At 38.4% G+C, this 144179-nt stretch overlaps 3 protein-coding genes across 14 annotated transcripts; 2 read left to right on the forward strand and 1 right to left on the reverse strand.

The window, feature by feature from the left end:
* Nucleotides 1-11913: 11913 nt before the first annotated feature.
* On the reverse strand, nt 11914-76282 carry LOC18426014 (alcohol dehydrogenase class-3). Of its 9 annotated transcripts, none has more exons than XR_016059605.1 (9): nt 76207-76282; nt 75801-75937; nt 53177-53223; nt 52761-53086; nt 42954-43036; nt 42799-42874; nt 32043-32100; nt 31777-31938; nt 11914-12214 (listed from the first exon to the last, which is right to left on the reverse strand). XR_016059605.1 is itself a non-coding variant. In XM_088872494.1 (9 exons), the coding sequence occupies exons 1-9, from the start codon at nt 76238-76240 to the stop codon at nt 12098-12100; spliced, it is 1140 nt and encodes a 379-aa protein (XP_088728620.1). In that variant the 5' UTR covers nt 76241-76282; the 3' UTR covers nt 11914-12097. The 9 variants fall into 9 exon arrangements, 5 of the variants coding, with proteins under 5 accessions (XP_088728620.1, XP_088728619.1, XP_088728621.1 ...); XR_016059606.1 differs by having other exon boundaries at nt 32043-32200; nt 42947-43036; XM_088872494.1 differs by having other exon boundaries at nt 32043-32200.
* Nucleotides 76283-94384: 18102 nt separating this feature from the next.
* Nucleotides 94385-97906, forward strand: LOC18426008 (uncharacterized). Its single transcript, XM_020662288.2, has 2 exons — nt 94385-97084; nt 97299-97906. Exons 1-2 carry the CDS (start codon nt 94402-94404, stop codon nt 97664-97666), a joined length of 3051 nt encoding a protein of 1016 aa, XP_020517947.2. The 5' UTR covers nt 94385-94401; the 3' UTR covers nt 97667-97906.
* Nucleotides 97907-128109: 30203 nt separating this feature from the next.
* Nucleotides 128110-132596, forward strand: LOC18426006 (LOW protein: ammonium transporter 1-like protein). 4 transcript variants are annotated; one of them, XM_088872500.1, is made up of 9 exons: nt 128110-128439; nt 128527-128603; nt 128683-128738; nt 129074-129206; nt 129315-129391; nt 131882-131977; nt 132067-132137; nt 132223-132313; nt 132407-132596. In XM_088872500.1, exons 3-9 carry the CDS (start codon nt 128685-128687, stop codon nt 132518-132520), a joined length of 636 nt encoding a protein of 211 aa, XP_088728626.1. In that variant the 5' UTR covers nt 128110-128439; nt 128527-128603; nt 128683-128684; the 3' UTR covers nt 132521-132596. The 4 variants fall into 4 exon arrangements, with proteins under 4 accessions (XP_088728626.1, XP_088728625.1, XP_006830602.1 ...); XM_088872499.1 differs by having other exon boundaries at nt 128544-128603; XM_006830539.4 differs by having other exon boundaries at nt 128544-128603; nt 128691-128738.
* Nucleotides 132597-144179: the final 11583 nt, after the last annotated feature.

Raw genomic sequence — 144179 nt, forward strand, 5'->3', positions numbered from 1 at the left:
GGGCACTTTGGTCTGCCATGGTTTATTGAACCGAGATCCGGGTGTGTACACTTGTATTCCGAGCTCTTTGGTATTCGAAATGTCACCCACGGGCTAAATGGTTTTCTTGGCTGGCCCTTCACTATCGCTTTCCAACTACATCTTTATTTAAGTTGTGTGGTATTCAACTACCCCCTTTATGCCCTTTTTGCAGGAACAATGACGGCAGTCTCTGTCATCTATTATATCAATGTGTTTTTGCACAGGTTGTATGGAGGTCGCTAGCATGGCGATATGGTAAGCGATTCATCATTGGTACTTCTGCTCCTCATATGCTTAGAACCTGGTTAGATTTGGACTTCTGTTTTCTTCACAGCAATTTACTTTTTACGGGAGGAGTGAAATAGGAGAATTTTTCAATCAAGATCCAAAAGAATGTAATAAGTTCTTAAGAAGATTTCTTTAGATATCAAGGAGTTAGCAGAGGTCAAAAAATGACCTTTTCATTTGTCAGAAAAGACAATCACTGGCAATTTTCAGATCACTTGGTGCCAACAGAACCCAAGATCCCTTATCTCAATGGCGTGGTCATTTCCTGAAGCCTAAAAGTACAAGCTGAATAGCGATGGTACTTTCTTACAAAACCTTGGATTAGCAGGTGGTGTTGGTGTTATGAGATGTAATAATGGTGGTTTTATTGTTGCCTTTGCTAAGCACTTTGGTATTGCTTCCAATAATTATGCTGAATTCTTGACCCTTGAAAAAGGTATTCTAGTTATTCAGATGAGCTGCTTTCACTTATATATTGAAAGTGATCCAGCTTTGCTTGTGAATGTTATCCAGGATCGATGTCGTGCCCCATGGAGATTATAGATAGTTGCAGCCAATTGTCAGAGCAAATTTTTGACTTACATGTGGTCCATCTCTCGTGTTTTTCGTGAGGTGAACATGGTAGCTGATGCCCTCGCTAAGAGAGCATCTGCTTCCTCTGATGCTACTATTTGGTGCTGTCGTCGGGCAGACTATATTTCTATGTTGTTACTTCATGATGTGGCACAACTACCCTATTATAGCATTGGAAAATAATGTGTTGTTTTCGATTTATTTATTTTTAATGAAAAACTGGTAAGGCCTTCTTCCCCATTGACTTACCCAAAAAGAAAATTTGTCCTATATCAATGCACACCATTTAGGGCTGCCACCTTGTGGGCCCGAGGCCTAGTAAATCCACAAGCTACTTCGGCCCTACCTGAAATTTAAAAGCATTTTTTTCTCTCTTTTTTTCTTTTCCTTTTTTTTAAAGCTCATACTTCAAACTTTTATTGTTTGTAAGAGCAAGAATGGATATTTAGGCAGAGAGATTTAGTGTTTAGAGAGAGAATGGATTTTTAGAGAAAAAAGAGAGATTGGGTTTTTAGAGAGAATAAGTTTTAGAGAAAGAGAGATTGGGTTTCTAGAGAGAGAAAGGGAGATATTGGATTTCTAAAGAGAGAATGGGTTTTTAAAGAAAAAGAGAATGGATCTTTAGAGAGAATGGTTTTTTAGAGAGAAAAAAAGAGATGGGTCTCTAGCGAGAGAAATTAGAAATTGGGTTTTTAGAGAGAGAAAGAGAGATTCAATTTCTAAAGAGAATAGGTTTCTAGAGAGAGATAAAATGAATTTTTAGAGAGAGAAAGAGAGACTAAGTTTCTAGAGAGAAAATGGGTTTTTAGCAAGAGATTATGTTTTTAGAGAGAATAGATTTTTAGAGAGAAAAATTGGATTTTTAGAGAGAGAGAATGTGTTTTTAGAGAGAAAAAGAGATATTGGAATTCTAGAGAGAGAATAGATTTTTAGTGAGAGAAAGAGAGATTGGGTTTCTAGAGAGAAAAAGAGATTAGGTTTCTAGAGAGAATTGATTTTTAAAGAGAGAGAGATTGAGTCTTTAGAGAGAATAAAAACTTGAGTTTCTAGAGAGAGAATGGGTTTTCAGAGAGAGAAAGAGAGGTTAGGTTTCTAGAAAGAGATAATGAGTTTTTAGAGAGAGAATGAGAGATTGGGTTTTTAGAGAGAGAGGGATTGGATTTCAAGAGAGGGAATCAATTTTTAGAGAGAGAAAGAGAGATTGGGTTTCAACATAGAGAGAATGAGATTTTAGAGAGAAAAAGAGAGATTGGGTTTAAAATTTTCTAAAAAATATTTGAGTATCTAACTATTTATTTTTTAATTTTTTCTTACTACAAACAAAAAAAGTTTGAAGAGTGAAGATCATAAAATAAAAAAATAAAAAATAAAAATATATAAAAAAAGAAGAAAAGCTTCTGAATGCACCATGCCAGTTTTATTTGGGCCGGGCTAAACTATTTTTGGGCTAGTCTGGGCTGGTGGGCAAGTTTTCGAGCTTTCCGGGCCATTTCGGGTCAGACTGGCATGAAGCCCGAGACAGACCCGGTTCAGGCCCACAAAATGGCCTCGAGTCCTGTCCCGGTCAGGCACGGACCATTTGCAGCCCTAACACCATTGCACTATGTGAACGTGTGTACCTAAACAGACGAAAGTACTTGAAGATCAGAATTATAAAGATTATTATTTCTTAACTTTTGCGTTGCATAAGGCCCTATAAGTGCATGTGTATATCTTAGAGGATTAGGAAAAATAATGTGTATACCAGGGTTTAAAAAATAGCCAAGTCTAGCCGGACTTGTACAGTTCGACTCGGGAATCGCTACAGAATGAGCCGATTCCACGAATAAAGCGAGAATCGCCCATGTCCAGAGAGAACCGGGGGATTCCCAATAGTGAATTGTGAGTCAGGCCGAGTCATACCGAGTCACCATCAAGAACACGGGCTGCACAGTATTCTTCACGGGATTTTGATTTTTTTTGTCATTTTGTTATTGATTTTCAACTTTTTCAGCCTTATGAACGAATCTTACAGGCTTTAATTCAAATTTCGCATCATTTTCAATCAATAAAACGAATTAAAAAGAACTGTTTTTTATCAACAAATTTGGATCGAAGAGTGAGAGTTTTAGGGTTTCAGCCATTTCACTGATTTAAGGCGAAAGAACGCATCATTTTTTGTAAAACTTCAGGCTGAGTGATCGTAAGATTGTTGGTCAGAATTTTGTGTTCGTAATTTGTGATTATCTTGGAGGAATACATATCAATTTTGAGTTTGAAGGCATGGGTGCACGAAGAACAAGTAAGATGTGTTTTTTTTTTTTTTTTTCTGCCATGCGATCAAATTCAGTCAATATTTTGCAAATCATGTATTAAATTTATAGGGTTTTGATTCATTGTAGTGTTGTTTATCATCACATCTATTCAATTTGATTGTATTTTATTCAATTTGATTTGGATTTTATAGAAAAAAAGGTTGATGTCTATTAAAAAAAAATGGACTGTGTTTTTTTTTTTTCCCGCCTTTTTTTTAATTTCAGTAAATATTTTGTAAAGAATGTGTTCAATTTATAGGGTTTTGATTCGTTATAGTGTTGTTTATCATCACATGTATTCAATTTTATCTGATTTATTCAATTTGAGCTTGATTTTTTAAATTGAATGACTGATGTCTGTGAAGAACTGCGTTTTTTTTTTTTTCCCTCAATTCAATCGATTTTATTTAATATTTTGATAATAATGTGTTAATATTATAGGGCGTTGATTCCTTATAGTGTTGTTTATTAAAACATGTATTCAATTTGATGTAATTTATTCGATTTGAGGCGGATTTTTGAGTTGGAAGGACTGATGTTAGGTTGGTCTGTGAAGAACTGGGTTTTTTTTTTTTTATTCATGATCAATTTTTTTGAGAAATCGTGATTTTTCAAAAAATTGTCTTTTATTATCATGAGGAATTAAACAATATTTTTAATTTTTATTGTTAAATTTCTAGTTCAAAAAATTGCATGTTGATAGATTATTTATACAAAAGAATACATGTTATTATATTTTTAATGCAAAACTGTATTTTTTAATTTGTTGTTAATGCAAAAAAATACATTAACAAATATATGCTGTTAAACTGTATTATATTTTTAATGCAGTTTTGCATTAAAAAAGTAATTTCAATTTTTAAATTTTTAATGCAAAAAATACATGTTGTTAAATTGTATTATCATGAGGAATTAAAGTGAATATCATTCTAAAAAAATCGTGGCATTATTATATTTTTAATGCAAAACTGTATTTTTTAATTTGTTGTTAATGCAAAAAAATATATTAACAAATACATGCTGTTAAACTGTATTATATTTTTAATGCAGTTTTGCATAAAAAAAATCTTTTTAATTTTTTAAATTTTTAATGTAAAAAATATATTTTGTTAAACTGTATTATCATGAAGATTTAAAGTGAATATCATTGTAAAAAAATCGTGGCATGTTTGATAATTATGTTATCTTTCAATTTTCAATTTTATTATTAAATTTTTAATGCAAAAAATGTATGTTTTTAATAATTGAGTTGTAGCCATGTTTGAAGCTTGCTTTTTTTATTATGTTATGTTGCATATTTGTAGTTGAGATGTATGAATATTTGTGATCATTTTAATTGAGTTGGGATTGTGCCGACTATATTATTGTAAATTTTATTTGTGGCATTGTGAATGACTATATCATTGTAAATGTTTTATGGGTCAAATATACGTGTAGTGGCATTATAGATGACTATATTAATGTAATTTTTTTCTTGATTCCAAGTGTGACTTATACAGACTTTTTTCTATCTATAATGTTGCATAAATATATTTTTTTTCTCAATAAGAACTAATTCATGTTTGTCGAAGTTAAGATTTGTGAGAAGTCCATACGTATTGGCATTGTGAATTACTATACCATTGTAAATATATTTTTATCAATGTAAATTTATTGTTCTATATGTAGTGGCTGATATGGACTATTTTTATCTATAATGTTGCATAAATAAATTATTTTCCCAGTACGAATTAAAATATTTTTATCAATAGAAGTATTTTGCATTAACAACAGATATAACTTCATGAACTACCCCTACATATTATCACTACACATGGTGATTATTTTTCATGTTCAACTGTCAGGTTAATTTTTAACCTTTTACATTTTAAAGTTGAACCATGGCAAGATCTATGGACGACCCTGCATGGCAACATGGGGTCAGACTTGTTCCCAACAAAAAAGACAAAATTATTTGTAATTACTGCCAAAGAGTGATAAGTAATGGGGTACATAGGTTCAAGCAACACTTAGCAAGGGTTAAGGGAGATGTTTCTGCATACAATAGTGTTCCTAATAATGTAAGAAAGCAGATGTCGACATTTCTCAATACTACTAAAGGTAAAAAAATTGCAAAGCAGAGGATGGATGAGGAGATAGCTTGTTTATATACGCCATCAAGCTGGAATGATCCAGAAGAGCAAAATAATAATGACTTAGAGATGGCCACAAAAATGAGTTTACATGAAACATACCAGAAGAAATGCGGGTTTAAAATGCCTGGTAGTTATGACATGGGCATGCATGGTGGGCCTAGCTCAAACATACATGCTGGGCCCAGCTTGAGCATATATGGAGGGCCCAGCTCAAATATGTATGGAGCGGTTGGTGGCAATATGTATCAAGAGGAATCAGACATTGAAGAAATTGTTTCCAGCTTACCTAGGAGTGCTAGTATTGCACGTCATGGTCGTATAAACCCATTTCTCTCAAAGCCTAAGTCAGAACAGATGACCCTCAAAGGCATGGTGAAAGGTACGAGAAACATGTTGGGCAGATATATAGGAAAATGGTTATATGATAAAGGGATCCCCTTTGATGCAGCCAATAGCCCATATTTTTCACCTATGGTCAACGCAATCCAAAGAGCCGGGCCCGGGGTAAAACCCCCAACGACATATGAGCTCAGTGGGCCAATATTCGATGAAGAGGTGGAGGAAGTTAGAAAGTGGATTGAAGAATATAAACAGAGTTGACCAAGAACAGACATTACTCTCATGAGTGATGGTTGGTTGAATAAAGTTAACAAAAAGGAGTTTGTAAACTTCTTGGCCTATTCTCCAAAAGATACAGCTTTTTTGTCTAGCAAAGAAGTATCAGGGACGAAGAAGGATGCAAACTTATACGTACGACTATATGATCAAATAGTGGATGAGGTGGGAGATAAGCATGTAGTCCAATTTATTACGGATACTGCGCGTGCATATGTTTCTGCGGGCAGCAAGTTGATGGATAAGAGGAAGCATCTAGTATGGACCCCCTGTGCTGCACACAGCATCGATCTGATGTTAGAGGAGATCGGTGAGATCAAAATTGTGAAGGAGACTCAACAGGAAGCGAGGTTGGTGTCAAGATTTATATACAGGCATTCTAAAATTTTATTTTTGTTTAGAGAACAGTCTAAGAAAAAAGATATGATCAGGCCTGCCATAACCTGCTTTGCGACAGATTACTTGGCTGTGGACTCCATTCGGGAATATGAAGGTGCAATAAAGAGATTGTTTACCAGTGAAGAGTGGTTAAATGACTGCCTCTCGAAGTCCAGTACCGGGCTAAAAGTGGACGACATAGTCTCAAATAAGAGGTTCTAGTCTTGATGTTCCAGTATCGTAGAGGCCACTGCCCCTTTGGTCACGATGTTAAGAATGATGGATGCTGACAAGAAAGCTAACATGGCCATCCTTTATGAAGGTATCGAGAGGCCCAAATCAACTATTGGGGAGAAGTGTAGTTTTGCTAGTAAAGTGATCGAGATTATAGAAAGAAGGTGGAACACCAAATTTGGATGTCCAATTCATTATGCAGGTAAATATATATTTATATCATTAGAATGTTTCATTGTAAATTATTTTTTTATGAAATTTTAAATGACATTTCTCTATCTATATATTTTCCAGGTTACTATTTCAACCCAAAATTTTTCTATTTGACACCTGAACATCCCCACAAGATTATGGAAGAGGTCAGATACATTATTGCCAGGTTGGAGAGAAGCCATCGAAACCAGGTAGCAGCAATACAAGAGATATTATTTAATATTTCGGTAAGAATTTGATTGAGTTGATATATATGTGAGGAATAATGCACTAAAGCGAAATATTTTGTTTTAGCTTGCTATGTATAGGGATGCTATAGGATCCTTCGGAACTAGACTTGACAGGAATTCTCGAACTAAGATGGATCCAGGTTATCCTCTAACTAATATTTTGTTCATTCATATATTTGATCTTATGAATTATTCTTGCCTTTACAATGCTTTTTGCATTTTAATCCAGCTGAATGGTGGGATATATATGGTAGTGATGCACCTCACCTAAAGAGGATAACAATCAAGGTGCTGTCCCAGACATGTTTTGCTACTAGCTGTGAGCGAAACTGGAGTAAGTTATGGTTGCACACTACTAGAAGGAATCAACTCGTTTCGAAGAAGCTTCATAAACTAGTATACGTTCATTACAACTTAAAGCTTCAAGAGCGACAAATAAGAAGGAAGCTTGAAGACTATGGGTCGATAGACTTCGACACAGTATTTGTCATAGACACAGCAGAACAATGGGTAGTAGAAGAAGAGGAGTCAATGTTGCACAAGAGAGCGTTCCTTGAGGCTATCGGTGAGGAAGATCTTGAAGAAAGTGATAAGCAGCATGAAAGAAGAAGCAGCCCGCCAACATATCTACAATTCGTCGGAGATGTCAATGGTATTGCACCAAATGAGGGAGAGTGAAAAGGGGGTCTAAGGGAAAATGAGAGAGATGATTATTCAGAGGTCACCTAATCCCAGCCAAATTATTCACATATCGAGTCCCAACAACAAGAGGGTAGGGATGAGCACGATAATGTAGGTAAGCATGAAGGATGGACAAGCTTCAGGTCTTTTGGATTAGGCCCACAACAAAACACTAACACTCAGAGATTTGGGTATAGTCAGGTGCCCACTAATTCGGATGATTCGTTTTTAGATCGAGTCAATGAATTGTCACGCGAATTCAATCAATGGCACCAACGTGACCAAGATGAAGAACGACGTCGTCTGTCATTTTATTTTTAGATCGTATGTTACGAATTGTATGCTTTAATGTAGTTCATGTATGATGATATACTTAATCTATGATAATTCTATGTTTATCCTTTTGTGTGATGTAAATTAAATGGTAAATAGTAGTTCACGCAGGGAAAGAACATATCAATATTTACATATTCATGCAAAGAAATGAAAATTCTTAATGGAATACCCTCATTTCTTATTGAAGTACTAAAAAACAACATTTATAATGAATTTTAATAATTTTTTCGGAATTTCTTTAAGGCTTAATCTGCGATTCAGCCGATTCCCGATCCGGATCACCGATTTGCCGATCCGAATGGATTTTTGAGATGCTCGATCTGGGTCACCGATCCGCTTTTTAAGCCACTGGTGTATACTGTATATATCAAATTTCTACTGATCTAATTTAAGTAGGAAAATTTATTTCATTTTTTAATCTTCAACTATCCTACACGTTTCGCTTTCATAATTCATTTCATGTTGGTTACCCGAGACATAATATTGACGTTCCTCTCATTGCTCTCATGCAACCTATAGGATGTGTTTAGAGTATGGCATCGACTGTTGGGTAAGAAAATGGATAGGAAACTGGTTTGTTTTTATTTTTGGGTGAAAATGGATATTATGCCTTTTTTCGGTTTTCGTTTGTCATTTTTGTCTGAGTTCATTTTGATTGTTTTCTTCAAGATTGTTGACAAAGAAGGGCATAAACTAGAAAGACTTTTTTTTTTGAGAATCATAAACTAGAAAGACATCCTTCCTATGCTAAAGGCAATATGAGATATCATTGGCCCGATTGCACCTCTTCTCACCTAGCTTCTCTACTCCCCTAGAAGAGATAAGGAGTGGCCCAGAGCATAGTTATCAAGGCTAAATCAAACCAGCTGGTCTAAAGAAACGGACAATCGATTAGGCCATGGTCATTTTGGATCTAAATTTATAATTGGGTTTAATTGAATAGTCAAAATCAGTGGTTTTAAAAACCACTCAGTTCGAGTCGGCACAGGAACACTTTTCACTGGTTCTCAATCACACATGACAAGCCTCAACAGGAACACTTTTTACTGGTTCTCAATCACACATGACAAGCCTCAACGGGAACACTTTTTACCGATTCTCAGTCACACATGGCAAGCCTCGGGAATACTTTCTACCGGTTCTCAATCACACATGGCAAGCCTCAAATGAGGCTGCACGGGAACAATTTTTACCGGTTCTCAATCACACATGGCAAGCTTCAACGGGAACACTTTTTACCGGTTTTCCGGTCACACATGGCAAGCCTCAACGGGAACACTTTTTACCGGTTCTCAAAACTTAGTCACACATGGCAAGCCTTCAACCCCACAGCATCGCAGCCCCACGTTTTCACACGTGCATGTAATAAAGCACAACGAAACTATTTATATCACACACTTTTATACTCATTCTTGGATGTGGGATAATTCCCACAAGGTGCATTAAATTAAAATAGACATTGAATAACTATTATTAATATGTAAAGCTATTACACTTGCCACAACGTGGCTTTATGGTTATTGCTTCCTTGTTGAAGGACTCCTCAGGTTTGAACCCAACTCGGGCGTGATACATTATTTTATTTTTATTGTAAAAAAAATAAAAAATACGTAAAAAATAATGTTGTTAAAAAAAAATTTATACCATTTGAAATCCTATCTTTCTATTATCAATCTTTTTTACTAAATTTATTCTCGAATCAAAAAAATTAAAATTTTGAAAAGTGAAGTGTTATTTAAAAAATAATGTCGTTAAAAAAAAAATTTATTCCATTTGAAATTCTATCTTTCTATTAATTTCTATATTAATAATTTCTATATTGATAATTTCAAATAATTTCTATATTGATAACCAAAGTTTTATTTTATTTATTAACTTTTGCACTATAAATCATGTAATATACCATTTTTCTTACAATTGTCAACAATACATTTAAATTAGATGATATTATAAAATATTTTGGATTTGTTATTGTTTGTATAATAAAATAATTATAAAATGTTAAACAACAATTTTAATTTCAGTATATAATATTATAGTTAGTTAGGTTGTAATAATTTTGGATTATAATCAGGTTGTAATAATTTGGGTCTTTTAGTAAATTAGGGTTTTCCGCCAATTCGAGATTTTAGTGGCAATTTTTTCATCAATTTAGTCTGCTCTTTATTGTAGTGTATGTATGATTGATATACTTTATCACTGATAATTCTATGATTTTTCTTTTGTGTGATGTAAATTTAAAAGTTAACATAAGTTTATACAGGGACATAATGTCTCAATATTCACAAATTGATGAAAAAAATGAAAATTAACAATATAGTACCATCATTTCTATTTGGATTCCTAAAAGACAACATTTATAATGAATTTTCATATTTTTTTTAGATTTTTTTAAAGCTTAATCCAACCGAGTCAACAATTCCCGATCCGGATCACCGATTCACCGATTCAAATGGGTTTTTAAAGTGCCCGATCCGAAGCACCGATCCGTTTTTTAAACCATTAGTCAAAATTAATATTTTGCCTATTTGGGTTGTTGGATGGGCTAGTTTTGATCTATTAGTCTGACTAATCAAACTTGCGTAATCTTATGTACTATAATTCATAGTATTAAACTATTATTTTTAGTTTTTTTTATTTCATAAAATATTTTCCAACATCTTCAACTAACAAGTTCATCAATTTTAGCTAAACCACACCCCTCAAAAGTTAGGTAGGTATGATGTGTGTGTGAGAGAGTCCTACCCTGCATAAACTTTCTATTTCGGTTAACATTCTAGTCTAATAGAACTCCCATTCGAGAACATATGCCAATTCTTATACGGCTTAAATTTTCATCTTCTCCTATTCCTCTAGAACTTCTCTATTCATGCTTCCTCTATTCACTACCAGCCCAGGAAATATAACTAAAATCATTTCATTAATAACTAAGGAAATAAAGAAATAAACTATCCTTCTCTAACACCTCTTCAAACTTCTTTTCCATATATTTTTACACATGGAAAAAAGAAGCAGAAGAAAGGTTTTAAAAAACAGACTGGTGATCCAGGTTGCCCATCCAAATTTTTTATCCGGTTCGACAATCCAATCTACTGAACTAATCATTAAAAGGTTAAAAAAACTGAAAAATAAAAAATAGTGGGCCGGTTCTGACCTGTCAGGGACCAACAGTCACATGGGGGGAACTGCAGTTCCCAGTATTTAGTGGGGACTGGTTTGCCCTCGACAATTCCTGATCCAAGTCAGCTGGTTCAATCCAGATTGGGGTTGTTTGAAACTTGGAAAAATAGCAATCGGGTAGAGAGTGCAGAAAGTTCTTGATGTTATCGTCCATATTCTTCTTGCACTGCCCAAACAATATGTAACACGAGGTTCGAAGCACGGATCATGGAGACAGATATTTACTTCTCCCCTCTTCCATCTCACCATAAAGTGCATCTTCAGTATCCTGAAATACACAAGTGCGCTGAAATACATTCCCTTAAAGTTATGCTAAATGTACTGCAACCTGTGTGCAGCAATGGCTTGATACGCTAAAAATTTGATGTTGGGACCTTTAGTTTTGCACTTAACTGAAGAATATGTTTCCCTGTCGAAGCTCCATCTCCATCCACAGACATTTAGATTTAGTGTCCACCACTTTCATGACACTTGGAACCATGTATGAACTAAAAAGTTCATCCTAAGGGTGTTTCTCAGCATTCATAAATATAACAACCAAGGGCAGTTACTATTTTTTAAAAAAAATTTTTATTCTTTTCTGTGCACTGAAAGTATCAGATGTCTCCTAAGAGACAACCAAGGCCACTTACCATTAGAATACTTAAAGATCATACTTCTAAGCCTTGCTAAAAAACATGAAGGAATATCTTAAAGGTTCCTTTTCGACATTCTGCAAACCACTTTTCTCAAGTCTTTAGGTGTATAAGCCACTGAATTATACTGTTTTTTGGAAGTTATTATTACCAATAGAATTACACTACCACTGCAATGATGCCAAGGATTTGAGCAATTCAAAGCATGCTAGCTGCTTATAATAACATCACAAATCCTACACTGTCCTGTCATGCACATCCATACAAAGAACACAACGTGCACCTCAAGCATGCAGGTCTATGACACATCGGAGACAGCTCCCCTCATGCATCAGATTGAAAGCTTTATTAATCTCCCCAAGTGGCACAATGTGTGTGATATATTCGTCCACTTTGATCTCCTGAAACAAAAATGAACCAAAAAATAAAATAAAAGATATACAGTTAGAAACAGGAAATATGACTTGTCCACTATTTAGAAATAGAACAGCATTACCACAAGATCAAAATAGTACTCCAACAGGCCATCCATAGGCAAAGATGGGCAGTGAGGACCAATGGTGCCTAAGCACATATGCCGAGGGGCCTAGGATTGTTAACCTCAACCATCATCGTGCAGGAACCAAAGGGAGATGCCCTTTCAGATTAAGGTCTATCATAATCTATCAGACTATAGTGGAAACTTTGTAGAAACTACTGCACATTTTTCTATTTATCTTGGTTTAGATACTGGACGCTTTAAAAATGTGCCGTATTCCAAATGAAACAACCTGAGGGCAAACACATTCGGGGCCAAATTCGCCTATGTATTTTATATCATAGAAACACAGGTTTTTACATATCATACGGGGTACGGAAGAGTTCCAGAGGCTTAAACCGTCATTACAATTTACATCAGCCTAAAAGCTAAGCCAAATACCCTTGATTCGGGGCTTGAAGCCTATATATACAATCCTAAGAAAGGAAAATATACAAACGCACGAAAATAAATCAATACCATGGGCAACTCGAGCCCAAATACCTGAACTGAACGCAAGAGTATTGTCCGTGTGATTTGTTTTTTCTTCGATATCAAGCCTCAAATGAGTCTAAGTTCAATAGCTTCTCTCTCTCAACCAAATCCTTACACTGTAGTTTGGAAAGCATCAATATCAGTAGGCTAGGCTGCTCCTTAACTCACAGTGAATACAATCAACTTCTTTTCTCTCTTGCACGCACAAAGGCTATGCAGAGTAATGCATATATCTCAATCTCTCTCAGACTGAACCAACCAACCAACCCCTTCCTCATCAAGAAACGAGGTTTACATAATCATTCACGAGTTGATAATTATAAAAACTCGTCACGTCTATAGATTTGTTGATCATACGCCTTTATCTTTCATGATCGAATCTCAATGTAGCTTCGTTTCAATTTGAATGCACTCACAGGTGATTCTGGTGATACTCATATATCTAGTCAATCTATCCATCTGATGTTCGAATTTGAACTCGTAGCTCCCAGATTCAGCAAGACACCGCGTAAGAAAATTAAAGGATGTTGTTGTTTCTTATCCATCGTCGATCAAGCTGTCGTAATACAATTTTGCCATATCCTCGTATTTCCTTCACCGCTTCCAGATGACACACCCTTTGATAATGAAATTTTGAGAGATTATAGAGGACTCAGAGACAAACACAATGGTCCAAGTCTCACTTCAAATAGATCACATATGAGAGATATGATCTATTGAATTTGACCCTTCTCTGCTGGAAATTACATCAGCAAAATCAGGGGATTGTGGGATCAACCGCTTCCACCTCAGGGATCAATTTAATGCTGTACCATTTAAGGATAATAGAGCATTGAGTTAGGAATCCAATGGTCCTGAACCTATGAGAAAATTCCTTGTGGATAGAGAGAAATATCAATTTTCGGGACGGGGGGTCATCCTAGCCTTTAACAGACTCGCATAAAGCTTTTGACTGCCGATGGATACAGATGAGGGGTCAAACCATCTCCGAGTGATGTGAAACTTCAAGGTGAGGGATATAATGCCTCAAATATGAATCCCTGCAAGTTTTGGATTACTCCCAAACATAAAGTTTGGGGTCGTCGGTCAAGGTATATCATGACCACTAATGAATATGGATCCTGGGGCTAAGCAAACTCCAAATGATACCCAATTTGTATAATTCTTAGACTTAGAAGCATATGAGGCCTAATGGAATACTTATAAGGACACACCTCATTGTGATATCATATGGTGAGATTTTCCTTATGCTTTGTCCGTCAGACGCTTTATCCTTGATTGACGACCGAGTCAAAGAGACTTCTCACACCACATCAGAACTCCTCTGATATCATGTGGAGAGGCATATATTGTTGGCGATATGGCCTTTCAAGGCTGTAATGTCAAGAGTCTTTCGCTTAGTGGGAGTGAGTGAGAGATAGAATCTAGGTACTTTGCGAACTAGGGTCCATATTCTCTTACCCCGAGTACATGAGGCACTGAGAGTTTACGTTTTGAAAAATCAATTTCTTAAGGAGGTGTGAGGGTCACCTCCTATTCAGAAATTTTAATTAGAATGCCTTATGATGAGTTGTGATTAGCCAGGGCTTGGAGAATCCAATTGAGTAGCATAGAACCCGAGTGTTTGTGGAGAGTTGGCCATGTATAGGATAGTCAAGACTCATGGGACATGAGTTCGTAACCTGACACGAGACCATTCCATGGTATATGCACTTTCATTCGAAAGGGAAGCCACTTCTCTTAAGTTTTATCTGACTTAGAAGGGCCAATATACATATGCTTTGAGAGGACCCCTATATTTAAGTAGGAATATGTCCCACAGGGGTGCTCTTGTAATCTATCGAGAACCTGATGATGGGAAGCTCTGCCTCAATGACTTTGATGTGTCCAATTATGCGTCCCTACCATAGACTATGGAGCATAGGTGCATTAGGTCAACATGAGACATAGTGGAACATCATTTGAGACTAGCCCAATGGAGTTACTTCGATACCTAGAATCAAAGCCTCGAGATCTCACATACCTTTTGTCTGATTTTATATTAGTGAGAAATAATGTAAAGATGTTTAAATATGATTTAAATATTTATAGGAATTTTTGGAGATTTTTTTTGGATTTTTTAAATCACCAAAAATGTGATTTTCGAAATTGTTCGAGCTTATGTGAGGACATCCATGTGGATGCCACATGGCACCCGAGTGGCCATAGGGTGGCCACGTGGCACCATGGACCCCTCACGTTGCCCCCCCGTTGTTTGGGAGAAGATTCCCATGCATGGAAGACCCTATGGCACTTGGTCACTTACCTTCATTTTTTCTTTTATTTCAAACCTTATGTTATGTTGTTATAACTTAAAGTTGGATTTTAGTCACATAATTAAATATCACACATGTGACATGCTTGGCTTGTGTAAAACCAACGCAATTTTAAAATAAAATAATGTTTTAAAATATTATTATCCACATGGGACATATGCCATGTGAACATTTCATGTGGATGTGCCCCATTGTTGTGACCCATGTGAAGAGTGTAAGGTGCATGTGAAGGGTGTAGGTTGAGCTAATTCTATTGGTGGTGTCATAAGCCCTTTTTAGTAAAGCCCTTTTGGATATGATTGGAATTAGGGCAGTGATTTCATGCAACGGTTGTCTCATAGTATAATGCAACGACACTTCTAGAAAACCATGTTTGTAGTATTTGTATGACCCAAAATTTTGCACACACACTCTTCAACTCAGTAATCAATCCCAAACAAAAAGTAGTTTAATTTGAACCCTAGATATGGTCAAAATGAGTACGCTTCAAAAATGAATCTAGTTCATTCATTTGGTGAATTTCAAGATCTTAGCCTTTATAAACTCAATCATTTTTTTTTTTTTTTTTAACATTGTTCATCTACTGATAATAAAACCATCCAAAAAAATTGGAAATGAAAAAAATCCTTCTAAAGCCTAGATCTAAGCTTCTCACCAAAATGAACAGCCTATGTTAATTGGGCTAAAAAAATACTCGCTAGGTTGTGTTTTCAAATTTTTCTTTTTTGTGATTGTTCATTAGATGAAAAGAGTGTATATTTCAAATTTTGGGTTAAACAAATGGTTATAACATGATTTTTGAAGGTTATTGCATCATATTACTATACAACTATTGCATGAAATCATTGCCCTAGGAATTAATATATGGGGACAAGGATAAAAGGGTAATGTGGCTTTGATTTAGGGTTTATGAGGTAATAAGGTGTTTAAATCCCATCCCTTCATCCTAGTGGTTGGATGGGAATGAGTGACTAGGATAATTAGCCTCTCATACGCCATTGATGAAGTGCATCAAAGGTCATGATCAATTCATAACTTATACACTTCATATAAATACACTTAAAGCCCAAATTCAAATCCTAAGAAAACACTTTTCATGAATCAAAAAGAGAGAAAAGAGATCAAAACTTGAGCTCCACGTTCAGCCCCTTTTGGTTCATGTTCTTGATCACAAAATGATCTTTAATGATGCCCCTTCCTTCTACAAAGTCAAATCCATCATATGTCACCATCAAGGTATCATCTATTTGTGAGTTTCTCCTTGATTGCTTCACTTCTTCATGATCTAAACTTGTTGTAACTTCATGTTTGCAGAAATTTAACTTCTTTTTTCCATTGGTTTTGCATGATAATTAAGCTAGAGTTATAAGTTGTGCCCCTTAACCTTGATGGTGTGTACAATATCTTGATTGTTTTATGAGTCATGTCTAGTTTCTCATAGATCCTTTCCATCCAAATTTTTTTGAGTATATCCTTTATTAATCTTCAAGTTCAGAGAATTAATATCCATTTTAAAGTTCATTTGTTGAGTTACAGTTCCTCTTTTTACATTGAGAAAAACATTGGTAGACCGGTCGACACTATGGAGTAGTTTGTTCATATTTGGCTCGTTTTGAGTTCGATCTGTCTCATTCTTTTAACAAACTGATCCCATCATTCCAATCTCTCTTATTGGTCTTTATTTGTTGTTTTAAAAAGTGATTGAAGCTTCCCATTTGAATTGATCACCTTGTGATTACAAAACTACTCTTGCACTCATCCTTGGGACAATATTAAATCCTCAAAAGGTCCGGTTGTGACCCGGGAATAAGGGTTCGAATCCATTGGCTTCCCCACTTAATATTGGGCTTGAAGTGTATTTATATGAAGTGTATAAGTTATGAATTGATCATGACCCTTGATGCACTTCATCAATGGCACATGAGAGGCTAATTATCCTAGCCACTCATCTCCATCCAACTACTAGGATGAAGGGATGAGATTTAAGCACCTTATCACCTCATAAACCCTAAATCAAAGCCACATTTTCCCCCATATATTAATTCCAATTATATCCAAAAGGGCTTTACATAAAGACCCTTGAATTTTAATAAATCTATAAGTGTAGAGAATGGTCAAGGGTAAGGGCATTTTGGTAAAAAGTTTCAATCACATGGAAAAGGTGGAAGGGGATTATGACACAACTAATAGAATTAGCTCAACCCACGCCCTTTACATGCACCTTACACTCTTCACATGGGTCACACCAATGGAGCACATCCACATGAAATGTTCACATGGCATATGTCCCATATGGATAATAATATTTTCAAACATTATTTTATTTTAAAATTGCTTTGACTCTACACAAGCCAAGCATGTCACATGTGTGACATTTAAGCATGTGACTAAAATCCATCTTTAAGTCATAACAATATAACATAAGGTTTGAAATAAAAGAAAAAAAGGAAGGTAAGTGACCCAGTGCCATAGGGTCTCCCATGCATGGGAATCTTCTCGCAAACAAGGGGGGGGGGCAAACGCGAGGGGTCCATGGTGCCATGTGGCTACCCTATGGCCACTCAGGTGCCATGTGGCATCCACATGGACGTCCTCACATACACCCGAACAATTTCGAAAGTCACATTTTTGGTGATTTAAAAAATCCAAAAAACTTTAATAAATATTTAAATCATATTTAAACATCTTTATATCATTTCTCATTAAAATAAAATCGGACAAAAGGTATGTGAGATCTCGAGGCTTTGATTTTAGGTATCGACGTAACTCCATTGGGCTAATCCCGAACGATGTTCCACTATGTCTCAAGTTGACCCAATGCACCTATGTTCCACAGTCTATGACAGGGACACATAATTGGACACAACAAAGTCTTTGAGGCAGAGGTTCCCATCATCGAGTTCTCAATAGATTACAGGCGCACCCCTGTGGGACATATTCTTACTTAAATACAGGGGTCCTCTCAAAGCACATGTGTACTGACTCTTCTACGCCGGATAAAACTTAAAAATAGTGGCTTCCCTTACGAATGAAAGCGCACATGCCATGTAATGGTCTTGTGTCAGGTTACGGACTCATGTCCCATGAGTCTTGACCGTCCCATACAAGGCCAACTCTCAACAAACACTAGGTTTCTATGCTACTCGATTAGATTCTCCAAGCCATGGCTAATCATAACTAATCATGAGGCAGTCTAATTAAAATTCCTGACTAGGAGGTAACCCTCACACCTCCTTAAGAAATTGATTTCTCAAAACGTAAACTCTCAATGCCTCATGTACTCAAGGTAAGAGAATCTTGGCCCTAGTTCGCAAAATACCTAGATTCTCTCTCTCTCGCTCACTCCCACTAAGCGAAAGACTCTTGGCATTAAGGCCTTGAAAGGCAATATTGCCAACATTCTCCCACTTGGCCTTTAGAGGCTTTCTCAATCTCATTATCACACACAATAGTGTAATGTAAAACATTCATACACATCTATAAAAGAAATACTCATAATGAAGAGAAAAAGTAATAACAACTATGTTATCCTCCTTAGCCCCATCCCATGCACATGCCTCATGAAAGCACTAGCAACCAAGCCCTTAGTAAATGGGTTGGCATACATAACCTCCAATGGAATATATCCCACTTCCACCTCACCAGCTGCAATCTCTTCTCTTACACGATGATATCGAGCTCTTATGTGTCTTGATTTGATATGAAACCTTGGTTCTACTGCCATGGCTATGGCAGCTTGATTATCACATATGATTTTAATTGTTCAATGCTAGAGTGGGCTGTAAAACAGATGATTCAAGAACTTCTTCATCCATATGGCTTCTTTAACAGCGGAACTGAAAGCTATGTACTTGGCTTCCATAGTGGATAGGGCTATTGTATCTTGCTTCTTGGAGCACCAAGATATGGCCCCTCCTCCATACAGAAATAAGTAACCTGATGTGGATCTTGAGTCATCCGGGTCCCCATGATAGTCGGAGTCCATATATCCCAAAACTCTAAGCTCACTCACATTCCCATAGGTTAATCCATATTCAGTTGTTCCTTTTAGATATCTCATGATTCTTTTCACGGCTTTCCAATGTTCTAACCCGAGATCACTTTGAAAACAACCTATCAAACTTTGAGCAAAAGCTAGGTCGGGCCTAGTTCCCTAGTTAAATACATTAGTGACCCCACGACACTCCTATACGGGACCCTTTCCATTTCACTTCTCTGAAGATCATCACTCGGTTTCATATTGACACTCAATTTCACTCTCTTTTCCATGGGTGTATCAATAGATTTGCACTCACTCATATCAAACCTCTCAAGAACCTTCTTGCGATGTGGATTGTGTCAAATGACTTGTACGGGCTGCTCTATCTCTCACAATTTGGATTCCCAACACGTAAGAGGCTTCTCCCAAATCCTTCATGTCAAAACTATTAGATAACAATGCCTTTGAATCCCCTATTAGGTCTAAGGTGCTACTAGCTATTAGAATGTCATCCACATACAGGGTCATTAAAGTGATGCCACACCCACTAGTTCTGTAACTGAAACAATGATCATCCTCATTTGCATTGAATCCATTCCGTACAAGGGTTTGGTGGAATTTGAGGAACCATCTTCTTGAAGCTTGTTTGAGGTCATATAAGGATTTATTAAGTTTGTATACTAAATTTTTCTTCCCTTTCACCACAAATCCCTCGGGTTGGTTCATAAAGATTTATTCTTCAAGCTCACCATTCAAGAAAGCGGTTCTTACATCCATTTGGTGCAATTCTAGGTCAAGGTAGGCGGTTATGGAAAGGATTATTCTAATTGAAGGCATTTTGGCAACGGGTGAATAGGTGTCAAAATAATCTACCCCTTCTTTTTGAGTCTATCCCTTTGCTACAAGTCTTGCCTTATATTTTTGAATACGCCCTTCAGAGTTAAGTTTCTTTTTGAATATCCACTTACACCCAATGGATTTATGGTTAGGTGGTAGGCAGACTAACTCTCACATGCGTTCTTTATGATAGAGTTCATCTCATCTTTCATGGCCTCCTTCCATAATTTATGATCAGGACAAGACATGGCTTGTAGGTAAGAAAGAGGTTCATCATCGGGTTCCTCACTAATTCTCTCATAGGCTTCTCCAAGGTAAGTGAAAAACTCGGGGTGGGCTTCGTATTCTGTCACTTCGCCTAAGTGGAAGGGTTTTCAATTTCTTTGTTAGGCTCAAGTTCATGGAAATCTACTCTCTTTTGGGTCATATCACTCTCAAGGTATTCATCTTCAAGGACGTGGGTATCAAGGCTTTCAATTACATTTCTATTCATTGGGTTATGGAACCTCAATCCTTTTCCATGAGATGGGTATCCTATGAAAATACACTTTATGGTTTTAGGATCAAGTTTGGATCTATTTTGAGAGGGTATGAGAACATGGGCAGAACATCCCCAAACTTTGAGGTGTCTAATAGAGGGAGGTTGCCCCATGAAGAGTTGGTATGGAGTTGATGAGACCGCTTTAATGGGAGTCCGATTAAGGACATATGTGGCGGTTAGAATAGCCTCCCCCCAAATCTCTAAACCAAGATGGGCGGTACTCATTATGCTTCGCAACATCTCAATTAGGGTCCTATTCCTTCTTTCAGCTACCCCATTTTGTTCGGGTGAAAAAGGCATGATGGTTTGGTGAATAATGCCATATTGAACACAAAGCTCATGGAAGGCTTGGGAGGTGTACTCTGCACCTCCATCCAACCTAAGGTTTTTAATTGTTTGACCTAATAGGTTTTCAACTTCCACTTTATATTCTTGAAATTTGCTTAAGGCCTCATTCTTGTTCCTCATAAGATAGCTGTGTCCGAACCGAGAGTGGTCATCGATGAATGTAATAAAGTACCTCATGTGCCCTTTGGTTGGCACACTCATATGCCCACATACATCAATGTGGATTAGTTCAGCCTAGTGACCCTTGCGACCTTTTCAAAGGATTTCTTTACCATTTTCCCGTCTAGGCATGCATCGTACTTGTTTTGTAAATCACCATTCATTTTGTCAAGAAGTCCCTCTCTCATCATAATTTTCATTCTAGATGGGCTAATATGGCCTAGTCTCAAATACCATAAAAGTAAATTTTGAAAATCATCAGCCAAATACGCAAACTCCTATTTCATTTCAACTTGATAAAGCCCTTGAACTAGATGAGCTACAAAAACAAGATCTCCTTCGATAGATCCATCATGCACATAAACATTAGCTTCCTTACACATGAGCATAAAGCCGAACGTACTCCTCTTTGAAACCGAAATGAGACTCTTCCTCATTCCAGGGGTATAGAGGTTTCTTTAAGGATTAGAGTCTCGCCATTAGTGAGCTCCAATATATATTCCCCCTTTCCTAAAACTTTTTCCGCTTGATTTCCACCCATATTTTGGGTGCCGGGTTCAACTTCAATAAAGGATCTAAAACCTTTCATCGAGTTGGCCACATGAATGGTGGCGCCAGAGTCAAGCACCCAGACATCAACCTTCTCATTAGTAATTAAAGTATCATAAACCACACAAATCCTCTCTTTCCTTAGTCCACTACCAGCATAAGCATTGGGCTTATCGACACTAGGCCTAGGAAAAAAGGGAGAGTTTTGTGGTGGAGGAGGGTGTCTACAAAACTTTTGCGATTGTCCAAACTTCTTACACGTAAAGCATTGCACTTTTGAGAAGTCTTGGCCAGATGGCCAAGCGGGCCTCCCATGAACCATCATTGGTGTGGGCGGCGGCTTACGTCTAAAAGACCCTTGACTTGCTTGGTTAGGATGGAGGGCATGGGGTTTAGGAGGATAAGGGCTAAATAGATAAGGGGGGTATGGTTTTCCTCTTTGATTTTTCTTACCCTTCCATTTTCCTTTTCCTTTCTTTTTCTTGTTTTGAATGTGAGCACTCCCACTCACCCCAACATTACATTCATTCACCATAGAAGAAGAAAGAGAAGAAGAAATGAGGGTGAGAAGAAGGGGAGTAGAAGAAGAGGGTGGGTTTTGAGCTTTTACCATATGGACCATAGCCAAAGGTTCATCCATTGCCATTCTTCTTTTCGCTTCCACCTCAATGAAAGAAGCTATGTCATCGATCATGCTTGGTGCATCTTTTCCCATTAAGTTCGCCACGAAACTCTCCCAATGGAGAGTACAAAGAGTGTGTTAATAGTAACTCGATCAAAGTGGAGACCAATTTTCTCTCCTTCCCTAACACTCTCCTTCCCTAACACAATTATTAAACTCTCTTAAATGATCACTTACTTTTGTGTGATCATCCATCTTGCAAGTAACAAGGCCTCTCAGCCTCAAAATTCTCTTGGCCTCATTGGGAGTGTCAAACTTTTTTTTCATATCGTCTATTATGTCTTTCACACAAATAAACATAGGTTTCATTCATTGTGGTAAACATAATGTTCATGGCATTTTGATTTTTTCGGTGCCAAGTTTCATAAGCATCCTTAATAACTTGAGGGGCATTAAGGGCTGGCTGATTTGGTGGTCTAGATGTAAGAAGAGGTATGAGATCTTCTTCATGAAAGACATAACCTATCTTTCTCCTCCATTCCGGAAAATTGTTTCCATTGAACCGCCCTTCTTTGAGCAATTCGTCAAAATCAACTTGGCAGCCGTTGGTCCCTAACTTGGGACTCTAGACACTCACTTAAGACTCAAAAAGGGGGCCGCTAAAGAGCCCTAGCTCTGATACCAATTGATGTGATATAGAGTCTAGAGTGTTCTTTGCGCAAAACCAAATTGATGATATAACTCGAAATTTTCAATAAGCGGTCTTGCTTAAACAAGTAAATAAACAATTACAGCCAGTCAAATAAGAAGTAACAACACTTTAAGACATGAATACCACTTACAAATGACTCTATAACAGTCCCCTTATGGGGGCACAATACATATCTTTGCCCACAAATCAAAACTATGTCACAAAACATGACATTTTTACAAGAAATGAGCTTATGCTCTTACATAACCAAATGACATAACATAAACACTTGAAACAAAAATTACAGAACTTTTCTAGACTTGTAACAGTGAGTTGAGTGCCAATATTAAGTGGGGAAGCCAATGGATTCGAACCCTTATGCCCGGGTCACAACCGGACCTTTTGAGGACTTACTATTGTCCCAAGGATAAGTGCAAGAATGGTTTTGTAATCACAAGGTGATCAATTCAAATGGGAAGCTTCAAACACTTTTTAAAACAACAAATAAAGCCCAATGAGAGAGATTAAAATGATGGAGATCAGTTTGCAAAAGGAATGAGAGAGATCGGACTCAAAACGAGCCAAATATATGTCTCATAGGAGTATATGCATCCCAGAGTCTGTCTCAAATTGAGAAGGTTTAATGGTCCCTTATCATCGATCGTTAGTCACGATGCACATATGTGACTGATGATGGGTAAAGAAGTGTATCATTCCATATTAGATTCCTCCAATATCATGTGGAGAGGCATATATGGGCCATTGGATTATATACATCCCAGAGGCTATCTCAAATTAAGATGGTTTGATGGTCCCTTATCATCGATCGTTAGTCACGATGCACATATGTGACCAATGATAGATTAAGAAGTGTATCATTCCGTATCATATTCCTCCAATATCATGTGGAGAGGCATATATGGGCCTCAGGAGTATATATGTATCCTAGAATCTGCCTCATGTGGATAGGCATATATAAGCCCTAGGAGTATATGTATCTTAGAATTTGTCTTGAATTGAGATGGTGGACTCCTCTCACTATCATTGGTCATAAGTTAGGACAAGTATGGGTTGACTGACGAACAAGACTCTAAAGGCATATTGGGGCATTCATATGATGAGTCTTGGGCATATCATATTCTTCATATCCTATTAGGAGTATATCTTTGCAAATATCTTCAAGAGTTGTGCCCATTGGGCTTGCATATCTTATCCACTGTCTCTTAAGACATTTATCTAGTGTTGGTTAAACATCTATCTCATGATTACGCCTTCACTTCATTGAGCAATTATCATAATGTACTTAGCCTCATATGATGACTAAAAGTACACCCAACAGTTACAATGGCAGCCTAGTGCTTAGAATACCAACCTAGTGTCCATGAGCAACACAAGATGCACCTCCAGCACCACTATGCCAAACCCTCTACCAACACAACCAAATCTCCCAGCTAGCCCACCACAAAACCTCCATCAATTCCTCTAAGGCCAGCAAGCCAAACATGAGCGCCATTGCCCAGACCAAGTGATCAAACCCCCACCAAATTCATTGTGCTACTCATCACCAAAATTTACCATGTCCAAACTTGGTAAACCAAAACTGCAAAACTTCTCGCCCATTGACTTTTAGGAAAAGTTTACAACTTTAGGTTTTCAAGAGATTTTCTCAAGAAATTAACAGGAGAAAAAGAAAGTAGAAAGTAATAGAAACAAAAGTTTCCCTTTTAAGTTCAGATTTAGCAGTTTATAGCCTTCTTATATTTTTGTGACCTATTACCAATGAAAAAACTTAAAAAACATGGAAAGAAACTATGGATTATATTTTCTTGCATTCATAAAAGAAACTAAAATCTATGAATGCATGACTATTGCGTTTATAGTAAACTTCAAACAACATGTGAGTGTAAATTCACTTTTTAAAACATTGGCGGAAAAGAAATCATGAGAAAATAGGAAGGAAAAAGTTTATAAAAGGTCGCAACCTTAAAATGTAGAATTAAGGTGCACTTCAAAAGTCCATCATAAAAGGTTGTTTTGATGTTGGAAAACCCTCTAATTGATCATCTAAACATTGAGATGTATGAATGTGAAAGGGAAGAAAAGATTTTGAGTCCTAAAAATAGTGTATATTGCAACACATTAACTAGAGCGTAAATTTTCAAGATTTTCAAGTATTTGTAGATCTACTTGATTTGAACCATTTTTGGATTTTAAAATTTTATAATTAGAGATGAAAATATATTTTCAAGCCACTTTAAGAATTTTTTACACCAAATTATATTTATGATAAAATTTGGAGGTCCACCTTAATTTAATTGTTTAAGGTTGCAACCTTACACACACACACACACACACAAACACACACACACACACACACATATAGATATATATATATATATATATATATATATATATATATATATATATATATATATGTATGTATACAAATTATATACCTCTTTCTATTGGAATCATACTCCCTTGGTGGATATTATGACCAAGAAACCTGATCCTTGTTAGAAAGGGAGTAATCTTTTTTACATAGACTACTAGGTCGGCATTTTTCACTGCTTTTACAAAGATATTTAAATGTTTCTCTAAAGAGTTTGAAAAGATTAGCATATCATCAATATAAACAATCATGAATTTTGTATAAGGGTTGAAAATAGCGTTCATAATATTCTGAAATTCAAAAGGGGCATTTTTAACCCTAAATGGCATTACATTCCATTCATAATGTCCAAAAGGAACATTAAAAGCAGTTTTATATTTATCATTTTCCAATCTAGATTTGCCGATATCCAGATTCTAGGTCAAATTTTGAAATATGCATGCATGGACTAGTCTATCTAAAAGATAGTTCTTCTTAGGAATAGGATATCTAATCCATCTAAGGGCCTTATTTAAAAGCTTATAGTTTGTGACTAGTCTTGGTGCTCCTCTTTTAATTTCAGAGGCTTTTCTACATAGAAAGCTGAACAACTCCATGGACAAGAACTTTTTCTGATAAGTGTTTTATTAAGCAAATCTTGAATCTCTGGTTTGCAGATTTCAAGGAGTATGTTGTTCATTTGAATAGGCCTAGATTTTGAAAGAATCTTACGTTCATTAAAATCAGGCTCGTAAGGCAATTCAACGATGTGTTGCGTCCTATTCCAGAAAGCATTAGGAATATCTGACCCTATTTCTCTTTCCAAGGTGTTTTTAAACACACTTACTTCCTGCTGAGTCTTTTCTTCAATTATTTTATACTTAATCTCCTCGTTTAAGTAAAAGGGAAACTTTTCTTTGGTAATTATCTTATTCTTGATATTATTAATCTCATGCACCCTAGGCTGCTCGATAAAATCGAATTTAACTTGATGCCCTTCTATTTGGGATTCAATCCCAGTCTCATCAAGCGTAACAACCAGGTATAGCATGTTTAAAAAGGGTGTTCCAAGAATCACAGGCTGGCTTAAACCTTTAACCATAATGAATATTAGGATAAGACATACTCCATTGTTGCACACGACCGCGTCAGACAACTTATAATTAATCATCATTTTGCTGCCATCAACTATATTTAACACTTGGGTGGCTTTGCTAAAGTATTTTGTAGGAACCAGTCCTTCATTTATACAGTTTAGATATGCACCGGAGTCTATGAGAGCAGTGGTTTGAAAACTAAATTACTTATTAACCACTACAGTTATTAGGGTAAACCATCTTTGAGTAATTACTTTATCTATAAGATTTACATATTTTAAATCTCCTAGCTTAGCCCTTTCAAGAGCATTGCATGCTCCTGTTGACGAAGGTTCACCTTCTATTATATGAAGAAGAGTATCTTCTATTTCAGGAACTATAAGTTGTTGGTAATCATTCATTATGTTTTCAAACTCATTTTCATCTTCTAATTGTTCTTTTTCTTTAAAAGAAGAAGTAGTAGCTAATTCTAATACCTTGACTCTGGTCTTTAGAGCCATAAGTTCATTCTATACTTCATTCAAATCATGCTTTAATTTTGGGATTGAGGGTTTTCTTATATCTTGATTTTTGTCCTGGACTCTTCTCATAATTTCCAAAAAGCTATAGTCTTCTCTGGTAGGAAAAAGAGAAGGCTTAGGAGTTGGAGGCCGAAGTATTATTGGCCATATTTATATATTGGACTAAAGCTTCCTTCTTAGCTTCTGGATCACTAATTTTATCAATTAACTTGATAATTAATTTTTCTTCTTTTGTTAAGAGTATTTAAACTCAACCCATTCATATCAATAATGGCTTTATAAAAATTACTGTGACAAGAGTCACTATGATTTTGGTGATCACCGTATTTTGAATCAGAGTCGGAACTTGAAAGTATTAATTCTTCATCTCCAACTTCTCCAATTAACATCGCTTCACCAGATTCAGAAGAACTGTCTGATGATTCCTCTCTTATTAAAAGAATATCATACAATTGTCTTTTAATACTATCCTTGAGTTCAAGAGAATTAATCTTCTTTTGACTCCGCATTTATTCTTATAACGTCCTACTTTACCACAGTTAAAACAAACAGGTATTTTTATTTTTCCCTTTAGTTTAAAGGAATGATCTTTTACAAAAATTTTATAAAATTTCTTTTTCGTACTGGAAGACTTTTCTCGTTTTGAAAATGATTTATAGATATTTATATATATATATATATATATATATATATATATATATATGGGCAGTGATTTCATGCAATGGTTCTATTATAATATGATGCAACAACCTTTAAAAAAAATGTTAAGGCTATTTGTTTGATCCAAACTTTGAAATATATACTCTTTTTTAGCCCAATTAATATAGGCCGTCCATTTTTGTGAGATGCATAGATCTAGGCCGTAGAAGGATTTTTTCTTTTCCTGTTTTTTAGATAGATTTGTTATCATTAGATGAACAATGTTAACAAAGAAAAAAATGATTTGGAGTTTGTAAAGGCTAAGATCTTGAAATTCACCAAATGAATGGTCTAGGTTCGTTGTTGGAGGGGACTCATTTTGACCATATCTAGGGTTCAAATTGAACTTTTTTTTCTTGGATTGATTATTGAGATGAAGAAAGTGTGTGTACAAAATTTTGGGTCATACAAATACCACAAACATGCTTTTTTAGAAGTGTGGTTGCATTAGACTATGATACAACCGTTGCTTAGATCGTTGCCCTATATATATGCGCGTAATGATCCTATGAGACCCTCCCACACCCATGTGATAACTTTTCTAGAGATATGTGCCAAATGTAATGATGATCCTTTGGGATCCTACACACATGGGTGTGGGAGGATCTCATAGGATCATTACTCCCTCTTTCTCTCTCTCTCTCTCTATATATATATATGTATATATATATTGGAAAAATATCCAAAGAGACCATTTGCTTTAGTATAAGGTCACAGTTACTCTTGTTCATTAGATTTCAAATAAGGCATTTGTGAGTGTGCCATTAACTAGACTAAAGTTCAAAAAAAAATTTCTCGAACTTCGTGGCACAACCGAAGCCTTCCGACTAATGATGGAGAATTGTGACCTCTTTGTAACAAAGATCAATCGTCTCATAGTATACATATTACGGTTTCAACCTTGTACTATTAAAGTAAGACGCACCTCAGAAACTCATTAGAAAATGTTGTTCTAATGCTGGAAAACCCTCTAATTGATCATCTCAACCTTGAGATATATAAATATGAAAAAAAGAGGATTTCAAATCTTAAAAATAGTAGACCTTTAGAATATAGTATTCAGACCCTCTATTTTCAAGATTTTCAAGTGTTTATAGATCTACTAGATCCGCAGCATTTTTTGTGCTTTGAAATTTCATAATAACGGGTTAAAACAGATTTTCAGGCCACCATAAGAGTTTCCAATACCGGAATTCTTTCTTTTGGCAAGGTTTGGAGGTACGCCGTGCTGAAAAGGTCATTTTCTTTTCTCAGCAAGTACGGGGACGTTGATCAAGGCCACCCTTTTCAAAGTACCTATCTTCCAAATGTCCCTTTCAGATGCCAACCTCCATTGCTGCTTGCTTAGAGCAACTGATGAGAAACTTCTTATGGTCTAGTGAAGGAAACTCCAAAGAAGTCCATTTGGTGCGGTGGGACAAAGTGTGTAGATACGGCTAGGTCACCAGAATCTCAAGTCATCTACCCCCAACATATCAATCGAGTCGATCCGATGCATTCTTATCTATAGAGAATGCTAGAGATCACTTATGACCTTGCAGATGGAGAGGCATTCGAACCCCCTTCATGTCAATACTTTGGCTTTCAAGATCGACTCATTCAACCGGGCCCAGGGCCCTTGGGGTGTGGGGATCTGTAGACTTAGACAATGCAATCTCACTCTCCTAGAGAAATGGTGGTGGCACTTATTCACCCTAGAGGGCCATTTGTGGTAGGAGGTACTGCACATCAAATATTTCACACCTCGATTTGGCTTCCCCAGTGCCAGACCAATAGCCAATCCTTAGGTTTTTGGCAGACTTTGGTCCACTCTACAATAACTTCAAGCCACACTTACGATTCTAGCCGAGAACTGGTAACTGAAGGCTGTATTGGACGGACTTTTGGTATGGTTATACTCCCCTCAGAGACAAATTCCCGACTCTATATAGGGTGGCTAGTAACTGGTCAGCCTTAGTCCTTGACCACTTCCCCATTTCGTCCCACCACAGATCCCAATCCCCATCTTTCAAAAGACCTTTGCTTGACCATGAATTGGATGCCTTCCACCTTCTGGAGGGCCTCATGCACTCAGTCTTCCTGCCTTGCTCGGGGACGGCAGGTTTATTTGGACACAGTGTGCCTTTAGCTTATTCTCAGTATCTTCCTTCTACCTCTCCCTTTTTTCTCCTTCCCCTTATTTCCCTGCCTTCTCCCCCGCATTTCAGCCAAGGTGTCGTATCCTTTGTCCCTCCAAAACTACAGATCTTTAACTAGCTAGCCTCACTCGAAAAGTTGTTGACAATTGATCACCTCCAGAGGAGAGGGATGTCTCTCCCCAATCGTTGCATCATGTGCCTTTGGGAAGAGGAAATGAACGCCCACTTTTTTCTTCACTGCAAATTGGCTACCGAGATTTGGGGAGCCTCTTGACAACTTTTTGGGCTCTTTTGGATCACCCCACCTTCCCTCCCTTGCCTCTTCAACATACTTCAGTTTATACCGTGGCCTAAGGCAAACATCTTGTTATGGAAGGCGACCATATCTGCTTCTCTTTGGGTAATATGGATTGAGCGCAATAGTCATATTTAGCCACCTCAGAAGGGCTCAAGAAGTGCATTAGATCCCTAGTTTACCTTCGTGGCTGGAAACCACAAACAGCTCAACCACTTCTTACCAGCTGATTTTTTGCTCAATTGGCAGGCATTATGCCATCTTACCACACCTAGGGTAAGTCGTTTTGTTATAAGGCAGGCACTTGAACCAGGTCAACTAAAGCTCAATTTTGATGGCTGCTCCCTTGGTCACCCAGGGCCAGTTGTACTTGTACATTTTCCTTTATTAAAGTTAACATTCTAAAAATAAAGGTGTTTGCATATTATAAAAACGACACTATATCATCATCCGAGCCTTATCCCAACTATTTGAGATCGGTTACACGAATCTTGTTATGCTATTTCAATCTATCAAGGGCCATACCCTCAGTCAAAACATAAGTCATCATATCTTTTCGCACTACTTTTATCTATGTCGTTCAGGGCATTTCCCTCGCCATTTTAGAGCCTTCCACTTAAACCATATTACCCCTACTAACCAGTGTTGTTCTCAATTGATAGCTTGACTATTTACCTTTGGAATAGGGAGGTCACAATTACATAAAACCATCTGATGTGAAATTTGATAGCTTGGGTGTGTCACAAACTTCAAGAAAAATTCTTTTGAACTTTGAGATTGGTCAATGAAATAAATGCAGCCACCCAACTTCACATCCAATGGTCAAGATTAATTGTGACCACTTTGTGACACACCCAAGCTATCAGATTTCACATCAGATGGTTGTAAGCAATTGTGACCTCCCTCTATATATATAGGAAGCCACTACGCAATGCCTAAGGCGAAAATGAACAGTGTTTTCACCCATAAGCTTGGTGCCGTCTGATTTTTTCGGACGGCGTATTTTTTCACGTAAAAAAACACAGGCAACCGCAACTACTACGGCTCCTGTACATCCGTGGCGGTTTTTAAGGCAAAACCACCACTGACATAGCATGTCTATAGCGGGGCAAAACACTATTCAATTTATCCTATAGGCGTTTTTAAGAGTTTTCTATATATATAAATAGGGGTATGTTAGGGTGCACACACTATGGAGTAATTTATCATTGTACTCAACAAAATTTGGACACTTATACCCGTATTTTATACATAAAGCTTTTTTTTAGTAAGGATATTTTGGTCATTAGGAGAGGTGTAATGTCATCTACATCAGGTGTGACATCACCCATATGGAGCATTAAATGCCACTTGTGTGCTCCATGTGGTGATGTCTCACCCCATGTGGATGATATCATACCCTTTCTAATGATCGAAAATACCCTTCTTAAAAAAATGCACCATGTACAAAACAAAGGTATAGAAGTGTCCAAAATTTATTGAATACAATGATAAATTACTTCATAGTGTGAGCATCTTAATATAACCCATATATATATATATATATATACACACACACACAAGCTCCCCATCAAACACCTATTTTCTAAACTACTGTCAACTCTGCCACCCTAACTGCACTATTAAGTGCCACCAACTTCCAAGTTCAGCCAAGCAATTCTTTTGTAGCAAAAGCCCACTAAAACAGCCATACAAACAGCGCAAATAAACTGTAGAAAACTCAAAAACCATTTCAGATAGAGAAAAGAAAAACATCTTTATTGCCCAGAATTAAGGAGGTGATGATAACCTTCTTCATGTATTTCTCCACAAGCCAAGGAACTTCACTACGGGTCTTGAAACCACCTAAGGCCGTTCCCTTCCATACATGCCCAGTAACCAGCTGAAATGGCCTTGTGGAGATCTCCTGTCCAGAAGCTGCAATACCCACGATCACAGATGTTCCCCAACCCTAAGAAGCAAACAAGCTTTGCATTATTATGGCCTTGTATCCTCAAAAAGCAAAATTCATAGGAAGCCCCAAACCAAGATATTTGCATTGTATTATCCACTAACCTTGTGGCAGCACTCTAGAGCAGCTCTCATGACAGACACGTCGCCTATGCACTCGAAACTGTAGTCAACCCCACCATCAGTGAGTTCAATGATAACCTGTTGTATTGGTTTCTCATGGTCTTTTGGGTTCACAAATTCTGTTACTCCAAACTTCATGGCTGACAAGGAGATTCCAGAATCACTGTTTGGTAAATTTCCTTGATAAGTTTTCTTTACACATGAGACTCGTATATTTTTTGTAGTATGTTGGATTCGACCACCTTTGCAAAGATAAAGGAAACAATATCCAACTTTATGAGCATATGACACACGATTGTCCGTAGTTTCAAGTACGCAGAGGATCCAGGACTGCTAACAAACTTCAGTTAATCCAGACAGATTAGTCATATAAAAGAGTATCATATATTCATATTATTTTTTCAAACAATAACTCTTTATTAAATAAACAGGATGTACAGTTCGCAAGCAACAGACATTATGCAAAATGGTTAAGTGTGTATAAATGGATTATACACAGATAGGACAGAACTCCTCCTTAGGCTTAAGGCCTTATGATCTAGAGATTGGTTCTGAGGCTCCGCCTTTGGCATGGAGATCAATATCTTAGTGGGCCTCTAGTCAAGTGCGTCAAAAGAATACTTGCATGGAACGCCATAGCTCAAAAATTTGATCAAATGACAAACCCAATCTCCAGTGGTGGGGCACATATCTTTTGACCCAATTTATCGCATTCAAAGAGTCCCCTTCAACCAATATTGTGGATCCCCAGTTACTATCAAACAGTTTTAGCCCACAAAGCAAAGCCTGGACCTCAGCAAAAATGGGGCTACACCAAGTGGGACAATATAAGATGTTTGGTTTTTGCAGAGAAATTCCTGAATATGCCCCTGATCGGGCTAGAACTGGGTTGCCGAGAGAGCAGCTGTTGAAGTTTGGTTTAATCACACCAGTTGCAGTACGAACCCAAACGGTAAATTTCATCATGGCATGCCTATGGATAGGTAGATTCTCCTCCCTCTAGATCCAATTGCTAGCAAGGGCCTTTTCAGAAAAGATCCGCCCATTGAAAGCCTGAACTTTTGGTGGAGCTGGGCTAAACCAGGCCCCCCTTGTCAATGACGGGGTCTGGTTGTTGGGGGTCAGGTCGACATAAAAAGTGGACACTGAGAAACAACTGTGGGAGAAGGGCAACATACCATTTTATCTGTTCCACTTCTAGGGATGAAAAGCGAGTCTAGCCTCCCCAATAAGACCCAAAACTCAGAAACTTCAAAGTCATGGAGGTTTCTCCTAAACCCTGGTGACCAAATAGTGTGATCCTTCATCACCTCGTAAGAGCGAGAGATGGAGACATTTGGGGCTGAACCTATCTGGTAGAGGTTTAAGAAATTGACTTCCAGAGGTACCTATCCTAGGCAAGTGTCCTTCCACAAACCTCGTACAGTTCCCTCTTTTAACAACAAAAGTGCTACCAGTGAAAACCCAAGTAGTGAATGCTAGGTGGGTGTTTTGCCAACCCTTTCCAAGTGCCTGAGAGACAGAGCTATGTTATGCATTTGGGAAGCCAGCCTGAGTCGTCCAGACATTACAATTTAGGATTAACTGCTGCGAAAGATGCACCTTTTGAGTGGTGAAGCACTACCACCACTCACCCAAGAGTGCTATTGATGTTTTTATGGTTCCTGATGCCTAACTCTCGTTCTCATTTAAGTTTACACATTGTGTTCCTTTTGACTAAGTGGAATATGTGTCTCTCTCGCACCCGACCAAAAACATTGTTGCACAAGCAGTGTAGGAAAAATCGAACTAGAACGGTTAATCAGACATGGGGTTAGAAGAGATTCAACCGACCTAACCGGTAAACTGGCCGGTTGAACTGGCCTAACTGGTCAAGTCCCAGGCAGTCAAAAAAAGTGTTAAAAAAAGTAAAAAAAAACAAAACAAATCTAATAAAATATGAAAAGTATATTTAAAACACGATTAAAAAAGTACATCCAAATGAAGTTGAAAATTAATGAAAAAAATGGATTTTAAGGAATCAATTTGTGACTAGGGATATTTTTGAAATTTTCTAAAAAGATGGAAAAATATAAAAATAAGTATAATGGCCAAAACAATTTCCAATCTTTGCTAAAATGATTAAAATATTAAAAAATGCATTACAAAAAAAACCCTTATTTTTTGGGCTTTTATATAAATTTTTTTAAAAATACCCAACCAATTCACCAAAACCGGCCGAAACCGGAATTGACCGGTTCCGATCTAACTTGGCAGTTACTATTTGAACTGCCTGATTTTTCCTACATTGTGCACAAGGCATTTGTGATTGGTCGCGATAGCCACTAGCATGCAAGACAAACAAAACTGAGATATAGGCATATTTCAGAGCGTGGTAGTGATTAGTGTGACTCTACATAATAACAACAATAATCTATCCCTCCATGTTGCTAGCCTTCATTCAAGCCTCTCGACCACCATCCCAATGAGTCATTCTAGGATTACCCAAAAAAAGTGGAGGCCCAGGAATTGTTGGCCCAAATATAGTGGATCTTTTTGGTTTTCAGAAATAAGTTGAGCTAAAATAACATGCAAGTTAGGTTTTGAACTCAACCAGAATTATTAACAAACATATGACATGCAACTCTTATCAAAACACCCATAAAAAGTCGTCGTAAATTTCTTTGGGACTTAAGATGGTGTACAAAAGGTCACTAACTTTGTTATCCACAAAAGAATCAAAGTCCAAAATCAATTGCAACTATTATAAACCTCTTCTAAGCAAACCCCAATATAATTTACAGCAATCATGTTGTTGGGTATGTGTGGCCATTAAAGACCTTATGATTGCTTGTAAAAGAATTGTATAGTGGAACATGAACTCAGTGGGAGTGTGGTCCCGTGTGGAACATACTAAGCAAACGATGTTTGCTGATACTAGACTGTGCTTAACGTGCTAGGTCAGTCTGGTTGGGAAAAACCTAGGCATAGAGAAATAAACCAATAAGGTTTAGATGGGTTATCCCTTGATGAGGTCGGAGTATGCCTGGAAGAGTGAGCCGAGGGACAGTGTGACTCTTGTATGTGATGGAGACCGTCAGAGACGGGGCCAAAGCCTCATCATTTATACCATCACACGACATGCACATTGATAGCCATTGTCGAAAAAGCGAACCACCTTTCAGGATAAAGAGTGTGCATGTGCGAGAGATACCCCTTGTGCACAATCGAGCAATGAACTGCATCAGGTCAGGATGACCTTGGTGTCGCCTCCTGGGGGGACCTGAAATTCATATTTGGGACTACGACTTCTTGCCTATTGGTCCATCTATGGAATGGAGAGCTCATCTCTCTCACCCCACAAGTCACCCAAGATCAATGGTGCATATTCAATCTCATATGAGTGACAAGCCAAGAAAAACCCTAAGAAACCCTAATAATGTTCAAGCACTATAAAAAGGGGTTGTCCCCAGCCCAAATCTCTACACCACAACTTTCCATCTCTCACTCACCCACAAAGGGGGCCGCGTCCCACTCTCTTAGAATCTCTCTCTCTTAAGAAAGTTTCTCTCTCTCGTGAAAGGCCTCAGGGGCACGCCCTACTCTCTACTCATTGCTGGAGTTTCTCTCTTGTTCCCATGGTGTTTCTCTCATCTCTCATTTTGGGGTTAAGTCTATAGGGTTGTGGTAGAAAGAGAAGCATATCTCTCAAACTAGGTTATCAAGGGGGTTCACTTAAGGGTTTGAGATTTATGATGCAAGGGTCAATGTTCCATGGTGGGGCTTGTCCAAACTTTCTTTTTTGGTTGAGATTGAAGGTTGACCATTAGATCGCGTGCCATCGAAAAGTGATGACTCGGTGTAGGGCGTAAGAAGCCCGGTTGAGGTAACTTTGATACCCTCTTTTGTTTCTTACATATTTATTTATTATATCTTTTATTCCCAAGCATAGATTGTGTCTTTTATTTGTTATTGAAAGAAAGGTCTTTGAATGGCTACAAGTTCTTGAACTCCTATTGTATTCTTTTATTTTATTTTATTTGAAGTTATTATATTGTAAAAGGACTACTTGCGAGTGATCTAGGCCATGAAGAAAAGAAAAGGAATTGAAAAAGAAAGAAAAAATTATAATATACTATGGCTCGATCACACGAGTTCTTTCACATGTACCCATAAAAAACCCACCCAAATCATTCCAACAAAATAAAATGATGCTCAATCATTTTTCCCTTGCTCTTACAATCTTTCTCAACCTTCAAATTCATATGGATTTGCAGGCACAGCTTTGTAGCTTTTTTAGAGAGAGAAACTTGTTGAGAATGAATTTTTCAGTAATATATTATAGAATAGGGAAGATAAGACTATTACAAAACAATGATTAGCAAATAGCCTAGAGAGAGAAACTACTGTGAGATACAACACAATGCTGTAAATTATCCTATGACACTGGAGGGCTCTAACAGAGATGAGAGGCACGCCCTTGGTACCCACCTCACAAGGAAGCTTAAGAGAGGAGAAAGAGGTTTTAAAGAGAGAGAGCTCGTGCAAAAGGTGCTCTAGCCTCCCAAAACCATTCCCCATACATAACCACAAAGAGAAAATGAGAGAGACATGTAGAGAGAGAATGACCAAGTGTTGCCTCTCAATGGCCACTTGTCCCTCTCTTCACGTGACTCTTTCTTTTTCTCTACAGAAAGAACTAGCCTTTTTTAAAATACATTTTAAGTGAGGTAGAAAAAAGAAAAGAAAATAAAAATTGGGCCCTTATTTTCCAAATATTTAAAAACACATTTTCTCTAACATTACCCCACTTGTTTCAAAATATTTCTAAAACCATCATACAAACTTTTAGTAGATATATAGAAGTTGCTTGAGATGTACATCCTCAAACAACAAATTCATCTACACATATGATCCATCCACTCAAAGGCATCAACCACACACATTTCCAAGCTCATCAATTGTTGTGGCATATTGCATGATCATCAACCATATAATGAACTTCACCTATATGTTTCTAGATTAATGGACTCTCTCTCTCTCTCACTAGTGTCCTCTAAAAAGCATCTAACACTCACACCGTGAAACATACATCACCAATGGAGTCTCTGTCACTTGAAAAGGTGAATAACCTCAATACAATGAATCATGTCATTATCCCATAAGGATCCTCAATCCATGCTCAATAAGTCATGTCAAGTATAACTGTCCAGTCTAGTCTCGCAATGTGGATAACGGATCACCAATGGAGTCTCTGTCACTTGAAAAGGTGAATAACCTCAATACAATGAATCATGTCATTATCCCATAAAGATCCTCAATTCATGCTCAATAAGTCATGTCAAGTATAACTGTCCAGTCTAGTCTCGCAATGTGGATAACGGAGTCCTCCCAAAAGCATCGGACGCTCACATCGTGAAACATACATCACCAAAGGAGTCTCCGTCACTTGAAAAGGTGAATAACCATCAATACAGTGAAGCATGCCATGATCCCATAAGGATCCTCAATCCATGCTCAATAAGTCATGCCAAGTATAACTGTCCAGTCTAGTACTCGCAATGTGGATAACGGAGTCCTCCAAAAAGCATCGAACACTCACACCGTGAAACATACATCACCAAAGGAGTCTCTGTCACCTGAAAAGGTGATAACCATCAACACAATGAATCATGCCATGATCCCATAAGGATCCTTAAACTATCCAAACTAGCCATCGCAAAGTGGAAATGGTGTTTATAAGACATACCAACTAGAGGTCATGCTCAATGAGTCATGCCAAATACAGCTGTCCAGTTTAGTCATCACAATGTTGATCACATAGTCAAAAGACTGTTAGTCATAGGACATGTTCAACTGTCCGGATATCCAAGCTAGCCATCACAGTGCGGAACACGGAGTCCGAAGACTACTAGCTGGAGGTCATGCTCAATAAGTCATGCCAAATATAACTGTCCAGTCTAGTCTCGCAATGTGGATAAAGGAGTCAAAAGACTGCTAGCTAGCGGTGGTTTGTGAAACTTACCCCTTCGAGGGATTTTACCACATATATGAACCATTTGTTAGAAAAAAATTGTTTCCTAAATATTTGCAAAAAATGGGCCCAATTTTATTTTATTTATTTTCTTTTTTTACCCCACTTGAAATGTATTTTTAAAAGGGACTATTGCCTATTGTGGAGGAAAAGGAAAGAGGCAAGTGAAGAGAGGGACAAGTGGCCATTGAGAGGCAACACTTGGCCATTCTCTTGTGTAACGATATATGGGAAGGGTTCTGGAAGGTCAGGGTACCTAACACGAGTTCTCTCTCTCTAAAACCTCTTTCTCTCTCTTAGGCTTCCTTGTGAGCTGGGTGCAAGGGACGTGCCTCTCATTTCTGTGAGAGCCCTCCAGTGTCATGGGGATAAATCCCAACACCATGTTGCATCTCGCAGAAGTTTCTCTCTCCCTCGATTATTTACTAACCACTGTTTTGCAGCAATCTTGTCTTCCTTTGTGTAATATATTGCTGGAAAACTCATTCTCAACAAGATTCTTACTCCAGAAAAGCTATAAAATGTGCTTGCAAATCCATACGAATTTGGTGAGTTTGTTCCAACTGTTGCTTCATATTTTGCATCTAAAAATAGTACTTGAAGGCTGAGAAAGATTGTATGAGCAAGGGAAAATTTATTGGGCATCATTTTATTTTATTGAAATGACTTAGATGGGTACATGATTGCTGGAAATTATATTGGGGTTTGCTTAGAAGAGTTTTACAATAGTTACAACTGATTTTGGACTTTGATTCTTTTATGGATAACAAAATTAGTGACTTTGGTACACCCTCTTGAGTTCTAAAGAAATTCACAGCAACCATTTGTGGGTGTTTTGATAAGAGTTGCATGCCATATGTTTGTTAATATTTCTAGTTGAGTTCAAACCCCAACTTGCATATTATCTTAGCTCTATTTATTTCTGAAAATAAAAAAGATCCTATTTTTGGGCCAACACCATTTAATGTCTGAAAACATAACCTAAACCCTCATAATGAGCTTACATATGACACACAGGCCTCATCACCACAAAGGCGAATACGCCACACAGACAAAAGGTAATCACATAACATTCCACATGCTCAATAGCTGCACCACTAAGGCTCATCACAGGCGTATCACAAGAAACCTGTGGATCTCAAACCGTACCCCGTACAGACCTTTCATGTGTGTTTATGTTGACACCTTTAGTCATCTTCACATTGAAGGTAGGAGATAGAGAGGCCCCATCAAGAGGTGGAGAAGCCTTGGAGCAAGCTCTAACAATAAAAGTTTCAAATGGATATACTAAAAACTTCAACAATGATTGCATAGAGGAAATGAGAAATGGGGTAACCTTGTGGAGATCCCTCAAGGAAAGGGAAGAATCAGAGAGGACTCCCATTTATGAGGACAAAGAAATAGGGGGAAATGATTGCCCAAAGCCAATGTGATTACAAACTGGCCCAAGATTTGCTAATCACTATGATCGCCAGCCTTCTCCCAATCAAAACAGTTGGTCCTTGCACTAGTTACAGTTTGGAAGTTTAGGTTATGGATAGTGCTGAAAAAGACCGCCCAACTGTCTAGGCATCGTCGCCGTCAATTTGCCTAGGCAAGGTGGGGAGGAAGGGGGGGGGTGGGGGCATAGGGTGTCTAAGCAAACATGCCCAAGGCACCTAGGCAGGTCCAGGAGTTTCCCTAGTGCCAACCCCTTGAAAAAAAAAGAAAGCTATATTAAAAAATGTTATGGATTATTTGGGGCCCCTCTCTCTCTCTCTCTCTCTCTCTCTCTCTCTCTCTCTCTCTCTCTCTGTCTATCTCTCTCTCTCTCTATCTCTCTCTTTCTTTCTCTCTCTCTCTCTTTCTCTCTCTTGCTCTCACATTGACCCATGTGCTCTCTACATATAAAACGAAGAAGAAGATGCCTCCAAGTGTTCGATGCGAGGCCTCTCTCTCACACACATACACACAAAAAACACACACATGGACCCATTATGCTCTCTCTTTACAAGTACGAAGAAGAAAACGCAGAAGATGACCTCCAAGTGTTTGATGCGATGTCCCTCTCTCTCACAGACTCTCTCTCTCTCTCTCTCTCTCTCTCTCTCTCTCCTTATTAGAAGAAGGAAAAGAAGAACGCCATCCAAGTGTTCAAGACCTCTCTCTCTCACGAATATGGATCCACAAGCCCTATCTCTCTTACTCTACATAAGTAAAAAAGAAGATCTTCGAGTATTTCATGCGAGGCCTCACACACAAGCAGACACACACTACACACATACACACACACACACACACACACACACACACACACACACAAGCATACATGTGCCCCCACCCCAACCCCTCCCCTTAAGGCCACCAAGGTATCTAGGCGGCCACCTGCACCTTTTTGAACAGTGGTTATGGATCCTAGACCTGCTTTATGCTTGGGCAAAGATGTGATTATTGACTTACTACATTACAATTAGGTTGATATCTTGAGGATTATGGTAAATAGCTCCTCCCATTTTGATTTTGGGCAATGGAATTGGACCTTCAGCAATTGGAGATCTTGCAAAAACAGGTGGGTGTTTGTCTCCCATTGAGGCACTTGACCCTGGATATGTCCCAAGATTCCTCAATTGAATTGAGGTTGCTGATTTCTTTAAGGAGCGCCTCCCTCTTCGTCGAGAAGTCATCAAACAGCTGCCAAGTCCATTGTTTAAGCTGATCCTTCAAGAACCTTAATGTTTGGCAAACTCTAAAGCCGCCCCATCCTTCTACCAAAGGCACAAACAGAAGAGGGAGAAACAATGTTACAGAAAACGCCAGGCTGCGGCACCTAGGCGGCCGGGGGGTCCTAGCCGCATGACCAGCGGCCCAGATTTTTGGGGGCTCAAGTTTTGTTTTCAAGGTTTTCAATAGTTTTTACAATTTTTGACAAAATGTGGTTTTTTCTCACCCTAAAAGGTCACAAAAGGTGTTTAGGTCACATAAGAACCTAACCCCTAGCCGCCCCCCGCCCCCCCCCCCCCCCCCCCCCCCTCGCCCCTCCCTTGAAACACCCTTTCGCCTGGAAAAGGAGGCATTTTCGCCCTTGGGTGGGTATAGTCCCTGGGTACCCGCCCAAGACTAGCCATTGGGCGCACGCCTAGTGCCCAGCCCTAAAGGGTCGCCCAGGCACCCCTGGCAGGCCTAGGCGGTCGCCTAGGCACTAGGCAAACCATTTTTTGAAACAATGGTATGAAGCAATGCAGCTCAAGAACCTTGAGCCACAATGCCACATAATCTAAAAATAGAATGATTTCGACCCGTAAGAATGGAAAATATATTTAGGTTGCTTGGGGTATGGTCAAAGTGGGTTTAGGCAAGATTTTGGAGCAGGCCCCCAGGAATTCACCTTCCACTCGCGGTAGATGAGGAACTCAACAAGTTAGGTGATGGTCAGGCCGTGGGCATCGTTATACCAAGTATATATTGCACCATAAGAGGAAGGATGATGAGGTTATTCCTAAACACAAAATCTGAGAAACTTCATACTGTTAGTTATGTGACTGCCCCTGATTTTTCATAGGTCCACCAGGTGAATTTGAAGCGCCACCAATGCACTATGGGGGAAGGCTGAGACCCTCAATAGGAAAATAGTGACTGGATAAAAAGGCCTCTGTGAGCTGAGTTTTTCATAAAGACAATGGGACCCAAACGCCCTATATCCCTCCCTATGTCCCCTAAGCTGGGAGAGCATCCCAAGTACAAGGCCTTCGGCCACAAATCTGTTGGACCAAAAAAAGGTTGGGGGAAGCCTAGTTTGGTTTGACAACCCAGCAACTTACAACCACATTCATGTTAGGTGGTAGATGACAAGAGTAAAATTATCCATTTGCAAAGATTCATATTCAACCTGCATCACTCGGGGTCATTCTGAATTTGGACCCACTTCATATAAGTTGTGGGTCTGCATAGTGCACATTCATGCAACTAGGAAAGAAAGACTTGACATGTAGCAGCAAAGGCCTCTTAAGGAATGGGCTGCTCAATAGTGTCAGGTGTGCTCATACTTGTGTGTGTACCAATTCTAAGCTTGATAGACCCTAGGAACATGAGACTGCAGACCTGTTATTCGTTAGTGAGCCCATATCCTCTGCATGCGAGTCAATCAGGATTAAAATATAAGAGGTATTTGGGAATGTTTTTTAAAATATTGAAAGATGACAATGTAACAATTTCAAGGAAACCATGTTGCGACAAGTTGAAATGGAAGCCATACTTTAATCATTGAGAACGACTTTACTTCTTAACTGTAAGTATGTGGTTACTTATCAGCTAGATGGGTTTCTTTAGAGTTTAGACAGGTGATGCCCTGCATGTTCAATTTCCCTTGGTGCCCAAAGTTTGAAGTCTCTCAACCTGTTACACCCAACTTCAGGTCCCTAACTTAATAAATTTTAGGGTAACCATTTGAAACAAAGTTCTATACTAAAAATTTCTCAATTATTGGATGACTTCACATAATGTTAGAGTCAGCTTTCTTAGAAATTGCGTATGACAAAGAATACAACCATAAGAATTGCTCCATACTCATTCTTGATTACTTAGGGTACTTGCAAAACTATATTAGTTGCTCACCCTCCACCATTCACAATATTTTTGCCAAGTATCATGTCATTCTGTAAAAATTGGAACTACAAAGTTTATTTTGCGGTATTGAAACTTATGAAGCTTTCTCTTATTAGACAAAAAGCTCTTACGAAAGATAATTACCAAGCTCAAATTTTTTGCTGTCAATATCTATTCCAATTATCCGGGAAGCCCCCACAACTTTTGCAGCCTCAGATACCTGTCAATTCAAGAATTACACAGGCATTTAGTATGAGGAGTTTATCCAAGAAAACAAAATTGACTCACTGACCACTCACTGCAAGGCCAACAGTTCCAAGGCCAAATATTGCAATAACTGAACCAGGTTCAACTTTGGCTGTTTTCCAGACTGCTCCAAGACCTAAGGGAAGAAGATCCTATCTTCAACCACCAATCAAAAAAAAAAAAAACAGAGAAGGGGGGGGAGGGAGAGAGAGAGAGAGACTTAAACAGACAACAGTAAAGAAAACAAAACTGCATAGAACAGAAGTAAACAAAGTAGACGATTGCAATTTAAATGAACTTATAATAAGATAACTCAGGTAGGCAGGGGATGATATTGTCATCTCAAAAGAGAAACCAGGAACAGTTCAAGAAGACAGTTCCACAAATATTTGCTCCTAATTCAGTTTTAGACACTTCGATGTGAATGAAATACGGTCAAATAAAGAATCAGTTTATGATTTTTTATAAGAAATAAATAATCCACTAAAAGAGTAAAGGAATAAAAGGGAGGACAGGAAAACATGCCATGCTCAAAACGAAAAGAAGCAAGAAACACAAGAACCTAACAACCTAACAGTCCTTGAATGAACTACCACAGCTAATCACACAACTTAAACAACAGGTAATTGCCCCTCCATGATGCCCAGTTCCCATGCAGAACATTACAAGCTCATCCAGTCCTCAAGAAGGCCTTCCAGACTATTAGCTAGAGATTCCTATGTTTACCTTTTGGCGACAAAAGTTCCTTAATTGCATGATTTTTTCTCTCAAATTTTCCAAAACTTGGGTAGAAGGGATATCACAGAACTTGTAAAAATATGTTCAAGCCAGGGTAACTTTCTCCTACTGCCTATGCTTAGGTTCCCATTGCATCTGCCCTCAGTTTGGCTTCCTTACCAAATTAAACCAGCAACTTGAACCCAATTCCACAAACATCTATTTTGTTTCACACATCAATCAATAGCCCTCCGTATTTAACAGTATCAATAGCACTTTACTCAAATCTCCTGAAGTTTCCATACGTGCTTTTTATAAGAAATTACAAGATGCAGAAAAAACTTTTCTGCGCCATAACAAGCTCCTTCACAATCTTTGAATAACTTTGCTACATGTTAAAGGTATCAAAACAAACTCTTTCACCAAATTATCTAAACTAACCCAAATATGATTGAACACACTTGCCTTGCTATTGCAACTTTTCCCTCTGCCTGAAGTGGAATTTATATTTCTGTATCAGTACAAGAAGCTCACTCTTCACTTATAGAAACTTCCACATCCCCAAATTGTGTAGTATTAACTACCACAGCTCCTGCTTACTGCTTACTTCATCATTTCTTCTAAATGTAGAACAAGACTTATCCACCATTGGTTTTACAGTACTATGGATAGACATCAAATTAACCCAACAACTATATCCTTTTCACAATAGACTACATCTCCCTTAGTACTCATTGTACATGCACAACTACATATTAAGTCCTTACAGTCCCTGCTATAGCTAGCAATTTCACATGACCACTCCATGGAACCGTCATTCCCTGGAGGAAACACTATTTTGGAATCGAATACTTTCCAGTGTTCCATGCCAAAAATGAGTCAACTCACTGACTCATGAACTCAACAGATTATTCAAGTTATTTTGATGAGAAATTGTATAAAACAAAGTGTCCATAGGGGGATTCAAACCCATCTCTTCACTAGAGCAATGACATGCTCTAAATCATCGGAAAGAGCTATGTGGCCATTAAATTGTGTAAAACTCAAAGACAAACCAAGGTATGCATCATAAAATTCACCAACTACATGACCTTTGTTGACCCTGGCAAATCATAAAAACTTAAAACAAGCTTTTGGACCCACCTTGCTTAGTGCTTTCCACAGTCCACCTCTTTTCCAGGTTCCATAGATTGGTTGATTGCCAGAGCCCTCAATAACAGAGCATGTCCTCAAAGCATAGGACCCAACTCCAACCAAAAGCGCCATGTTTCAAAAAGATTTCCCTTGTAACAGGTAAGGTCTGTAACTCTGAGATAAAAACAACCTGGTCTCTTCAAAGAGCAGAACCATCCTAATCGTATCCAATTTCCTTTAGATCAAATTCTAGTCACCTTCCTTGTATACCATCCCTAAAACAGTGAGGGATTCTCTTCACCTTGATTCATGAAGAGCACTCACACTACAGTAGCATTTCTGAGAGCTGATCGGTTTGAGCAGAGAAGCTAGTAGACAAATCCTTGCTAAGGTAATCTTTTCGGTTAAAATTTATAAAGATCCATGACACTTTCCCATGGAAGATATCCTGAAAAGCTGGAAGGCCACTTTGTATTTGCAGTCATATAAGCTGCTTGTTGGACCCCCACAGAACCAGGGTGCATCATGTTAGAATTTGACAGTTGGTGTGGGGTTCCAAGACAAACAACCAAAGTTTTGCTCTGTTTCTCAGTTCTCAGCGGGGCAGCAAGCTCTAATATGGGCAAAGCCCAAACCTTGACAAGGCTGTGTGATAGAAAGCTGGGGTAACTCATTTATCATTGAAAGGACCTCTTTTAATGTGGTCTTGGGATGCAACCGACGATTTAATGCCTTCGAGAATTCAACAATTTTTATCGAGAACATGCTATCACTATTTCACTGTCTATCTCATTCAAGCATGTGTGGGGGGAGGTAAATGACATTGCAGGTGGACTAGCTAAACTAGGTGCAGTGGGATCTTGCCTAACCAATGGAAACTTTCATTATTCTCAGATCTGATAATGACCTACGAACATCAGACACCCACGGTTTTATTACTTGGATCCCCTCGTCACAGCCTGAGTTATTCTCCTGCCCTCTCTGCTCTCTCACCCACTCTTCGCTCAAGCCACCATATTTTTTCAGCATGGCATGACTCTTTTTGCACAGGGTTGGTTATCTAAAGACCAGTTCATCATATGTTTTCTTTTCATCCCCCTCTCTCCCTTACCTTGGCCCTTCGCCTGCTTTTAGCAGGGTTCGAATCCATTTTTGTACAAAGCAGAAGTTTTGCAAGCTGCAAAGGATATGCTAATACATTGCATTCAGCTTTTTTCTCTAAAAAATAAAATAAGAGAGGTTTATTCAATGGCCTCAGAAAAAGAGATTGAGAAGGGAACATTATGAGAGAGATTTCTTGATGGTAAAGGTGACGAGAATATTATCTAGGGGTTCTAAACTTGCTCATTCTCCTAAAGAGAGAAAAAAATTGAATGGGGAAAAAAAGCCATGGAGAGGAACTCAAAAGTCAAGATCCTATTTGTTCTCCCTAAGGGATCTACATATAGGTGTGATTGTTTCACAATAAGCATTACAAGTTTTCTGAAACCTGTAGTAGCTCACAACAAAATTGATGCATTCAGCTCACGACACACATAACTTTGACCTTAAATGTGGCTTTGGATGGTCCGAAGTTCAAATTGAAGATCTCTTCGATATCAGGAATCCCTATATGGAGTATTCCTAATGTAGGCATCTTGAGCTCCAAATCATGATCAGAAGTATGGTGACGAATTTAACCACGAACTTCAGGTTTAGTTGGGGTTTTAATTTTTCAAAGTCCACCCTATTATAATTCAATATATTCTGGTTTTGTTTAAGAGTTTCCTTATGTTGGTTAAAGTCAACTTATGTTTTAGCTTCCTATATGTTCATTATGTTCCTTTGTGCTAAGTTGAGTACCCCTTTTGTAACTAGAGGCTAGGTGATGCAGTGCAGATGATCGCCTTAGATTATTTGGAGTGAGAAGATTAGGTTCAGAAGAAGAAGAATTAGCCCGAGATTTCGTGATTGGAGAGAGAAATGAGAGTACAAAGAGAGAGGGTGGAGCGCCACCTTTTGGAGAGAGAGAGAGAGCTCAAGCCAATTGTGTAGAGATGACCCCATTGAGAGATTACATAGAAGAGAGGTTTTAGAGAGAGAGAGAGAGAGAGCTCAAGGCAATTGTGTAGAGATGACTCAATTGAGAGAGAGAAGAGAGGCTAGGGTTTGGGTTTTTAGGGTCTAGCCATCCTTATGGAGATTCCATCTAGACCATTGATCATAAATGATCTGTGGTGTGAGAGATCTCAGCCATAAAGTCCATAGATCAGCCATCATGATATAATGGACGGTGCTAGAATCTTATCCCTCAGCTTCCTTGAACTAATCCCATCAAATATTTAGTGTATAGAAAATATATTGTTGTTTCTTTTTATATTTACACATTCATTTTTTGAAATCAATTAGCCTCTTTTCAAAACTTTCCTTTTTCTTTAAGTCAATTATATGGCTTATGGAACAAGGCACATAAAATAGAACGAGAGAAGTAGTGGGGCAACCCACTCTATGGGGACATAGTGGGCCCCACCACCTATCAAATATGGGCTAAAATGGTGGGCCATAGAGTATAATGGGCTGCCATATTATTTAATTATTTTAGAACCATTAATGTGATTTTTTAGAAAAAGATAATTATTTTCTTTTATAAATATTTGAATACCAAAAAATTCAGTTTTGGCTCATTTAGAATTCAATTTTGATGAAATAAACTATCCAAAGGCATCTAAATATTTATTTTAATATTCTAAAAATCATTTAAAACAATTAATTATTTCTAAATTAATTTGATGGGAATCGAATCCAACTTCATTAAGGAAAAAGCGAAAGCTCTGAGGCACTCCATCTCTACTTGTTACTATGCCCCACACTCACTTTCTCAAACTGACCTAGTAGTCCCCATGACCCATAGTCCATCACAGGAGTTCATGATTGAACTACTAAAGCCAGCCAATAAGTGATGAGAATACAATCTCAATCTATGGACTACAGGTTCCCCCCAAGGACAAGCCTAGGTCACACAGACCTGTGCACACTCATCACAATTGGTGCATAGGGGCTATCTCTAGCACATGTACATGTAACACTCTCAATGATGTCTACTTCTCAATACGGCTATCATATATACATGTTGTGTGATGGTCCTAATGAGGATTTGGCCCTTGTCTCTTCAGGCATACCAATCACACACAACAGTCACAAAGTCCCTTGGCCAACTACCCTGGGCATCTCTTAGACCTCATCAAGAGCTAACCCTACAAACCCTTCGCGGTTGTGCTATATGCCCAGGTATCATACGGTTTTAAAACTCAATCCGGCCTAGCTTGTCAAGCCTAGTTTGAGTCACAGCTTCAATATTGCCAACTTCGATCCCTCTGGACCATCCTTTGTGGTCATGGGGCCATTTAAAGGCCTTACAAGAGCATGTAAAACTATGACTATAGTAATGCAAACTTCATGAGTCATTTCTGGAGATCTCCATGGAAATTGATGGGAACTGAGTTATGTTTTAGTAGTGGTTACCATCAACAAGCTGATGGTTAGACAAATGTAGTAAACAAGAGCTTGGGAAATTTATTGCGTAGTTTGGAAGGAAACAAGCCGAAGCAGTGAGATTTGGCTTTGTCTCAAGCTGAATTTGCTTTTAACAGGTCCTAGAGTTGAACCACTCAAAAAAGCCCATTTCAAGATGTCTATGGATATAACCCAAACAGTGAGCTTAATTTGACTCCCATACCTCATGCATGTAAATTTAATTAGCTGACCAAATCAAAGGCAATCATGAAAAGGTTAAGAAGCAGATCAAAGCTAGTAATGCTAAATACAAGTCTACTGCAAATAAGCATTGTCGCAAGCTAGTATTTGAAGTCGAATAATATGTTTGGGTTATGTTTACCAAAGACAAGTGTCCTGTTGGGGAATATAATAAGCCCAGCGATTGGGAAATTGGGCCATGCAAAATTTTGAAGAAGATCAATGAGAATGCCTATCAGTTAAAGCTACGAAGCCATATGAAGACTTCCGATGATTTCAATGTCGAGCACTTAATTCCTAATGTGGAAGATACCTCTAGTGACGAAGAGCTTAACTCGAGGTGAGTTCTCTCCAACAAGGAGAGGATGATGCAATGGAGATGATTGCCTTAAATTATCTGGAGCAAGCAGATCAGAATAAGAAGAAGAAGAATTAGCGAGAAAAGTCTAGTTTTTTTCTTGTCTAGCAAGTATTGGGTTTTGGAAGTTGTTTTAAGTTGTTTTTTCTAAAAGAAGTTAAAGAGTTGTTTTAAATAGTGAGAGCCCATTTTTTTAAAGAGTGAATCCTTTTAGAAAGAATTAATAAAGGGGTTTAGAAGGAAGGTTGGTGTTGGAAGACATTTTTCATCATCATGGGTCCTTAGTCAGTAAAGCCTAACAAACAGTGGAAATTCCAACAGTCTCATAATAGCACCAGAACTGGCCAAGATCTTCATAAGGACTCCCAAAAGTCTTCTGCCAAGTTTCGTCGCATTTCGACATGTCTAAGGCAGTGCAAACTTAGAAACAATTTCGGCAGATTCAGTCTCTAGCATTCTGAACCCTATAACTAGAGCTATATTTTTGGTGTCTTAATTTGCTATGGGACCACCGCCATTAGATCCGGCACGGTTGAAAACCCTTAGGGGCCAAATATCAGCTTGAACGGACATTCCAAGAAGAAGTTATAGGCAAAAGAGTGAAACAGGAGGAGCCGCAGACTATTCCCGTGCAGCCACTTTGCAACTCAACTCCATTAAAGGGGTAGTCATGATCAGTGACTTCGACACTCATATCTCACCCGTCTCAAGCTGGATCGCGCTCAAATTTTGTGAGCTGTTCATCTTGTCAAGACGAGCGTTTCGATATGCGGCACGCCCTACGACGACGCCCGAGCGCGAAGAAAAACTAGAGAGAATTTGCTAATCCGTAAAGAAAGAGCAGGAAAATCAGCAGCGTCGTGCCTCGCTCGAGCAGCCAAATCTCGCAAGCCCGATCGACGTGAACCAATTCCATCGCGTGCGCAAGGTCTAGGGGTATCTTTAATCCAAACCTCGTACATGATGAACGGTCGGATTCCGCACACGAAGCTAATGAAGTGACTGAAAATTCTGTCGCCGAAATTCCAAATTCTGGCTAAAACTCCAAAGTTGCAAAATCTTCGTCTGGGCACGGAATCGAGTTGTGTTAGTAGCCCCGCGATCGTGACGGCATGCTCAGTGTGATGCAGCGAAGAAATCACAGAAAAACATCAAGGAACGAGCACACAATCAATCCAAAGTTTCAAGATTCATTCAAATTTCAATTCACATGGTCGTGCCATAAAAACACGATCCATGACTCAAAGTTGGTATCAAATCCATCGCCATGCCGAGCCCTACATGAAAACAATCATCTTTCGATCAAACGGGCATCAGAACAACCCCAGATCATCCTTAAAAAATCATGCACGTTCTAAGGCAACACAGGGACTGTCTTGGAATTCCACAACTTGTTAGGAAGGGGCAAATCGGTCATTTTGCACCCTATTTTCTAATTTCTTTTAATTCAATTAAATCTTAATTTCCAGCAATTAGGTTTAATTTTGATCAATCCACCCATGTTTGGGCACAATTCTATATATATCACGTACCATCATTGCACGCAAAAGGGGCTTGAACCCTTCACCAAAAGGAATTTTTACTTAATAGAATTCCCTTTCCTTCTCATTGTTGGGTGACGTTTGGAGAGACAAGTAAGAAAAGAGAAACTTTTGGACCGGTACCCGTAGGCTCAAGGTAAACCTTCCCGCTCTTCTTTTCTTTATTCTTCTTCTTCTTCTTCTTCTTCTTCATCTGAGCCTCCCTCAGAGGCCATGCACGGCAGTGGCAGTGTCATGCATGCCTCTTTTTCTTCTTTTTTCCCTTCATATGATTTCACAGGTCGTGCATGGCGATGGAAGCACCATGCACGAGCTCCTTTCCCCCTTCTGTTAGTCCATCTCTATCTCTCAGCGAGGCTTGCAGACGACGCTGCTCATCGCCATCCGCAGATGTGCCCTCGATGTCTCAGTGAAGAGCACAGATGGCGAAACTTATTGCCGCCCGCAGGGGTCTCCCCTTGTTGCGCGCCTATCACAAACTACGATGCCTATCGCCGCACGCGAGAGGTCGCAGCCGTCCGCTAGCTTCCTTCGCACGCTTGGTGCCAATCGCCATCCGCGAGCTTCCTTCACGCGCTCGGTGCCTATCGCCGTCCGCAAGCTTCCTTCATGCACTCGGTGCCTATCACCATCCGCAAGCCTTCTTCATGCACTCAGTGCCTATCGTCGTCCGCGAGCTTCCATCGTGCGCTCGGTGCCTATCACCGTTCGCAAGCCTTCTTCATGCGCTCAGTGCCTATCGTCGAGCGCAGGCTCTTCTTGTGTCCCACGCCTATCGTCGTGTCCCAGTGGGAATAAATGAAGAAGGACGTTTATGTAATGGGAGGCTTGGCTGGGTTTTTGTTTAGGTGAATGAATAAGTAAGCATAGAGAGAGAGAGAGAGTTCTTTCCTCTATTGTTCTCTTGGTAGAGGATGGAGAGGTCTTGACTCTCCGTGTTTGTGCCTTTTTTCTTGCGATTTCTTCTCCATCCATTATTTCTCTCTCTATAGCATGTTGTAATGCTGGTTATTTTTTTTTTGAGAGATGTTGTAATGCTGGTTATTGGCTGCCGGTGATCACAACTGCATCACTTGGTCAAGATGGGCTCATTTATAGTCCAAGTAAGACGGTATTTGGAATCGCAAGTGAATATAAGTATGTAACTACTCGTAAGATGCCAATGGGCGCCAGATCAGACAGTTTTCAGTAATAAAATCTGTTTCTTTCTAAGTTTCAGTAGTGTGGCTTCCATATTTTCCATCATGCTGATTTCACAACTCATCGAGATGCTGATTCCATTAAACCCTAGTTCTTGCATGGTACTAATTCTACAATAGGCTAGGTCCTCCCTCTCCATCCTACTTTAATTTTGTGCAGGATCTATAACAAACAAATTTTATGTCCTCACTCTTGTCATTCCACATCTCCCATACTCCATAAACCAACATCCACGAACACTCTTAACTCACAAAATCATAACACTTTCATCATTTCACACCTACCTCATAAGCCCGAACCCTAATCTCAAATCACATCCAAGCATAAATCTTTTTGTGTTCTTTCTAAACCTTAAGTAGCGCATCATCTCTTTGGTCCTACTCCTACATCAATAGTAAATGTGCAAAATATCAAATGTAGGAAAAGTAACCCTCACACGGATGATGAGGATAGCTGTAGGGCCAAAATAGCGTATTCCCGATAATGAAACTTTGTCTTAGGTTTTTGAAGGGTTCAAATTAGCATGGTTTGTCCAAGGGACAAACATCAATGTTCAGCTTTCAGCCCAACTGATATAAAACACAACACTGCATCAAAGATCACAAGATAAAACAGAATCTATTTCTTATAGGAAGTTGTAATATTAGAACTATACAAGGCTTTTTCATGCAAAATGGTTTGCAACTTGTATCCAATAACCAATGTGTTCCAAAGCATGTAACTTGTTGGTCGTGAGATAGTCCATATACCGCTCATATAATTCCACAGACCTCCCTAATGATGATACAATGCTAATGCCATCATAAGGCATATCAAACCATATAATGTAAATATAATAGATAAGCAATCATTATATGCTTGAGGATGCTCTTCCTCAATATGCACTAGGGCAAGACTACAAAAGGAAAAATCATGTGGATGTATTAGAAACATGAACCCATATGTATGGTGAACATGGTGACTCAATACTTCTGACTGCATACTCTTTTTTTTTTATTTGATGGTTAGCTCCTGGCTGCATTGTCCAGAATGATTTAGAAGTAAAATAGGAGAAGATTTATTTACAGAGAAAGCCATAATAATCAGAAATTTATGAAGTTAACAAATATCAAACATATATATATGAACATGCACATAAAAAGCTTAATTCATATAACCCAGAAATCAATATTCCTTACCTGTTGGAACACCACAGGCAAGCAAACAGATTTTCTCTAATGGAGCTTTTGGATCAACTTTTGCAACACTAATGTCATGCACAACAGAGTACTGGCTGAATGTTGATATCCCCATAAAGTGATAGATAGGCTTCCCTTTTATAGAGAAGCGGCTCTTCCGATCCCCAAACATAACACCAGCACCAGTAGCTTCACGAATTTTGCCACAGAGATTTGTCTTTCCTGACTTGCAGAACTTGCATTCTCTACATTCTGGCGGGTAACAAGGTATAACGTGATCTCCAGGTTGAACCTCTGTTACACCTTCACCAATGCTTTCCACAATCCTAGAAAAACAAATAACAGTCAAATTTAATACTTTCTTTCCCAAAATAAAGAAAAGACGCTAATGGGTTTGTAAGATTGACAAAATATACCCAGCAGCTTCGTGGCCCAGAATGCATGGGAAAAGACCCTCAGAATCCTGCATAGAAAAATTGAGTAACAAAAACCAATGAGTGAAGCAGATGCTCTCAGCCAAAGAATGTAAATATGAGAGACATAACATGATGGGATATGGTGACCCAACTAGATAGAAAGGTAGTTCAGAAGTATACATAACAAGTTCCACCAACAGACTTGTTATGTGATAGTAACCAAAGTGACAATTAGCAATTCTATGCAATTGTGATGTGATAGTAACCCAAGTGACAATTAGCAATTATATGCAATTGTGATAGTAACCCATGTGACAATTAGCAATTATATGCAATTGTGATAGTAACCCAAGTTCCACCAATAGACTTGTTATGTGATAATAACCCAAGTGACAATTAGCAATTATGCAATTGTGATGTGATAGACTTGTTATGTGATAGTAACCCAAGTGACAATTAGCAATTATATGCAAAGGCTAATTCACATGCCTGTCATATGAGATTGTAACCAAAAGATCCATATCCTTCAAATCTGTGACAATGCACATCTCCTTCAAACCAGCTTGTCTGCAACCTCCGGATGCAGATCAAGATCCATATCCCAGTTCCACATTCATCCATTTAACCATGAATCCTGCCTTAATTTCGTAGATTTCTTACGCTTCAGTGTTTCTTCTCAGCTAATGGATGATATATGCGATTCACAGAGAAGCCACACTTGCTGTTGCATCCCTCACAAAATTCTGGCATCAAATAAAAGATGTAATCAGTGCCGGAAAACTCAAGACAAAAAGATATTTCAGTTCATGCTGAAGGGCTCAATACCATTGGAGGCTGGTAATACATTCTCAAAGCAGATGGACAGCTCTCATCTGCCCATGAAATGTTGTCGCCTAAAGTAGTATGCAGGTTAGGCAACAACATGATGATGACTGTCGGCCCCCAACAAAAGGCACTTGTTTCGGTTCACACTTCCTACTCCAGAAAACTGATGCTATTAAGGGATCCCCGATAATTTTATCACAAAAAAGACAATGTTTGCAGCTCTCATTCCGACTTCTGCAGACCAGTTTTCAAAACCTTTGTTTAGGACTAGGAAGTTCCCTGTGTCAAAACAGCTCGGAAACCTCCTGAGTCCAGAAAAAAAAAAAAGTGGAGTCACCAAGGATGAAGAAATTGCTAAGTCTTAAAATGAGTTTGATGTAGGACAAAGTGGGCCTGACTCCTACATGAGTGTGGCATACAAGGTGGATTTGGAGAAGATTTGGGGTAAGATTGGAGTCCTAATTCGAATGCAATTGTGGAATATGATGTTTAGATGAAGTAGAAATATGGATAGGGTAAAAAATAAGGACTTGGTTAAGTTAGGACAAGGTTACCATAGTTTTAAGGTTTTCTAAAGGTTACAGCTCACTGGAATTTAGGAGGTCCAGCACAATAGGACGACTTTGAGATGAATTTACAAGTTAAATCGTGGCAACCATATGGTTTAACCTTAAGCTTGGAGGCTACGGAGCATAGGTATATGATTAGAATAACTTTTGAGCTGGTTTATCTAGGTTTTGGAGAGGTTTGGCCATGGGTTTATGGAAATGTCTGTATGAGTGACAGATTTGGTTGCAGGGAATCTTAGGTGGGGACGTGCCATACAAGAGGGGAAAGATAAAGGGGCCCAAGCATACATGGGGAGAACCTCCAATCGGTTTTTCGAAGGTCCCCACCTAAAGAAGAAAGTGGAACATTTATTTCCCAAACCTAGGGTAGAGATAGAATCACTATTTCTAGAAAAAAAGTCACAAAATTCCTTCTCTAAATGTGATTGTCCTCACAATTAAAACCTAATCTGAAGTAGTGACAGGCCCAACATCAGTACTTATAGAAAGTTCCAGGTCTTATTTGCACTACACTTGGAAACTTGAAAGCATAACCAAAAAAAAAAAACACCTAAGGACTCCAGAAAACTATGTAACTCAAACAGGTAGGACTAGATAATAGAATTACTAATCCAAGAAATACCAAACGGAGAGACTATTTTTGGAGGGAACCTAAATGGTCATGTAGGAAAATATAGTAGAGGATATGAAAGGGTACATGGGGGACATGGTTTTGCGGAAAGAAATGACATGGGTGAGGCAATTTTGGATTTTGCTACAGCTTACGACCTAGTAATAGCAAACACGTACTTTAAAAAGAGAGATATGCATTTAATAACTTACACGAGTGGACCATACAAAAGCAAGATAGACTTCTTTCTAGTTAAGAAGGTAGATCAACTATCATGTAAAGATTGTAAGGTTATCCCGGGAGAGCGTTTGATCACACAACATAGGCTCATGGTTATAGTTGTCTGCATAAAGAGATGGAAGAGGAGTCCAATTAATAGGTATCCAAGAACTAGGCGGTAGAATTTAAAAAAATGAGAAAATAGACTTACTCAGGGATAAATTTGTAAAAGAAGGATAATAGAAGTTTGAGGACAAAGTTAATGTTATGTGGAATGAGATGGTTGACTGTATTAAGGCGCAAAGAAACTAGAGGAAAAGAAGTTTCGATAAGAAAACTTGACGATGGAATGAGGAGGTTCAAAAGGCTATTAGATAAAACTGATCATGTTATAAAGCTTGGCAATATAATAGAAATAATCAAAATTTAAAAGAATATAACAATACTAAGAAAATAGTAAGGCTAAACCTAAGGCATATGATAACCTAAACAATAATTGGGGACAAGAGAAGGTGAAAAAGATGCCTTCAAATCGGTAAAAATGAGAGAGATGAAGTGTAGGGATCTAGATCATATAAAATGAGATTAAGAGTGAGGATCAGAAGATTCTGGTGAAGGATAACAGATCAACGAAAGGTAGAGAATTTATGTTAAAAAATTGTTAAACGACGAACACTAGAGGAACACAATGTCAGGAGTAAGCTTTGACATAAATGAGGGAAGAGGTCATAAATACATTCGCAAAATTAGGATATCTGAAGTGAAATAAGCTTTGATAAAGATGAAGATACGAAAGGCTAAGACCACATGGTATCCTTATAGAGGTTTGAAAGTGCATGGAGAGATTGACATATGATGGCTGACCAAGCTATTCAACAAGGTGTTGAGAACAAAGAAAATACCAGACAAATGAAGAAAAAGCATTGTGGTACTTATCACATACAAGAACAAATGAGACAAACAAAAATTTACGAACTATCGAGGGGATCAAATTTATTAGCCACACTATGAAGCTATGGGAGAGAGTGATCAAGCAAGGACAAAGGCATGAAAAGTGTGTATCAAAAAATCAGATCAATCTTATGCCATGAAGGTCAACAATTGAAGTTGTTTTTCTACTTAAGCAACTGATTGAGAAGTTTAGAGAAAAGAAAAAGACCTCTGTATGGTCTCTGATGATTTAGAGAAAGCAAACAATAGGGTACCTAGACATTTAATTTGGTGAGTGTTGGAAAAGAAAGGAGTCTCTAGAGGCTATATTGACATGGTGAAAGATACGTACAAGGGAGGAATAAAGTAGTGTGAGGACAACTTGCGAAGAGACGAGAGTTTTCAATGACAATAGGCCTACATCAGTGGTCAGCGTTGAGCCCATATTTCTTTATTTTGGTTATGGATGAGTTAGCTAGGCAACTAAAAGATGAGGTACCAGGGTACATGTTGTTTACAGATGACATAACTTTGATTGATGAGATTAGAACAGGTATCAAAGCAAAGTTAGAACCATAGTTAGCAAGTAGTTGTTAAAAACACAACTTTTTCAAAAAAGCGTTGTTTTGTTGTAATATGTTTTTAAATGAGTTTAAACATATCGAGAAAAACATGTTAGATTGATAAAAACGTTAAAAACACGTTTTAATGACTTTTTGAAAAAACTGGTCAAAAAAAAAACTTTCCATTGATTGCATCCAAATTTAATTTTTTTTGGAACGTCGTATATATCTGTATTCCTTCCATTCCAAAGAAAACTGGTTTTAAAAAACTTTCCTATTTCTGTGCATCCAATTTCAAAATTTTAGAACTTGCCTTCTTTATCCCTTCCATTTGAATTTCCTTCTATTTTAAATTTTTTTGAATAAAAAGTTCTAAGAAAGTTTCAAATCCAATTCAAAATTTCAACTTTCTATCTTTATCTTCATTTCCAAAATTTTGGAACATGTCTTCTCTATGCCTTCTATTTTGTTTTTTTTGGTATAAAAACGTTCCAAACAACTTCAAATCCAATTCAATTTGTTTTAACTCTCTATTGCATCCCTTCTAAAAATCGTATTCACCGAAATAATAATAATAATCCAACACACGTTTTCCAAAAAAAAAAATTATATTCGTTGGAAAAACAAATTGTATCCAAAAAATAAACTAAAAAAAGACCTTCACAAAGAAGATAACAATGGGAAAAAATTCTACTTTTATTAGCTTATACATTACTTGATTTTCTCTTATGATCATTTTAACCTAGATTTGAAGTTTTTAACAAGAATTCACCTTGCTATTAATTCTGACGATCTACCATGCCTAATAATTTTTAATGTTGCCTTTCATCTATTTAAATTTGGATCTAGTGACTTTGTTATGCTTTATAAAAAAAAAATTTTGGCCTTGTTTTGTATTTATTATTTGATCGTGGGATGAGAAATCTAAATTAATTGCCTTTATTATATTAGAGTAGTAAAAATTTTCATGAATACATTACTTCTTGATGGTTATTGGAAATTTTAAACTTTCACATATCCAATTCTTTCACTCCAATTTTTTTATCTCGATCCCATATATTCACCATGTTTTTATTTATAATATTTTTCCTGATCCGAATTTTTGCATCCAGCTTTTGGAACCAAAATTGATTTAATCCCGATTTTGTAGTGAGCCACTATATTGTTTTCCCCCACTTGCTAACTATGATTAGAATTTTGGAGGGATACACTAGAATCTAAAAGTTTAAAAATTAGTCAAACTAAGGATATATAGAATGCAAGATTAGTCATAATAGGAGTAGAAATGAGGAAGTAGTTAAGATTAATGACCAAGAAATACCTAAAAGAGGTTATTTACTGTATCTTGGGTTAATAATCCAGGAAACTAGAGAGATCGAAGAAGATATTGCACATAGAATTAGAGTTAACTGCGAAGTGAAGATGAGCATCTAGAGTTTTATATGATCACTACATACCAATGAAACTGAAGGGGAAAGAAACAACATATCCATAGGATGAGTGCAGCTGAGATGAGGATGTTGCGCGATGGATAAGTGGAATGACAAGAAAAGATAGAATTCAAAATGTATATATTCAAAGAAACTTAGTTGTAGCTTCAACAGACGATAAGATGAGGGAAAGTGGACTTAAATGCTTAGCTATGTGCAGCGTAAACTTAAAACAGCACCTACCGGTTAAGAGGTGCGACTTGATTCAAGTCCTTCACTCTAAACGGGTAAGGGAAGGGCCCAAAAGGACATAGATATGACAACATATTCCCTCGATAGAGTAGAATGGAGGAACAAGAGTGTAGCATACCCCAAATAACTGGGATACGGCTTGGATGATGATATTGATAATGGTGATGAACTTAAGAAATGTTTCTGTGTATTTTAGAATTTTTCAAGGTTTTTTTAAAATTATTTTTAGCATAAAAGCCCTCAAAAGGGCTTTTAAAAATTAAAAGGGTCATAGAGGGGCAAAATTGAACATGCCAGCCTACACATGCACCACTCTCACATGTCTGTGGCATGGATACAAAAGCCTCCTTCAATTGACGGACTCTCATTCTAAACCTCCTAAAATATCTCCTTACCAAATAACCAAATGATAAAACCCATCTAATAGAAACCTTTCTAAAAAAGCTCATAAATAAAGAAAGAGAAACAGACCTAAAGAAAGATCTATCTTCCCTAAAGAAAATGAACTCTTATTATCTTAGAAAAAGACTTGCTAAAAAATGGATTTTATCAAACTAACCTAAAAATCCTATTTTTAACAATTAACTCTACTAACAGAAATAAAAGGTCTACCCACAACTCTAAAAATAAAATTAACAAAAATAAAATTAAAATTTTGTAGCAACTAGATCTTGATCTACATCATTCTCCCCTGGTTAGACAAAAACTCGACCTCAAGTTTTGAAATGTGATAAGATAAACTTTTCAATAGCCTTGCAACCTTCTGTAACTCGAACATTGTCAACACGATCCTAGGACTTGTGGGTTATTGCACTAATCATAACACAACGATCGTGGATTGAAAATGATAAGCCCTCAAGAAAAGGATCATTGTATGTCGATAGAGTCTGCTCAGCCACATAAACTTGTTGAAATTGCTCAAACTTAACCTTAGAGCACACTACGTATGCATCTTTGCGATGAGCACCAGATTCAATGGTTTAACCAATTTCACCTATTGATTCTCCTTTGAGGCCTTCTTTTGTTTTTTCTTCCTCAAATATTAGTTTAATCACGTACTCTTGATCATCATCATAGATTGGAGCTCCTACAAAACCTTGATCTTCATCTAAGTCATCATCATCATCTTATCCTTTTCCTAATTAATTGAGGTCGGCTATACGAATCCTTATCCGCCATTCTACTCTATTAAAGGCCAAACCCTCAGTGAAGCCATAAGTCCCTATATCTTTTCAAACTACTTCCAATGACATCTTTTTGAGCCTACCCCTTGCCCTTTTCAGTCTATTAGAACTAACTCACACCTCCTAACAGGTTCTGTACTTGGTCAGCACCACACATGGCCAGCCCACTTAAGTCTACTCTCTCTCATCTTATCGCCTATTGGTGCTACACCTAAATTCTCTCGAATGGACTCATTTCAAATTCTATCCTTTCTTGTCTTACCACTCATCCATCTCAACTATTCGTGCCACGCCTATTGGTGCCACACTTAAATACTTTGATTTTCATCTAAGTATTTATCGAAAATTGGTGGCGAATCCCAATCTACAATCTGATGTACAATTGATGCCAAAATCAACCTCATTCCCCTTAAATCATGTAGATCAATTAAATCCCATGATTTATTTTCCCGAACATGGGGCTCCTGATGCAAAACGTGCTCATAGAATGAGTACTCGAAAACAACATTCGACTCACTACCGTCATCATAGAGTGTTAGGGCTAGATTTTGTGCCAAGTGTTGGGTCAACTCCTCAACTTGCCTTCTCAAGTCTTCTATCTCAATGTCTCGGAGGTCTCACTCTTGTTGGATGGGCTCATTCCCAGTAACCAGTCATAAACCATACCCACGAGTCATGATGCCTATCGATGAACACCACGATCCACAAGAATCGACTGAGCTTTGATACCACTTGAGATAGTTGAAAGCACCGACATGGGAGTCTGAGTCTTCAACCACACAGCACCAGAGCACATAAAAAAACCACAAAAAGGGATCTCTCTCTCTCTCTCTCTCTCTCTCTCTCTACAAAATGCTTTTTTTCTTTATTTAACCAAAATCCATCATACATTACAATTGACATGCTCCTTTTTAAAGGATTTTGCTTTCAAAAACCTAAAGATAACTACTAAAAGACTGTTACTTATTCCACAACTAATGCAACTCCTACCCACGTCACTTTTCAAAAAATTGCCCTTTCCTTTCTATAACTAAAAGATAAACTACCTTATCATTATCTCACGTCGCTATGGATACAAGATAAGCCTCCTTCAATTGACGGACACTCATTCTAAACCTCCTAAAATATCTCCCTACCAAATCTATCCTTAGATGCTTCCATCCACATCCCAACCCAAATGATAAAACCTTATCTAATAGAAACCTTCCTATATAAAACCTCATAAATAAAGAAGAAAAACGGAACTAAAGAAAGATAAGCCCTAAATAAAATGAACTTTTATTATCTTAAAAAAAAAAAAAAAACCTTGCTCAAAAATGGATTTTATCAAACTAACCTAAAAATCCTATTTCTAACAATTAAGCCTACTAAGGTTAACTTTATCAAAAAAAAAAAAAACAATGAACCCAACTAAAAAAAATAAAAAGCCTCCCCACATCTCTAAAAATAAAATTAACAAAAATAAAATTAAAATTTTGTAGCAACCAGATCTTGATTGGCATCAGGAACCCCCTTCATTCTCTACACCTTCTACTCTCTCTCTCTCTCTCTCTCTCTCTCTCTCTCTCTCTCTCTCTTCCATGTCACCCTACTCTCTCTATTTCTCTCTCATCTCTAGTCACCAAAAGGTTGCATGCGCCACCCTTGGCAGCTAGGGGTGGCACACCACCCAAAGACATCAGAGTGGGGTACGCCCAGCTCAGAGTAAGACCAAGGGAGATGCCATTCGTGGCCTTGCCTTAGAGTGGTCTAAAAGGGCTCGAAGAAACCGTAATCTTGTTTATGCCTAAGGAAGCTTCTAGACTCATAAAATTCAGCAGGGACCTAGGGAAACTCAAGTAAGCCTTCCTGGCTCTCTAAGTTTATTTTCAGACAATATTTTTCAATTTTATTGCAATTTCCAGGAACATTATCTGGATTAGAATTCTTAGTTTAATCTTGTACTTAGTCTTGGATTGTGTTTATTCTATTTGGCAATAAAAGGATAAATCTTATATTGTATTTAGCATTTTATTTCTTACTTGCAGGAACGTTATGTGGCACTTGTTAGTGGAATTCAGATACATTAATAAAAGAAAAGAGAAGATTTTTATTTATTTTACTCTGTTGAATTCCACATAGCCACTTCTTTCGATTCCTTTGCCAGCAATGCCAAGTTTATAGGTTAATTATAGATGCCCAGCAAATGTAGATTTTGATCATAAATGGATGCAGATACAAGGAGATAATATAAGACCAATGGCAGGCTTCGATGAATTCAAAGCTGTTTGCAGTCTCAGAATTACAAGCTCAGATATTTCTTTTCATTCTGAAGTGAATCTCATCCGCATATAATAGAGCCATCATACGTGATGCAATTAGCATGAAAGCATCATCCACATGGTGCAGATAGGAAAGTAGCTTATTGCAAACACGCACCCACCAAAAAAAAAAAAAAAAAAGGGTTGTGTATGAAACTTGAGTCTCAAGTGCTGATGTCATTCTTAAGCAAATGGTGAGCCATGAGATTGAAACTAAATAAGGTGCACACAGTAACCCACATGTCCCTTGAAACCGAACAATTTAGTTACAAAATAATTGTAACATCCTCAATCAAAGAACAATAGAAAACAATAAACAGATATTCTTGTGCAAGTAGTTCATACAAAATTTAACAAGAACTCATATTGAATGTACAAAAGAAAGGATAAAATAACAAAAACAACAATGCACAGAGGATGTACAGGAAAATAACAAAATGCTAAGCTAACCAATTACTTCAACAGTAACCATTTTCAACCGTAAAATTACACACCAATGACAAACCAATAAGTATGCTTAAGCATGTACAGCGGGACGCATACATGATGTGCCAAAGAATTTTTCAAGAACCAATGAATTAACGTGTCTAGGCCTTCAGCAGTTAGCCATCTAATGATATGAGCATATCATTGATCAAATCTATAAAGCATTAGCACAGCAGCAAAACCATAAACATTTAGAGATCATGTTCCCCTCTTAACACATTAGGAGGCCTCCTACATTTAAACTTAGATAAAGGAAAGAAAACCACAAAGCAAGCTGTGAGGTGTGGTGTATATGTTAAACTAGTTGTAAGAGATCCAAAAGAATACACCTTTCAAAATACAATCGGAACCAGACGAATTCAAGGGGGGGAAAAAGACTTATTACAACTCAGTGGACTTTGATATTTAAGCATCATTTTACAGCAAATCTAAATGAAATAGCCAAAAACCACTTCAAAATTCCTATAAAAAATTCATTTTGAATAACTCATAATGCGTATCTTTCTTCCAAAACAATGAAACTTCAACAAATAATAAGGCTAAGCAACATCAAAACTGTGATGATTTGCTCCTAAAATAATGATAACTAACACAATATAGCATCAGAGCACAAAGGGATACTGGAAGAAACAATAATGATACTAATAACACAACAGCAGCAGCTGATGAAACTAATAACAACAATTAGGAGAATGCCTATGACAATGTTGATTGATCTATCCTTCTCCTTGTCCTTGCTAAAATGGGCTCTGACAAAAAATGGATCTAGTGGATCCATGGTTGTATCTCTAACACCTCCTCTGTCCTCATCAATGGATCGCCTAAAGGTTACGTTTCTCCCTTTAGTGGCCTTCGACAAAGAGATCCTTTCTCACCCTTCCGCTTTGCTATTTTCGCTGAAATTTTGGTAGATCCATCTCCATGCTTTACCAAAGAGGTACCCTGGTAGGTTTCAAGATCTCTAGGCTCATAGAAGACCTCTGTCACCTACAATGCATGGATGACACCCTGGTCTTCTTTTTTTCTTTTTCTTTTTTTTTTGAGAGAGAAAGTTAACAAATGACACCCTGGTCTTCTACAACACCTACTTTGAGCAAATCAACAAACTCTGACTTTTCCTTAGGATGTTTCAGTCTTGCCTTGGGTATGAAATTAATATTTTAAATCCAAACGTATAGGCATCCATGTTATGGATAATCAATTTCCTCTCTTTGCTAACAGGCTAGGCTGTGGTAGACAACCTTCCGACCAAGTACCTAGTCTTTCATTATGTGAAAGGAACCCTAGAAAGGCCCTATAGGATCCTACAATGGAGAATTTCAAAGAAAACTAGCCTCTTGGAAAGATAGATTCATATCCCTTGGAGGTAAGCATGTTGGCTTCCACTGTCAACAACTCTCAATTTCATCGTAAGAGTCTTCCTCTAGTCCGGAGACACCTATAGAAACAAATTCCCAAGGGACTGAGAGTTTGTGACCTTAGGCACAACAACAAAGCCTCCTTGGCAAATGGGTAGTGGCATTTTGCCACAATCATAATTCTCTTTGACATTGTGTGCTCAAAGTACGGCCCAAACAACATGGGCTGGTTTCTCGAAGAAAACCACAGGATGGCTAGCTCTTCTGCTCTTTTTCAAAAATATATACTCTTGTTGGGATCTATTCATGCCGCTCATTCGATATAGAGTTAATTCTAGAGATAGAGTCCTACTCTAAAAGCATACGTAGATCGGGGAAACAACCCTGAAAGACCAATGGCCTAACCTAATCTCTGTAGCTAGTAACCCAGATGTCACCGTCGCTCCTTACTTCCAATCCAACAACAGCCAGCAAATTTGGGCACATATCTTTAGAAGAGCTTTGCAGGACCATGAAATTCACCAGTTGCTCAACCACCTCTCTACTCTCTTCATCAAGGCAGATGGCCCCCATAACCTAGTTGGACCAAAAAACAATCAGGGTCATCTCAGTTTGCCTCTTCTAAAAATCCATCAACACACACCAACCTTCCACATCCACGCCACATCATAAAGCTTGGATCACAAAAATCCCTCTAAGATCCAAGCATACTCTTGGCTTACCATCTCTAACTGAAATCTTACCTTAGAACAACAACTCGAAAAAGGAGGGGTCTCAATCTTGCCAACAGTTGCCATATATGAGAGGAATAGCAGAAGTCTCACTCTCACCTCTTTATCCACTGCCATTTTGCTCAACAAGTTTGGAGCAAACACCTGAGGGACTTCAATTATCAGTGGGTCATTTATCCGAAAACTAATATTTTGTTCTCTGCCTATTTCTGCCCTCCTTTCTCCTCTGTCGAGCTATATTATTGGAGAGCATCCATCCATGCCACCTTATGGTTGATATGGAAGGAGCGTAACTCTCGATTTTCCATGAACCAAGGAGTGGTACAACAGCAATGACAGAGAAGGCAATGTCCCTAACTATCTTCTGGGGAACCACCAGCAAAGTACTTGAAGGTTTCACAACTTCGGACTTCGAGACTAACTGGCTAGACATGGTGAAGTAAAAAAATTTAAAATCTTGTGCACAAGTTCTTGGACTCCCCTACAAGGAATCATCAAAGTTAATATAGATGTTTCCCTTTAGGAAACCCGGGTCTGTGAGGAGTAGGAGGCAGTTTTAGCGACTCCAATGGAAATACACTTCTCTATTCCTCCATTCATATCAGCCACAGAGATTCTCATCGCTTTGCTCAAGGCTCTCAAGAGATTTGATCCTAACTGGGTGGCCCACTTGAGCATAGAGGCCGATTCTTGGGACGTCATCACATGGGCATCGAGATCTACTGAACCTCCTTGGCTGCTGAACCTCCTTGGCTGCTAAACCCATATTTTCAACCATGTTGACATTCATTGCAGGCCACTACAAGTTGACTTCCAACATACTTGGTGGGAGAAGAACAAGGATGCTGATCTTAGAAGCAAATGGTGATAGAGAATATGAAGTGAGTGAGAGAAAACAAGGACGTTGATCTTCTAGCCAAGGAGGGGCCTAGTCTACTGCAATCCAAGCGCCCCAATGAGGACTCTCTCCCCCTTTCTCCTCTATCTTACTCTCTTCTCATTTTATAATCTCTCCTTTTTCTTCCATATCTACTTCCTTTTCTCACCATCTTTTCTCGCTCATTCTCCTCGTCCTTTATGCTTTCTTGTGATGACCTAAAAATATATATATATATATATATTAATTAAATCAATAAATAAATAATTTTATACATGAATGACTTTAAATGATGGTCCATTGTGTTATGACACAATATGGGAACATCATTATTGTAGCATCAAATCAAAAGACTTATAAAGTAAGGAACCAGTACGACGTGTCTAGAGATTGCACAAGGTGGCAATCGCCAGTACGAGGTGTCTCGAGATTGCACGAGGTGGCAATCGCCAGTACGAGGTGCCTCGAGATTGCACGAGGTGGCGATCGCCAATATGAGGTGTCTCGAGATTGCATGAGGTGGCAATCGCCAGTATGAGGTGTCTCGAGGTGGCACGAGGTGGCAATCGCCATAATGAGGTGTCTCGAGCTGCCACGAGGTGGCAATCGCCAGTATGAGGTGTCTACGAGGTAGCAATCACCAGTTTGAGGTGTCTCAAGATGCCACGAGGTGGCAATCACCAATATGAGGTGGCCCTTAAAAATGACACATGGATGCCATGTGTCGAGTCTAGGTTGAGCTCCACACTTATAAATACCCCATCAGCCCATAAACTAAGCCATCAACTGGTTCTTTCTCTCTCTTCCAATGGGAATTTCTCTCTCTACCTAAGCACCTTTGATTCAAGTTCCACTTTGGCAACGATAATACCATATTCATCTCAAAGTGACCCATAGGTAAGTGGCTTCATTTTTCCTGCAAAATCATTATTTGAAAAAAACTGATGTTCCTATAGTATTTTCATAAATAATTCTGCATTTCATAATATCTCTGAAACTATAAGTTTTACGTATCTCCGTATATAACTATAATATCTGTAGCATAAATCTTAGATACTAAAAATGTTATTTATATGCAAATATTATACGGTGTTATGGTTATGTACAAGTGTTATGTGCAAGTAATTACTTTGAATTATTTTTTGGAAAAGCATTGTTGTCTGACATCTACTACATTCATATATAGCCTGCAATTGACATATAAGGTCTTTTGAACTGATAAGCTTGATAGTATGACATAGTGATGCCCCTCGTGACTATATGTACAACATAGAAATGCTTAGGTTCCTTGTAATTACATATGAGACATGCTTTTGATAAGATATGTGTGCATGGCAACATGCTTCTAATAAGAAACGTGTGCAAAGCAGCATTCTTCTAATAAAGTAGGTGTGCATGTTAATATGCTATCAAAAAAATACGAGCGCATGGAGACATGCCTCTGTTATGATCTTATGAGATACTTATGCCGCCAGTTGTGATTTATACTTACTCTCTATGATAGGATGAGTTAGGATTGGATTGTGTTTGGGAGGTCACACCCCCAAAACTTATGTGAGGCACTACTCATTGGGACGCCTTTTGGTAGTGTAACGTTCTCTCGCCAAAAGGGCACATGAAAGGGCCGTGTCTTGCAAGGCCATTGCCTATCAAAAGCCCCAATGCGCGCTGGGGTTGTGTGTGTGAGAGGTACTATACAATGGATTTACCCATTGGCGGTACTTCATCCTGTGAGACAACAGAAGTCCTAACCTTGAAACCAAGGCCTGGAACCCAAGGTTAGTGCTTCTATTGCAAGACTTATGTTATCGAGAATATTTATCTGACCATATTTGATACTTGATTGTAGTAATATGATCTTGATATGATCACGTGCATATGGTTGATGTATTTTGCTTATTTTCTTTGTTTAATAAGGAATACAGGATGTGTAAGATAAGAAGTGAATATGTCTAATAGCATATATTAGAATGCATGAAATCAGTATGTCAAAATTCTGCTTAAGGTGTTCTTTTGGAAAATATTTACACTCTCTAAGCATGATTTGTGGGGATAATGATGGTCAATTACTGAGTAGTCAAACTCATCAAACTATTCTGAAATGTTTTTCAGAGTAATCGCAGCCGCATGGTTCGTATGTACAGCAGAAGTAGTTGGAAAAAGGTTGTAGTCATGGATGAATTCCCTTTTGTATTTTTGTTTTATTACAATTGTATGTACGCATAGATCTTCATGCAAATTATAAGTGTGAAGTAAACGCTGTACAAATCAGAAAGTTACGTGGAAATTTTGTTTTGATGAAATATTTATTGAAAATTTCAATTTTTTTTTTTATTCGTTAATAATGGACTGTCACATCTCAGGAATTCTAGTATTATAAAACTTGGGGTGTGACAATTATGGTATCAAAGCACCAGGATAGGATTCTTGGCCTAGCATCGTAGAAGGGCCCTTAGGTGGAGTAGGGGTAGACAAGTAACTAGTGTTTGAATGTTCCTATTTCAAGTAAGATGTCAAGGACTCGTGGTAGAACCTCAATCGAGAATGATAGAACCACTGAAGTTTTTGGGGAGTTCTTTAGGATGCTCGGAGCCATGACTCAAGTCATGAAGGATTGTATGCCAGTCCCAGTTGTCCCTGCTCCAGATCATGTAGATGGTGGAATAATTGAATGATTCAAGAAATTTGCACCACCTGTATTCTCGGGGCAAGGAGGAATTTGAAAAGGCTGATGATGGAGGAGGCAAGTAGAAATGATCTTTGAAGTCTTACAGTGTTCAGACGAGCAAAAAGTGAGATTGGGGGCCTTCATGCTGGAAGGGGATGCCGCACATTGATGGAATTCAATGGAATAGACCTGGGTAGAATCAGGGATTACGACCTCATGGGAGAATTTCCTCGTAGAATTCGACAAGAAATACTTCCCCGACTCTATTCGAGAAAAGAAGGAAGTAGAATTCATCGAACTACAACAAGGGAGAATGTCAGTAGAGCAGTACGCAGCCAAATTTGCTGAAGTCTCTTGGTATGCACCGCATATTATCAACACAGAGGCTCGTAAGGCGAGCAAATTCGAGTGAGGCAACAGACTAGATATCCGAGGAATAGTGATGTCATTCAATCTTAAGGTGTTCTCCCCATTGATGGACCTAGCCATGAAGATCGAGAAGGACTGTAAAGAGCACCAGCGTAGGAAGGAAGAGAGAATTAGGTCCCCACCATCTAGCAACCTTGGAAAAAGGGCTCGGCTGCTACCTAGGAGAGACTTTAATGGAAAGACTAAGCAGGGCAGTGTGAAGACCAAGAAGACTTTCCCAAGCGATGTAAAGGGAGAATCAGCCATGCTCATACTGTGGGATGAGCAACCATTATGTAGCTGAATGCTACAAGAAGACGAGAGCGTGTTTCCAATGTGGCAAACCTAGACATCTAATCAAGGACTGCCCTATGATGAAGCCGCAGAACAGATCAACGGCTCAGGGTCGGGTATTCACACTCACGGAGCAGTAGGCTAAGAATTCTACCTCAATGATCCGAGGTATACTTTCAGTTTGTGATAGAGAGGCTCAGATTTTGATAGACCCTGGTTCTTCTCACTCCTTTGTTGTACCTCATTTACATGTCATTTAAATGTTAAACCTTTACCTCTTTGACTATACTTTAGAAGTGTGCACACCTAGGGGGAACTCTTTGGTAAGTAATATGGCGTTCAAACAGTGTGGGATATTGCTTGAGGGGTGTGTCCTACCTATCGACTTAATACTATTAGATATTCAGGACTTTGATGTTATTTTGGGTATGGACTAGTAGTTCACACACCATGCCACTGTTGATTGCTATGATAAAAGTGTGACCTTTAAACCCCCTACCCAGCTTGAGCTACGCTTTCTCGGTATCAGGCATGCATCCCCTATACAATTTATTTCTGCTCTTCAAAGCTTATCGCCTTCTAACTAAAAGATGTGTCGGGTATTTAGCCTATGTAGTAGAAAATCAAGATGTGCAGTCCAAGCTAGAAGAAATTCCAGTAGTTAGGGAATACCCCGAGGTCTTCCCTGAGGAGTTGTCTTCTTTACCCCGAGTGAGGGAGATAGAGTTTGAAATAAACTTGGCCCCTGGCATTGCTTCCGTCTCTAAGGCCCCATATCGGATGGCCCCATTAGAATTGAAAGAGCTGAAATTGCAAGAGCTATTAGAAAAGGGGTTCATTCGACCCAGTGTGTCTCCTTGGGGTGCACCGGTCCTTTTTGTGAAAAAGAAGGATGGATCCATGAGGCTTTGCATCGATTATAGGAAGCTGACTCCGGTAACAGTGAAAAACAAGTACCCTTTACCTAGGATTGATGACCTCTTTGACCAGCTTCAAGGGGCTCAAGTGTTCTCTAAGATTGACCTCTGAACAGGTTATCATCAAATGCATGTGAAGGAGGGAGATATCTCCAAGACGGCATTCAGAACCCGATATGGTCAGTCTGAACTTCTAGTACTGCCGTTCTGGTTGACCAACGCTCCGGCTATTTTCATGGATCTGATGAATAGATTTGTGGTGGTCTTCATTGACGATATTTTGGTGTATTCAAAGAGTCAAGAAGAGCATGAGCAGCATCTGAGAGAAGTTCTTCATACTCTGAAATCAGAAATGTTTTATGCCAAATTAAACAAGTGTGAATTCTGGCTTTCTAGTGTGACCTTTCTTGGGCATATTGTTTCTAAAGATGGAATCGCAGTCGACCCTTCTAAGATTGAGGTCGTGATCAAGTGGGAAAGACCGAAAAACGCTACAGAAGTCCGTAGTTTCCTGGAATTAGCAGGATATTACAGGCGCTTGGTAGAAGGATTTTCAAAGATAGCGCTCCCTCTAACCCGACCGACCCAGAAGAATGTGAAGTTTGCATGGTCAGATGACTGTGAGAAAAGCTTCCAGGAGCTAAAAAGGAGACTGACCACGGCTCCGATACTGACCTTACCTAAAGGAAATGAGAATTTTACAGTTTGCACCAATGCCTCTCACAAAAGACTCGGGTGTGTGCTTATGCAACGAGGGAAAGTCATCGCCTATGCCTCTAAACAGTTGAAGCCGTATGAGCAGAAATATGCAACACACGATTTGGAGCTTGCGGCTATAGTATTTTCCCTAAAAATTTGGAGATATTATCTCTAAGGAACCAAATTTGAGATGTTAACGGATCATAAAAGCCTCAAGTACTCGTTCTCCCAAAAAGAGTTGAACATGAGGCAAAGAAGATGGATGGACCTGTTAAACGATTATGATTGTGCTATCCAATACCACCTGGGCAAGACTAATGAGGTAGCAGATGCTTTAAGCACGAAACCCCTAGCATCAGTGACTCATCTAATGATTCGAGAGATGAAGTTATTGAAAGAAATTGTGGATTGGCATCCAACTCCGCCCCTTAATGGGGTGGTATGGATGGTAGCTAGCATAAAGGTGGAACCCCAACTAATTTAACAGGTTTGATTGGCACAAAAGAGGGACTCTCAGCTCATGAAAATTGTAGAAGAGATAAAACTAGGAAAAAGAGACAAATTCTCTATAAGCAGTGATGACTTTTTGAGATTCAAAGGTCGGATTTGCGTCCCAAACGATGATAGCGTAAAGAAAGCGATTTTGGAAGAAGCACATCACTCCCGATATACTATACATCCCGGAAGTACTAAGATGTATCAAGACCTGAAGAAAACCTTTTGGTGGAATGATATGAAGAAGGAGGTGGCACTATTTGTATCTAAGTGCTTAACCTGCCAGCAAGTAAAAATTGAGCATCAGAAGCCCACCGGGTTATTGCAGCCCTTACCCGTGCCAGAATGAAAATGGGAGCATATTTCTATGGATTTTGTTTCTGGCTTGCCTAGAACAAGCTCACGACATGACAGTATTTGGGTCATTGTGGATCGACTGACCAAAGCTACTCACTTCTTGCCGATTCGTACGACCTATACTTTGGACCAACTGGCTCAGTTGTACATCAAGGAAATAGTGAGGTTACATGGAGTTCCGGTCAGTATTGTGTCCGACATGGACACTAAATTTACTGCAAGATTCTGTGCTAGTCTACAATCAGCTTTGAGAACAAAACTCACCTTTAGTACTGCCTTTCACCCTCAAACTGATGGGCAATCAGAGATAACTATCCAAACCTTGGAAGATATGCCAAAGGCCTATGTCACTGACTTTACAAAAAGTTGGGAGGACCATTTACCCCTGATTGAATTTGCCTATAATAATAGTTTCCAAGCTAGTATTTAGATTGCGCCATACGAAGCCCTATATAGAAGGAAATGCAGGTCACCCATTTGTTAGGACGAGGTTGGCGAAAGAAGACTTTTAGGGCCAGAAATCGTCCAAATAACTTCAGAAAAGATAGCATTGATCCTAGAAAGGCTCAAGACAGCCCAGAGTCGGCAGAAGAGTTACGCCGATAACCGAAGGAGGGACCTTGAGTTTGTTGTGAGTGATCGGGTCATTCTAAAGGTGTCACCAAAAAAGGGCATCATGAGGTTCGGCAAGAAAAGGGAGCTGAGCCCGTGCTATATCGGACCCTTTGAGGTCCTGGAGAGGATCGGAAGCGTGGCATACAGACTTTCCTTGCCGCCCGAGCTGGCTAACATCCATAATGTCTTCCATGTATCTTTATTACGAAAGTATCAGCCCGACCCTTCCCATGTTTTAAAATATGAGCCTACACCGATCAGAGAGAACCTGACCTTCATTGAGCTACCAATTCAAATACTATATAGGAGGGTGCGGGTGTTACATAGAAAGGAGATTCCTCTAGTCCGTGTGTTGTGGCAGTACCATTGAAGGAAGGAATCAACCTGGGAACGGGAAGATGAGATCCGGGAAAAATACCCCCATCCTTGTCAGCAATCAGGTACGCAAATTTAAAGGACCAAATTTCTTTAAGGAGGGAGAATGTGATAACCTAAAACATATATATATATATATATATATATATATATACATTTAATATATATATATAATAATTAAGTAAATAAATAAAAAAATTTATACAAGAATGACTTTAAATGATGGCCCATTGTGTTATGACACATTATGGGAATATCATTATTGTAGCACCAAAAGATTTATAAAGTAAAGAACCAGTACAGGGTGTCTCGAGATTGCACAAGGTGGCAATCGCCAGTACGAGGTGTCTCGACATTGCACGAGGTGGCAATCATTAGTACGAGGTGTCTCGAGATTGCACGAGGTGGCGATCGCCAATATGAGGTCTCTCGAGATTGCACCAGGTGGAAATCGCCAGTATGAGGTGTCTCGAGATGGCACGAGGTGGCAATCATCAGTATGAGGTGTCTCGAGCTGCCACGAGGTGGCAATCGCCAGTATGAGGTGTCTACGAGGTGGCAATCACCAGTTTGTGGTGTCTCAAGATGCCACGAGGTGGCAATCGCCAGTATGAGGTGGCCCTTAAAAATGACACATGGATGCCATGTGTCGAGTCTAGGTTGAGCCCCACACTTATAAATACCCCATCAGCCCATAAACTAAGCCATCAAGTGGTTCTTTCTCTCTCCTCTCCAATGGGAATTTCTCTCTCTACCTAAGCACCTTTGATTCCAGTTCCACTTCGACAACGATACTACCATATTCATCTCAAAGTGTCCCATAAGTAAGTAGCTTCATTTTTCCTGCAAAATCATTATTTGAAAAAACTGATGTTCCTATAGTATTTCTAGAAATAATTCTGCATTTAATCATAATATCTCTGAAACTATAAATCTTATGTACCTCCATATATAACTGTAATATCTGTAGCATAAATCTTAGATACTGAAAATGTTATACATATGCAAATATTATATGGTGTTATATGCAGGGGTTATGTACAAGTGTTATGTGCAAGTAATTACTTTGAATTATTTTCTGGAAAAGCATTGTTGTCTGACATCTACTACATTCATATATAGCCTGCAATTGACATGTAAGGTCTTTTAAACTGATATGCATGATTATGACATAGTGATGCCCCTCGTGACTATATGTGCACATAGAAATGTTGAGGTTCCTTGTAACTACATATGAGACATGCTTTTGATAAGATATGTGTGCATGGCAACATGCTTCTGATAAGATACGTGTGCAAAGCAGCATGCTTCTAATAAAATAGGTGTGCATGTTAACATGCTATCAATAAAATATGAGCACATGGAGACATGCATCTGTTAATGATCTTATGAGATACTTATGCCGACAGTTGTGGTATCTCCTTACTCTCTATGATAGGATGAGAGTTAGGATTGGATTGTGTTTGGGAGGTCGCACCCCAAAAACTTATGTGAGGCACTACTCATTGGGGGGGCCCATTTTGGTAGTGTAACGCTCTCACGCCAAAAGGGCACATGAGAGGGCCGTGTCTTGCAAGGTCAGTGTCTATCAAAAGCCCCAATGCGCGCTGGGGTTGTGTGTGTGTGTGTGTGAGGCACTACACAATGGATTTACCCAGTGGTGGTGCTTCATCTTGTGAGATAATAGAAGTCCTAACCTTGAAATCAAGGCCTAGAACCCGAGGTTATTGTTTCTATCGCAGGACTTCTGTTATTGAGAATACTTATCTAACCATATCTGAAACTTGATTGCAGTAATATGATCTTGATATGACCATGTGCATATGGTCGATGTATTATGCTTATTTTCTTTGTTTAATAAGGAATACAGGATATGTGTAATAGCATATATTAGAATGCATGAAATCAGTATGTCAAAATTCTGCTCAATATGTGTTCTTTTGGAAAATATTTAAACTCTCTAAACATGATTTGTGGGGATAATGATGGTCACTTACTGAGTAGTCAAACTCATCAAACTATTCTGAAATGTTTTTCAAAGTAATCGCAGCCGCATGGTTCGTATGTACAGCAGAAGTAGTTGGAAGAAGGTTGTAGTCATGGATGAATTCCCTTTTGTATTTTTGTTTTATTACAGTTGTATATACACATAGATCTTCATGCAACTTATAAGTGTGAAGTAAACGCTATACAAATCGGAAAGCTAAGTGGAAATTTTGTTTTGATGTAATATTTAGTGAAATTTTCAAATTTGTTTTTTTTTTTGTTTTTGTTCGTTAAGAATGGACTATCACATCTCGGGAATTCTAGTATTATAAAACTTGGGGTGTGTTCTCTTGTTTTTCTTCCCTCTCACAGTCTTCCTCTTCTAAAACTATTTCAAAGATAGGTATTGGTTCACACACCGGGAAACTTCCCCCTCTTTCCTACTTATTTTTCTTCTCCACAACCACCCCCCCCTCTCTAATTACTTTTGTGCTCTCTTCTTTTCTGTCTTCACCTTTTTTGTAAGTAGAAGCTTATGTGGTTACTATGCATTTTTTTTGTAAAGGCACCCAACTTGGGGGATGCCGTTACTTCTTGTGAGATTTTTGTAAAACTTATATTAGAATGAATGTATAGTGTCACTCTTTCTTCAGAAAAAAAAAACCGGCAGTCAGCAATAGCTCCTCAGAACAACTACTAATGAGGAATGGCGTCTTTGGATTCTATCATTCCAATTCCGAGAAGACTTATGAAAATTCATGACAAAGGTCCTATTTCTGATGTGTAAAGCTAAAATCAGATCTGAGCAACACAAGATTAGATTACGACTTCCATTGACTGCATTCCCAGGTCATCTTAAGTATAAAAAATTCCAGCATATTTCATGCATAAAATGTTCCTTCTTGCATCCTTTCCTACAATAACACTAGAGAATTACTCCACAAGTACCAAGCAAGAACTGAAATACGTTTAGGTCAGCACTACTTATCATCCTTTCCTTCTTCAAATGTGTAGTAGAGTTCTACCCTATCTGTTGTTTCATTTCTTCTGGAACAATCACAAGCGCTTTTTTTATTATAGATCTACTACCAGAAATTCAATGCATAATCTCAGCATTCAATGTGTATTCCTGAATAATCTCATTTTTCAATTATTCAACCAAAGTTATTTGTAACAAGTAGTTTTGTTGGTTGGTTAATCGGTCACATTTTATTCATGAAATGGGTTGGATTGGTATTATTCTGGATACGGCAAAATCATTCTATTAGATCGAATAAGAAAGCACAATAAAAACCAGCCAGAAATTTACAAAATACATAAATATTGTTTCAGAATGCCATTGTCCACAGCCACGAGGAAGGAATTTATAGCCAATCAGTGATCAAGAAAAATGCGCATGCGCACCCAAGCACTCACACACACACAAAGAGACAGAGAGAGAGAGAGAGAGAGAGAGAGAGACAGAGGGATTCAAACCTTTCCAGACCGAGTGTACTCATCGGCGTGGCAAATAGCAGAGAAAAGGATCTTAACGCGAACCTCTCCAGCTCGTGGAGGCGCAACCTGGACATCCTCTATCACTAAGGGCATGTTCGGTTCCCACGCCACCGCAGCTTAAAGTAACAATCAAAAAGGACATCACAAATGAACGCAAATACCATTCCCTACTTCACTACCAAAGATCATAAATGGCAGCGCAAATGGCATTCCCTAATTCCTGCTGAATCTCAAAGGAAATGCGTTTAGCAGTAGAGACAGAGAGAACACTGGAATGACATTGTCGCACAGGAGGCAGGGAAGAAGTACTCGTGTCGAGTCTGAGAGAGAGAGGGACAGCTAAGCACTTAAGAGAGAGAGAGAGAGAGAGAGAGAGAGAGAGTACCCTTGCAGGTGATGACCTGACCTTGTGTTGCCATGACTCCACTGGTTCAAGAGCTGCAAAAAACCGACACGAGTATGAATTAAACAGTAGATTCCAGAAATGCCTTTAGACCACTTAAAAAGAATACTGCGCCGGCTTGTTTGCTTTTGAAAAATTTACCAATATATCCCATTTAGAAGTTGTAAATACGAAAATCCTTTAAATTATTGTAGATGAGTGATGTTGTGGTTTTAATAAGGTTGCAACCTTAAGGTGCACCTCTAAATTTGGTCATAAATATAATTTTGGTATCAAAACTTCTTATTGTCTTCTCTAATTATAAAATTTTAAATTTTAAAAATGGTTCAAATCAAGTAGATCAATATATATACATGAAAATCTTGAAAATGAACGCTCCAGATAATGTTTTGCAAGATATATTTTTCGGGCTTTAAATCTTTTTTTCTTTTCATATTCATATATCTCTAAGTAGAGATGATAAATTAGAGGGTTTTTTTACATAAAAAAAACCTTTAATGGTGGATTTTTTTTGTTGCACCTTTAATTCTACATTTTAAGGCTGCAACCTTTTATAAATTTTTTCCTTCACGTTATCATGTCACTGTAAGTAGTTGGATTACGTGTGTTGCATGTAGGAATGAAACACGTAGGAATGAAATAAGATATCACATGAATAATCACGTGAATATGCAATAAATAGTACATTGAAATGTAATGAGCATTCATGTAAATGTACAATTGCAAATTTTAGAAGTAGAGAAATAAGTAATTATTGTTCTTCTCTTATCATAGATACTTATAAAAGTCGGTATGGTGCAATACATTTGAGATTATATGTTCAAACAATTTTCTATATCACCTTACATGAACCTCACCCTTAATTATTTGATTCATATATAAACGCCTAACAACTATTTTTTTATCATAATAGTAACTATAGAGTCTTTAACAAACATATCACTTGCACAAAATTTGATCTTCACCGTCGTAGATCTAATACTTCACTTCCTCAAAATCTCTATAGCTATGATTGCATTTTGGTACTTGGCTTCGGACTCACCATATTAAATGGGTCTTTGCCTCTAATGAAATCCTGTACATATGTCAAAAGAGAGACCAATACCACCATCATGCAATAAAGTCAATTAAATATCTCCTCTCCTCTATAGTGACTCCTTGTTCTTTCTGCACACATAAAAACCTAGAGAACTGATTTCTAGAGAGTTGCCTCTTCTCAACGACATCAAATTAAGCAATTCGATGGAGTTTCCTTCTCTCTCCCTTTCTCTATCATGTGGAATGCTCTTATATATGAAAACAATTTTAGATGTGGTATGCATATCTTTTTCTCTCTTAAATTTTATTTCTCCTATATATATTACTATAACAAAGTAGGCTAATTTTTAATTTTTATTTATTTACTTATTATAATAAGATATGTTCTTGTTATAACTTAAAATAGGTGTTTACTCTATTTCTCTTCTCCTAAATATGGTAACATCTTTCTTAATGAATTAGATTATTGGATCAATTTTAGATAAGAATCAATTGTATAGATTGCTACTAAACATGGTATCACCCTCTCTCAACTTTGAAAGTATGTTTACACATTCTCTCTCTCTCTCTCTCTCTCTCTCTCTCTCTCTCTCTCTCTCGGGTGGCAACAGGTCTAGTCCGGGTTTGGTTCCAACCTGAAAAAAATTATAGGACTCAGATCCAAACCTGATTGGATCGCCTAGCACCGAGTCGGTTTTGGAGGCCTGGGGGCATCGCCCAGCGCCCAAAAAAAGTGGATATCCCTGGACGCCCACTCAGGGCCTACACCGCTCCCAGGGGCAAAAAAGCCCCTTGTTGAGGGTATTTTTGGATTATTTTTTTAATACTAAAGGTGCAAAATTGTGGGTTTTAGGTTCATTTGAAACCTAAAACCCATTAGAACCTAATTTAGAGAGAGAAAAACCCAAAAAAAAAAAAAAATTCTACTGGATAGCCAAGGTTCTGGGTGCCCACCTATGCGTTGGGCGGCTTGGACCCCCCGACCGCCTAGGTGTCGCCTAGCTCTTTTTGAAATACTGATAAATATATAAATTTAAATATATTATATATTAAACTATATATATATATATTATTTAAATACTATAACTAAAATATATAGTTATATTGTTTTAATATTACTTAAATTTATTAAAATTATAGTTTTAAATATTATTTAAATATACTAAAAATATATAGTTATTTTTATTTTAATATAAATTAAATATTAAATATTATTTAAATATTAATACCATTCAAGTTGGGTCTGCATGCACCCGGACCTAGACCAAATACTGTTCGGGTCCAAGGTTTGGACCCAGACTGGGTGGGTGGGCTCCCCGATTGCGTCCGGGTCCATTGCCACCCCTACTCTTTTTATCTCTCTAATTAAGATACGAGTACAATATTACTACTAATATGGTAACACTTTGTCGAAGTTTAGATTGTGTGTACTCTCTCTCGCCATCCCTCTCTTTCTCACTTAGTCATTATCATATAAAATATGTGCATATATAAGGAATTAATATGGAAATCTCTCTCTTATACATACTCTATCTCTCTCTCTCTCTCTCTCTCTCTCTCTGTTTTAGTTATCTTAAAATGGGTGTGTTCTTTCTCCCTCTTCAGTTAAAGTTGGGATTATGTCATGTAATCTCTATAGAATTAGGACCCCTCCTTATTGTTGCAGCACATGTCCGCCCTTAACTCTGACTTAATTATGTATTGTAGATAATATAATGAAATCACACTTCTAAATAATCATGTTTGTGACACCTATATAACCCTAAAAATTATACACATACTCTTTTCACCCCAATAATCAATTTCGAAAAAATATAATTTGAACCCTAACTATGGTCAAAAGGAGTCCCCTCAACCAATGAATATAGACCATTTATTTGGTAAAATTTCAAAATTTGTGACTTTACAAACTCAAATTTTTTTTTTATATATATTGTTCATCTAATTATAATAAAACTATCTAAAAAATTGTGAAATGGAAAAATCCTTTTAAGGCCTAGATCTAAGCTTCTTTCCAAAATGAACGATATATGTAAATTGGGATAAAAAAACACTTTGTAGGGTTTGTTTTCAAATTTTATTTTTTGTGATTATTCATTGAAATAAAAATGGTGTATATTTAAAACCTAGGGTTGAAGAAAATGGCCTTAACACAGTTTTTGAATATCGGTTTAAAATATTACTATACATTTGTTGCATTAAATCACTCCCCATTATTGTATGTTACTGTCTTTTTCTTCTCTTTTTTAAAATTTATCCTTACTTTTTTTAAAAAAATTGTATATTACTTTTTTAAAAATTTTCTTCTCTTTTCAAATAGTTTCAAAACTAAAGGTTTCCAACTCCTTAAATCTCTCCCACAATCTCTCTCCTTAAATCTTTCTTGTAGTCTCTCTTGTCTCTCTCCTTAAATCTCTCATTTTTTACTTCCTCTCACTCATCCCTCTCTCCTTAAATCTCTCTAATCTCTCCCTCTCTAAATCTCTCTTATTTATTTCTCTCTCCTCCTTTCACCCTCTTTATCTCACTCTCCTCCTCTCTCTTTATCCCAATTCTATCTCTTCCTCCCTTTCTCTCTCCATGTATATGCAAAAAAAAAAAACAATGAAGCTCTCTCTCACCTCTTCTCACCGCTAATTTGATGCAATGGAGATGGTCACGCTTGATTATCTAAAACAATCAGATCGCAATCAAGAGAAGAAAAAATGAGTATGAGCTTATTTATTTATTTTTTTAGAGTGTTCTTTTTTTTAAGAGCTTGATAGGTAAATTTTGAAAAGTCAGTATTTTCATTTGGAAAGAAAAGTTTGTATTTTCCTAGGAAAGTTGAGTCATATTTTAGTGGTCATTTATTAATGTCTTTTTTTTAGTCTTGTATTAAAAAACAAAAAGAGATAAGTATGATAGTTAGGTAGCATGTTGTTATTTAAGTAGATGGGTAACTTTTAGTGGCGTGCTCAATTTGAAAAGTGAAAAAAAAAGTAGAGTTTAAAAGGAAGAGATATAGTATTGTAAAAAAGAGTTTTCTTTTTTTTCGCAAATGAAACTTAGACGTTCTTTTACAATACGTGTAAAAGTTAGAGAAAGACAGAGAGTGACCTTACTCATGGGTTTATTCTTTTCTTCTTCTCTTGTGCTTATGCGCACATAGTGAACGACTCAAATTCACACGTTTGCTATCTTCTTATTGATTTCTTCTTAACTCTTTTGTTCCTCTCTAAAACGTGGTGGTTTTTACTAGGTGTTAGTTGCTGGTAATTTCTAGCTGCATCAAGTGGTATCAGAGCCTCAATTCTTATGTGATCATGGTGCTCATTGATAAGGCATCATGGATCGTAGACGTACTCAATAGCCAAATGTCGGGAATGTGGCGATCCAACGAGAATGGGACCTCCAAGATATTGAGATCGAAATTTGAGAAAGCAAGTACAGGAGCTGACTCAACTGGTTTCCCTCCAGGTGGGGAGGCAGAAACCCTCTCCCGAACAACCGTGGAGGTCTGGCACATGACGCATGCGCAGGGCCTCGTGCTAGCTGAAAGGAGGCTGATGGTGAGAGAGATTTTGTGACTGGAGCACAGACACCCTTAAGCCGCTTTGGGGGTTCGGGGACATACCTAGGCGGATGGCCCTCTTAGAGCAATTACGTATCCCTCCGGCTGTTTGTCAGTGCGGTTTGGATGGGAGCTATCTTCAAGCTGACAATCTCTCTCCTCTCGCTCTCTCTATGCTTTTGGGGTGGGATCCGAATGTCCGTCCTCATTAGCCCCCTTTTATGGAGGGGACCTGATGGCTGCTGAAGGGGATGTGGATAAACCTAAGGGACGAGACTCGCGGGTTCGTGAATGGACGCGATCTGTCGCACGGACAGGGTCATGCGCACAGAGGCAAGAGCGAGAGAGAGAGAGAGAAGAGACGACTCGGCTTAAGAGATGTGAGGGGACTCGTGTGACCGTGGTGCCCTCGGGATCGCGCACTCAGGGGTATCCTCTTTCCCTCAAAAAGTTCTCTCCCTCTCCCTCTCCTCTCCCTCAGGGGCTCATGAAGAAAGACAAACCAACAAACATAATCTAGCCTTGGTTCTTCCCAGCCTTCAGGGGTAATGTTATGGAGTCTCTCCGAAAAGAAGATCCAAAGGCCTCTCTTACAAGTGAGAGCTTGCTTATATAGAGGATTCACCAAACAGGGGTGAACGCTCAAAAGTCAAGCTTAATTACAATTAAACAAATTCAAAACAAATCAAAAAATTAGGTATAAATGATCAAAATGCCCTTGTGATCTTTTGCCCGAATGACGAGACCATCCCTGCAAGCAGGCTGCTTCACCGTGGGAAGAACTTGGAAGCTGTTTCTGCAACTTGTGGCAACTGTTCGGCTATTTCAGCAACATATCTTTGTTATTCTCTCGATTGTAAGCATTTTGATGCCCTCCAATCATGCTTTAGTGGCCTTTTTCCCCAGCGTGAAAGTCCGGCCGTTTTTGCGAACTTCGTTTGCCAATGCATCTTCAAGCTACGTCGTTTTGGCTCCTGGCTCTACTTGCAAATCAAAGTGGAGGCTGCTGCAGTCGTTTTGCACCAAGTTTGGGATGATTTGATATCGATTTGTGCATTTGCCTAATTTTGAAGGTTGTCGGGAAAAGGGATTACAACAACCTACTGGATTTGCTTCTTTGGTGACGTGAGGGCTTGCATTCATTGAACCACGGATTGAATGTAAGAGTAGTACCAGAATGTAGCTCTTTGTGATGGGATTTTGATGAACTCCTCCTCGCATTAATCCATGGCTTGGATGTTGAGCTATGCTTCACTGAATCGCTTAACCCTGTTTTCTCCTTGGTTTCTCCGGCCACCTTCCTTCTCATAGCAATAGGGGTTCTCGGATACACCACACTGTGTCCTGTAAGTCAAAATGACGGGACTGGCATGATCTGGAACATGTCAACATTTGAGATCTCTCTAGTTTCAGAGGAAGGCGCCGTGGGTTGGTGAAGTTATTGTCGAAAAACATCATGGCAATCCCTATTTTTGGGACTGGTTTGGTGAAGCCGCATCGCGCTATGGTAAAAGCCATAAGTTGTGAGCTCGCATGAGCGTAGACCCCTCTAGGGAGGTCTGATTGAGACCAAATTTGGTCATCGGGGATTTTTCAACATTCCGCGCGCAATGGCAGTGGTCTGGTCCCCTGTTGCAGTGGCTGTCATAGGGCTACAGTGAAGGGTCCTTCTTTGGTGCGAAGGAGCCGCACCTAGGTCACTAGGGTGGAGGCTTTATTTTCGGCACAATCTTAGTCTGTGGGTGTTTCGTGAACTCGCGAGACCAGACTGTCGCCGGCTCTCTCCTTATTCACATGGGCTCATGGGAGTATGTCAAAAATGATGTACAACATCAACACTTAGCTTAAATTCCAGCCCTGACACACTATGATGATGGTAGTGAGTCAAGCGCTGTTTCGAGAACTCGTTCTATGCGCATGCTTTGTGTTGCGAACCCCATGTTCGAGAGAGCAGTTCTTGGGATCTAGGTATTAAAGTCGATCTATCAAAGTTTGTAGGCAGAAGAATTTATTGATTGGATTGATATTATAGAATGCAGATTCAAATATGAGGATATGCTTGATGATAGGAAGGTCAAGCTCACGGCCATTAAGCTTAAGGGTCATGCACCAACCTGGTGGGAGCAATTGAAAAGGCTTGAGAAAAACAGGGAAAATAAAAAATCTTTGATTGGGAAAAGATGAAGAAAAAGTTGAGGGAGTAGTTCTTGCCCTTTAACTATACCCAGACGATGTTTCAACAACTTCGTACCCTTCGACAAGCATGACAGTCTGTTAATGGTTATATTAAGGACTTCGTCAACTAATTGCATAGAATAACTTATCTGAGACTAAAGAACAACTAGTTGCCCGATGCATAGCGAGATTGCACCTGTCAATTCAGGACCTCCTAAGCCTATATCCTCTATGGACTGTTTCAGAAGCCTATCAATGTCCCTTGATGGTAGAAAAACAACAATCGATAAACATGGCTAGCTCATGGTGTAAGGCCCAAAGATGCACCATTTTGTGGGCTGCATGGATACCACTGCAGCACCTATTAATCACTCAAATATTGTTGGTCCAAGTGCTAGAGTTTAGGGCAGCATTGCAACTCTCTGTTGTTCAAGTTGCGGGGAGGCGGTCACAAGGGTGAAGATTGTAAGAAGTTGAATCACCGTCATGATAAAAGCAATCAACTCATGATTGTGGAAGAGAACCTAAATGATGTTGATGGGTATGACAATGATCCAAATTTTGATGAGGAGCTATATGAGGATGATGTGGTCTATGGAGATTATGGAGAGCCCCTAATTATTCAAAAGAGCCAACTAATGTCCAAGCAAGAAAACTAAGAGGATTGATTGAGGACTAATAATTTTGTACCATTGGAGGCAAGGTGTGCAAGCTTATTATTGATTGTGTGAGTTGTGATAATGTAATTTCATAAGAAGCGATCACAAAGCTCAAGCTCTCCACCAAAAAGCATCCCCAACCACACAGGCTCACTTAGTTTAAGAAGGGAAAGGGGAAACGAGGTTCGAGTAGATAGTAGATGCCATGTTTTTTTTATTATTGGAAAGATATATTTTGATGGTGTGTGGTGTGATGTGGTTGCCATGGATGTTTGTCATCTATTATTGGGTAGACCATGGCGATATGATTGTAGAGTTATACATGATGTGAGGAAAAACAGATATATACTATTTGAAAAGATAATAATAAAATTGTATTAGCTACCATGAAAGACGAAATTACACCTAAACCTAAACTAGGGGAGTAATAAACTTTAGAGACAAGTTATGAGATTACTTGAAATTATTAAATATTGTTTGTTTCAATTGCATATGGGAAGTACATCTGTATATATAATGTGACTTGTATGTGTCAGATTTATTATATTTCAGGAAAAATAAGAAATTAGAATCGATGAGAAGACATTTCAATTGAACGATTGGCGACTAACTGAAGAGCAAGTTCAATTAGTGAACGCGTCTGGGTTAGGTGCCCTGTCTATCATTCGACCAAGTCGAATTGATCATCCATTGGTTGCTGCCAATATAGAGAGGTGGCGCTCATAGACCAATTCCTTCCACTATAACATTCAAATTGGTTAGATGACATCAACTTTATTTAATGTGTACGAGATTTTAGGATTGTCTTTGGATGCGAGCCAGTTACATGTCGTCCTATCAGTGACCTACGCAAGTTCATAGAGGACAATTTGGGTATAGTCCCCACTTAGGGCAACTTGACAACCATAAAACATTCATGGTTGAAGGCTAATTTTTGGGAATTGCCACCTAATGCATCCCCTGTGCAAATAATCAGATATACTCGAGCCTATTTACTCTTCCTCATCAGCGTTACCATTTTTATTGATGCATCAGTTGCAACAGTCCCAATAAGGTACCTACAATTCTTTGAAGATATTGAGCAAGCTAACAGATATGCATGAGGTGCTACATCCCTCCCATATCTATATTGTTCACTTGGAAAAACTTGTACTTTCAAGCAAAGACATTTTAATAGTTCTACTACTCTTATGCATGTAAATTTAATTTTTGTATAGATATAAGCATAATACTTTAGACTACTTTGAAATATTTTTTTAACTTATTATATCTTGATATAATGCAGTGTTGGTCTTATGAGTATATTATGCATATAAGACCCATACCATATAATATATCTCCAAATATGCTCAGGGCAAAATGGTGGGAGACACTTAAGCATTATTATGGCAATCCACATAATTTGATGTCTCCCATTAGACAAGAGTTAAATAACCTCCAACCAAATGAGGTCACTTTGTACTTTGATGTTCAATATGTTCAATTATATTATAATATTTGTAATTTTTTTATTGACTGATCGTTATGTGTGATTGCACTTCATATAACAGGTAATATGGAATCCATATTTCATGCCTGATGAGGCAATTCCAGATAATAGGCATGAGGCATTTGAAACAGCAATGTGCGTAACGACTCTGATCTTTGATGATATTGTCGAGCCATACATATCAGATCGTGTTTGCCGTCAATTTGGAGCTAAACAGAGCATTTCAATAAATCCTTTATCTGTTAATAAGAGGTCCAGCAGACATGGTGGGCAGCGAGATTGGCGAAATGTCAATTCTGACAAGATTCATCATTGGTTGTCTCGCCATGATTACATGATGACAGACATTGAAGTCGATATTGCGAACGGATTGCCCTCAGAGGAGTACAAGGCTTGGTACAGCCGAGTGTCCCATCTGATCATACACAATGTCGCTAACCCACCTATTGATATTTTGCAACCTCGTAACCAGGAAGAAGAAGAGGTGGTTCCTGCACATGAACCACATTATATAATGAGACCTCGAGGTTATGAGGATGATTTGATATGTATATTTTAACTTATAAATTTCTTTTAGTTTAGTATTTTCCAATCAGTTTGTATGTTTATTAACCTCCAAACTGTTTTTGCAGGTTAGTGCATTTCAGGCTAGTACAACCATGTTAGGAGAGACACTTACACTTAGACAAAAGTAGTATCCTGAAGTATATAATCGCGTTAACAACGTATTTGAAATGTTGTCTGAGTTTGTACCGGTCGACATGGAAGATATAGAAGCCAAGATGGAATTGTTACAACGTGAAGTTAATGAAGAAGCTGTACAAGAAGAGGGCGAACAAGATGTAGTGGGTGAGAGTAGTCGGGCTGTTGTTGACAACTTGGCTCCATCCACGCAACCTGCAGTCGAGGAGCGTAGAAGACATAATACGAGACAGAAGCAATATTAGCCAAAGAGAAGGCGGCATCCATAATTGTATTTTTTTGGCAATGTAATGGTCATTTTTACCGTTGTAATATTATGAAAGGACAATGTAATGGTCATTGAATACATTTGTAATGTTTCTTAAGAATGTTGTAAATGACTCTACCCTTTTGGGAATTATTTGTACTTGGTCGTGCTATATATAGGGTGTGGTTTCTATAAGGTTGCAACCTTAAACCATCCAATTAAGGTGCTCCTCCTAATTTTATCATAACATGTATTAAAAATGCTTATGATAAAATGCATCTAAAAATGCACCTCCGAATTTTATCATAACATGTATCTAAAAATCTATTTTCATACCTAATTATAAAATTTTAAACTTAAAAAATGTTAAAATCAAGTAGATCTATAAACATATGAAAATCTTGAACAACCGAAATTTAGATAATTGAGATAATTTCCGTTGTAAAATATTGTTTTGAATGTTAAAAAATGAATGTTCAAGTAGATCTAAAAACACAACATTGTAAATTACTGTTTTGAATGTTAAAAATTGAATGTTCAAGTAGATCTATAAACATAACATTGTAAATTACTATTTTGAATGTTAAAAAATGAAAAACATTTTCGGCTATTGAACAACCGAAAATGCTCAAATTTCGGTTGTTCAACAACCGAAATTTTGATTTCAGTTGTTGAACAACCGAAATTCCAGCAATTTCTGTTGTTCAATAATCAAATTACTGACTGTAAATTCCAAAGCGCTTTTGGAATTCGAAGATAGAAATTCACCGAATTTCTGTCTTCGAATTCCAGAAGCTCTCTAGATTTTTAAAGTTAGAAATTCGGTTGTTGAACTACCAAAATTTCTAGAATATCGGTTTTTCAACAACTGAAATCAAAATTTCGACTGTTGAACAACTGAAATCAAAATTTTGGTTGTTGAACAACCGAAGTTAGAGCAATTTCGGTTGTTCAACAGTCACAAACGTTTTTTTTACATTTTTTAACATTCAAAACAATATTTTACAATGCTATGTTTATAGATCTACTTGAACATTCATTTTTTAACATCTAAAACAGTATTCATAACAGTATTTTACAATGATCTAACTCGAGAATTCTTGAGTTAAACCAGTAGGCTTGGGATTCGTCCAAGTCGGATTTAAGCCTATGACATAAGCATTGTTAAGTTTTCTTTTATTTGCCATACAACACTTGTTTGTGCATTTTTAAATAATTCGTTTCATTAATTCATTAGTGGATTTAAAACAGTATTTCGGTTGTTCATAAGTATTTTTAAATCATTCATTTCATTAATTCAACACAAGATTGACGGCATCTAAATCACTCATTTCATTAATTTATCAAATTGTTAATTACATTCAAAAGTACAAGATTGACAACAAATAATTCACTCTATCGGCTCTCTGCATGTCCTCCTATTATGACCCACTGTGCCGCATCGTTTGCATTTCATAGGCATGGTGATGGGCTGTTCAGTCTCATATCTTTTTTGGTCTACCAGGAAGGCGTGTCGTCCTTGGTGGCAAAACTGTACAGTTGAACATACCAGTCAACTTAATATCATCTGAGACAGGCCCAAAGAGAGTTTGAAAGGCCCTTTTAAATGTTTCAACTATAAAATACTGAAGGCAGTACGCTGTTAGATCCAAATGTATATGGTTAATAGCCGCAATCGCATGAGTACACGGTATGCCAATCAGTTGTCATTTTCTACAACTGCATGTCCAATGAGTTAAATCGGCAACGTACTTCTTCCCAAGATAGTGGATATCAAGCTGTATATCCATGGCGGATATAACTATATGCAAAAATATCTAGCTTTCATCTTTCTCAAGTCCAGTAAATCTTAGGCTTTTGGTACTAGCAGGTCACTCCAACTACTACCTAACTCCCTATTATCTTCAAACATGGTCATCAACTGTACCTTTATTTCTTCACACATTATAATGATCGGCTTATCTCGAGCAGACATTATCCAAGCATTGAATGCCTCGGCTATGTTAGAGGTAAGATGATTGTACCTTGTCCCTAGAAAATAAGCATTTGCCAAATATTTGGGAGGGATATTCTTAATCCACTCATATGCATCTAAGTCGGTACATTGTATGTCAAACATAATTTTTTCAAACCCACTAATGGTTGCTTTACGGGCTTCCTTCCAAAACAACATCAGCAATACTTCGGTGTTTGCTGACTTCTTCATGAAGCCCTTGAAGTTCTTTTCCATATGTCGCATGCAGAATGTTGGAAAATATTTTTCTATTGCTTCTGGCAGGCTTTTCTGTCGATCTGATATAATTGTTAAGGTAGGCATATTAGAAAACTCATATAATAGCTCATTCAGTATACTTAAAAACCAATACCAACTCTAGTAGTTCTCCTTCTTGACCACTGCAAATGCCAATAGAAAGAACCAATTATTTGCATCTATAGAAATGATGCATAATAATATGCCTTGATACTTTCCTTTTAAGAATGTCCCATTAATACCAATTAGTGGCCAACATCCATTAACAAAATCCATGATGCATGGACGATAAACAATGAATAGTTGTTTGAACCTGCCTTCATCTGTATCGATGCGAACTACAGTTCCTGGGTTGGTTATTTGAAGCTTCTCCACATACAAGGGGAGGTCATGATATTGTTGTTCATGTCATTCATCTATCATCTCTCTAGCAACTTCCTTTCCCCGCCAAGCTTGCATGTAGGAAAACCTGATACCGTGATCGCGTTGAACATCCTTTACAATGTCTTTAGCTTTAATTTTTTGTTGGTCAATAAGGCAGACTTTAATTTTGTTGGCCACCCAACCACTACAAGCTAGTGGCTAATGGACCCTCCCCATTGGAACACTACGTGTGTGTTCTTTAACCATAGATTTCACTTTGAAGTAAGCTGTATTGTGAAGTAAGCTGTATTGCCAACTCGTAAGCACCGCACTTGCCATGTGCATCCCTCTGCCTTACAACTTGCCCATACCCATTCCAATTCACTTTTGTCAAACTTCAAAACAAAATTATTGTGAATTGCAAAATCTACAAGATGATGCCAGATTTCATTGACACTTTCAAAATATTGTCCTATATTCAATTAAACCTCATTATCAACTCCTCCTCTACATGGGCTCTCTAGTGGTTCAATATCCTCCATATCACGTTCAGGTACAAGCTCAGGGTCTGGCGGCACTTGAATGTTTTGATCTTGATGGGGTAAAGTGTTACGTCGACTGTTGACAAAAGATATAGTGTAAGATGAAACAACAATACATTTCTATACATAAAAGAATAAATTAAACCAAATTATAGATGAAAAAGTAAATTATAGATATACCTATTTCTTGAAGATGGACCTTCACCACTAGATTCTCGTTCTGGCTCCATTGTAGATGTAATATATACAACAATTTTTGAAGATTCCCCTCCCAACATAAAAGATACATCTACATCATCACTTACATCAATCAAATCAAGCACACTAGGAAGACTTGTGTTGTGGTACATACTAGTTAATTTGTTAGGATCACACTTTGTTAAATTACCAAAATGACTTTTTATTTCCTCAAAAAAACTATTTCCATTATACTTCGTAACCTTCAATTTTTCCCCTTTGTAAAAGATACGACCGTCATCTGCATTCGTCTCAAATGACCCCCCATATCGGAATACTAGTTGCACTCCCTCAGTAACCATCGTCAATGCTACTATATTAAATGAATAGCAAAATTTGTGTCACAATAAATTGATATAATAAAGAATACAAAAATTTTGGATATTTCTAACTAGGGTTCATAAAAACTGAGGATTACATAATAAATTCAAATAGTGTACTACTATAAAAGGACAAATAATTAATAAACAACAAAATTAACAAATACTCAAACAAACTCCAAATAAACAACAAATAATAACACAAACCAACAAGTTCAACAATATTTACCCAATACAATAAAGACAATGTATCAACATAAAATAAAAATACATATTTATACAAACAACAAATAATTATACAAAGAAACACGTTCAGCAATATTTTAACAAATATTATTTATTAATCAACAATACATAAAGTTACAAATATAAAAATATGATACCCTTTGTGACAAAACTAACAAAAAACAATCAACAACATAAGGCAAGAGTAAGTATCATACCAATCATGACCACGGGCTAATCTCGTGGGATATTGTATTGGTTGAAAGTACAATGGGTATGGATCCATGTATGATACTATATTTCTCGTTTTCCCTCAACTTTATACCCTAAAAAACTTTTCGTAAATAAAAAACGTGCGAAGTATTGGCGCGAACATTTTCGGCTAATCAAAAGCTAAAGTCCATAAATTTTCAGTTATTAAAAAACCAAAATCATGCAATCGAAAATATAATTTCGGTTGTGAAAACAACTCACTCCACGGTTTCGGATTTTGACCAACCGAAATTAGGTTTTCTATTGTTGAACAACCAAAATTAGGTTTTCGATTGTTGAACAACTGAAATTAGATTTTTGGTTTTTCAACACCCGAAAACCCTGATTTCGATTGTTGAACAACTGTAACTAGAGCGGGAAGGTTAAATGACCTATTTCCGTTTTCTGTTGTTGAAAAGTCGAAATTTTTTATTTCTATTTTTCAACACCTGAAAATGGGTAAAATCATCTATTTTAAAAAATCTCGTTATGAAAGTGAAATAACAGACATGGAGATAATAACAGAAACTGAAAGGTGGATATGTAATAATGCATAGTATAATGGATATATACATAATTTTCTCTTCTTGTTATTGATTGGTTAGCTTTTGTGGTGCTTTTGGACCACATGTTAACCTCATTTCTTTTCACTCTATCTTCATTGTATTTAATGTTGCTACCTCATACTTGCATTATCATTGATCACTTTCATCTTACCACTCTATTTGTTGTCACGTTCCATGTAACTTGGCATCCCTCCCTCTTCGTACTCTTTTTTCCACTCCTCTCGCTACGTTTCAAGATAGCCTTTAAAATAAGGGAAAATTTTGTAGAGAACCCTAATTCTCCATCTTATTTTATGCTAGACCCTCCCAATTTTCTTTCAAGCGGCGTAAATTTTTTTTTAAGGATTTCATAGTACCCACTCATCTTCTATCTCTCTCATTTATTCACTTTTGACTACAAAAATGAGCCCCAACATACCTTTTTATACCATTTTAACTCAATATGAGAAAGAGAGAAAGAGCCTCAAAGTGGCATTGAGGGGTTGAAAGGGCAAAAATATAATAAAAAAATATTTTTGAAATATTTTTTGATTAAAAGATATAATGGGGTGGGTTAAGAAAAGTTTTTGGTTAAACAAGTTTGAAACATTTTTAGATTGAAATGGTATAAAATATTTGTTAAGGCTAATTTTTATGGTCAAAAGTGAATAAATGAGAGAGATAAGAGATGAGGATGTAATCTTTAGGGATTTTTTTTATACCGCTTGAAAGAAAAATGAAATGAGGGTCTACATGAAATAAGATGGGGAATTAAGGCTCTGTATGAAATTTTTCCTTAAAATAAGTAGTCGGATTGCGTACGTTGTTTGGAGACGGATTTCGTGTATTTCACGTGAACAATTGAAATTTTATTAAATAATAAAAACTGCAGAGATTTATAAATAAAAACAAAACAAAAATCGAATAGTTCCATCTACTAATTTTTTTTATGATATTAAGAGTTGCATTGTTCTTTCTTGATATTGTTTCTTTCTCTAAAAAAATCTATAAAATGAAACACATCTCTCTATCTAAAACACCACTTAACTCAACCCTAGCTGCCCATCTCACTATATGTTTCTTTCTCTCTCAAGGACAACCTACATACGAATTCCTTATAGAACAAAATATACTGTTTTGGAGGCTTGAGTGCGATTGAGTTTCCACCAACTAACTATAAATAAAATAAATGAAAACCATTAGCAGCAAAAAAAACATTAAAAAAAAGAAACCATAATGCATAAAGCTATTAACAATAGTGGATTAAGAAAAAAAAAAACAAAGCAAAAAGAAACAAGAGAGAAAAATGTTAAAATGCTTGAAATAGGAAGTATATTTTTAACCTATTTATAATATTTTAAGAATGAGATAGATATCAAATTATATATCAATATTTACTCTATCAAAGAAAGTTATTTATTTCGACTACTTTAGATGGGGAGATTTAGAAAGTAAGTTAGGACCATGTCTCCATCTAAAAGTAAGTTAGGACCATGTCTCCATCTAAAAGTGAGCATGGAGACATGGAGACATGGTCCTAACTTACTTTTTAAAAGTGAGCATTTTCGGCACGGACCCAAATCATCATAGAGATTTGGCAAAAAGCTTACGCTGACAACCAACCTAACACATTCCTCCTCTTTTCTCATCCAATATTGTCAGATTCTCTTCAGAGTCTTCTTTAGTTTGGTGATAAAAATGAAGCAATTCGGTGCTTCGGCCGATTCAGGGGAAAACTTTGAATTTTTTTTTAACATTTTTAACATAAATAAATTAGATATTTATATATAAAATGTATAAAATAATGGAAAAATTTTAAAAAATATATCAAAAAAATAAAAATATATAGATATTTCTTTGCTTCGGCCAGATCAACCCGAAATAGACCTAAATCTGGCTAAAGCAGCACAAAGCGGTCCAAATCTGAATCAGCAGTACCAGGCTTCACTTCAGTTCGCTTCGCTTCGGTCTATACCTAAAATCCGAAGACTTCGACCTCTTTGGCTGAAGCGAAGTGAATTTGACAACATTGATCTCATCTGATCTTTGGACCAACAATGGACCCAAATATGTGTGGATATCTACATTTGCCCTTAACCATGCACCTGTCTAGGTTTCCAAATTATCCCTTATTTCACCAAATAAGGAAAAGAGGTGTTTCACTGGTTGAGGCGTTCATCAATTTAAAAAATCTGACTTTGAGTGGTGGTTGCAAAAAAATGGCCAAATACTAACTGAAAAATATCAGTAATAGGTTGGCTAAAGTTAAACTTTGATAGTAGTTCGCAAGGTAACTAGGAGTGGCTAGGCTTGGAGGCGTTTTGACAGATCCCGAAAATAATGTTGTTTTTTTCGTAATCTAGCCCGTGTGGTAATGCCACTGCAAATAAGGCAGAACTGAAATCTTCATTGCAAGGTCTTAAAATTGCTTGTATACAAATAACTGATTTTATCCCTCTTTTATCACAAGATTATTGGATTTTAGAACGCTGAAAAGAAAATAAAATCAAAACATAAAAGTCCTTGGTCACAATTTTACGATTGCGTGTAGGAGGGGGGATACTAATACGAGTGATGACTTGTCCCACTTTGAAATCAGTGTTTCCTCCTAGACCGCGTTGATGGAAGGGTGTGTTGTAGTCCCAAAGTCATTGATGTGGCCGCACTCTAGCTCCGGTCACCAGATGCTTCTCTTTTCGAATAGCGTCTGACACTCCAAAAGCAATAGATGATTAGACCTCCAGTTGCCCCTTAAATCAAAAAATGCAATGACACTTGCATCTTATGGACGGTAAAGATGAAATATCCCCGCTTGAAGGTCAACCTGTTCTCACTAACGCATCTGACTGTATCCAAAATTGATAGTCATCTACCTCTTTTTCTTCTTCTTCCTTCCTTCCTTCTTTCTTTTTTTATTTTTTATTTTTTATTTTTTTTTATTTTTAAATAAAAAAATAAAAAATATTGAATGTGCATTGGTTACTTATTTTATTTCAAGGTGAGGATTTTATAAAGTGCCCACCTTAGACCCTACAAGTAAGACATATTAATAATTTTTATCGGAAGATGTAGTTTTAGTGTTACGAACCTTGTGATAACTTAAAAATCCATGTGCAACCCTAATTATAAAATTTAAAATTATAAGAGTAGTGCAGATTGATCATATTTACAAGGGGTTATGTTCAGGTACTCATACATGTGAATGTTTAAGTCTCTCTCAATTATTAAAGAAAGAGTCAAGTCTGCCAAGGAGTTTGAATTTCAAACTTTATGCGAAATCAGTAGAGTTTGTACGCACTTTATCTAACGAAAAATTATTTCATTAGTCAGTGACTTACAAACATCCATAAATAAGATATGGACTATGTACAAAAAAAATATTCAAAATATGTTTAAAAAGTTTATTTTTTTTTCATAGATCATCGATGATGAATTAAAAAAAGCAAAAAACATTATCTAAAATGAATTTTAGTGGGGGCCCGCATATGTACGTATGAGTCGGCCGACTCATAGAAACCGTGGCTTAATATAAGCCCCCCCACACCACCCATCTAGCTCTCCCATGCCAAAAAACATTCAATGATAAGGATGAAGCTCTTTCCAAATTACCGGTGTGCCTGTTCCCTTCTGTATTCATTGCTCCTGCTGGTGCTCATGGCGCCACCAGCTTTAGCCTTGAACACCAGCAGCGATTTTCAAGCACTCCTCTCCTTTAAATCTTTCATAACCAGCGACCCAAGCAACTCCCTGGACTCATGGAGAGCCAACTCTACCACTGTTTGTGATGGATGGCGAGGAGTTTCTTGCGATCTTCGCAACCGACGAGTTGTGGCCATCGATCTGCAGAGTCTTCGCTTGACAGGAAGCATCACTCCTCACATCGGAAACATCTCCTTCCTTCGACAACTGCACCTGCAAAACAATCAGTTGGTTGGGAGCCTCCCCAAGGAAATCGGTCATTTGTTTCGACTTCGGAGCCTGAATGTAAGCTCCAACTTCATTGAAGGTGGGATTCCTGAGGATATCACAGGATGTCGTCAGCTGATCATGCTCGACATGCTGAGCAATCGGCTAACTGGCTCCATTCCTAACCAGCTTTCTTTGCTTTCGAGGCTCCAAGTATTGAGGCTTGGACAAAATTTGCTTACTGGCACCATCCCGCCCTCGATCGCGAACATAACCTCTCTCACCACCCTCCACCTTGGAACGAACTCCTTGAATGGCTCCATTCCACCTGATCTTGGACGCTTCCCGAAATTGCAGCACCTCCAATTCTCCAGCAATGAGCTTTCAGGAACCATCCCTGACTCCCTCTATAACATCTCCACAATCATCACATTTGTAGTTGCAGATAACCATTTGCACGGGCGAATCCCCTCCGACATTGGCTTGAGGCTCCCAAATGTCGAATTGCTAAACCTCTGCATAAATCCCCTGACTGGTCCCATCCCTTCAACGCTGATTAATGCCACAAAGCTCACCAACATTAGGTTGTCGCACAACTTCTTGGAGGGGACTGTTCCCTTGGGTCTGGGCAACCTAAAGGAGCTTATCTTCTTCAATATCGGATTCAACAGGCTCACTGGGGAAGGAGAGACTGGACTGGAATTCCTCACATCTTTGGCCAATTGCACGAAACTCGAGTGGTTTGCTGCTGATGAGAACCTCTTCCATGGGGTTCTCCCAGCGTCTGTGTCAAACTTCTCCACCCACCTCTCAAAATTTTATATGGGGGGTAACCGTTTGCACGGGAGCATACCAGTTGGAATTGGCAATCTCATTGGATTGACACTTCTAAACTTGACTGGGAACTCATTAAGCGGGAGCATCCCATCAGAGATTGTCCGACTGAAAAACCTGCAGAGTCTGAGTCTCGCGAAGAACATGTTGTCGGGTACAATTCCTGACTCTCTTGGTGGTCTCACCAAGTTGAATCACCTTGATTTACATGGGAACAATCTTACTGGAACAATACCTTCTGGTCTTGGCTTCTTTAAGCAACTCCTCTCTTTGGACTTGTCCCGAAATCAACTAGAAGGAAGCATTCCTAAGGAAGTTTCCAGTCTCTCGAGCTTAGGTCTTTATCTCAACTTATCTCATAATCTTTTGAGCGGCCCCTTGCCAGTTGAAGTTGGAGAATTAGATAAGACAGTCGCCATTGATGTTTCAAAGAATCATTTGTCTGGGATCATCCCAGCCACGATTGGTAACTGTGACGGATTGCAGTACATATTCCTTCATGATAATTCCTTCACAGGTACAATACCTGATTCCTTAGGGGATATAAAAGGTTTGCAAATCTTGGACCTCTCCTCTAATCATTTGTCAGGAGCCATCCCAATGTCTTTGCAATCAAGTAAGTACTTGCAATACTTGAATCTTTCCTTCAATAATCTAGAAGGGGAAGTCCCAAATGAGGGTGTGTTTGCCAACATCACGAAGCAGGAACTCCAAGGAAACATGAGGCTATGTAGCAAAATCACAAGCAAATGGCAATTACCCTCGTGCCATCTTTCTAGTTCTCAAGGAATGTCTTTGGTACTGAAAGTGACAATTGCAGTAGCTGGATTCACTTTCCTCATCGTTTTATTAGGGTTGGCATATATATTATTCTACAGGAAGAGTAAACCAGTGAAGGTGGCCTCGTCAGAGTCGTTTAGAGCTGTACACAAAAGGGTTTCATATGAGGAGCTTTCAGTTGCAACTGATAAATTCAATCCAACTAACTTTTTAGGCGGTGGTGGTTTTGGCTCTGTCTTCAAAGGATGCCTTCGTGATGGAACTGTTGTTGCTGTCAAGGTCTTGAACCTCGAAAAGCATGGGGCATCCAAGAGCTTCTTTGTGGAGTGTGATGCCCTTCGTAGCATTCGACATCGGAATCTTGTTAAGCTCATCACCTCTTGCTTAAGTACTGATTTCAATAATACTGATTTCAAGGCTCTGGTCTATGAGTTCATGCCAAATGGCAGCCTGGAAGAATGGTTGCATCCCCCTGAAAATTCATCACATGGGATTCAATTAGACCTTTCTCAAAGACTGAACATAGCGATTGATGTCGCGTCTGCATTAGATTATCTACACAATGACTGTTCCACGCCTATTGTGCATCGAGACCTCAAACCTAGCAATGTCCTTCTTGATCAAGATATGACAGCAAGAGTAGGGGACTTTGGTTTGGCAAGGTTGCAAGATACTGAACCTTCAGATTGTCATCAATCTACTACATTCAATCTCAAAGGAACGATCGGCTACATTGCACCAGGTTTGCTCAATTCCATCTCCTAAATTAATAGAACACATTGAATTTGTCACCGATTTCTATGCCAAAATTAGCACCATGTAAATTCTTTACTTGTTTGTCGCCTCTAAACTTTTACAAAATTGCATTTTGACAACTCTAGTTTTTGTCTTGGTATAAGATAAAGGTGGATTTTCTAACTGATTTTATGCTTTTCAATATTCAACACGAGATGCAGAGTATGGCATTAGCGGGATGACTTCAACTAAAGCTGATGTTTTCAGTTTTGGGGTCCTGTTATTGGAGTTGTTTACAAGAAAGAAGCCTACCGATGACATGTTTACAGGAGAAGTAAGCTTGCCAAAATGGGTTTCTGTGATGTTTCCCCATAGGATATTGGACATTTTGGATCCTGAGCTACTAAATCCTATCAGCAATGGCATGGCTAGCATTCGACCAAAAGACGAGGAAAGTTGGAAATTTTGCATAATCTCATTGTTCGAAATATGCTTGGCTTGTACCTCAGAGTCGCTAGAGAAGCGCATGAACATCAGAGACGTGCTGCCTAAGCTAAAGAAAATACGAGACAACCAGTTTCAGTGCTAATTGAAATTCTTTCGATTATCGCTACACCAAGCAGTAGAGCATAAGCCTTTGGATGATTCCAATCAAAATCCTATGGCATCAAGTGCACAACTACTGTTAGGACTAGACTAAATTTGTATTTGTTATTTTGTGTCTTCACATGTTCCTTTATTACATCATATTGTAATAAGAAGAACATCAATCCATGTTATTTTGCCCTTTATTTGGCTGTAAATGAAAATGAATATGAATTTTTTGAAACTACGGAGAGCCAACTGTTGGATTTTCACAAATTATTGTTAAAAATCATTATGGGTTTAGAGCAGTTTGGCTATTTTCTAACATTTAAGAAGCAAGGGGACAATACCATTGATGGCTCATCTAATTATTCTCGTCTCTTTCGTAGCACAAAAAAAAAACACTATATTATTTATTTTTTCAATTCAAAAGTATACAACATTATAAAATGATATGCCTCAAGTTAAGCATACCTTTAAGGCAGTTACGAGTAGTGAACTTTACGCATGCTCAAATAAAAATATGCAAGCTCGATGAAAAAATCCCTTGAAGATATGATTTAAAAAGATGGATATGCCTGTTGGTCATTTATCAGACTAAGTGTGTTTTAACAAACGCTCGATAGATTGAAGATGCTGATATACAACAAAGCCTATAGTCCACGCTGGATAGTTATCTTGACGCATGGTTGATAAGATAAGAATATGGTTCTTGATAATACCTGCTCAGATATGCCCCATATAATATGATATATGTAATATGATCAGGATTCACCATATGAAGGTCTTGATATGCCTAAAGAGTCTTGATTCGTTAGTAGTCCCTAAATATTCTAATTTATGACTGATAAATATATGAGGCATGTAGCTCGTCAACCGAGCAAATTCAAGGTTGGCATGAGAATCGAAGCCATCTCGTTTGAGACAAGTTTTAGGGCCTGATATGCCCGTGATATATGGTACAACTAGATACCGTTTGATTTCTAAGCATCGCTGTTAGTTATGCATAAATATGGTAACCTACGAGCAATGATTCTTTTAATATGTCAGTTAAAATGTGGAGTTCTAACGGACTGAGCAATAAGGGTAACCTCGCCATATGTTGATATATAGAAGAAAATTCCCAATGATATACATGTTAAAGGCCTGATATGCCTTAAAGTCCAGGAATGATATAACTTGAGCAATATTTGGACTTGGCTTAACCCATGTTCGTATTCACTGTTAGTTAAGATATGCCTTGACTGATATCCCAAAACTTTATGTTTTGGGAACAAGTCAAGATTTTCAAGGATCTATGATTGAGACATTATAACCCTCATCCCAAAATTTCATATGAAGTGAGGATGGATTAACCCATCATCCATATCGCCCAGCGGTTGAAACTTTGAAGGCCTTATACCCATGCGTTGCAGTCAAGATGACATTTGATCATCAAAACTGGGATTTCCTCCTCGATATAAGGAATTTCCTCATGGTACCAGGGCCATTATATTCTTGATTTGATTCTCGATCACCTTTAAAATGTGTGAGAATATTCGAATCAACACTTAACAAAGATTGAGTTGCGAATGGCCTATACTTTGACCTTGAAAAGTATAATTGTTTAGTCCCAATGCATGACTAAGAATAACCACCTGGGGACTGGCAGTGAACATATGATGAATGACCATAGAGGATCAAGAATAAGTATGGTTCTTAATAACATGTTCAAGTGTGCCCTATTTTGACCATACTTTGAGCATAGCTTAGTCCATGGATTTTGAGATTCGACGAAGATTCTCGAAGAAGCAGTCTCAAGCTGCCCAGAGATAGTTGGTCCAGGCCTGGTTTTCTTGTTGAGAGAAAACCCTCTCTCAAACAACCGTGAAGGGTCCACATGTGTTGGTGTTTTATGCGTGCGAGTGTACTCTTCTTGTTGTGAATAGGAACCAACAACAAGAGATTGTAGTCGCCCTCTTAGAACAATTATGAAGCCCTCTGGCTGTTTGCCAGCATGGTTTGGACACGAACTCTTCTCAAACTTCAACATGTCGTCTCGTTCTTTTCTTTCACAACTTGCAATGTGAATTTGAAAATAGTCCTCTATAATGGCTCACTCGAGTAGGGACTGGCTAACAAAGAAAGGATAAAGGAGAAGTGACGACATATATCCTTTTATCCGCATGAATGCTAGGAAACTTGGCAATCAGAGTGACTAAAGAATCAAAACTCTCTCGACTACCAACTCAGGATGATTCCACCCGAGTGAGTGAGGGCGAGAGCGTATATATCTCGTACAACTCGACTCAACTATATGGCGAGGAAGTTAGAGTGGTGATCTGAGTGTTAAAACTCTTGAGATGGTTCCAAGAGGTATCTAGTCAAGCGTATGATGGATAACAGGATACTGTCAGTACACAATGAGGAATGAAGAAGAATGAGGGGAAGGATGGGGTTACGCTTTGTCATGGCTCTATAAGAAACGGGGTGTAGTATAGGAGTGAGACCACATAATTGTTGTGGTCATGCTCAAAGTAAAGGTGAGAAGAGAAAAAGGAGAGTGATGAAGCCGCAAGTTTGTTGCTGTTACACACAAAGCAAAGGAGAGGAAGAAAGAGGGGAAAATAATGGGGCCGCAGGTTTGTTGTGGTTCCAGGTTGCTATGAGAACGAGAAGAACTCTACGAGAGATGGGGTCGCAGTTGTTGTGGCTCCGAGACTTAATGCACGACAAAGGAGAGAAGGGCATAGAGAGAGACGAGGCCACAGGTGCTGCGGCTTCTTGATTTAACTCGCGATAAAGGATAGAAGGGCGCAGAGAGGGACTGGGCCGCAAGTTTGCTGCGATTCTGAGTTACTACGTGAGAAAAATGATGTAGAGAGAGAAAGAAAGAGGAAAGAGGAGAAATAGAGGAGTGAAAGTAGGCTTGAGGTGTGACCTAGCCTGGTCATGCTGCCTCAACCTCGTTTTTTGCACACGAGAGAGAGAGAGAGTGGTTAGCCACGGGTCAGGGTTGGTGCGCATGGACCACATGGTAGGCTAAGGTTATAGAGTAGGGGTAGTTTCTCTCTCTAAAATTTTTATCTCTCCTCATCACTGGATCCAAGAGCTAGAAGCAAAGCGGGTGAGACACAAGCTAATGCCTCAATTTCATTAACGAATGATCCAAACTTTTCACAATTGACCTAAGCTTGTTTATATAGAGCAACCCCCATGCATTGGCGGAATGCTCAAAACTAAGCCAAATTGCCATCTTCATTTGTTTATCTACTCATCTGAATCATATATCTTGCAGGACATGAACTTTTTCTTCATATGCGGTTTACCTTCTTGTGTTTAGCTTTAGTTTACCTCTTGTATTTATCTTCTCACGTTATTGATCTTTTTGCTACATTATCTTCACAAATGCAATCGTTGGTGCTTCTAAAACCTTCGAACCCCATGATTTTGTAGGAGTAGAATCAGATATTCATTGACATCATCAATGTCGGTGATAGCGGGTTGTAGCCACTTTCGTCATTTCAACTCAACGCATGCTCCTTTTAAGGGTGATACAGCAAAGAGCCTAGATTTCAACAGTGCTGATTAAAAGAGAGAATTCCTTATTCTAGAAGAAATGATTCCCTTCTTGAAAATATCAATTGGTCGTATGCATCTTTGGGTAGCTTTGGACTGCCATTGAAACTGAGATGGGTTAAGCCATTTTTGGGCATCTTTAGACTGCTATTGAAACTGAGATGGGTTAAGTCATCTCTGGGTTGCTTTAAACTGCTGTTGAAACTGAGATGTAAGCCATCTCTGAGCAGTTGTAGACTGCCGTTGAAACTGAGATGGGTTAAGCCATCTTTGGGAAGCTTCAGATTATCGTTGAAACTGAGACGGGTTAAGCGATCTCTGGGTAGCTTTAGACTGCCACTGAAATTGAGATGGGTTAAGCCATCTCTAGGCAACTTTATATTGCTATTGAAACTGAGATGGGTTAATCCATCTCTAAGTAGCTTTAGACTGTTGTCCAAACTGAGATGGGCTAAGCCATCTCTGGGCAACTTTAAACTGCTATTGAAACAATCATTGGCCTATTCTCGGAATCCATAGACTTAAGCCATGCTCCGACCATAATACAAAATAGAACACACTTGAATGACAAGAACCATACTCATCCTCCATAGGTTTGTTGCATTATCCCCAAGTGATCATATTCTTAGTCTTCCCACTGGAACTAAGTGATCATAACTTCCCAAAGGCAAAGTATGAGTCGTTAACGATCTGATCTAGTTTGTGATAAAATTACACTCAACAATGAGTTCCGCACTCGGTTGTTAACAATACTCATCGACTGGTGGTTAGAAATCCTCATGATACTAATCCATCTAGATCGTCGTATGCAGCCCGTTGTTAGGTGTTTCTGCAACGCCAACTCGCTTGATTCGCATGATACTCATTGCCTGGCGGTTAGAAATCCTCATGATACTACTTTGTCCAATTCGCCTAATGCAGCCCATATGCTTACGATTAGGCGTTTTTGCAATGCTAACGCCGTCGATTCGCATGATACTCATTAGCTAGCGGTTATGAATCCTCGTGATGTGAATCCATTCAAATCGCCATATGCAGTCCATATGCCAACGGTAAGGCATTTTCGCAATGCTAACTCGCTCGATTCGCTTGGTACTCATCAGCTGATGTTTAGAAATCCTTGTGATGCTAATCCCTGTAGATTGTCGTATGTAGCCCATATGCTAGCAATTAGTGTTTTTTCAACGCTCACTCACCTGATTCACATGATACTCATTAGTCGACGGATAGAAAAGCTCGCAATGTCAAGCTACCTAAATCACCTCATACTGTTCGTTCTCAAATCACCAGATATGAACGCGATTTGATGCAAGATGATTACAAGCATCCTCGTGTCCCTAAGGCAGAATCTAGGAAATACATCCACGCCCAAAAGGCACATGTTAAGATACTCCTCAAGAATGCACGTGGAGTTCTTACTCAGTATATCCTTGACAGAGAAAGGGAATCCATTGGAGCAGATCAACATCATATGAATAGTACACGACCACAACAAGGCCGGGAGCCCGGATCAATCTGGAAGAAGATTTCACATGATATAAGAGACGAATTCCTCGAAATATGGCCCTGTAACATGATCGGGACGACCACCAAGAAGTTCAACAGAAATCCACCCCTAGGGGTAAGATGGCCCTGGGATTTGATATCTCATCTAATGAGGAACCCCCACCTGCCAACCCTCCTACAAAGAAGGTGAAATGTCATCAAGCAATTGAGAATCCTTACATCAGTCGCAGTGTATCCAAGACGTGGAAGGATCCAATTGTGCCTACATTGTCTTTCCCTATCGAGTTGCCAGAGTTCACGGCACCAGTCTCAGATAGTGAGTCCATTGGACCATTTGATCGAGATCCTATTGTAAGCATAATGATGGCTGAAAGAGGGAATGAACCAATCGAAGCCGAAGAAATTGAGCACCTTAGGGCGACGTTGGCCCAAAGAGAAGCGAAACTCCAAGCGCAGGCTACTGAGCGTGAAATGTTGAGAGCTACCAGAGCATCTCCTAAACCCAGCGACCATTCAGGGCAGGAATCCTCAAATCCGACATGTCACAGCCCTGCCTCCTCCACCCCGACCGTACTTGCCAGAAGGTTCTGGTCCTTACACGACCATGGAGAACTGCTCGACCCACGATCATACACCGCATCAACCTCTACATGCAACTAACACCGCCTTGATAGTAGAAGCAATATGAAATCTAGTAATGGAGAACCTGCGAGTGCTCCACCTTCTAGGAGTACAAAACCTCGACACCTATCGAAAACCATACCCAGCGTATGTCGAAGAGGTGTCGTATCCTTCAGGGTACCAGTGTTCCAAATTCCCGTTGTCTGATGGGCAAGGCTCCCCTCATCAACACTTGGGCTCTCTTTGTATCAATGTGTGCAGATTCTGGCAACAATGAGAACCTCCTGATGCGACAATTTGTACAGTCACTAACATGCCCAGCCTTCACTTAGTACTCGCGACTGCCTTCTGAAACTATATTTACATGAAAACAAATGCAAGAGGCATTTCTAGCGAGATTTCACAACACAAAACGTGAGGTTCACTTGTCTAAACTTCTCAACGTAAAGCAAAGGGATCATGAACCTGTGAAGCAATATATAACTCGGTGGAAGAATCTCAACATATGACAGATAACTCTACTCCTCGAAGACCAATAAGTGCTTATGTGCATTAAAAATATGAGGTTCAAAATTACAATACCCCTGCATGCTTTCAAGCCCCATAAGTTCAGCGACTTGGTAGGTAACGCAGTTAACCTTGAAAGTCTTCTAAAGTTTGGGCTCAGCTCGAAGCCAGTAGCCATTAGGAGGGATGCAGATAAAGGTAAAGCTAAAGTTTCTCAGACTAAAACTTCTATGACTACTTTGGTGGTCACCCAAATGAGGAGAGGAAAGAATTACGCACCGCCCAGAAGCTATGATTCTCCGCAAACATCAGGATGCGGATGAGGAAGAGGAGGAAGAGGCAGATACCATGGATGCATCGACATGGACCAACTTTTTTATAAAGATCAAGTTCCTGAGATCTTCGAAAATCTTTTAGCAACTAGAACATCACACTTCCTCTATCAAGGTACCCTGATCAAGTTGGTCAAACTAACCGAGCCGATTACTACGTATCACTGAATAATAGGACATGTGATAAAAGATTGCTATCCTTTGAAGGATAATCATTGAGAACCTCATCAAGGAAGGAAAGCTCAAGCCTGTCAAGCAAGAAACGCCAGAGGCCAAGACTGTGGTGGCCAACATGGTTTCCTTTGTGATTAATGAAGGTAAACCCCCTCGGGTAGCTAAGAACCTCCCATATAAAAAGTCCTACAACTTTGATAAGGCCATGGTACTAGACATATATGATCATCTCCTCCTCATGGGACTCATAACCCCTTTGAATAAATGGAGAGCATTGAGAAGAAGATCTTCCCCAAAGGAGCTCCTTACTGCTGATACCATTGTTTTCGTACCCATGGGCTCGAAGATTGTTGGCCTATAAAGGACTTGATACAAGAGTGCATAAACGAGGGGATTGTAGTCATCGATCCTACCCCTCCTAAATGTCGAATTACCAGGTCCCTATATTGGAGAAGATTGAAGGTTGTACTTATTAGAACTATTCAAACTATGCTCAGAATAGTCTAGAACCCTCAACTCCTTAGTGGATACCGAGAGTTTTCGAAGTATAGTTGGACCACCTACGTGAGTGATCAGCATCTGATTTTTTCCCTACACGAACGGTGGGAGAAAATCCTCTATCAAAAAACCGCGGAGGATCTGCGAGCTGCATGTTTGGGGTTCGCGTATGCACCCTGGAAGTTTGCCCTTTTATACCAATTACAAAGCCCTCCGGCTGTCTGTCAGCGCAGTATGGACACAAAATCTCCTCAGGCTTTAGCATCTTGCTCCATTCTCTTAAGCTGGAAACTACAATACAGATTCATCGGTACTCCTCTATAAAGGCTCGCTCAAACGAGGGGGCTGGCTAACAAGAGATAGAATTAGGGGAGAAATAGGGACAAGAATTCTGTATCCACGCAAACGTTATGCACTCGGGCGATCAGAGCAACTAAAGAGTTAGAACCCTCTTGACTGTCGACTTAGGAAGATTCCACTTGAGTAAGTGAGGGGGAGAACTTCTCTGTTCCCCATAGCTCAACTCTATTGTACGGAGAGGAAGTTAGAGTGATGGTTCGAGGGTTAGAACTCTTGTGATGAATTAAAGGGTATTGAGTAGGGCGTATGTCAGACAGAGGGATGTTGCGCGGTGGTTTACTGTATTTACGCTCGAATCGTGAAGGGGAAAGTCACAAAGGGAGAGGGGACCACAGATTCCATGACTCCGAGTCCTTCGACCCGAAGAAAGGGAAAGAGTTGGGATCGCGCGCTTGTCGTGGGTCTAGGTTGCTGTGCGGGGCAAGCAACGAGTGGAGAAAGAGAGGAAGAAAGAGGAGAGAGAGTAGGCTTGAGGCGTGGCCTAGCCTAAGAAAAGAAGAGAGGGAATGGGACCACGCACTTGGGATGGGTCAGGGGTATTTTCTCTCTCCTTGCTGCTAGATCCATGGGTTAGAAGCAAAATGACAAGTGAATACAAGCTTAATGCCTCTATTTCATTAATGAATGATCCAAGTGTTTTACAATTAACCTAAGCTTATTTATGTAGAAGACCCACCGAACAGGGGTGGATGCTCAAAACTATGCCAAGTCATATTCAAAATAAATTACAATAAAATCCCAAATTTAGGAATAATGACCAAAATGGCCTCTAAAACTTTTCTACAAATGACAAAACCATCCCTTCGAGGGGCCTTTTGCCATTACCAGATCTTGGAAGCTTTTTCGGATGCTTATGGAGTGATTCAGATGATCCATAATCAAGTCTTGATGCTTGCTTGATTTTGAAGAGTTTGATGTCTTTTGATCGTCTTGAGACAGACTTTTCCCCGAGGGGTAGAAATTCAGCTAGGTCGTGAACTTTGGCCATCAGTGCAATGCAATCTATGGTGTTCCGAGTCTTTATTTTAATTGCAAATTAAAGAGGAGAATACCACAGTCGTTTTGCGCCAAAATTTGTCCGTTTTCATTCTTGCTTGAAGTTATTTCTGAATTTGAGAGATCACCAAAAAAAGGGACTCCGACGACCGGCCAATCTTCCTTTTCTTCAACCTTGGAATTTGTGATTAGTCGACCTTAGATTGAGTGTAAAAGTTATACCAACATGTAGCCCTTCATGATAGGGTCTCATCAGACATGTCTTTACGATAATCTGATGGACAAATATCTAGTTATTGCATCACGAAGTTCGAGATGTCATTTCTTAAAAGCTCTGATTTCCAAGGTCTCGGGCTCATCTTCTCTCTAGAAATAGGTCACGTCACGGCGCGTGCCATATGTCAAAATGATCGGGTCGTCGAGACTTAGCTTGTGTCTAAATTTGAGCTTGTTCCAACTTCAAACGAGTGAAGTGTGGGTGTTTGCAGGTCATCCCAAGATGTGAAGAATGCATCCTCCATGATTGGGGATTGGTTTAGTGAGCCCACACCGCAATAGCATAAAACCTACCCGTTGCGGTAATTTGGGCCCAGAATGTTCTTGGGAGGTCCGATTGAGCCTAAATTTAGTCTCTGAGGGTTTTTCGACATTATGGTTGCAATGAAAGTGGTATGATACTGTTTTGAAGCCTCTAGCATAGGGCTGTAGTTATAAGGTCACTTTTGGCATGATAATACTCTTTCCAAGGTTGCCTATTTTTAGGCTTATTTTGCAGTGTTCCCTTGATCTGGTGGTGTCTTGAGTACCGACAGGATCAGGTCGTTATTGGCTCTCTCCTTATTTGCACCAGGGATGTAAGTACATAAAAAATGATGTATAACAACTTGCCCTGACGGATGTTGCTCTTCGAGAGGAGCGAGATGTGCAACATTCGAAGTAAAATTGATCGTCGAAGTTCATCTAATACATATTTATTGCCTCTCAAGAAATATTTTTTCTTCTCGATCACTGGCATCAACACAATCCTTAAGGGGGAGATCATTTTAAGCTTTCTTCTTAAGGGGCGACCGAAGCAGACTCTAGTGATTGTGGGTCATGCTTAAGGACTTCCTTCTCAATGCTACTGGAATCCTTTTCTTTTATGAGATATAGCGCTGATAGGCTACCTTGTGAAGGGCTTACTATTCCATGTCAACAATGCTTCCTAATGGCCCAGTAAGTGAGTTCCCCTGGTGGGGTTTGCCCTAAGCTGGTAGTGAATCTTGGCAATGGGGCCGACAATTGGGTGCCCTTTGTGGGCGTCTGATCTCATTCTAGTTGTTGGGGAGTTTTGGCTCTGGGGCCAACTAGTGGGTGCCCTTTGTGGGTGTTTGATCCCATTCTAGTGTTTGGAGAAGGAATTTTGGCTTTGGTGCGGACTAGTGGGTTCCCTTTGTGAGCGTTTGGTCCCATTCTAGTTGTTGGAGAAGGAATTTTGGCTTTGGGGCTGACTAGTGGGTGCCTTTTGTGGGCGTTTGGTCTCATTCTAGTTCCTGGGGAATTTTGGCTCTGAGGCCGACTAGTGGGTGCCCTTTGTGGGCGTTTGATCTCATTCTAGTTATTTGGGAATTTTGGCTCTAGGGCCGACTAGTGGGTGCCCTTTGTGGGCATTTGATCCCATTCTAGTTGTTGGGGAAGGAATTTGGCTTTGGGGCCCACTAATGAGTGCACTTTGTGGGCGTTTGATCTCATTCTAGTGGTTGGGGAAGGAATTTTGGCTCTAGGGCCGACTAGTGGGTGCCCTTTGTGGGCGTTTGATCCCATTCTAGTTGGAGATGAAGGGCTGATCTGGATTTTACTCAGCGCCTTGCGATTTTCTTGTTTGTAATTGGCTAAGGTCTTCTTCTTTTGGTCAAGAGTTGCATCAACCTATTTATTTTAATCCAAGAGGCCTTTCAGGTTTTCACTTGAACTGGGTAGGAGTGGTGCCACAAGAGTGGTTTTTGCCAACTCCTTTAATTGAGGCATATTTTTCCTGTGAGTTCGAGGTCACGTCCGCCTTTTGATTTTCCATTCTTACTCATGGCGCCCTTTTGAGTTTTCACCATGCCCGATTTTCTTGTTTTCAAGACACCTTTACTCATGGCTTCATGGCTACGCCTGCCTGTTATTTTTACTCATGGTGCCCTTGTGGACTTTCACCATGCCCAATTTTTTTTTTTTTGACAATTTTTACCCATAGCTTAGTGGGTATGTCCGCTTAAAGCTTCTGCTTTTACTCATGATGATTCGCATAATGCCTGGCTTCTTATTTTCTCTCAGGGAATCCCTCTTGGAGGGGTCCTGCTTGGATAGGGCTCACTGGAGCAGTGAACATTGTGGATGAGTTGTCAAAAGATAGAGATATGACATAGCCTCATGTTTGTGCAGGGCGGGACACTAGGATCGCGTCATGCGTAGGTGCATGGAGTGTAAGGCCCATGGAACACGTGTCGTTGATTGTCGAAGTGGTGTTTGGCATATGGAACGGATCCGCGAGGAGGTCAAACATCATCGAGAAGGCGGGAGGTCTCTGTAATAGGCTCGCAGATAGGGGAAACATCGTCAGGAAGGCGGGACATTTTGATGACGAGAGATTTGACTCACGGTCAAACGAGGCATTGCCAGGGAATAGACATGTCGTCATCTTGGGATGTGAGATGTTTTTGTGACGAGCCTACCGTTCAGGGCAGAGTTATGTGGGGATTTGGACGGGACTGCCGGTAGATGAGGCATCGTCAGGAAAGAAAAATGATGGGACGTTGTCCTCTTGGTTAAATGGAGCATCGCTAGGAGGCGAAGCGGTGGGAGATTGACCCGTGATTAGAAAAAATGACGTCAGGGAGGCGACACGTTTTCGTTGCCAATTCATGGGTGAAGTGGCCTATAAAAGCAGGGCTAGAGGGAGAGTGGGGCATTTTTGGCCTTGAAATTCCCTACTTCTTCGGCCTTCTTTGTTTTGATGAGAGAGAAAGAGATCTTCTGTGTTATCATGGCCTTAGCTAGCACCGACTAGAGTTTTGAAGGGTTCTCATGATGACCCTGTAATTAATGGTGAGCTTGTGCCTACTGACTCTCTTGGAGTTATGAAAACAGAGCCTAGGGCTGTGCATAATATTTCGCAGGTCATCAGGCCTGAACCCAGTCTCGTCCATTAGAGGATGATGGCAGGTCGAGAAGGTTCTTGCTGGTCCATCATCTTCTTCATGTCGGTGGTCCAAATGAATAATCTGGTCCACTTCAATATTCAATGCTTGGGTAGACTACCAACATGTCGAGCGGGAGATTTCTTGCTCGGATTCTTGCTTGTTGCTGCTCCCTTAACTTCCTCCTGGCTCTTTACCTTCACTCAAGGGTGAAAAGGAGCAAGAGGTTATTTTCATTCTTTTCAAGCTTCCTTTTTTTGAAAAGAATGACACCTCATCTTAGAAGACACTATCGCTTTAGGAGGAGGCGACATATTTGGAGGCTGTATCTCTAGATGGGAGAGTCATTTTAGAACAGATTTATATTTTTGTAGCTATAGATTATTGTAACCACAATTTAATAATCCTTTTTGCTCATGAAATAAATCTTCATTTTAGTTTGAATCTTCCGTCTTGCTTTGTGGCTTGTGTTTTCTTCTCTTCTCGTGGTTTGCTCACCTTTCTTTCTTCATGTGTTCATATCTTATCCCTTTTGATGGTGGGGATAAGAAATGGAGTAGGAGACCTGTTTTGCCTAGGGGGACATGCCGATTGTCTGGTTTGAATGGTTCGAATGCCCTCTAGGGTTTTCATTCGAGCCCTTAGGGTGTGTGCCATTTCTGGTTTTTGTGAGGACCCTTTTTTTTTTTTTTTTTGAGCTCTTGACTGCTGAGGATCTTGTGTGTGTGGATAGCACAAGGAACATAGCTCACCTATCTACTCAGTGTAATGGTCTCTCGGGTAAGCCCAAGGTTTGTGTGGGTCAAGAGGGAGTATTGCATACCAGAGATGAGTGGCATTTTTGCCAGAAATGAGCGCACTGTTTGGGCGAATAGAGACATGTGCGTGGAGTGACAGAACCACACGGTCTTTTTGCGTTGAGTGACGGGTCCGCACAATGTTTGTGCTCAGCTGCATTGGGACCGCATGACGTTTTGCTTGTGTGTCGCTTGTGCTTCTATGCAATGGAGTTGTGCAAAGTTTCTCTCGCATGCCGTTTGCGCTTCCATGTGACTGGGCCACGTGTCACTTTATTGCCTTGCGCGATATGCTATCCTTCCTCAGTATAAAAAGGTGGGTAGAGGTCCCTTTTCCTCATTTTTTTGTTTTACCCTAAGTTTTGCCCAAGGTAAAAAGCCCTATTTCTTTTTCTATGCCCCTCTTTTCACCACCATTCTCAAGCAGAATCTCTTGCCATCAGCAATGGCGAGTACAAGCTCCGCCCCTTCTCAAGGTAGGGTCCTTCCTTTTTTTTTTGATTTGGTCTTTTTTTTTTTGTTTCTTCTTCTCTTTGCTGCGTTTTTCTTTCTCGTCGTAAACCTCCATTTTCCCCCAAATTTTTTCTATTGGGTTTCGAGTGTTTAATCGACTATGCCATTGCTTCTTTTGCCCCCCCCCCCACCTTTTTGTTGTTCATGTCACAAGAGCAAGAAGACGTTGCACGATTTCTTGATGGGGAATCTATGCAACTAAAGGCTTTGGAAGCCAATTATGCTTGCGTGAAGGGCGAAGTATTTCGGAAGAAGTCTCACCTTGCATCTTTTAGTACGACTTCTGCCTTTGAACTGATGACCTTAATGTCGACTATAGATGCTTTGTCTCTTGAATATGGTGTAAAACACTCCAAGTTGGATGAATGACGTCGGGAGTATCTGGCCAACCTTGTAGCTTTGAGAGACCTTAAAGGTCATATGGCTAAAGTGAGAAGGCTTTCCAGGAGTAAAGACCCAGTGGCGGCTGTTATTGAAGGTCAGGAAAGAACGACTTCTCATCCTTCCCAAGATCTGTGAAACTTTTTCTGAAGAATGCTTCTGCCTCCTTTTGTATCTTTTGAGGTGATAAACTTTGTAACTTGTAACTCCTCTTTTTTTCATGGCATGAGATTGTTCTTTTTCCTTCCCTTCTAGCTTGCAGCGTTCTCACTCTTTTTTTTTGTTTTTTTTTTTTTTTTGGAGAGGTGTGTTTTAGGTCTTGCCTTCGAGACCGTATATGACGTACTTTAGTGTTGTATAGCTAGGACGTGCTAACAATTCAACGGTTGTGTAGCTTGGACCTTAGCTTAGGGATAATAATTTTACAAGTATCTCCCGTTGATTAGGGGCATAACCTCTTCCCCTTTGGAATTGAACAGCGTGTAGGCTCCATTGGGAAAGGCCTTCTTTACCACAAATGGGCCTTCGCATTTTGGTTCGAATTTTCCCTATGAGTGAAAATAGGTCTCCTTACTGCTAAGACCAGTTCTCCTTTCACGAACGATCTTAATTTGACCGTTTTGTCGAAGACTCACTGCATACGATTCTTGTGAATCTCGAAGCTCTATTGTGCTTGCAATCTCTTTTCATTAAGTTTATCTGGTTCTTGATAGCGAAGGGTAGCCCGTTCTTCATCTATCATTCCCTAGTAGAGGGCTATCCTGAGGGAAGGCAATTGAATTTCTAAGGGCAACACAACTTCACCCCCATATACGAGAGAGTAAGGGGTCGACTGAGTTGGGCCTCGGGCTGTAGTGCTGTAAGCCCATAGAGTTTTGGAGAGCCTTTCATGCCAATCTCTTTTAGTGCTGGAGACAGATTTTCTTAGGGCGTCACAAAGTGTTTGGTTAAAAGCTTCGGCCAAACCATTAGCTGTCGGTTGGTACATGGTCGAGTTTTTCCACGTAAACCCGTACTGATCAACCAGTTTGTCAATTTGATTATTTTGAAATTAGGGGCCATTATCAGAAATGATTAGGTCAGGCACGTCGAATTTGTATATGATATGGTGACATACGAAATTCCGAGAAATTTTTTGAGAGGGACTGCCTCAGCCCATTTAGAGAAGTAATCTGTGGCGACAAGTATGAATACGTGCCTCAAGGAAGAAGGTGGATCAATGGGACCTACGATGTCTATGCCCCACTGAGCAAAGGGCCAAGATGCCACTATTGGGTGAAGAGGTTCAAGAGCTTGGTGGATGAAGCTTGAATGAATTTGACATACCGGACAGCTCTTTGCGAACATAAGGGAGTCAACATTCATAGTAGGCCAATAGTAGCCTATCCTGATGATCATGTTGTACAATTTAGGATGAGCTGATGCATTCCACAGACTTCAGCATGGACTTCTTTGAGCATGCAGTATGCTTCTTCCTGATCGATGCATCGGAGTAGCATATCATTGTAGGAGATTCGGAATAGAGTATCACCATGACACACATATTGTGTCGTTGACCTTCGGATCCTATTTCTCTTAATAGGATATTTGGAAAGCCGATTATGCTGCAGATAACCTTTGATGGGGGTGTGCCAGTCAGTTACTGGCTCTACTTCTGCGCAAGTGTGCTCTGACGGTCCTGACTCTTCTTCATTTTCCTTTCCTCTTTAATCATGGAGGATTTTGGGGAGCAGTATGAGGTTCATGCATCTCCCTCATCAGCGATGTCTGCCCCGAATGGGTAAAGAGGGCATTGTTTGAATAATTGCTCCTTGTCTTTTTCGTTGGGTTCATCAACGAACTTGGCGCATCTCCATTTCGCTACCCATACTAGCGTCACCCCTTTTAGTGAAATTTGGATAGTTGCCGCTAATTTGGTGAGCGCATCGGCTTGTGCATTAAGCCTTCGCGGTACGTGCTCAAGAGTAACCTCTTTGAATTCGACAATCAATGACTTGCCAGTATTGAAGTAAGGTTTGAGATTTTCTTTCATTATGTCATATACCCCTTTGAGTTGTCTAATCACTAATTCGGAGTCCCCGTAGATGTTCATATACTTCAGGACCATACGGGAGGCAATCTCCAAGCCTATGATGAGTGCTTGATATTTGGCTTCATTATATGACTCTATCCCTAAGAGAGAGAAGGACAGAGGAATAAGGCCGTCGCGAGGGGTAGAGAACACCACTCCCGCACCTCCTTTCTCGAATTGGAATGCCCCGTCAAAATGCATCTCCCATCCCGTCAAGGGGGTACCAGCTGGTAGAGGATGCGCATCTAGGAAGTATGCGAGGTCTTGGCCTTTGACAGCTTTTTATGGCACATACATGATGTCGAACTCCATGAGAAGTAGTTACCATTTTGCGAATCAGCCAGACAGGCAAGGGCACGACAAGAGGAGTTTTATAGGATTTGCTCGGGAAATGAGCCGAACCGGGTGTGCGAGCAGGTAGTGTCAGAGCTTCTATACCGCGAAGGTTAGGGCTATAGCTGTCTCTGTTCCCTCCTCATTGTTTTGGGCTAGCAGCGCTCTAAGTGACTCATCCAGCGCAGTCACATATAGAATGAGGGGTCTCCCCTAAATTGGTGCAGAAAGAATTGGGGGTTTTAGAAGATAACTTTTAATATTGTCAAAGACCGTTTGACACGCCTCATCCCATTCGAAGGGTGCGTCCTTCAAGAGATGGGAGAAGGGCTGGCATCGTTCTGACAAGTTAGAGATGAACCTCTGTATGTAGGCTAGTTAGCCTTGAAGAGATCTGAGCTCTTGCAGATTTCTTGGCGGTGGCATTTCTTGAATGTCTTTAATCTTAGTAGGTTCTATTTCCAAGCCACGATTCTTGACAATGAATCCCAAGAATTTTCCAGATCATACGCCAAAGGCACACTTCAAGGGGTGCATTTTGAGCTGATGGAGGCGAAGTCTCTCGAAGACTTTCCCCAGAATTTTTATGTGATTGCTTCTTCTGTCGGACTTGAAGACAAGGTCATCCACAGAGCATTTGACCTCCTTGTGGAGCATGTCTTTGAAGACACTGGTCATAGACCTTTGATAGGTGGCTTCGGCATTTTTGAGACCGAAAGGTATCACCGTGTAACAAAAGACTCCCTTTGGAGTTAGGAAAGCAGTGGAATTATGGGGCCATCCTCATTTGGTTATAGCAACAATAGCCATCCATGAAAGAGAATGCTTGACAGTTGGAGGTCGAGTCGATCAGCATCTCTGTGAAGGGGGGTGGGAAATCATCTTTGGGATAAGATGAATTCAAATCACGGAAGTCAATATAAATCCTAATTTGTCCATTTTTCTTCTTGGCTGGCACAACATTAGCCAACCATTTTGGGTATTTGACTTCTTTTATGAAATGTGTCGCTTTAAGATTGTTAACTTTTGCTTCGATCTGGATTTCTAAATATGTTCTGAACCTCCTCGATTTTTGCTTGACAGGCTTGGAGGATGGATCAATTCCTAATTTATGGACTATCACCCGAGGATCAAGACCCGTCATTTCTTCATAATGTCAGGCAAACCGATATACTTAAGAATTCAGTGTATTCCTTCTTTTCTTCGAGAGGCATAATGGCTAATATAAAAGTAGGCCTTGGGTCGGTATCGTCACCCAAATTTACTTCTTCTAAGTCATCAGTCGTGGCTTAGCCACCGTCTTCCAAGACTTCCGGGGCTTCTTCTATCTCTTCTTCACAAAGGGGTGGTGAGTCGACAGTCTGCCAGTGAGTTTCAAGCGCTTCAACTGTCTGCCCCGCAAGTGGCATTTCTTCTTTTGTTTCTTCGACCTCTGAGCCCGCATACTCTTGAACGATCTGGTTAACCTCTGTCATCACTTGAGGTTCTTGGGAAGCGACTTCCTCATAAGTAAGTTCCTGAGGACGGTGGCAGCTCTTGTGACACCATCACATGAGAAATTTGTTCAGTGAAGAAGAGCCACGGGGGTAGGCTTGGTGGCTCTGGGTAACCAAGGCCTTCCTTTTGATTATACTGAGACATCGTAGTTTCAATGACAGCGAAGGGCGCTAGCATCCCCTTGCCATCATTCAACCCTTGGTTGTTAGATGGCTCGGAATCCATCTTCCTCATGATTTGATGAGCCTTGGGGCTGTAAGTCTCATCTGGGTATGACTTCAACATCTTAAAGAGGATTACGTCGTGGGTTTACTTGGACAATTGTTTCCTGGGTTAATGAGATGAAACTCGATAAAGGAGCGAGAATCGATTTCAGGGGGGCAAACTCTTTCATCATAGCTTTTCCTTTTCTTATAGCCTCCACTTGGACAATCAAATCTTGTGCATATTCCTTTGGCATGATAATCGAGACTCGTCTTTGAGGCTCATATTTACTGATCAAAGGTTCTAGTGAAGTCACGAATGGGGGAGGACGGACCACTTCTTGCTTTCTGACAAGCAATTCGAGCTTCTGGCATGGAGGTTGAAAATGCAGGTTCTTTTGGGAGTCTCTAATGTGGTACACTTGGTTTGTGAGCTTGACATCGTCTCCTTCCTTTTCAAGGACTAGGATAGGTAGGCCTTTAGGGATTTTTAGGACTTTGGGGGAGTCGTGCCAATGTATTGGGAAGGAGTGAGACCAATTTACACCATCCTTTTCAATATGCAGGACTTTAGGTATTTGTCATAACTTGAGCTTCTTTACGGGATAGTCGTCCTGAGGAGTGAAGGAAGAGTCATTCTCCCCATTTAGGGGGACTGGAATATACAAAGCCTTCTGGTTGGCTTTTTGGTTTTCTTCAGTCATGCGCATCGTCTCAGCTTTGAGAAAGGGGATGGGGATTGTAACACCTTCATGCCTTCATGAGCATGAGTGATTGTAGATGTCAGCGGGCTAGAATTTGTAGCTTTCTTCTTGCCATGCTCACTAGAAGATTCCACCGGCAGAGATTCTCGTATGAAGGGAATAGATGATGAGGTTTCTCCTTCATCTTTCTGGCATAGTGTGTCTTTCAGGGTTGTGGGAAAATTTCCATCGACAAGTGTCAAAGGGATTATTTTTTCATATCTCTTTTCTTCTTGGAAAAGATGATTAAGCGATCCTGTCATGTCTTCCGTGTATTCATGAGAAGTTGGTGTTGTCTCTCTCAATTTTGGGTCCGCACTAATTTTCACAGGCAATGCCGGCTCTTGGGAGCGTATTGGGTTCACAAAATAATATTTCGCATCAGCATAATGTGACTGAGCAACGGGAAATGGCCTTTTTTCCGTATAGACCGTGTGTTGCCTTCTATCCCGACTATATTTGAAACCCCGATGAAGTGTGGATGGAACCACACCATAATCATGTAGCTAAGGATGACCCAGTAGAATGTTGTAAGAGGTGTCCGTATGAATAACATGGAATAATGTGCAACCGTTCAAATCCCCAATCTAAAGCTTAAGACGGATGGTTCTAACAGGCTTTTCTCCCGACTGATTAAATCCTTGAACCGTTAGACTTGTAGGCTCAAGCAACTCCAGACTTAACCCCATCCGGGTAAGAATCCTTTGAGGCATAAGGTTCACTGCTGATCCTCCTACTTACATGGTTCGGTTGACCTGACACTCGTGCAGCTCACCAGTCATGAAGAGAGATCGATTGTGGATTTTCTCTCCTAGCTGTAGGTCATCGTCTGAAAACATGATAGCCATGCAAGTGTTGAGTATTGTAGGGTCTAGCTCGACCCGTTCGACTTCCGTTTCCTATACTTCAGGGCTAGAGAGCGTCAATACCAAGGCCATTCGAAAGTCTTTAGACAACATGAGGGCATCATAGATACCTAGGAGAGTTGGCAGTTTCCTCAGGTGCCCAATGACATCGTATTTGACTTTGTCAGGAAGGGTGATTCTTTGGTTTTCCACTGATTTTAAAGAGGCAGATGGCAATGGGTAGGTTTTTGAAGAGGAAGGTTTTGCTACAATCGTTAGGGAAGAGTCAGTCGTAGTTGTGGATTCAGGCATAAAAGGTTGGCTAGACCGCGCGGCTGAGGCGGGTGTAGGCGAGGCAAGACGGGGTGAGAGTTGCGATGGTGTAGAAATTTTAGCGTGGGAAGGCAAGGTGTCTGGGTATGGGACTGGTAGAGGTCCAGGGTATTTCAAAATGATGGGTAGTTTATGGATGGAAGTAGTTGGATCCGAATAGGGGATCAGTGGCGGTCTGGGATATTTCAGGGTTTTAGATGGGGCTGGCCTCTGGGTTGGTTTTTAGACTTCTCCCTGACCGCAACCGTATTTGGTCAACTGGAGCTGATATACATCCTTAGTGAAATACCAACATATGGCACGCTCCATAACTCGAAGGGGTCCCTCCTTTTGAGTTCCTTAATGCTTCCCTCATGTCGTATCCAACAGCGCTGGGGCTTCATCATTGTTAGGCTTGGGGCCATCATTCAAATTGAATGGGCTCAAGACGGCCTTGGGGCCGTATCTCCTTCACTTGCTCGTGAAGGCCTTGGGGTCATGGATTGGATGGAGTGAGTCCATCTTCCTGTGCGTCGACGACGTAGCAATGAACAATTTCACTGATTTTAGGTTCCTCTGTGCTTTCCAATAGGTAGAACCGATTTTGTTTTAGCAGGTCCCATGAGATTGAAGACTCTACTTTGAGCTTTCGAAGCGACACTTCCATCCTCTTTATCCGTTTAATTGGTAGATTCCAGTAGACCTTCTCCCATAATCGGAATTTACTTTGACTTCCTTCTCGATTGGCTTGCCCTATGGAGATGAGGGTAAAGTCGATCACCTCCTGTAACATATCACCTCCAGGAAGAAGGGAGCTCGTACTCAGCTTTGGAGGCTTAGGTTTGCCTGGAGAAGGGGGGTGCTGACTGGTCGTCTTTGAGGGTATCCTCTTGTCCTGAGTCCTGCCGCGAGGGCTAGCTCGTGCGTATAAGGAAGGAAGAGTAAACATGATGGTTCTTGAAGGGAACTTCTTTGAGTACCATGTGCTAAGCGGCTTGGGGGTTGTGAGCGGCACTTTCGACGCTCCTTTTCTTTTTCCGCTGGTATAGTCACCGGAGCTGCAAGTATGTGCATGGCCCACAATAGTGTTCGGGGTGGTTTGTCACCGAAACCCTCGTGAAGTGGAAGGTTGATTATTTAAAATACTCAACTTCTTAGTTGGAGTGGCATTAGGGCCTTCAGCATGCATGTGTATTATTTTGAAAGACTTTCGATTGCCTTGAAAGTTATGTGCTCGTTTGGTTCTAGCCTTTGGGCTGCCCCGAGCTACAAGATTAACATGCGAGGCATTGGTGTCTCGAAAGCCAATTGTAATGAGTCCAAGTCTCAACAGACCGAAGCAGGTGAGGAGACCGGGGTAAGCATTTGCCTTTCCCGTCTCATCATGGTGATGGTTAAACCATCAGCATTGACATGTGTGAATGTGCACGGGGCAGTTTTGAGAGCGCCCGAGCTGGCATAGGAAGCGCCAAAGTGTGGTGTGTGCGGCGAGGCGCTAGTGCTAGCGACACCTTTGTGAAGCGCGAGCTGGGTTACCTTTCGGTTACCCGTTGAGACGGTGGCCTTATCAAGACACATCGAGCGAAGAAGAGAAGTGGTGTTCGGACCACTTTTAGACTTATGATTGGCAAGATGCCTGCCAGTAACGTGGTGCGTATGAAAATAGGTGGTCACAGAGCCAACCATGCAGCTGACATCAATGGATTTCCCTTTGATGTCAGAGAAGGTTGGGAGAAGGGGTTTGAGTACCCTTTCCCCTAGTTTTCCTAGCCTGAACTAGGATGGTAGGGCCTGCCAGGCCACTTGAGGAGGACAGGGGAGAAGCAGGATTAGTTGTTCTGCTCTTCATAGGCGAGGTCGCAAATATGCGGATGATGAACTCCCCAACTTGGACGAAAGAGGAGCAATGAGACTCCATTGCAGTTTAGAAAGAGAAAGAAGAGAGTTTGCCTGATAACAGTATGAGCTAACATAGGGTGGCGTGTCCCTAGTGGAGTCACCAGTTGGTCAAGGCCTAGTTTTTCCTCGTCCGGATGGCGAGAGAAAATCCTCTCTGAAACAACCACGGAGGATCCGCACATGTGAATGTGCACACGCCTGCCCTTCTAAGTGTGGATAAGAACCAATAAAGAGAGAGATTTTACTCCATGGGTGGGTTTAGGCCCTTACCTCGTCGTTTGGGGTTCGGGGACACACCCGAGCAATTCACCCTCTTAGAACAGTTACAAAGCCCTCTGGCTGTCTGCCATCACGGTTTGAACACGAACTCTCCTCAGGTTTTAACAGGTCACTCCATTATCTCACACTGAAAACTGCAATGCGGATTCTTCTGTACTCCTCTATAAAGGCTCGCTCAAATGCGGGGGCTGGCTGGCAAAAGATAGAATGAGGAGAGAAATAAGGACAAGAATCCCCTTATCCGTGCAAATACTATGCGCTCAGGCGATCAGAGTAGCTAAAGAGTTAGATCCCTCTTGACTATTGACTTAGGAAGACTCCACGTGAGTGAGTGAGGGGGAGAATGTATGTGTTCCTCGGAGCTCAAATATATTACACGGAGAGGAAGTTAGGGTGATGGTCCAAGGGTTAGAACTCTTGGGCTGACTCGAAAGGGTATTGAGTTGAGCGTATGTCGGATAGTGGGATGCTGCTCAGAGCCACATATTTATTGCATTTACGCTTGAATCGCGAAGGGAAAGTTGAAAAGGGAGACAGAATCGCGGCTTCCATGACTCCACGTCCTTTGACACAATGAGAATGCGAGAAAGAAAGGGAAAGAGATGGGAACACGTGCTTGTCACGGGTCTAGATTGTTGCACGAGGCAAGCAACGAGTGGAGAAAGAGATTGAGAAATAGGAGAGAGAGTGGGTTGAGGTATGGCCTAACCTAAGAGAAGAAGAGAGAGAATGGAATTGCGTGCTCAGGATGGGTTAGGAGTATTTTCTCTCTCTGAAAGTTTTCCCTCTCCTTGCCTCTGGATCAAAGGGTTAAAAGCAAAAGACATGTGAATACAAGCTTAATGCCTCTATTTCGTTAATGAATGATCCAACCCTTTACAATTGACCTAAGCTTGTTTATATAGAGGACCCATCGAATAGGGGTGGATGCTCAAAGCTAAGCCAAATCATATTTAAAATAAATTACAATAAAATCTTGAATTTATGAATAATGACCAAAATGCTCCTTAAACCTTTTGTACTAATCTCTGAGGGGCCTTTCACTGTTGCCAGGTCTTGGAAACCTTTTCACCTCCTTATGTGGTGATTCAGACCATCTATCATCATAGTCTTGATGCCTATCGATTATGAGGAGTTTGATGTCTTTTGATCGTCTTGAGACATACTTTTCCCCGAGAGGTAAAAATCTAGCTAGATCGTGAACTTTGGCCGTCAATGCAATGTGATCCATGGTGTTTCAAGTCTTTATTTTGATTGTAAATTAAAGAGGAGACTACCATAGTCGTTTTGCACCAAATTTTGTCCGTTTTGGTTCTTGCTTGAAGTTCTTTTTGAATTCGGGATATCGTCGGAGAATGGGATTCCGACGACCGGCCGATCTTCCTTTTCTTCAATCTTGGAATTTGTGATTATCTGACCCTAGATTGAGTGTAAATGTTATACCAACTTGCAGCCCTTCGTGATACGGTCTCATCGGACCTGTTTTTACGATGATTCGATGTACAAATCTCGAGATATTGCTTCACGAAGTTCGAGATATATTTTCTTTAAAAGCTCTGATTTATATAATTTTGAACTCATCTTCTCTCAAGAAAATTTTTTTGTTTTGGGTCATATCACGATGCGTGCCAGATGTCAAAATGATCGGGTCGTCGAAACCTAGCTTGTGTTTGAATTTGAGCTTGTTCTGACTACAAACGAGCGACGTGTGGGTGTTTGCAGATCATTCCAATATGTCAAGGATGTAGCCTCCATGATTGGGGACTGGTTTGGTGAGGCTACACCGCAATAGCGTAAAAACTTCCCGTTTGTGATAATTTTTGCCCAAAATCTTCCTGTCAGGTCCGATTCAACCCAAATTTGATCTCTGAGTGTTTTTTAACATTCTAATTGTAATGGAAGTGGTATCGTATTGTTTTGAAGCGCCTAACACAGGGCTATAGTTATAAGGTCTATTTTTAGCGTGATAGTACCCTTCCAAGGTTGCTTAGTTTTAGGCTTATTTTGTAGTGTTCCCTTGATCTGGTGGTGTCTTGGGTACAAATAGAACCAGGTCGTCACGGGCTCTCTTCTTATTTACACCAGGGATGTAAGTATGTCAAAAATTATGTATAACAGTGAGTCGCAGCGAAAAGAAGTGTATGCAAGATGAAGCTCTAAAAAGAGCTGGTTTAAATGCGTTGGAGACGACAGTATCACAAGCAAGTATAGCCGTGGAAGGTCCTCCCGTGCCTCAAAGCATTACAAGTCGGGGTAGGAAGACAAAGTAGGGAGGTAATAGAGATTCTCAATCAACAACACCACCTTATCCGACTATGAATGATTTTATGCCCAGATTGCTAATGATGAATGGCCTTCACGAGCCAAACGTAGTAGATGAAGCCCCTCTTAAAACAACTGCCAATGTGACTTGAGTAGATGCAATAGACATGATCATGATATGTTCAAAAAGTAATCAAGTTATCAAGATTACACTAAATAGAGGCATTCAAGCATAATAATAAACAAATGTAATGCGATGGAGAAATAAGAAGAGATGAAAGAAGAAAAGACCATCAAAACATATGGAAAGTATAAAGAAAATAAAGGTGAAGGCTACCTTGAGAGTTAGAAGAGCTAGCCATGGCTCCAAGAAGATCCCTTTTAAATTCACTTTTTGTGGATCTCTCTCTTATTTGCTCTCTCAAGAGTAAAAACGATAGGTAAAAAGTGAAACCCCAAATTACCTAGGGACGTCAAAAGCCCCTCTCGCTCTCTCTTCACGCCTAGGCACGGGCACATCTAAAAGTGCTTCTCTGTCCTTTGTCAAGACGCGGGCGCATCTAAAATACACTCTCTTTCTTCTTCATGCACGGGTGCATCTAAAAGCCACTCTCTGGTGTCATTTTAGCTGTCAGCACATTTTGGGCCATATGCTTATATCCCAATTTCATAAGTTCTCTAAAAACGAGTCCATCTCATAGGAAGCACCTCACTTTCACACTTATATAAATATGTCTATCAAGAGTGCTCCTATATATAAAACACTCCAACTTATATAATCCATAGACAACATTAAGAGCATAACTCATCCTATTAGGATACAGGTCATCGCTAGATTTATCCACCATATGGACTTTTTATGAATATGTGCTTAATATATTTTGTCATTTAGTGACCAAACCAACAATATGTACAGTTTGTTTTACCATATTGAACTTCGCATTTTGAGGTTACAAAAGATTAAGTTGGGTTTCCATTGTAGATGATTAATCAATAGACTCTAGCCCCATTTGTTTTGACATCTTACTAATGTCATCCCATACAAGGCCTTTAGTTAAAGGATCAGCCAGAATTTCCTTTGATCTTACATATTGTACACTAATCACTCCATCCCAATTAACATTTTAATAGAGTTATGCCTTCTTGCAATATGTGTAGATTTTTCATTATATACGTCATTACAAGCTCTGGCAATAGTAGCTTGATTATCACAATATATTGTTATTGCAGTTGTTGGTTTTGGCCATATGGGAATGTCATATAACAAATTCTTTAGCCATTCGTCTTCTTTGCCGGCAGAGTCTAAAGCAATAATTTTAGACTTCATAGCAGAGCATAAAATACACGTTTGTTTATTTGACCCCGATATCGCACCACCTGCTAATGTAAATATTCATCCTGATGTTGATATTGAATCTTGGATTTCATTATTCCAATTAGCATCACTATACCCTTCCAACACTCCAGGATAACCCACATATTTCATGTCATAATTGATAATTCTTTTCAAGTATTTTAATGCTCGAGATGTAGCATCCCAATGCTTTTTACTTATGCAACTTGTATATCAACTAAGTTTCCCCACTGCATATGCAACGTTAGGCCTCATGCTAGTCATTGCATATATTAAACTACCAATTATCTTAGCATATTCAAGTTGAGATATACATTTCGTATTATTTTTCTTTAACTTAATATGATGATCTATAAACATAGAGACTGACTTACTATTAGTATGCTCAAATTTATTAAGAATTTTGTCAATGTAGTGAGATTGAATCAAAGTTAATACCTTTTTTTTTTCTCACTATTTTGATACCAAGTATCACATCAGCCTCTCTTAAGTCCTTCATATCAAAGTTAGATGTGATGAACTTTTTAGTCCTTCATATCAAAGTTAGATGTGATGAACTTTTTAGTTTACTCCACGATTTCTAGATTAGCGCCAAAGATAAGCATGTCATCCACATATAAACAAATAATGACACAAAGAGTTTAGTTTCTTACTATACACACATTTATCAACGTCATTTCTCTTAAAACCATTTGACATGAACACATTGTCAAATTTCTTATGTCATTGTTTAAGTGCTTGTTTTAGTCCATAAAATGATTTAACCAATTTACAAACTTTATTATCATAATCTAGTATTACAAACCTTTCGGGTTGTTCCATATATATTTTTTCATCAAAGTCACCATTTAAGAAAGCAGTTTTTACATCCATGTGATGTATGACTAGATGATAAGTAGAGGTTATTACTAAGAGCAATATAATAGTAGCAATTCTTGCCACAGGTGCATATGTGTCAAAATAATCAATGTCTCTTTTTTATTTAAAACATTTAGCAACTAATCTTGCTTTATATTTATTAATAGAACCATCATAATTCATTTTTCTTTTAAAAATCCATTATAACCAATGGGTTTAGAACTTTGTGGAAGATCTACTAATTTTCAAGTTTTATTAGCTATTATGGAATCCATTTTGTTATTAATAGCTTCTCTTCAAAAATTGCATCTTGATATGCTAAAGCTTCATTTAGAAATGTAGGATTTTCCTCCGCATTTGATGCTATAAACAATGAATTTAATATTTTATTTTGATTAGCCTAAACAAGATAAATATAAAAGTCTGGTCGAAAGTTATAAGATGGATCACCTCTAATTTTCTTACATCTTCTTGGTTCTATTATTTCATTATCATTATTTTCTACATGTTCTTCATCAACATTATGATCATTTTCAATTTGCATTCTACTAGATTCATTCACTTTACTTTTACAAGTGAAATTTTCAAAAAGTTTAACATCTCTAGATTCCAAAATTGTGTTAGAATTTAGATTGAAAATTCTATCTGCTGTACTATTATGAGAATATCCCACAAAAACACATTTAGATGTTCTAAGACCCAATTTATTTCTTTTAGGATCCGGAAGTCCAACATATGCAAGACAACTCCAAAAAACAAGTTCAAAAAAGGTATTTTATCAAACCAAAGCTCATAAGGGGTCTTATCACTCTTTTTATATGGAATTTTAAATCAAATTAAAGCATGCAGATAATAAAGTTTTACCCTAAAAATTCAAAGGCAATGAAGAAGAAATAAGCATTGCATTCACCATTTCAATTGAAGTTTTGTTTTTTCTTTCCGCTAGTCCATTTTGTTGAGGGATATATGGAGTAGTTACTTGATGAATAATGTTATTATTTGCACAAAATTCATTAAAGTTATTTGATAAATATTTGCCTCCTCTATCACTTCTAATAATTTTGATTTTCTTACTAAGTTGATTTTTAACTTATGTTTTGACAACTTTAAATTTTTTGAAAGCGTCATCTTTATGTCTAAGCAAAGAAACATAAAAAAATCTAGAAAAATCATCAATAAAAGTAATAAAATATCTTTTATCACCTCTAGTTATAACATTATTTAAATCACATACATCGCTATATATAAGTCATAGCAATTCACTATTTCTTTCTATTGAAATGATTTTCTAGTAATTTTAGCTTATACACATACCTCACATTTGTCTTAGGTAATTCATCACAATTAGAAATTAATCCTAATTTAATCAGAGATTTAATAGAAACATAATTAACATGTTCTAATCTACCATGTCTTATATTATAAGAAGTAACAATATGCACAAAAGACTTATTCATTTCATTAACAAGATCAAACTTTAATCATCCCATCATATGAGTATCATTTTCCATCAAATAAGCCATTTTTGTTGGCATTAGACTTTTGGTTATTATAATTTTTATTATAGACCTTAGAAAAGAAAGGCTTCTTGTTAAAAAGAGCACTTGAGTTTTGCTCAACAAGGTTTGCCTTATAGTGAAGATTAATTGATTCATCTTTCTTTTCCTTAAGTCTGTTCTCTTCTTCAATGCGAAGAAATCTTTGAAGTTGAAAACTTCCTTGTGTTTTATATTCTTTTGGCACTCTCTCCAAGATGGGGGTAACTTATGAATTAATGGGTCTACTAGGAAATATTCATCTAAAGAAATCCCACAATCTTTAAGTTCATTGACTACAAGTTACACCTCATATACTTGAGAGAGTATAGGCTTGTTTTCAATGAATTTAAAATTTTAAAAGTTAGAGATTAGAAATCTTTTGTTATCAGACTCTTCGGTTAGGTACTTGGTTTCAAGAAGTTTTCAAAGCTCTCTTGCTATGCCAATGAAGGCATACATGTTATAGCTTGGGTTCTCCAAGGCATTTAGGGTATGACCCTTGCATATATAGTCATCCTCCATCTATCTCTTGTATAATTAAGTTTGCTCGTCGATGGAGTCATCCGATGGTGGCGGTGGTGCATGCATTGACTCGATGACTATGTAAGCCACTTTGAGAGTGGTAAGCAAAAAAAGGACATTTTGCTGCCATCTCTTGAAGTTCAGGTCATTGAAACGTCCGAGTCGAGTAAAGTCGTGATTCGTGACCTTCAAAGAAGTCATGACAATCTCATTTCTTTCACCCATAAATATCGTCTTGAATTGTTGGATGAAATGGGGGAAAAAAAATTGTACATTTTGCAAAAATAGGATCTCGAACTCTTCTTGTTTTCGGACAGGCAGGAGCGCTATCTCAAAATAATATTTGCCTCCCTTTGATTGAGTATTTGTTATGCATAAGAAGCGCAATTGATCATCCGGATACAGGAAAATAGAGAGGTCTTATAATAATATTCTTAAGCTTTATGGACCCGAGCTTGGAATCCACATAATAGACACCAATCTTGATGTATTAGAGAGAGAAAGAGAGAAAATCGAGTTGAGAGAGAGAGAGAGAGTTAGCCCACTGAATTGCGCATTGGAATTGCGAATAATGATCTATTGAGAGAGGCTAAAATATTGTTTTAAGTGTCCCCAAAATCGTATGGGTAGGAAGGCCCTTATTATAGAAGGCCAAGAGGAGTTACATGTCTTTAAGATGGCCAAGAGGAGTTACATGTCTTTAAGACGGCCAAGAGGAGTTACATGTGTTTTACATGTACCCCAAAACAACTACAAGTTACACGAGTTACATACACTTGATGACTGCTGAGTGAGGGGCGTCGCCTCATGCATACACTTGATGACTGCTGGGTGAGAGGCGTCGCCTCATGTATACACTTGATGACTGTTGGGTGAGGGGCGTCGCCTCATGCAATCTCATGTGGCAAGCGTGTGGCATCAAGCACCCTGGCACCCTCGCATGTGGCGAGCATGTGGCATCAAGCTCCCTTGCACCCTCGCACGTGCATGTTGCATGCTTCACGTGCTCTGTACATGCAGAGCTTTATTCTCTCCTTTTTACTTAGACTATATTGTATGTACTTAGACAATATTGTATGGGAGTGCGCATTCTTAAATATACCTCAACAAACCCTCTCTTCAATGTGATACTCAAACCCACATCTTTCTCTCTCCTTTGTACTTAGACTATATTATATGGGAGTGCGTGTTCTTAAATATACCTCAACAAACTCTCTTCTCTTCAATGTGGGACTCAAACCCACATCTTTCTCTCTCTACAAAACAATTTAGGAAAGAACAATAAAACCAAAGTTGTTTTGATATACACTTATGCATTTTTCAAACCAAAAATATTAACAACTATGTTAAATTTTAGAGAGAGAAATTACCTAAAACTTTTAAAGTAAAAAAATATCTCAAAATTTTTAGAGAGAAACAATTTCCAATTTTAAGTTTTAGGGTAGAAAAGTATCTTAAAATTTTAGTGAGAGAACCTAAAAATTTTTAGAGATAGAAGCGCTATCAAAAACTTTTCAGAGAGACATCGTCAACTATTCGAAATTTCAAATTTTAGAGAGAGACATTGTCTCAAAAATTTTAGAGAGAGAAACTATATCAAATTTTAATTTTTTAGAGAGATAAACTATCTTGAAATTTTTCGAGAGAGAAACTATCTCAAAATTTCAAAGTTTGATGTGTTTTCTCTGTCGGCCAATTTCCATTATGTTTGTCAAACATGGGAAACAACATGCTTAAACATTCTTCTTTTCCGATGAACTGTTTGTTTATATTAATATAAAAAGTATACAATGATACCATTTACCTTTGTTACAAGAAGGTCACAATTAATCTTGACCACTACATGTGAAATTATATTTATATATTTATTCCATGACAAGCTGAAAGTTCAAAATAAATTTTTTTCAACTTTGTGATGCACCCTAGCTATCAGATTTCATATCAAATGGTTATAAATAATTGTGATAATACTAAGAGTAAATGGTCTCATGCTATACAATCCCTATAAATATGTTTGATGCAAAGAAAACCAAGTTATACAAAAAGATGATGCAAATATAAGATTTGCATAACCTCGTTGCATACAATCCCTATAAATATGTTTGATGCAAAGAAAACCAAGTTATACAAAAAGATGATGCAAATATAAGATTTGCATAACCTCGTTGCTGTTCAAAACTATCCAACCAAATCCTGTTTGACTAACCAGTTTTTAACATAACCAATAATTTGATTTTGATTCAAATCAGGGTCATGGAGCCAACAAGCCCAAATCTTTTGGCAAACGAAAGATTTGATACTCCGTAGGGGTCAGGAAGACACATGGAAGGACTCAAATTCGACCCTTATCCACTTTCCTTGCCTTCCTTTTCCAAATCAAATCCCACTGTCATTCTTGGCATGGAACAATGGTCTCCACTTCATTTGTTTCTCTCTCAACCCCTTCACTTTCTCCTCGCCCACCCCATTTCCCCCCTCCAAAAATCCCCACTCTTCTTTTCCTCACTGTCACAGCGCCTGGTCCTCTCTCCAGAGCCTCCAAAAAACCATTGAAGAGCACCGGAGCTTTTCATGTCAAACTTTCAGCAATTGCAGAAGCAAACCAACCCGGTTCTCTCAAGGAAGATTCTCTTCCACTCCTTCAACAAGTTGCTGTAATTTATTGATACCAATGTCCAAGCTTTTCAGTTCTCATTTTCTGTTAGTTTGGTTTTTATCCACAATTCGTAAAAGCCATTTAGTTTTATGGTTTGTTCAGGATTGCTTGGTTCTTCCTCCTGATTACTTCTCCCAACTCCCGGGCGATCTTCGAATCGATGTAAGTGCAATTTGGGTTTCATAGTATTTTCTGAAACTCCCCATGGTTAATTTACCAATGTGTTTTCTTTTCGTGCAAGTTATGCAGCTTAACGATGCGGCTTTTGATCTGTCTAATGGACCTGTGCTTGATGAAGTAAGTTCCTTCTATTTCCTTTTGTTGCAATGTGCTAATCTTGTATTATGCTCGTTTATCTTTTGGTGCTAATGTTGTTTTAGAACTCATAAAGTTGGAAATAATTGGAACGGTACATGAAACAGCTCTATTTTTTTTTTTCTTTTTTTGGGTAGATGAAAGAGCTCTTAAATTGCTAAGAAATCAAATGGGTTCCTTAATGGGATTCAATCCTTATTTTGTTAAAAGTTTTGGCAAACTTTTGTGACTGGTCCATTATCTGGAAAACTTTTGTGACTGGTCCATTATCTGGATCTGGACTTTTGAAGCAAATTGGAGTTTCTCATTGTTTTCAGTGCGGGCAAGAGCTTGGAGAGATGCTTTTGAATCTCTCTAGAGCATGGGAATTGGCTGATGCTCAAACTTCTTGTAGCATAGCAAGTAAGCTTCCCTCTTTGCATGATTCACTGACTGATAATGCAAAGTCAGGTAAGAGTGAGAACCAAGTTGATTATAACTCTTACTCATTTTCTTTTAATTTAGTTTGTCTTTGATCTTCTCTAATATATCTGTGACATTTCCTTTCAATTAATGCAGCACTTGGAAAACGATTCTTAGCTGCTGGAAGGAGGTTTGAGACCATGGGACAGTATGGTCAAGGCGAGCTACAAAAGGTTTTTTTTGCAACTACCACATTCCTCTTCTACTTACTGAAAAAGTCAATTTCAATGGATTTATCGTCGGTGATCATTCTCATTCTCGTACTTTTGTTCTTTTTTTATATCAATCTTCTTCTTCTTCTTTTTCATCTTCTACTTCTTTGCCTTAGTTTTTTGTTTGACTTTTTTCTTCTTCAGGAATATTAAAGAGTTCATATCGACCGTAATTCAATTGTATGAACATTTTCTTTTTTCCTTTAAGTATTTTCTTGTGGCAAATGGAGCTTGCTTCTATTTAAGACTATTGAGATTTGAAATTCTTTATCCCCTTTACTGTTGTATTGAGTTATTAGTGGACACTAGACTGTCATATTATTTAAGCAACCTTTGTTTTTTCATTTAAGCAACCTAGAAAGTATAGAAAGCCACAACCTTAGTATGACTAGTGTGATTTGAAACTGGTGTTTTGGCTGATTTGGTTTAATTTTGTCTCCTGATGCGGAGCTTAATACCTTAAATGTTTTTTATCTTCAATTATTTTTAATGCCTTGAATACCTTAAATGGACCATTCCATGGTCAACAAGTGAGTTCCTGAGCCCTTTGTTCTCTTTAACAATTTCAAAGCAGTGGACCTCTTAAGCAGTTATAAGGAGGTCAATCTATTGTGTTTTTCAAACAAGCTCCACTGGGTGGTGGCAGAGCCCCATGACTGTTTCCTTGATGATAATTTTAATGGTTAATTCCAACGTAAGCCGTAGCTAGATGGTGTGGGTGGTTGAGCATGGGAGGAGGCTTGGTTTGCCAGCTTGTAATTCTACCATGTCTTTTTAAGAAATAGCACTTCTTAAGAGCCTGAAGATTCCTATGTCTCGCTTTTTGCTCTGGATTTAACCAGATTTAAGGGTCCTTAAAGAACCATGGTCGTGTTTGATCCAAGTTGGTAAATCCATTCATCTCAAAGTAACTCATTTAAATTGACTTTGAGTCGCTCTTCCAGAGTCACATTTTAGTGATTCAACCTCATTTGATTCTTGATGAGTAGGAATAACTGGAATACAGTCATCCTTGACTTGAACTAATCCAAAAACATTTTTTGCAATTCGACTTTTTGCTATGTGCGCTCAGTATTTTTAATTACCCATGGGCACTCAATGATATATGCACTGTAAATGACAGGACACAACAAAGGTAGACCTCTGCTGAGGGGTCCTGATGATATAATTTCTGTGGCCTTTCCCAGCATAGTTAAGGAGCAACCATATGTACAATCTAAAGTTTTGAATTTTATTAAGTTTTGTCGTGGTTTCAAATTACCTTTATTTTTTAATTTCCTTATTTTTCTGTTATATGCCTGGCATCCAAACTTACCTGTTATATTGTTATATAATGTTCAGGTTTATATTCAGCCTGCTAACAAGTTAAACTGGAACAACTTCATTATGCTTTAATTCTTGAAATCAGCATTCTAAGTATATGAGTAATCTATCTCCTATTCTTGGCTTAACCTAGATGTGCAAAAGCAGCACTGATTGTATTATCTGCAGGTCAGAACAAATCTTGCACTAATGTGATAACGAGTTTTCTTATACATGAATATAATTGAAGGTTAACCGTTACAGTATGACCAAACTTTTTGGGGAATTGAGGCAATTTTCAGCGTACTGCTTATTGACAGTCATACCCTTGGAGACCAGAAGGAAGAGTGACGCCATAAGGGAGAGTGAGCATCAGTTTGTTTGAGCTTAGGAGACTTTATACTGAAACAAACTATTGCCCCAGAACTTCATAATGGTCCTCTGATTGTTTCTCAAAATGCCAAGGGCTTGTCTAGATACCACCCGAAATTACATTTCAGTGCTGTTGAGGTGGCATTTCAGGTGATAGCCACAACATGTTTTGGTGGCTTCTTTGATGCCTAGAACCCCATTCAGGTGTGCACACACTCTAAAAAATGCCGTGACTTTGTGTGAGATGAAAACTGAAAATACCAATTTCTATCGCATTTACAAAACTACCATATTTCAGTGAAACATTGAATGCATATTAACCAAAACATGTGGTGTGGCCAAAGTAGCGGTTGAATGGTTGACTGTCATCTAAAAGTCAAACACTGACAAGTGAGTTCTGATGAAGTTTGTCTCCCCACAATTATTCTAATTCTCTCTTGAACTTGAAGTGAAAGCAACAATTTGATGCATGAGAATCCATCAAAAACAATTTGATACATGAGAGTTTTAATGCTAAAATTTCTTTTGTTTGATAAATGGGATACATGTAAAAGTATCAAAAACAGCACAGACCTTCTTAAACCATCAATAGTGTCTCACTCACACGCTGACTGTATGCCACGTTGTTCAATTGGTGAAGGAATTTGTTTTCCTATTTGATTTTTTGAGTCATACCTAAATGCCCTTGTATTTATATCTGTATTTTGCACTTTCAGGCTTTTTATTTGATGATTTTAATCTTATAAAGCATTCACATTTTGATATCTTCTGTTGTAGATAGCCAAGGCCATGGCGAAAGCTGGAAAGGCTCTCACAGCTGGACCAGTTCTCACAACAAATGAGACCCCCACAAAAGAAAGCAGGATGTTCAAAGTGCCCTGTCGTTTTAATACTTTTATATGATTATTTTCATGCCATACGCCTTTCAAAATCTTGATGGTAGCGGCCTTTTTCTTTTGCAGTTTGGGGAACTGCAAGTCGCGTTGACTCCTGAGAAGGCAAATATTGGAGCTGCAATTGGTTTTGTTTTTGGGTCGATCCTTGTTACTTAACCTTGTCACTTTATGATTAGGAAATAAGAATTGTGCAATGATTTATCTCCATTATTGTTCTTTCAGAATTATTTCGTGGGAACTGAGCCAAGGTATCTCGAGCATACCAGAGAGTTCACTGCAATATGCAAATGATAATGCTTTGCTACTAGCCAAGGTGGGTTTAATTTGTTTGGGTAAGTAGTAAAGATTCTTTTTTTTTTATTTGGCCAAATATCAGGGTCATGTCTAAAAGCTGGTATGGATGCAGTCTCTGCGGGGAGCATTGCTTGCCCTTGGCTATTCATGTACTGCCTTGTCTGCATTTTCCGCGATCGGCCTCCTCCTTCTTGCTAGACAACTGAGCTCTGGGAACAAGTCTTAGTTGATTGTGTACATGACAAATCTTATGAAAAAGTTGAAGAATTGCATTATTGATTGTCTATGAAAGTTCGTTTCTATGGCTTGGTGGTTCTGAGACCTACTAAACAAGAGTAAGATACAACATATCTCTTAACAAGTGAAAGCCACTGAATTGTTCAATCATTAAACCACCTAGGAAATAGAAAACAATGTAGTAGCTGAAAGTGCCGACTCCCAACCTTTTGAGTTATAAGCACTGTTCCAAATGAAGTTCCATCTTGAAGGTTGACTTCAGAAGTTCTGTGTTGCCTATTTTTCATATATTATACTATGGTTAAGGGCAAGGATGCATGGCATGCAGCTAGAAAAGAACCTGAACCGAATATCTTTGGGGTGGGTTGTAGATAGGAGATTAGAGCATAGTTAACAAGATGAGGAAAAATAAAATATTGGCAGTAACATCGGTAACAAGTCAGTTTTATTTCAAAAAGTCGAAGGAAATCAGGTAAAAAATAAGTATCGCTAAAAAATAAGGTAAGCCATAAAATTGTGAATATTTTGAATTTGGTTAAAAAAAATGTAGGGAAAAAATCGGAATAAAGATGACATGACGTAGGATTTAAGATTTGCAGCTATTGTATAGATATAATAAAGTTATTAAAGAATAATTTTATAGCGTTACTAGTGTCTTTAGAGTAGTACTTAACAATTTTTTTGTTGAAACTTTCAATAAATCCAGCAATAATGCTTTTGTCACATCACATAATATAATGTAGATTTATTGGGAGTACAAAATGAAACAACAACAACAATACCAAACACAATAACTAATTAGCAAATAACAAGAACTGTGAACCAAAGTATAAGGTTACTTTTCAAAAAAAAAAAAAAAAAACAAAAAATGCTTTCAATATAAGATTGCAGCTAATTAACAGAAAAAGCAAAGACCCAAATGTGTAAAATAGTGGCCCATGTAAAATGCTATGTTGTATGCACCAATAAAATATATAAATAAAAAATAAAATATGAAATTAATTAACTTCTCTATGCAGAAAAAAAAACAAATGCTAAGGAAAATTTAAATCTCGCACTGAATTCCTAGCTACTTGAATCTTTAGTATCATTGAATCTCTAATGCTCTTTATAAGGACGCTATGGGTGTAAAATAAAATAAAATAATAGATTTTTCATTAGGTTCCTCTTCTTCTAATTTTGTCTATTATTTTAATATATATGATGGTTTTAATTAGTTCCTTTTAGGAACATATTGCTTATATTTTTTTCGTACATTTTTTTTAAGGGAAATCATTGGTGAAATTTTTTATGGAAGTTTTTGTTAAATCAAGATTCTTAATTTACTCCCACTGTTAATGTACTTATCTTTAAACTAAAATTCAATAACATTAAGTTAATGAAGAAATAAAGTCATAGGAAAGAAGGTTTTTTTGAAATTTTTTTTTTTTTAAAAAAAAGATAAAATATTTGTGTTTTACAGAGGCTTGCTAACTATAGATTAGAGTGACCTTCATCTTAATCAAATTCAACTTCTATTGTTTCTTAAAATAATTTAATTAGAAGCATACAATAAAAAATCTAATTAATGAAATAAGGGGAAAATATCAAAAAAGGGGTTGAAACCCCTTACAATAATTTAATTCGATTTGACGAGCAGGTTTTTTTAATTCTATATTAATGAAGTACTTTCTCAAGAAAACATTGAAAAGTTAATTGCTCTTGCTCTGTGTTGAGAAATCATTACCATTAGGGGTACTTTGGTAACTTTAGCCCCAAATTGGCACCAACGTAAGTTACAGAAATACCTCTTTAGGGGTAAAATTATCAAAAGTACCTTTAATTGTCCTTTCTTAACACTAAACATGGGCAATTTGAAAATTTTCAATTTTTCTTTTTTTTTTGTTTTTGAGGAAGTGCTTAGTTGATATACAAATTAAAAGGTATACTCTCGAGTGTAATTTGAAATCTTTTGACTTCTTTATTGATATTTTCAGGGGTTTGAACCCCTTTTTTGATATTTTCTTTATTTTAAATATTCTACTTCATAACAGTGGATCCATGCGCTCCTTATATTAGTACTTCCCAATACTTAATCCTGCAGCCCAAGCATGGTCAATTTTAATATGAGAGAGAGCCTTGATGGGATCTTGTGGACGTTCTAGGGGGGTTTAGTCTTTATGGGATCGTACTGTTTTGATGTCGGTCTGATCTAGGATGGATGTCTAGTCTATATATAATGTTTTTGTGAATATTGAATCTGGACGTAAACGGTTGCCAATAACGTGCATGGGCTGAATGATCCATCTATTAGAAATGAATTTTGGACTGACTATCAAAATTGGTTGGAATTTAAATTGACGTGGTGCATTGTTAGTGATTTTAATATAATAAGATGGCTGGAGGAATTTAGCATGCATAGCTTGAATTCTAGTATGTGTAATTTTTTGCGTTTTATTTTTGAAAATGAATTAATTGATTTGCCATCTACAGGAGCAAAATACACGAGGTCTAATAATTGTTTACAGAATTATGATGAGACTGGACAGATTTCTGGTTGACATGTCTTGGTCTGACATGTTCCTTTAGCATCAGTAAGAGATTTGCCTAAGCTATCATCGGACCGTATTCCTGTATTATTAGAGAGTGATGATTAAAGAGAAGAACATATTTCAAATTTGAAATGGCCTAGGCATTGAATAAAGAGGTCAATAATATGGTGAAAGTGGCATGGAATTGTGATTTCCATGAAAGGTGGAGTTTTACTCCTTCCAAGAAGGTTTAAAGGATAAAATCTGACTTGATAAGGTGGAAAAAGCGTAATAATAGGAATTATAGGATTAGAATTGATGAGACTTTTGAGTAGGATTTTGGAGCTACATAGCAAGGAACATGAATTTGGTATTATTTATGAGGGAGATTATTATCATCATCATAACCTTTTTTCAAGCAATTGGGGTCGGCTACACAAATCCTGGTTTACCATTTTGCTAAATTTAAAGTCATATCTTCAATGAGGCCATAAGTCTTCTTATCTTTTTAGACTACTTCCAACCACGTTTTTTTAGGTCTATCCTTTGCCCTTTTCAATCATTCCACTTGAACTAACTTTCACCTCCTAACAGGTGTTGTATTAGGTCGACGCCACACATAGCCAGCTCACATGTTTACTCTTTATCATCATATCGCCTATAGTGTCACCCTAAACTTTCCCAAATGGGTTAATTTCAGATTTTATCCTTTCTTGTCTTACCACTCATCCATCTCAACATCATCATCTCCGCTACATTCATTTTATGGGTATATTGTTTTTTATTCGCCCAACATTCCATCTTATAAAGCAAAGTTAGTCTCACAACTATCCTGTAGAACTTACCTTTTAGCTTCATTGATATGCGGTGATCACATAAAATTCCAGTTACACATCTCTACTTCGCCTACCAAGCTCGAATTCTATGTGCGACATCTGTCTCAATCTCTCCATTTTCCTGAATTATCGACCCAAGGTATCAAAAGATGTGATCTTTTTTGTACTTCCTAGTCATCAATCTTAACTATTTCCTCGTCTATACTCATTTTATTACTAAAATTACATTCCATGTACTTTATCTTAGTCCTGCTAATTTTAAAGCCTTTGGATTCTAGAGCATTCCTCTAAAGTTCTAGCTTTGTTGACATTGTTTCAAGTTTCATTGATAAAAAATATATCATATGTGAACAACATGCACCATGGTACCTCATCTGCAGGTGTCTATTTAAGTCATCCATAATTAAGATAGAGATACGGGCTCAATGTTGACCCTTGATGTAAACTTATTGTCACTGAAAACTTGCTCGCCTCTCCACTGTTGGAAATATGGCCTACCAAGGCCTAAATTCCAATAGTCTCTTATTTAGTGGGAGCGATTGAGATATTGAAATCTTGGCGCCTTGCGAAATGGAGCCCAGATTCTTTTACCCAGAGTACGCATGAGGCATTGAGAGGTTACGTGTTGAGAAAGCAATTTCTCAAGGAGGTGTGAGGATCACCTCCTAGTTAAGATTTTATAGGTTAGCATCATGTTTAGCTGCGATCGACTAAGGCTTGGAGAATCCAAATGAGAAAAATAGAACTCGAGTACTTATTGAGTATTCGCCTTGTATGGAATGGTCAAAACTTATGGGACATAAGTTCGTATTCTGACATGAGACCATTACATGGCATGTGCATTTTTATTTCGTATAGGATGCCACTCTTCCAAATACATTATCTGAGTTTGGAAGAGCCAGTGCATATGTGTTTTGAGAGGACCCCTGTAATTGAGTTAGATCATGTCCCACAGGGGTACACATGTAATCCATTGAGAGCTAGATAATTGGAAGTTCTGACGCAGTGGCTTTGATATGACCAATTATGTATCCCTGCTTTAAACTGTGAAATATAGGTCTATTGGGTTGATCTGAGACTCGACGGAACGTCATTTGTGACTAGCCCAATGGAGTACTTTGATACCTATAATTTTTAGCCTGAGATCTCACTATACCTTTTGTCTGATTTTATAATAATGAGAAAATCTAGTAATTACTTGAAAATACTTTAAATATTTATTGTGAATTTTAGAGAATTTTTCAAAATTTTATTTGCTAACAAAATGAGGGTTTTCGAATTGTTTGACTTAAATTTCATTTTAGGCCTGACCTGATAGTGCCATGTGGCGTCCGAGTGGCCATAGGGCTGCCACGTAGCACCTCATGCCTCACTTTAGGATCACTGCTCAGCTGGGCGCTGATCACTATGCGGGAGAACTAGATTGGCATTTGATTGCTTGTTTTTTAAGGGGTTGTGTTATGATGTCTTGTTATATATTGTTATATTTTATAATATAGGGTTATAACTTAATGTCCCTTTTTATCACATGTCTTAATTAACTCACACATGGGCCATGCATGACACTTGTAAAATTTAATTAATTAATTTATTTGATATTAAAGGGAAAATGGATTTTCAAAGTTGGGTTGCAAAATATCTTCACACACATATGTGAAAGGGACATTATCTTTAAATTGATTGGTTTAAAATTTTAGATCTACAAAATAATTGGCTTTGGTAAAGTAGAGTATCTTCACATGTGTGAGCTTTGCCAATTACTTCTTTGCCCTTGGTGGTGATCTACTCTAATACATTTATTAAAAAAAACTAAGAGTGTTTAGCCTCTCATGTGCCTTTCGATTAGTGCATCAAGGGTGTTGATTGAATCCAAGGTTACACCCATGTTATAAAAGCACATCATGAGATCTTAACTAACTATCTCAACTCTTGGACCATGCCCCCCCCTCCCTTTTTTTAGAGCTTTGTGAGAGAAAATTGAAGAGACGGAGACCCCAAATTTGTTTTTCACAAGACTTTTAGAGTTCCATTGATGGTGATCTTGATGTTGGTCTTCCTTTCTTATGCTTAAGTCCATAGTGTACATTTATCAAGGTAAACTCCATTGATTTTTTTTTCCTCATAAGTTCATATTGTTGGTATCTATAGTTTCTGGAGTTTTGAATTTACAAAACTTTCATAGGTCATAGAATTTCTGTTGGAACATCTTTTTCATCATGCTTACTCATAGTGTGGTCCTTCATGAGTTATAACTTATACGCATGAGAATCCATGATCATGCATATTATCCATTAATTACTCTGCTTCAAATCCATTAAATACTATAGTATCAGTGTGTTACTGAATTTCCAAAAGTTTTTCATCATGGTTTTTACTTATGGGGGTTCATAATCTTTTCATACAAGACTGTTTTGGTGGTTCGAGGAACCACCGTGTGTAGTTTGACCATAACTCTCTCGTTCTTTATTTGATTCGATTAAACCTTTTGCATTCTGTTTTGGATGATAATGCCAGTGTGTTGAAATATTAAGAAGTGATTTTAATATGTGTAATTGCTTCTCATTTGGATTAGATACTCTTGTGAGATTGAACCACTTTTGTACAATTTGAACGGACAAATTAAGTCCTTACAGGTGCTTGGCCCGGGCAAAAGGGGTTCGAAAAGTGGCTTCCCGATTTTAATTTGGTATTTTAAATCCTTGTTTAGTTGACTTTACTCCTTAGAATTTTGTTTAGATTAGTTGTACGTTGTATTTAAGCTTTGAGACATAGTTTATGTAATTTGTTTTATGAAAATATAATTCTTAAGCTAGTCTTACTTTACATGTAATTTCCCCAGAAAGAGTTGGTGTTTAAGTTTATTTACAGTGGTTTTACAAGGCTATAATGGTTGTAATTGTTATAACTTATTTACTTAGCTTGGTTTTAAGCAAGTGGCTTGTTGAAAGTGTGCATTTTGCCTTATTTTTCAGCTTAAAAATTTGTTGCAGTCTTTGTATCTACTATCGTCCACTAGTTGTTCATACACTGGTTAGCACTCCATCGTACATATCTCTCACTAAGTCTTTGTAGTGTTTGGAGAGTCCTTTCTTTTCCAACACCCTCCAAATCAAATCTTGATGTACTCTATCTTAAGCTTTCTCTAGGTCAATAAAGACCATGTGATTTCCCTTAGCCCCAAACTTCTCAATCAGTTGTCTAAGTAGAAAAATGACATCTTTTGTTGATCATCTTGGCATAAAACCAAACTAGTTTTCAGATACACTCGCTTCATGCCTTAGTCGTTGCTCAATTACTCTATTCTAGAGTTTCATAATATTGCTCATAAGCTTGATTCCTCGATAGTTTGCACAATTATGTATGTTTCTTTCGTTCTTTTAAATAGGTACCACAATACTTTTCCTCCATTCGTCTAAACGTTTCTTTGTTCTCAGCACCTTGTTGAACAACTTTGTCAGCCAGTCAATGCCAATCTCCCCATTGCACTTACAAACCTCTATTAGGATACTATATGTACCTAAAGCCTTTCTTATCTTCATCCTTTTCAAAGCTTCTTTCACTTCTAACATCCTAATCCTACGAATGTATTTATAACCTCCACCCTCATTTATAGCAATAATTCCTTCTATCACTATGTTCCCATTGTTTTCGTCATTTAATACTTTTTAAAATAAACTATCCATCTTTCGTTGACATCGCCATCATTCATCGAGACCATTTGATCTTCATTCTTAATGCATTTAATATAGTTTAGATCCCTACACTTTTTTCTTCCATTTTTTTGCTAATTTGAAGACATCTTTTCTTGCTCCTAGTTTATTGTATAAATTATCATATGACTTAAGTTTTGTGTATTTTAAAGTTTTGATCGTTTCTACTATGCTATGAAGTTTTATAACATGATCATTTTTTTGCTAATGGCCTTCTAGACCTCATCACTCCATCACTAAATTTTGTTATCGAAATTTCGTTTTTATCTAGATTCTCCAAAAACTTCTTTTACCATTTTCTTGATACAGTCAGCCATCTCATTCCATGTAACATTGACATCATGTTCAAAGTTCTATTTTCCTTCTTCAACTAATTTTTTTGAAAATTAATCTATTTTCGTTTTTCTTAAACTCCACCACCTAGTTCTTTGACATCCATATTACTTTCACCCCTGCGCTTTCATGCCTTTATACAGATGTCCATAACCACAAGCCTATGTTAGGTAGTCAAACTCTCTCTTGGGATAACCTTGTAGTCTTTACATGATGGTGGATCTACCTTCTTAACTATGAAGAAGTCTATTTGGCTTTTCTGTAATCCACTTTATAGGTTATTAAATGTTCATCTTACTTTTTAAAATAAGTGTTAGCTATTTCTAGATCGTAGGCTATAGTAAAATCTAGAGTAGTCTTACATGTTATTTCTTTCCCCTTCATATTATCTACTGTCCTTCTAAAGTGGTCATTTAAGTCCCTTCCTAAAATGGTCATCTCTCCATTTGGTATGTCTTGGACTATTCCATCTATGTCCTCCCAAAATTGTATCTTAATTTTATCATCTAACTCTGCTTGTGGAGCATTGTTGCTAATTACAGTAATTATCTCTTGCTCTAATACAAGTTTAATTAATAGGAGCTTATCACTTATTTTTTTGACATTAACTACTTTATCTTTTAATATTTGTCTATTATTATGCGTACACCATTTTTATTATTATCCTTTCCTATATATCAAAGTTTATACACATCTATTTATTTAGCCTTTTTTTCTTTCCATTTAGTTTCTTGTAAACATAATATGTTTACTCTCCTTCTTCTCATTGTATTCGCTAACTCTATACTTTTACCTGTAAGCGTTCCTATATTCCATGCAGTTAGACGAATCCTATTCTTTTGGGCTAGCTCTTTTACCCGCACTCGTCTAGGAAGTCGTTGGAACCCTTGCCCATTTTTCACTGCAACTTGGCGACATTGTGGCGCTTCACTTCTAAGGAACGCCTTAGTTAACTCTTTCTTATTTCTCACTACAGCTGGGGTCCAATATAGGGTGTCGTTTTTGGGGAACGCTCTAGCTACCCCTTGTTCATTTCTCACTGTACCCAGGTTCAATTTTACCCAGGTCCAGTACAATGCATCACTTTTGAGGAACGCCCTAGTATAAGTAGGTATTGTAGTTTCAAGATTCATAATGAGTTTTGGTAAAATTTTACATTATATGCCTACCTAACACAACCCAACCTTTTTACCCTGGCATAAGATGGGTTAAGAAAAAGTTTAAGGTCATCACCCTTATTCGATTTATGAGGGAGATATGAATACAAAATTATTACACGCAACTGCAAATGCTAGGAAAAGAATCAATAGTCTACAAGGATTGAAAATGTTTGGTATTGCAGAAGGAGATGTTGAAGGGTGGGAAAATACTATTGTTAGACATTATTAGGAGGCCTTTTGTGCTACCTAGATACTAGAAAATTTCTGTGCAGTAATTTTTCACAACTTGCTAAATGACTGGAGTAGCTAGTTGGAGAGACTTCTTCTGAGGAAGTAAAAGAGGCAGTATTCAACATGTTAGGGGACAAAGCCCCTGACTCGGATGGATTTCCTTTGGGATTTTATCATCGTTTCTAGGATACAATAAAACATAAAGTTTTAAAATTGATGGATGAGTTTTTCAGTTGAGGAGCGGTGAACAAAGAAATAAATGCAACTTTCATTGCTTCAATTCCTAAGAAGGGTTTCATTGAATCTATTGAATACTAACAAGTATGTACAAAATCATTGTTAAATATTTGGCCAAGAGACTGAGGAAGGTGCTTCAGATGGTGATTATTGGACCACTACTGGCATTCATACAAGGAAGACAGATTGTAGACAGCATATTCCTTGCTCAAGAAGCATATCAGTTCAAATGTGACTGATAATAGACCATGAGTGATATGCAAAGTAAATTTAGCAAAGGTATATGACAAGGTGGAGTGAGAGATTCTTTTCAAGACAAGAAAGGTTATGGGATTTGAAAGCAAATGGATCAAATAGATAAAAGGTGTTTTATACTCTACTCACTTTTTGGTTTCAATCAATGAAAAGCCTAAATGGTTTTTTCAATGGCACTAGGGGATTAGACAAGGAGATCCTTTGTCTCCTCTTCTATTTATCATTATGAGAAATTCAGTGTGATTTATAAATTAGTTGTGGAGGTTGATTTGATAAGGGTTTTTCGATTAAGGATAGTGGTAGTATGGTGTCTCATTTACAGTAAACATATGATATATTGATTTTTTAAAGAGAAAATGGGTTTGAAATGGTTGTTCTGAGGAGGTTCGTTAAGTGTTTTGAGGTAGTAATATGAGTGAGAAATAACCGTAAAAAAAACAAATATAATTGGGTGGGATGCGAAGAGAGTGAGGTGAAAAGATATGTTGAAATTGTCTGTTGTGGGTTACGAAGCTTCCCATCAAATATCTCGGGTGCTCTAAGGGGCCGTTTGGGTACCTAGAAATCTATTACATGACAATAGATCACAAAGAAATATGACATTTCCACTGTCTGGGTACACTTTAATAGTAAGGAAATGGAAGGAGATTACCTTAGATTTCTCCAAAAATCAGAAAACCAATTCCACGCAATGAGGGGTAAAAAATATATTACGCTCATTGACTAGTAATCTTTGGGAAATCATTCGAGTGTTTTTTTGCCCTGTCCCTCCCTTAAAAAAATGCCAACAGCTATTTTTCCTCTCTCAAACTTGTTTGAGGAACTTACCAAAGTGACACTTCTCTCTTCACTGGTAAGCCCTACTCTCGCTCTTCTCTTTTCACCGATAAGCCCTACTCGCTCCCTTCTTGAGCCATAATAACTGATAGTAACGGGTTTGCGTAGGTGGTCCCTCTCTCTCTAAGCCCGTCCCTTCTCTCTCCTTCTCTCTCTTAAGCCCTAATAACTGGTTTGTATAAGGTGCTCCCTCCCTCTCTAAGCCCACTACTTGTATCTCTTGAGCCTTGATAATTGGTTTGCATAAGGTGCTCCCTCCCTCTCTAAGTGGGCCCTCTCTCTCTCTTAATCTCTAATAACTGGTTTACCTAAGATGCTTCCTCTCTCTTTAACCAGTTATTTTCGTGTAGATAAACCCTATTTCTTTTGTCTCTTCCAATGCCTCAAAAATTTCTACTGCAATTACCAAACCTTCTAGTTTACTAATCAAACTTCTTCCCATTTTTTAACTTGTACCACAAAGATTTTGAATTCGGTATCATAAATTTATTGCTTATTTGAAATTATATAGAGACATTTGAAAGACTTCTATAAAAAATAAATAAAAATAAGGCATATCATAATAAAATATATGTTATTCCAATCATATTATTCATGCAAAATAAGTAGGAAATGGTATGATGATGACTTTAGAACAGTACAAGTTATTATTAAAACAAAATTTTGGAATGGTGATGATGTTATTATTTAAAAATATTTCTGGAATGGTGTGATGATGACTTTAATTTCGCATTTTTGTGGAATTTTGTGACAAAAAAGAAAGAAATGATAGTTTATAAGCAAGAGCTGATAAAATGTTGGTAATCTATTTCCCATATTTCTTCTAGACATAGCCAAACAGTAGCAATGTATTTTCCAGGTTGCATCTGAATACTACTCAAATAGTAACAATCCATTTGTAGGTAATATATTACGCCAATAATATATTTCACAGACAATATATTTCCAGGTATCCAAACGGCCCCTAAGGGATCTTGTTTTGTGTTCATTATAAATTGTATATTTGGAAATCAAAATTCTTGTCATTAAGGGGGAGAATAACATTGATAACATAGACACGTTCAAACTTACTTATATATTACATATCTCTTTTTCATATGCTCAATAATGCTCAAAGAAATTGGAAGGAGTAATAAGGAAACTTTTATGGGGTGAAACTAATGAGAAGAAGAAATTTTGTTGGCGAGTTAGAAAAAGTATGTACCAAAATTGAAGATGGAGGAATGGGGGTCAAAAGGCTAAAACTGTTTAAAAAGTAATTTGTCACCACCTCTCTTCTCTATACAACCCATCACCGCCTCTCATTCCCTCTCTATAGGACTATCCCACCGTCCATCAGTATTCCATGTCACTCCACCAATAACAAGAACGTACGCTCAAATATTACTGTGCATATAGTTACTTTATGGAGAAGAAATATAGACGGCAGAAGACCATCAAGAACCAAGTAGTATGACGGTACAAAACATCTATACGGTGAAGATAATCCAAAAAATCCATCCAGGGGTTTTATTCTATGAAAAAGAAAGTTAAAAAGAA

Source organism: Amborella trichopoda, chromosome 7 (assembly GCF_054954075.1).
Source record: "Amborella trichopoda isolate Santa Cruz 75 chromosome 7, AtrichopodaSantaCruz75HAP2 v2.0, whole genome shotgun sequence".
Taxonomy (NCBI): Eukaryota; Viridiplantae; Streptophyta; class Magnoliopsida; order Amborellales; family Amborellaceae; genus Amborella; species Amborella trichopoda.

Excerpts from the sequence above, each read along its gene's own strand:
- LOC18426006 (XM_006830539.4), top strand. The coding sequence starts at position 128,194 with ATGGTCTCCACTTCATTTGTTTCTCTCTCAACCCCTTCACTTTCTCCT. Across the intron at positions 128,604-128,690 it reads CGGGCGATCTTCGAATCGAT|CTTAACGATGCGGCTTTTGA; the intron begins GTAAGTGCAATT and ends CAAGTTATGCAG. Across the intron at positions 132,138-132,222 it reads GCAATTGGTTTTGTTTTTGG|AATTATTTCGTGGGAACTGA; the intron begins GTCGATCCTTGT and ends TTGTTCTTTCAG.
- LOC18426008 (XM_020662288.2), top strand. The coding sequence starts at position 94,402 with ATGATAAGGATGAAGCTCTTTCCAAATTACCGGTGTGCCTGTTCCCTT. Across the intron at positions 97,085-97,298 it reads GATCGGCTACATTGCACCAG|AGTATGGCATTAGCGGGATG; the intron begins GTTTGCTCAATT and ends CACGAGATGCAG.
- LOC18426014 (XM_088872493.1), bottom strand. The coding sequence starts at position 76,240 with ATGGCAACACAAGGTCAGGTCATCACCTGCAAGG. Across the intron at positions 43,037-52,760 it reads TGCCTGTGGTGTTCCAACAG|GTCTTGGAGCAGTCTGGAAA; the intron begins GTAAGGAATATT and ends TTCTTCCCTTAG. Across the intron at positions 12,215-31,776 it reads TGGAGAAATACATGAAGAAG|GAGATCAAAGTGGACGAATA; the intron begins GTTATCATCACC and ends TTTTTGTTTCAG.